At 41.4% G+C, this 144179-nt stretch overlaps 2 protein-coding genes across 8 annotated transcripts; both read right to left on the bottom strand.

Moving 5' to 3' along the window:
- Positions 1 to 36809: 36809 nt before the first annotated feature.
- Positions 36810 to 70414, bottom strand: GAS2L3 (growth arrest specific 2 like 3). 7 transcript variants are annotated; one of them, XM_005305253.5, is made up of 10 exons: positions 70112 to 70414; positions 69062 to 69156; positions 59804 to 59851; positions 57284 to 57452; positions 56430 to 56548; positions 53550 to 53691; positions 48943 to 49006; positions 47933 to 48071; positions 46295 to 46402; positions 36810 to 40821 (listed from the first exon to the last, which is right to left on the bottom strand). In XM_005305253.5, exons 3-10 carry the CDS (start codon positions 59825 to 59827, stop codon positions 39382 to 39384), a joined length of 2205 nt encoding a protein of 734 aa, XP_005305310.1. In that variant the 5' UTR covers positions 59828 to 59851; positions 69062 to 69156; positions 70112 to 70414; the 3' UTR covers positions 36810 to 39381. The 7 variants fall into 7 exon arrangements, with proteins under 7 accessions (XP_005305310.1, XP_065417366.1, XP_005305312.1 ...); XM_065561294.1 differs by lacking the exon at positions 59804 to 59851 and having other exon boundaries at positions 70112 to 70370; XM_005305255.5 differs by lacking the exon at positions 69062 to 69156 and having other exon boundaries at positions 70112 to 70370.
- Positions 70415 to 80368: 9954 nt separating this feature from the next.
- NR1H4 (nuclear receptor subfamily 1 group H member 4) lies at positions 80369 to 128747 on the bottom strand. Its single transcript, XM_008178771.4, is given in 10 exon segments — positions 80369 to 81010; positions 84127 to 84240; positions 101553 to 101699; positions 107078 to 107177; positions 108869 to 108967; positions 110314 to 110447; positions 114131 to 114283; positions 121106 to 121225; positions 121228 to 121467; positions 128590 to 128747. Coding segments are annotated over 10 exon segments (1377 nt in total). The 5' UTR covers positions 128621 to 128747; the 3' UTR covers positions 80369 to 80771.
- Positions 128748 to 144179: the final 15432 nt, after the last annotated feature.

The following is a 144179-nucleotide window of genomic DNA, read 5'->3' as shown; positions in this document are numbered from 1 at the left end:
CAGTATATTGTGGCATCTAAGACTGAAATTCAGTCTCGGTGTATTCCCCTGTACCCCCCTTAATAACATCAACCGTGAGTTCTCAAAATATCCAGTTGCAGTTCATTGCAAGATAAAGCATTCACACTGCAAGCCTCTAAAGTGGGCTGCATACTGTATTGAAGTAGTAATATTCACAATTTCCAAGTTATTCAGAACATCCCATAGACCATTCAGAGAATGTGTTTTCTTTCAGGGGCTGGTGGGGGGGAATGGTGGTTAACACAGCTGTTAACACAGCTGTCAAAACTACTGTTGCTCAGATGCCACTATAATAAACGTTCAATTAAGGCATTTTTGATTTCTACTAACCATATTTATGCTGAAGCCTTTATTTTTAGTACTAGCATATAGCTGTTAGCGTGATTGGCACTTTATATACAGAAGATGGCCAGATCTGTAACTTCAGAGGCTGTATTGCTACATGAAAATATCTTCATTTTAAAACACAGCATAGGTCCATGTTATAAACTGGTGATTTTTGACAAGTGGTTTTGCTTAGTTTATTTGTTTTTTAATTATTAAAAAGCTTGATAAAGTCACTGTTGTACATTCACGGAAGATAATCTACATAGGGAAATGGCTGTAGCATTATATTCTACATCAAATTATATAGTGAATTCCTGTAAATGACCTGCTCCAATTGTTTTGGATCCAAATTACCCAAGATATAACTTCTAGACATGTAAGCCTCAGTCCCCTACCCAAATTCAAACCTGGTCTGTTACTTTCTGTCTGAAACCAAAGGTAAATGTTCACCAGTTGGACAAGGTATCTTCCTCTTTGTCCTGTGTAGTGTTGCTGTACATTGCTAAATGGCTGCATCATTTCTCATCAGAAGTGACTGAATTTTAATGATTTGTGAGAGGATCATTGCAGTTTCTGAAATTTAGAGAAAACTCGGGGAATCCTTGAGTGAGAGGTGCTCTATAAATGTGTCATCATCATCATTATAGGTGTGATACCAACTTGCATATGTAAGTAGGAACCCATGAGAGAGGTCTATACACCAGGCAGATGTATCTGCTGACTGGTATGATAATTCACCATCTGCAGCTGCTGTCAGTGAATGGAAGCATTGCACTGAGTTTCCTATTGTTTATTAAACTCGCTTGTTGCATCTTGTTTAAAATGAGATAGTAAATTCTTCAAGGCAGAGATTGCATCTACTTGTGTGTTTGAGTAGCACTTAGCACAATGAGGCACCAATCCTGATTGCAGCCTTTGGACACCACTTGCAATACAGAATAATTGAAATACAATAAAATAAAACACCAATATTATTGTAACCATGTAAATAGCACTCGTACATGAGATATGAGCCAGAACACACTGAGTTATGCCACTGTGCAGCCTATTAAACTCTTCAATAAAATCAGGATGTCCACACATAACTATATTACTATGTAGTATTCAGTGAGAAACAAAATCTGACACTTTATAAGCTGGAGTGTGTTCCCTAGAACTGGCAGTTCCTTACTGGGCCTAGCTACATTTTGAAAATTTAGCTAATTTTATTAGCTAGATGGCAGTATTTGTGAATTGTTAAAGTAATACTAATTAAATTGACTTTTGACCCATTAGCAAAAACAATTACAGCTAAGCACAAGAATCACTATTCCTTGTCTGGTTAAGTTGCTGTATATCACAGCAGATGTGGTATTTCTATCACAAAGAAAAGGAGGTAGGGTAAGCTGTGATACCAATTCAACTTCCAAGACGCAGTCACAGAACTCATACAGATAACAACGCATGGTCCTGAAAAAGGTGGCTTTGCCATATTTACACTCATTGTATCTGGTAACAGATAAGCAAAATAGCTACTGAAAGTTATAACATTTGCCTTGTGCTAACTGCTTAGCAAATGCCTAACCACGCTTGATTTGTAACTGTCACAACGGGAGAACAGCAGGCATTAGGGGTAGTAAATGAAGTACTTGAACCTGGGATTTTTATTTGAAAGAAATACAATGGTATGAAAGTTCAATCAATTGCAGGAAAATAAGTCATTAATGAGAGTTAGAGTATGAGGTTCTGGGAGGTAATAATGTCGGTTTTCTTTGATTTCAGTACTTCCCTGGAGTTTCAGTACCCATTATTCTTTGACTGCACATTTTAATTTTACCATCAGTCACTCTAATCATATTGCTAGTTATGTACTATGAGATTAAAACTGAAATAGCATAATGCAAATAATGGTATAATATACTTGATGTATGCTCATTACAAAGAGACTCATTTCAGTAAATGGTTCAAGAAGTATAAGGACTTTCTAAATGTAAATAAGATCAAACATTAATAAGAGCTTCAAGCCTGGGGATAAAGGTGGTCAGCATCAGTGGTGCTTTCGACCAGTGGCTCTCAGCCTTTTCCATATCATGATCCCCTTTTCCATACTGCGATCACCCTGGTCCCTGCTTTCATCTAACTGGCATCTTGCCAGGACCCCCAACCCTCCCACTTAGCAATATGGGAAGGGCAGGGTGGTTGCAACCTCCTCGTGTCTGTTTGCAGCTCCCCAGGCTGAGAATCCCTGACTTAGACTAATGCAGACGTCAGCTGGTTATCTTGATGCTGTTTTAAAATCTGTGCCCATTATTTTTGGTGCATTTAGCTCATTGAAACTACTTGCTGGAATAAAGTCTATGTGGTGTGAGCAAGGGTTTCAGAATAGCGTCCAAATGGCCAAATCCTTCTCCCTGAAGTCAATGCTAGTTTTGGCAATGATTCTATGACAGCAGGAACAATCTCTTAATTTGCACACTCATACTACTGATTAGACTAGGCCCTGAAGAGTGAGCGTCTGAAAAAAATCTTACCCGTGGAGTCTTGACTCAGAGTTTCCTGGCTGCTGCTGCTGCAGGAAGGCACTGGAGTGATAGACAGTGAAGCTGGGCAGGATAAAGGAGCTGATAAATCAACCTGTGGTTCAAAAGATCGATATACAGGAATGCCAGCATCTTCAGAGACGTAGAAAGGAATATGAGGACCACCATATGCATATGGATTTTTCCAGTGAGAGAAACCTATTGCAAATGGTCCAGCAGCATCGTAACCTGGCAACAATATTTAGATTTAAAACATATGCTTTGGTCTGTTTTATAGCATATAAAATAATAATAATAATAAAAAACAATTAACATACAGGAGTTGATTTTTTTTTATTTTAACTCTTAAATAACTTCTTCCCTTCTGAGGAAAGGCCATATCAAAAATAGTAATGATATTGGCCCAAATTCACCTGCTGAAATCAAACAGCTACACCAGGGCCACTGAATCCTTTCAATTCATCTTTTTCTCCTACTCTTACTATAAAATATAGTTGAATCATAAAAAGTGAGCCCAGTCAGATGTCCAATATGGAGTCTGCAGTCCTTTTCCTTATTGCATATACTTCTATAGTCCTGTCTACACATTTTTATGCCAGTTTAACTATTTTGGTCCTGAGTGTGATTTTTCTATCAAAATAATCAGTACATATAAAATAAGCCCAAAATATATAAAGAATTTGCTATAATGCTTCTCTACATCCCTCTCTTAATAATCCCAATTCACCAAATAAAAAATAAATCATATTACAACATTCATGGAATCTTTTCTTTTTCCCCTACATTTTTTAACATTACTCTTGCTTTGAGATGAAGTTGCAATCTGATCATAATCGGCCATTCCAGCCTTAAAATCTAGGATAAAAAGAAGAACAGGAGTACTTGTGGCACCTTAGAGACTAACAAATTTATTAGAGCATAAGCTTTCGTGGACTATAGCTATATGCATCTGAAGAAGTGGGCTGTAGTCCACGAAAGCTTATGCTCTAATAAATTTGTTAGTCTCTAAGGTGCCACAAGTACTCCTGTTCTTCTTTTTGCGGATACAGACTAACACGGCTGCTACTCTGAAAATCTAGGATGTCTTCCTAACCAGAGTCCTTGCCAAAAGCTGCCAAAATCAATGCTCTCATAATATGGGCTTTTACTTGATTTCACTTTTACTTTTTCAGATCAGGGATATTTAACTAGATGGATGTTCTGCTCTGCTTAACAGCAAAATAACAAATTTTTGAAAATAGGGTTTATTCTTCATCTATTGTCATTTTAGATTGTAAAATCAATTTTCAATATGGCTAAAATGTAACAGAAGAACAGGAGATGTATTAGGGCCAAGGCTGTTTAATATACTCATTAATGATCTGAACAGTGAGGTGGCATTGTTTGCAGATAATTTTTTCTATTTAGTTTAATCAAGATTACAAAAGACTGAGGTATTAAAGAGAGACTTAACAAAACTAGGTGCACGGGGAGCACCATAGGAGATGAAATTCAGTGTTTATTCACAAAGCAAATATATAAAAAACTAATTCAGATCATTCCTTTCAATAGACATTACCCTGAATTTGTGAACAAACACTGAATGATATATATTCTAAAATGTAGCCACCATGACAAAAGAACAGGGTGTCATGATGGGCAGATCAATGACCTATAACAAAATGTTGCTAAAAACTAAACAGTAATACTGCTATTATCAGATAGGCTAACGATCAATCTCTCTGTCCTTTCTGAACGCAAAGTGAAGTGTGAAAGGTGCCCAACCAACAGCCCTGGAGACTAAAATAAGATCTTAACATCTTAACACAGGCTACAGAGGCACCCACTTCTGCACATCACTCTGGCCATGAACCTCGCCACTTATATGGAGGGACCTCTACGAGTTAGTTTAGCGTCATACCCATCCCATCTTTATCACTTCTGCTGAGACTACGGACATTTCGGGCTCAAGATATGCTGGTTCCTATCCATTGGCAATGAAGGCCACCAAACTCCCTGATCACCAAACTGACAGAAGGTAACAAACCTTCAGGCCGAATTTGCACCTAGAGGTGTAAGGCTAATTCATCCACTTTTCTACTTACATGCAAAACTAAACAGATTTATTTTTGCGTAAAATTAAAAGCGATTTCACGTATCTGCTTACCTACTGTGATCTGGCTGACACAACTGTAGTAACTACTTCCAGCTGAAAGAGTGTGACTGCCCCTCTTAATCTCTTGGTCCGCTAAAACATAAAATTAAAGATCCAGAAAGGTTAATGATATAATCAACAATTTAAGTAGTCAAAAGTCATCATGACACAGAGCGACATTACTCTTCCTTCATCAAAAGGGGAAAAGATGTAGATATTACTACTTCTTGGAAAGGAAATGTCTCTGCTTATGATGATGGTGATTTGTATTTCCCCACCACCACCACCACACACACCCCTCCCTACCCTAAAGAGCTTACAGTCTAAATATAAGATGAGAAACAAGAGATGGATACACAAGATGGGGAGGGGACGAAAGAACAACAGTGAGACAATTAGCGAGAAGAAGAGCTCTGTGTAGCTTGAAAGCTTCTCTTTCACCAAAGTTGTTTGTCCAGTAAAAGATATTACCTCACTCACCTTCTCTCTCTAATGTCTAATATAGCAGACACAATTGATCTTTCGGGACAATGTGTGTGAAGTGGGATTCCTATGGAGTATTGGGGAAGAGGGGATTGCAACCCCCCACCTACAGACTCAATCTTTGAAGTTTTGCCCTGGGGGGCGGAGGGAGGAAGGGGGGATTTTTTGCTTGCTGATTACCTGTTACTGGAGGACAGTTCAAAGACCCCACTGGATTCTCCTAGAACCAGCAGGATTTTTGAACAAATAGCCTGATTGTAAACATGCTCAAGGCCTTCTTTCTGATCCAGCAAGCAGACAGGACCTCTGATCCACACAGGGTTTCAATCAAGGGAAGGGTTGGAAGGACTTGGCCTGTTGAGGCCCCATAAGACTGGGAACCAGTTCTAAGCTCAGGCTGTTAGGAACTTATGACCACAAAACTGACCCTTTAAGGAAGTTTGAAGGACTCACCTGCAGAGACCATGTTGAAAACAGTTGAGGGGGATCTCTAGTAAGTTTATTAGTATGTGTGTAGGTTCTTTTATTGTTTTTAATATGTTTTCTCTGCGATGTTTATACCCTAAAATAAATATGCTTGCATAGGAAGTGCTGTGTGGTAACATATAAATGTCAGCAGTTACACTGTTGTCAGTCTCTGAAGAAGACGGCAAGCAGGTCTGCTTAGGCAGACTGTCTTTTGCTGGGAATAACACAGTGAAGGCAGGGAATTGTTCAGCCTGGGAACAACCAGTCAGGAAGGAGATACACAGTTCCGCACCCAAGAAAGATAACCAGGGAGTGGAAGCCTGACAGTGGGTGTCCTCGCTGAACCACTAAGGGAAAATACAGGTGCAGTTGCCCTGAACTGCGATGGTGCCCACTTACACCAGAGCTTAATTAGACAGCAGGATTTGGGGGCCAGTTGTAGCACAAATTGAAATGTTAGACTGAATATGCTTTTTCTCAAACTCTCCTGGTAGCTGTTTTCCCTGCTACAGAGCCTCCTTCCTACTACAATATGTAAGTTCCACTCAATTTGCACACCTACAGTGTCAGGTCAGTGCACATTCTGCTACTTTCCCCACTTACCAGTTACAATTTAAATAACCATTTGTATGAATACTGACTTAGGCCCAGAGATTTATGTGGGAGTAGCACCCACTTACTACTGACTGAATTTGGCTGAATTTATCCTGTGTGTCTAAATGTTTCATGAGCAAAGAAAACACTCTACATTCAGGAAAGGTCAATAACATCTGGACACACATGTACATATTACACTGTTTTCATATGGCTAGTCTTCAGATGCAGTAAACAGAGAGATGCACAGAAGCCCATCCAAAAATTTGTAAACAGTGCTATCATCTTAGTTTGGCTTCATACTTTTCCTCAGGCTTGCTTTCTCCAGCACCATTTGCAGCTTCCTCTTATGTTCTCCTTTTTGCCCTTAAAGAATCTACAACTACAGTCACTGACGCACAGAACTGGCAGTTTCCTAGCAAAATCATAAACATTAGGAATGGAATGAGTTATTAGGTCAACTTGCCAGTTCCCTTGCCAATACAGGGCTCTTCCCCATAGTATAGAACACTGAGTTCACAGAGAATTTTATCTGAAAGGGATTGTGCAATTGAACACTGAGCAATTCATGCACAGACTGTTTGTACTTGAAAAGTCTTGTTTACTCCATCTGAAGTTTAGAAATGAAGTAAATTGGTCATACATGATAGAGTTACCTGCTATATAAGATATAAAAAAAAATCATAGGGTAATTTATCTTAATAATGAAGGTTTCAGAGTAGCAGCCGTGTTAGTCTGTATCCGCAAAAAGAAGAACAGGAGTACTTGTGGCACCTTAGAGACTAACAAATTTATTAGAGCATAAGCTTTCGTGGACTACAGCCCACTTCTTCGGGCATCCGAAGAAGTGGGCTGTAGTCCACGAAAGCTTATGCTCTAATAAATTTGTTAGTCTCTAAGGTGCCACAAGTACTCCTGTTCTTCTTTTTAATAATGAAGCTAACTGTACAACTTAAGCAACAATATCCTCTAGGCCCAACTCTGGCAAGGGCCTAGCAACATAGAGTTGATGATCTGATAAAAATAATAAGTCAATGTGCTTTTTGTGCATTTTCAATGGGATGCAGTCCTACTCCTTTCCTGCGTGCTTTTGTACTGTTACTGAGCACTCTTAATCAGCTGCTTGTTTTACCTTATCTATATGTGGCTGCATTTCAGCAGTTGGTGAAGTGATTCCTGCAACTACAGAGTTTTTAAGGTGCTATAGGCCCCATGGAGATGTAAGATAATATTTAAAACTATTAAATCACAAAGCCATAACAGCAATCAAAATTGTGTTCCAAGGAGTTATGAGAAACCTTTATGAAAACAGACCATATCGACATGCAGTTTATAAAACTTACTGGTAAAGGTTAATTTTCAAATGTTTTAACTGTTCAGAAATATATCAGAGATGATCTTTCAAGCTAAGCACAAGGCTACGGATCATTGCAGATGGCAGGGAACCGTATAACCTTGTGGGAGTAATGGAGGGATACATCTTCCAGAATAATATAGAGCATACACTGCTTTTTCTGCTTCACTCTGCCAACTGACAGTAACTCACAGCTCCATTATAATATGGTGCTAGAAATAATGCATAATTACAGTAAAATTTATGCCACTGACTTTTTAAAATGTATATCTAGATTTTAACAATCACTATAAAGAAGGAAACAAAAGTCTAGCTCCTAGTGCAGCTTCTTAACTCCAAGGCAGTGAACAGAGTTGCTGATAAATGACTAAGGAGATTGCTTTCTAGCCTAGCAAAACTTGTGACTGGAAGCACAGCAGGTTTCATTGTGCTTACGAGTTTTCAGGCTATGTCCACACTGCAAGTTCATTTATAAATGTGCTTTCAGGTGTTAGATATAGTCCTGCTTTGCATTAAAGCAGACAAATGCATCCTATATTACAAATAAAGAAACTAAATAAAATGGCTAATATCATGAGGAATATTTCCCCCATTGAAGATGAACTATAACGGGTCTGAAAAATCCAGCAAAGCTTTTCAGGTGCAGTGCTCCCATGAATAATCACTGAAACATATTTCCCCTCTGTGAAAAGGATGCAAGAAATCCTTGCTTCCACATCCCTCGGAGACCCTCAAGAATTCTTACTGGACACACTTTTTAAACCACTACCTTTGCACCTCACGTAGTGAGGATCTGAAACTAATTCCAGAGATTTCTCTCTCTGCCTTCTTCTGAGAAGTGCCTTGGTTTGCATGTTTGACTTGTGTGGCTCTACTTTGCATAGTGAGAAGCTCCCACATTTGTTCCATCCCATAGTTTTGTGTGACAAGTGTTCTCAGATGTGCTGAACAATAGTGTCACGTCCTAAAATCCCCTAGGTGCAGAGTCCCTTACTCCACCCCTTAGCCCTGAGACAGTGATCCCCTACATCAGCCCCGTATGCCCCCCACAGGGATCTCCAGCCACATTACTCAGTGATCTACCATCCCGACTGCACCCCCCGCCCCAAAATAATAGTGTTCTCAAGACACAATAATCAAAGACTATCCTACCCCAGTAATAAGAAAATACCTTTACCATGTGCAGCCAGGGAAGACATCCTGCCTCGGTTCTGGGCTGAGCTGCTGGCAGGGCTACAGAAAGCAGCCAAGTCTGTCCGGGGTGTTTGCAGTTCACCCTTACTTGCTGGCTTCTGGGCAGCCCCCATCTTGCAGCGCCTTCTCTCCCCAGTGCTGCTACCTGGCTGGAGTCTTCTATGTGAGCTCCAGCCACCGCCTGCAGCCTGCAAAGTACACACCGGCCACATGCTACACACACAATCTCACCATTTAAAGATTTCTGCCTAGGAGGCCTTGTCCCAGCAACAAGATACACCTTGCTCCTCTCACAGATGAGGTAGTGTGTGAGCTGCTCGCCTTTCACGTGGTACAGATGACTGATGCTGCTGCTGCTGCTCCAAGAAAGGTTACTCTGTTGTAGATCTCCACAGGGAACTGAATTCCTGCAAGGAAAGAAAATCAACTAGCTAAAGTAAATTTGCAAAGGGACAAACAATCAAAGGTGCATACTATTCTTCCTAACAACCCTCGCAGTGCAAAATCCTCTTGCTATGGTCCTTATAATGAGTGACACCCAAAACAAGGTCATTCTGTGTGATCCAGGTGCAGCTGTCTAGCTTGGCAAAACAGGGCAGATGTAGGATGTGCAAAGGTGCATGTGTGTTGAGAGATATTCACTAAGTAATAGCTTCTCTTACAAGTCAAATCTACGTACCAGAAATTTTGCTAGGAGTCTCATTTTCACATAGCCTACTTGGCTCCCCCTTCAGACATTTGGGATTTAATTCATTCCTGGTGTAACTCCCTTGATTTCAATGGCATTACAACAGTTCTGAATTTGATCCATTTTACTACCTATCAAAGGCTCTACAATTTGTTCATTGCAAGTAGTAAACCTGTTGCTTACCTTACACTGTTATGTCTTAGGGACTTTACGATGGATATCCAGCTGGCCAACTGGTCCTTGGGAGAGTGGGTGGGGGCGAAGTAATAGAGCCAGAGAATTTTTTTCAGCTTTTGTACTGGGCAAATTCTGCCCTCTTTTCCGCCAGTTCAAGGCACTTTTGTTTTACCACAAGATAAAGGCAAGATCAGCATTACAATCCCCTGTGGTTGAACTTGCAGAGTTTACTTTGCAATATAACTAAAGTGCCTTGTCTTCACTGTGTTTTTACCTTGAGATAGCTATAAAGGCATTATTTTATGTTAATTGATAGTCACTGTTCTCTTGCTCTACACCATTAATAATCTAAAGGGCATTGCATCAGAATCCAGGAATTTTTTTCCAGATATCTATTTTATAAGGTGTAAAGGGTGGAGGCACAGCACCTTGAAATGAGCCAATATGAAGGAGCAGCAAGACATAGGGAGTAGAAAGAGACCAGAAACCCCAAACTCCAGACTTCTTCATGGAGATAAACATGGTAATGTTTGTTTTGAATGCCATGTACTTTTTTGCTACAAGAGAACACAATGCATAGTGTTTAAAATCTAATGTATAGACTTTGTTGTTGTTCTGAAAATATCAGTACTTGATTCAGTAGTGTCTAGATGTGAGTGAATGATCTTGCAAAGAATGAAAGAAAGCAATATTAGTGGGACATAAAATAACTTGTTCTCTTTGTTTCTTTTCCAGAAACCAGTGAAATAACTTCTGAAATTGTCCTTTCCCCTTATCCTGCTCAAATACTTATTTAAACAATTTTTTTGCTGTGCTGTGTGATTCTTTCACAATGTTAATAATGTTCCAGGCTTGTTATATAAAAGCTGGAAATTATTCTGAAGACTTTAAAATTGGAAGCAAAACAACTGAATAAAAGGCCTGATAAATCACCAATGCTACTATCAAAATGTATACACTAGTATTAAGAAAAAAGGCTGTATATTTTAAGTCCCTAGTAAACATGGTTTATTTTATCAAATTCCTCTTTTTTGGGAGACAATATAAAAGTTAACCACTTAATTACAGGAGGAGAATAAAGTTTCAATGTCGAAACAGAACATGTTGCTAAATATGCTCTGACCTTAGAGTTGATGTAACAGAAAATTGACAAGATCCAAACAGCGATGTATTAACCCTTTCATTGCTGTTGTTCAAGGCTAAGACTGCCATTGTGCAAATACTTATGCATGTAACTTTAAGTATATGAACACTTCCACTATCGGACAACTCACATGTCTAAAGTTACTCATGTGTGTAAGGGGCTACATGCCAAGCATTTGCAGGATAAGGGCTTATAAGTGTTACTCCCCAATCCCAGCTTGGTCTACCTAAGGAGAGAAAGTTAAACATATATGTACCAACCTCTGAAGTCTATCAAGGGTATGATAACCGAATACTATATCACTATCCAGTGGATAAATTATGTGAATCAAAAAACAAACAAAAAATGTAAATATTATTTAAATCAATTGTTTATCTCACCTCTCCCCCCCCCCCCTTGAACTTTTAATGCTGCTGCTCATTTACTATTACACTGGGATAATTCCCATCTGACCTACAGGTTCATATCCCAGACAAAAAAGAAAGAACAAAGGAAGAAAGGCTGCCTTTGAGATAATATACATTAGACCCAGTTAACTCAGCGATTAACTCAAAACAAATCAATCATAATTTTTTTAATTGCAGTTTTGATCGCACTGTTAGTAATGATTGTTGTTAACTTTTCTTGAATATTCCATTCTTTCACAACATCCAAGAAATGCTCTACAGGTTTCAGCATAATGTCTCTCTTCAGTATGCATTACTGTTAAAGCAAACAACTGCAGTGTCTCTCCAGCTTCAATCAGGTGTGCCGTGACTCCAAGATAGGTGTGATTGTTCAAGGATGACTATACGCGGTTTTCGCTTTATGCGCTAACTGCGGAACAGAACCGCCGCATAAGATGAGACTCGCCTGTATTTTAATCCCTTGACAGTCCTACTTGTCAAGCTCAGTCTTGAAACAAGTTAGTTTTTTTGCCCCCCCGCTACTTCCCTTGGAAGGCTGTTCCAGAACGAGGACCGGCTCCAGGCACCAGCCAACCAAGCACGTGCTTGGGGCAGCACCTTGTAAGGGGCTGCCAATCTTGGGGTGGCAGGGCGGCGCTCGGGTTTTGTTTGTTTGTTTGTTTTGTTTCGGCGGGGCAGCGCTTGGGGTTTTTTTGGTTTTTTTGGGGGGGGGGGGGTTCGGCGGGGCAGCGCTTGGGGTTTTTTGTTGTTGTTGGTTTTGGTTTGGCGGGGCGGTGCTCGGGGGGGGGGCGTGTTTTTATTTTTGGTTTGGCGAGCCGGCGCTTGGGAGGGGTTGTTTTTGGTTTGGCGGGGCGGCGCTGGAGGGGGGGGGCGTTATTACGGCAGGGCGTTTTGTTTTTGGTTTTGTTTTTGTTTTTTGCTTGGGGCGGCAAAAAAGTTAGAGCCGGCCCTGTCCAGAACTTCACTTCTCTGATGGTTAGAAACTTTAATCTAACTTCAAGCCTAAACTTGTTGCTGGCCAGTTTATATCCATTTGTTCTTGTACTACAACTGGTCCTTAACTTAAATAGCACCTCTCTCTTCTTCATGTTTATCCCTCTGACGTATTTATAGGGAGCAATGATACCTCCCCCCAGCCTTCGTTTTGTTAGGCTAAACAAGCCAAGATCTTTAAGTCTCTTCTTCTAAAACAGTTTCTCCATTCCTCTGGTCATCCTAACAACCCTCCTCTGAACCTGTTCCAGTTTGAAATCATCTTTGTTAAACATGGGAAACCAGAATTGTACCCAGTATTCCAGATAAGGTCTCACCAGTGCCTTGTACAATGGTAACAACACTTCCCTCTCTCTACTGGAAATACCTCGCCTGATGTATCCTAGGATTCGATTAGCCTTTTTCACAGCCGCATCACATTGGCAGCTCATAGTCATCAACCAATACACCCAGGTCTTACTGCTCCTTTGTCACTTCCAACTGATAAGTCCCCATGATCTTTCACTTTGCAGCTAGGGCTGTCAATTAAGGATTAACTGACAGCACGATTAACGTGTTAATTTTTGTAACACATTAATTACACTCCAGAGGCAGCAGGGGGCTGGAGCCCCTGCACAGAGCTTGGCAGCTGGTGGGGGGGGGGTGCTGGAACCCTGAGCCCCACACCTCCAGGTGGGCTGAAGCCCGGAGTCCTGTGCCCTGAGCGGGGCTGAAGCTCAAAACTGGCATCCCACACCTCAAGCAAGGCTGAAGTCTAAGACCTGAGGGGGACTGAAGCCCTGAGCCCCAGAGCTCTGGAGGTAACGGGGGAGCTGAAGGCCGGAGCCCCATGCCCTGAGGAGGGCTGAAGGCTGGAGCCTCACAAGAATGAAGGTGGGGATCACAATTTTTTCTAGTGGGAGGAGGGGTCATGATTTTTTTAAAGTCCAAATGGGGTTGCCAGCAGAAAAAGTTTGAGAAACACGGCTAAAGTTTTACATTGTTTTGTTTTTGAGAGCAGTTATGTAAAAAAAAAAAAATCTACATTCATAAGTTGCACTTTCATGATAAAGCAGGGGTCTCAAACTTAGGGCCAGTGCCAGTCTTCAAATCCTCCCAGTGGTCCAATAATGTCACTGAAGATGGTGTTCAGAAAAGAAAACATTTATATTGTACCTTTTATTTCAAATTTCTTAGAAATAATAAAACTGTCATACAACTTTATACAATTCTTTGCCTGCCAGAGAGTTTTTAGTGTTTGCCAGACATCTGGCAGCCCTTCAGTTCGTTGATGTTTGGCCTCAGTGACTGAGCAGTTGAAACCTTCAGGATTGCAGCAAGGTGTGCATCAGATAGTTGTGTTCGGGATTTTGACTTGTTTATATTCATTGTGGAAAAAAGTGACGCTGCCTCCATAGCTGACTCTGCCCGGCAACTAATGATGCTGCCTCCATGGCTAACTCTGCCCGGCAACTAATGATGATATCTCTGTCCCTCTCCCCCAGCCAATGGGAGCTGCGGGGGGCAGCGCCTGCAGCAGACATTGCCGGCAGCGTGGCTGCATGGGTCTCTCCTCCGCGGGCCGCAGTGGGGAGGTTCTCAGGCCACAGATGGCCCGCAGGCCGGGACTTTGAGACCCCTATGATAAAGAAATTGCATTATAGTACTTATAGGAGAAGAATTGAAATACTTTCTTTTGTTTATCTTTTTTACAGTGCAAATATTTGTAATCAAAAATAATATGCAGTGAGCACTGTACACTTGGTATTCTGTGTTGTAATTGTAATCAATATATTTGAAAATGTAGAAAACATCCAAAATATTTAAATAAATGGTATTCTATTATTGTTTAACAGTGTGATTAAAACTGCAATTAATTGCAATTAATTTTTTTAATCGCTTGCCAGCCTTATTCTTAAGTGAATTGGGAACAAAAAGAATCCTGACAATCATATTGCACCATTACAAGATGGAAATGGTAGAATTATCAATAATAATGCAGAAAAGGCAGAAGTGTTCAATAAATATTTTTGTTCTGTATTTGTGGGAAAAACAGATGATATAGTCTCATAATATGATCATGATAACACACTTTCTATTTCGCTAGTATCTCAGGGGGATGTTAAACAGCAGCTACTAAAGTCAGACATTTTTAAAAGCAGCAACTTCAGATAACCTGCATCCAAGAGTTTTAGAAGAGCTGGCTGAGGATCTCACTGAACTGTGATGTTAATATTCAATAAGCCTTGGATCTTTGGGGAAGTTCCAGAAGACTAGATGAAAGCTAATTTTGTTCCAATATTTAAAAAGGGTAAATAGGATGACTCATGTAAATACAGGCCGGTGAGTCTGACATCAATCCCAGGCAAGATAACTGAGTGACTGATACAGGATTCTATTAATAAAGAAGTAAAGGTGCGTGATAGAATTAATGCCAATCAGCAGAGGTTTATGGAAAATAGATCCTGTCAAACTAATTTAATTTTCTTTTTTTGGATGAGTTTACTAATTTGGTTGATAAAGGCAGTAGTGTTGACATAATATATTTGACTTCTGTAAGGTGTTTGACTTCGTACCACATGATACTTTGATTTAAAAACTACAACAATACACAATTAACATGGCACATTAAATGGATTAAAAGCTGCCTAACCGATAGGTCTCAAAATGTAATTGTAAATGAGGAACCATCATCAAGCGGATGTGTTTCTACTGGGATCCTGCCGGGAGCTATTCCTGGCCCTACACTATTTAACATTTTTATCAATGACCTGGAAGAAAACATAAAATCATCACTGATAAAGTTTGCAGATGACACAAAAATTGGGGCAGTTGTAAATAAGGAAGAGAGGTCACTAATACAGAGGAACAATACACATTTTAATGACTAAATGTAAATATATACATCTAGGAACAAAAGAATGTAGGCCATACTTACAAAATGGAGTCCTCTATCCTGGGAAGCAAGTGACTCTGAAAAAGATTTGGGGGATCATAATACGTAATCAGCTGAACATGAGCTCCCAATGAGACGCTGTAGCCAAAAGAGCTAATGCGATCCTTGGATGCATAAACAGGGGAATCTCATGTAGCAGTAGAGAGATTATTTTACTTCTGTATTTGGCACTGGTGTGACCACTGCTGGAATACTATGTCCAGTTCTGGTCCCCACAATTCAAAAAAGATGTTGAAAAATTGGGGAAGGTTCTGAGAAGTTCCAGGAGAATGATTAAAGGATTAGAAACCCAACTTTATAATGATAAGATAAATAGATTGAGTTCCTTGAGTCTAACAAAGAGAAGGTTGAGAGTTGATTTGATTACAGTCTATAGGTACCTATGTGGGGAACAAACATTTAATAATGGGCTCTTCAGTCTAGCAGAGAAAGATATAATATAATCCAATGGCTGGTAGTTGAAACTCGACAAATTTAGACTGGAAATAAGGTGTATGTATTTAACTACCTGATACCGCTGTCATTTGTATAGTAAAATGTTTTATGTATAAATATAGCAAGGTCGTTCAATGCTCTAACTGGTTACTGATGTATAAAATATTTACATTAATTGGGTAACTAATTAGTTATCTGGCAATGTTTAAACAACTCCTTACCAAGCTCAGGAAGATCCAATCCTGCCCCCTAAATTATTGTGAGAATAACCCCTTTAATCTAAATAGTGGGAGTCATATCCCTGATTTACCATTAAGAGAGAGAATTATTAAGATGGCTACCATTTCTTGTTTCTCTAGACTATTTTAGCACTAGAGGCTGGAAGGCATATTAGCCTCTCCTGTGGCTCCTAGATTGATGGAAATTGACAAGCAGTCCTGTAAACTGAGTTCAGAAAACTTGTGCCAAGCCGGTGCAATACAGCTTGAGATATGGCCAAACATCTCAATCCTAACCTGAGTTAGGACTGAGATGACATTTTCCTAGAAATTATAACCCAGTAATAAGTAAAGATCATGACAACAATCATAGCAGTCAATTTCTCTCCTTATTTTCCAGTTACACTGAAGGCTGTTGACATTTCAGTGGGCTCTAACTCTAGGATTCAGACCAGTGGAATAGTGCTGTTTGCCCATCAGGATGATTAGAATAATCAGAAAATTATTTGAAAAACTATCTTTTCTGAACATCCTGTTTTGGCAAAGACAGCCTCTTAATTGGAGCAAATCCATCAAGAGGATGAAAAGGGGGAGTTTTTGTCTTGTTGTGGAGAGTCAACAAAGTACTTTTTATGATATAAAACTGCACAGATAGTCAACTGAGTATTGTGGGCCAGATCCAAAGCTCAGTGAAGTCAATGGAAGTCTTTCCACCAAATTCAGTGGCTGTTGGATCAGGACCTGTCTGAATAGCAATAAAGCTCATTCATTCATATTGTAATGGATTCTGCCATCATTTTGCATTCACAACAGCCATTCTTTGCTAGAAGACTATATATATATATATATATTTGTTTCAAAAACAAACTGATGATTGCAAGTTCTAATTCTGTTAAGCTGTGGTGAGTAGCGCTCGACAAATAATGAATATTATCACTGACTATTTTAACAATTTCATGGAGCTTGTATACAATCATGAATGATTAACCCAGCTTTAGAAACCTTGTCCCCATAAAATTCCAATTCATTGAAAACATCTCAACAGATCTAAGAGATTTATTTAATTGAAACATATTTTATTCAATTCTCTTTGTTAATCACTTTGGCCCAATTTCAATCATGGCAATATCTTACAGTTTTAACTACATAAAAACAAACCGTGGATGAGTGGGGAAAATTAGCAGCATTGCGCAGCTGGGGAATCAGAGGCTGAGTCCAAAGGTTAGCCCCCTTAATATAGCTCTAATTAAATTATAAATATAGCTATAATTGATAGTTGTAGGTGCTGCTACATTAGCTGCTATAATGTAACATTTTGTTTTTGTTTTTCTAGATTAGGGCTTTTTGAAAATATCAATGGAATACAACCTATGACTGTTGTTACAACTACAGGGATGGGGTTACCTGTACATTTGATCACTCTCCAGTCCTCTCAAGAGCATCTTTTCAAGTGACAAGCCCTGCAACTTCATGCTTCCCAGGGTGGAATCCTGTGATTCTCCCACTCTCAGACTAGGCTATCTGTGGGCTGCAGCCCCCTGTGTTCCAATCATGTTTCCTCAGCACGTCCAATTGGGTTTGATCTGCAAGAGATTTCCCTTTGGAAACTGTGACCAGCAGGTAAATGTAATGACTCAGAACAAAATACTTATTTATCCAGAGGAACCAAGTATTCAAAGACAAGGGTTAAAACAACAAAAAGCCTATGTGTATTTCTTACTTACACTTATCATTTCCCTCCAAGCTTAGGCAGGCTCAACTTATCCCAGGTAACCCTTGCCTCTGGGTACTTGGTTTCAGTTTGCTTTCCCTGCAGACACTGCCTCTATGCTCCCTGCCTCTTCTGAGATTCAGGGAGTGTCCCTTTTAAAATCAGGCATGCCTCTTTGTTCCGCCTGTCCACACACTCGCGCCTCCCTCGCATTGGCAAAGTTGTCTGGAGAGCACACCAAAGGACGGAGGTGGACCATCAAAGAGCACACTGTTAAGGGTTCTTGGGTGGCAGGATGTTTCGGTAAAGCCATTGTAATCTTTTTCCTTGGATGTGGAAGTAGCTCCTCGACACTTCACAGTAGACCTTTACCATGACATTCAATTCAAATAAACAGAGATACACATAATATTCATAAAAATAATACAGATTTCCCATGTTCCTAACAGTTGTTTTAAGAGTATTTGTAATAATGGAGTAAACCTGCATGATGGTTTACAGACAAATAAGAGATTATCGCCATGTTCTAAGGATTTTACAACCAAAATTAAGATAAAATGTACAAACAGGAACAGAAGTACCAGAGGGGTGAAGTAGTACATAGGCTACAGCAGTAAGATTATGGGGGTGTCGATTCATGCATCAAAAAGGATTACTTTAATTGTTATCTTTCTTCCTCTTGTGTACTTTCCTGCACACACTTAAACGCACATGTCCAGGAACAGGGGAATGAAAAATTAAGATTGTTTTGGGGGGTTGTTTTTGTTTTTATGTTTTAGGGGGAATGATCAAGAAAACAAGTTATTGTATGTTCCACATTTTAATTTTTGTAAGGTCTTCTAAAGAAATACATTATTTTATTTAATAAGGAGCAGATGGTAGCTAACCTAAATACAAAGAGCTAATTAGTCTTACCTGGAGTATTTTTCAAGCAAGGCAATTAGATTAATGTAGTTTACTTCTCCACAGTCAGAATAGATGACGTACAGGTGCACACTGCCATACAAAATGTAATAACGAACTGCATTTGCAGCCTGTTACTGGGCGAGAAAGTGCTGAAATCTACATCAGCTCTTTTTAATTCTACAAACACCTGATAGGTGTGTACATGCATGTGTATATATATTTATCCAAACAATGGTATAAAATAGAATTAATTGCCAGATTCTGCTCTTACAAAGCATGGTTTTCTTTCACAACTGCAGAATAATGAAATTATGTGCTGCTGACTTCTTTTAAAGTCCAGATTGAATAGGAATCCAGTTTTCACCATAGCACTATCTGTACATGTATTTGCTCAGGCTTTTGTAATCTCTCTCCTCCTGACTTCCAAATCCTGATGTTAGTCACAGAAACTTTGACACATGCAGTGATGTAAAGCTGTCTTGACCATCTGGTCTTTGGTGGTAGAGAGGTTGAATTCAGTCATTTATTTTCCATCTTTAGCAATCAGAATGTTCCTCCTCTCCAATTTACGTGGGAAGTGAGCCATAACTCTCAGCTGTGTCTCATTAAGAGGGATACCCGCACCAAATACTCAGATGTTCCATCATACAATATGAATATGATAATCCCCAGGTTTATAATTATTTGCCTCACACGTGGATTAGTCATAAACCAAAGTTACAGAAATGTTTGCTAAATAAATCTCATAGCATTTTACTCTATCTGGACTAACAAATTCTGTGCATCGCTGAGGGTTGTTGCCTCAAATCAGGTTTGGGAGATTAAGAGGTACAACTATGAGGTGGCTCTTACCACATTCTGCTTCTTAATGTGCAAGCAGCTTTCCCATGAGCAAAAATCCCATGTGCACAAGGAAGATTTGGCTTCAGCTACAGGACTTCACTAGAAGAGACCAGTTGCTACCCCTCACACAAATAATCAGCACAAAAAAGCAAAACTCTCAGCGAATGCTGTCATGAAAATTCCTATTACTAGGAATACTAGCTTATAAATTATTACCGTAAATAACACTGGTCTACAATTTTTGAGAGGTCGTCTGCTTCAGAGATAAAATGTGCTATTTATTATGTATTTTGATGTGCTGAATTCAAATATGACAATTAAAACAACTGATTGGCTACTGTTTCTAAGATATTTAAGTTTTTACATTTTATGTCTATGTATATTGTGTAGATAGTAGAGTTTTAATCATAAATTGTAAACCTAGGTCTTTTCATGTGTGGTATGGTTGCTTTACATGATAATATTTCACCTGTCCTGTTTATGTAACACTTCAAAAACCAGCAAAAGGTTATATAAATAAAATTTATTATGAAACAAAAGGCAAAAAACTATAATGTACATAGTTTAGTCCTATTCAGTGTCTACTCGGCGCTTCTTGGCTTGTCTCTTGTATTCATTAAATGGAGCATCTCTTGTCACTGTCCAGCAATAGTCTGCAAGCATTGATGGGCTCCATTTGCCCTGATAGTGTTTCTCCATTGTTGCAATGTCCTGGTGAAATCGCTCGCCGTGCTTGTTGCTCACTGCTCCGCAGTTCGGTGGAAATAAAATCTAGAGGAGAGTGCAAAAAATGTATCTTTAGTGACATGTTGCAACCAAGGCTTTTTGTATGCCTTGAGGAGGTTTTCCACCAACAACCTGTAGTTGTCTGCCTTGTTGTTTCCGAGAAAATTTATTGCCACTAACTGGAAGGCTTTCCATGCCGTCTTTTCCTTGCCACGCAGTGCATGGTCAAATGCATCATCTCGAAGAAGTTCACGAATCTGAGGACCAACAAAGACACCTTCCTTTATCTTAGCTTCACTTAACCTTGGAAATTTTCCACGGAGGTACTTGAAAGCTGCTTGTGTTTTGTCAATGGCCTTGACAAAGTTCTTCATCAGACCCAGCTTGATGTGTAAGGGTGGTAACAAAATCTTCCTTGATTCAACAAGTGGTGGATGCTGAACACTTTTCCTCCCAGGCTCCAATGACTGTCGGAGTGGCCAATCTTTCTTGATGTAGTGGGAATCTCTTGCCTGACTATCCCATTCGCAGAGAAAACAGCAATACTTTTGTGTATCCAGTCTGCAGACCAAGGAAGAGAGCAACAACCTTCAAATCGCCACAAAGCTGCCACTGATGTTGGTCATAGTTTATGCACCTCAAAAGTTGTTTCATGTTGTCATAGGTTTCCTTCATATGGACTGCATGACCAATTGGAATTGATGGCAAAACATTGCCATTATGCAGTAAAACAGCTTTAAGACTCATCTTCGATGAATCAATGAACAGTCTCCACTCATCTGGATCGTGAACGATGTTGAGGGCTGCCATCACACCATCGATGTTGTTGCAGGCTACAGGATCACCTTCCATGAAGAAGAATGGGACAAGATTCTTTTGACGGTCACAGAAATGGAAACCCTAACATCACCTGCCAGGAGATTCCACTGCTGTAGTCTGGAGCCCAACAGCTCTGCCTTACTCTTGGGTAGTTCCAAATCCCTGACAAGGTCATTCAGTTCACCTTGTGTTATGAGGTGTGGTTCAGAGGAGGAGGATGGGAGAAAATGTGGGTCCTGTGACATTGATGGTTCAGGACCAGAAGTCTCATCCTCTTCCTCGTCTGACTCAAGTGAGAATGATTCTGGTGCATCAGGAACCGGCAGTCCTTCTCCGTGGGGTACTGGGCGTATAGCTGATGGAATGTTTGGATAATGCACAGTCCACTTTTTCTTCTTTGATACACCTTTCCCAACTGGAGGCACCATGCAGAAGTAACAATTGCTGGTATGATCTGTTGGCTCTCTCCAAATCATTGGCACTGCAAAAGGCATAGATTTCCTTTTCCTGTTCAACCACTGGCGAAGATTTGTTGCACAAGTGTTGCAGCATATGTGTGGGGCCCACCTCTTGTCCTGATCTCCAATTTTGCAGCCAAAATAAAGGTGATAGGCTTTCTTAACCATAGTGGTTATACTGCGCTTTTGTGATGCAAAAGTCACTTCACCACAAACATAGCAGAAGTTATCTGCACTGTTCACACAAGTACGAGGCATCTCTGCTCACTTTGGCTAAACAGAAATGTGTCCCTTTGCAAAATCAAACGCTGACAAATAAGAGAGCACGACACTGTATGATTTCTAGAGCTGATCTAGGGCAATTTGTTCAGCAGAGTGATGTAAGCTTCGTTAGGATTGCATCATCCATGACTTCTAGGAATAACATGATGCAATTCATATCATGTATGACGCAATACCAGCTTCAGATTGCATCATTCATTGTTTTGCCTAAAAAGCAAGTACTGTCCAAACCCAGTCATAGATTTAGTCATAGATCCAATCAAAGATGTATTTTAGTCATTTCTGGTTTAAATTGAGATCCCTTCCCTTTATAACTCACTTATCCTCCGCCATTCCCAAGTCAAGGGTCGTATATACTGACCCACTAGCATATCTTGAAAACTAGAGCCAATCAACAATTTTAAGCATCGTTTTCGGTCTCAGTGACCCAGAATTAGTAAAGTTTGACTACATTTATTTCAGAAGCATTTTGGCTGTAGAGCAGTGTTATTTTTCGGACACAGTTTACAGACCTAGTCCTAGTGTATAACAGCATGTACATTTATGATGCCACCTGTATTATGTTTTCAAACAATCCAATAGGTAGTATCAATATTTAATATTCAGCTTTTAACTAAACTTAAAAAATATATATATAACTTACAAGGTTTCTCTTGCTTTTGTTTTTCCTTCTTTCCCTACCTTAGTTCCACTTTTTCTTCTCTTGTGCATCTCAAGTAACTTTTTGTTTGTTGTTAGTGTTTTCTCCTGTTCCCTTCCTTTCCTTTGAGTGGTGTTCGGTGTTCACTCCCACATGTTGTCAGTCTCAGTATTGCAAACCCCCAAAATGTAAAGACTGGCTTAAAAACTCATGTGTTTTTTTAAATTCTATATATGTATGTTTTGGGGGATGTTTTTAAATTGCCTTCTGATTTTTGAATCTCTGGGGGAAACAGTCCACCTCTATTTTGTGCTTGATCATTTCAGTTTCAAATATCAACCTTAAATGGACAGGCAAAAACATGTCTCCTCATTGACTGCTTGGACATGGACTCCTCTTACCCTTTCCTAAGAACCTGGGATGTGAAGAGCTGTCTCTCTCTCCCCCCTTCTCTTATCCTCCACCCTACCCCACCTAGTATCCCATTCCCACTCCACCCCCTACATTCCTACCCCCATATTTTCCTCCCTTTCCCTTTACAATATCCTACCCCTCATATCTTCCTCCTTCACTCCCACAGTCTGCTGCAGCTCTTCAGTCTCCCAGGTAATCATCATATTTCTTTGCAACCTCCTCAGCCTCCTTCTTATTCCACATTCCCCATTTGGCTCCTTAAAACCCACACATTCCCCTGAATCCTTCAAGTCTCCCTCCTTGCACTCCAAATTCAACGGCGCCACCTCAGTGTCGTCCTGCTCCCCACGTTTTCTTGCATTCCCCTGAGTCTTCTGCAAGCAAACCTTGCTTCCCACATTCCCCTGTCTCCTCATAGCTTCTTATCCAGCTGCTAATCACAGAGTGGCAGCCATCTTCTGAGGGCAGCCTGGTTTCTGTCCCATTCTAAACAATGGGAGCTGGCAGCCATCTTTCGTAGAGGCAGCTTCTCTTGCACATGCCAAGACTTAGGAAAATGGCAGTCTGTGAGGAAGGCTTTCCTCTGTTATATTGCAGCAAGGAAGGGACACAAGAAACTGCTGTTCTTCATGCCTTGGAGTTTTCTCCACCCGTCAGTGGAGTCTGAGAGCGGCTTGTTGAGTTTTCTGAGCCCCAGAAGGAGACTGAGGGGAATGCAAGGAAGTGTTGGGAGAAGAAGGACACTGTAGAGGTTCAGGGGGGATGTGAGGGTTTGGCAGGAGCTGAAAGGAGAGTGGGGAGAGGAGTGAGGAGACTGCAAGGGAATGCGATCAATACAAGGAGACTGAAGTGGGCAGTAGATTGCAATGGTGAAGGGGGGAAATGTGAGGGGCAGGACACTAAAGAGAAAGGGAGGGAAATGCAGGGGCAAGGATGCCAGTGGTGGGGTGGGGGTAGGAGACTGTCTGGAGCACAGAGGAAGCATGAGTGGGGGAAGAGTCTGGGTGGTGTGGAGTGGCGGAGGGGCAATGAAGGGAAGGTAATAGCTGGGATCAGAACCAGTGCTAGGCATAAGCAGACTAAGCAACTGCTTTGAGCCTCGAGCAGCTCCAGGGGGCCCCCTATTAAATTATTAGTGTGTGTTGGGCTAGCACTGGCCAAGGAGAGTGATAAGGGGAAGGGATGGAGAAGAATAGGATGGCACCCATGTCCCAGGGATTAGGAAGGGGTAAGAGGAGCCCCCCCCCTCCATGCAGCCAGAGGGGAGACTCACCTTTTTGCATGTGCACCTAAAGGTTGACGTTTGAATGTTCAGCACAGCAGCTCACCAGAACTGCTGCTCCTCACTGTGGTGCACACACACCATGCCGCCAGGAGGCAGCGCGGGTCAGTCTGGGGAGCAGCAGGTAACTGGAGTGATGTGGGGGAGACAGGCTATGGGAGACAAGGGAATGGGTGTATAAGGAGGATTGGAAGAGAGACCGTGATGCAGAGAGGAGACTTAAGAAGAAAATGAGGTGTACGAAACTGTGAGGAGAAAGGGGAAGAGGTGTGAGACAATAGCCTGTCCAAGCATAGAGGGGGAATGTACAAGGGAGCAGGAAGGATCGTGATAAAGGAGAGTAGAGAAGGAATGGTAGTTCAGAAACAGGCCAGGGTAAGTGAAGTCCCTCTCCAACCAGCCAGTAGAGATGCCCACATCTTCGCACGTGCCTTTAAGATTGAACTTTGAACCTGAAATGAGCACACACTAATTTGGCATGGGTCAGTTGTCTCTAAAGGCTCAAAAAGATGGAAAAACAATGCCATTTTAAAAAAAGTCTCGTGGTTTTTGAACACTTCATTTGAACAATGTATTTGACATGGCGGATTCAGGTTGAAAATAAATGGAAGACTTCTGTACACCTGTCTCACACATAATCCAGAATAGAGACTATAATGCATCAGACCAGGCAAGGGGCCAGAGGATCTGTGTTCACCGAGATCTAGTAGCCATAACTTAACACACAAATGGAATGGAGGGTCTGCAGCTATTACTCCATCCCTAGCCTGGAGTATTGAAGTTGTCTGGTCCCAGGTTAGGGGAGTGAATTTCAACCCCATAGACTTCCACATTGACTTGACAGATCAAACCACGCCAAAATAGCATAGAGTAAGTGCCTCCAGAGTTACCAAACTAAAATGAGCAAATTAGCTACACAGGATATGAATTGTTAGAAAATGAAATGACTTTTATCGTCATTAAGCAGTATGAACGGATACCTATGCTTCTATTTAATGGTGTCACGATCCCGCAAGTTTCAGTGAATATTCAGCCATTGTGCACCCTGATTTAGCAGCGACAATAATGAAGGACCTGCTAAAAGAAGGTGAAACTATATACAAAAGGTGGAGGCTGGAGCTGAAAAGATTAAACTGTATACAAAAGTATGGATTTATCAAACCTGCATAATTCCAATTCTCTCATATGGATCTGAAACATAGATGGTGCTTAAACAAGACACACGTGCCTGGAGTCATTTCATACCCATTTCAAGCAGTGACTATTGGGTATAAGTAATAGGATGTGTCATTGTAAACTGGCCTCGAGAGGACTGAAGCCACTGCTGCTGATCAACATTATTGATTTCCTCTTAAAGCATATGCTTCTCTCCTATTCTACATTTTAGCTAGTAGCTTAAGTTGCTGAACTCTAGAAATAGATTGTTGTAGACTAAAAATTTCTTCAAAGGGATTCTTGTCTCAGTTATAGTCAGAACAGCTATATAAAAATGGCGCCTTCCTACTCAAGAGATCTCCTCTGTTGTAACTGAGGCACAGCTGCTGAATTTAATGGCAAAAGTAAGTTTTCACTGCATTTTTCTCTGGTTAGCACTGCAGGGCCATCGGAGCTATGAGTAAGTGAGCTGAGTTCTGTTCTGGCTCATTCAACAAATTGCTAACTAAGGCCCTGATCCTATAAACCCTTACGTATGTGCTTAACTTCACTTATGTGAGCAATCCCTTTGAAATAAAGGAGTCTACTAGATTATGAATGTATAAAGTTGATCCTGAAAACATCTACATGCTTAATGTCTTCATTAAACGTGCAAGACTTATTCTGACCAAATACATGTGTGCCGCCAACTCCCGCCCACTGTAGACGCTGGGGGTGATACAAAGTGTAAAGAAGTTTTTCTGATTATGACATTTGTTTTATACTTCATGGATTGCACAAAACTGGGGATTCGGCAGGCTGCTTTATGGCATGTGCCCTTGAACTTGCCCGCACCCTGCCTGTGCAAGTCAGATTTTGCTGAGGATGGTACTTGTTCAGGTGGAATTAAATGCCTTATTGTCACAATATTGCTTTCGTTTGTTTTATGAACATTGCGATACCTTTTCCAAAACTTAGATTCCTAATGTGTGATTAAAATTATTTCTTGTTTAGCTGTATGTCAGGTGAAGAGAGGGCTAAGCAATAGGTAAGCCCCTTCGTTTTCAGTTTAAACCAATTTTTACTGAAAAATTCCTGAGTTTTACAAATAGTATTATTCATTTTCTTCTGATTTTCAGATTTTCACCCTACTTTTGTATCATTCAAATATATAAAAAATAACTTGTTTTATTAGGAAAATACAATACATTGCATGAGCTATATATATATATATTACGATAATACATTAGTCTGTGTGTATATTCAAAGCTGCCTGTTGAAGTAAGACTAAGTATTGGTCTAGAAGATATGCACAATAAACAAACAGGCATGCATGCAAGCTCTGAAGTGCATGCGCATCTGAATGAATCTCACGCCCACCATATACACATTTCAAGCTGTTAGCACATAACGGTTTAAAGATCTGACACATTAAAATGGGAAGAAAACAAAAATATGTATCAGAATATGTTTCAGAACACAAGGAAGTATTCAAAAGTTTAAAAAAAAACAAAAACAGAAGAAAAGGATGGAGTTGAGTGCATGCGCTGCAAATGGTGTGGCCCAATTATTAAATGTAAATATTTATAGGCTAATATAACTCTACAACAGTAAACTGTTTATTCAAATGAAAAGTTTTATTTGGGGATTAGAGATATATTGTTTTCTTAAACTCAGAGATGGCATTGTGTTTTGAGTTCTGTTTTAGTTCTGCAGCAAACCACACTGATGAATGGAATTTAAAGCATTAAATTACTGAATACTTTTCCACCCTATCTTTCCATCCACCAAAGTAAACCCCCACATTTACCCAGAAAAATTATTCATAGTTTTTTGCACTGATTTGCACCTGTTTTTGTTGTTGTGGTAATAAACATGGATAATTCCTGGGAAAAATTAAATAAAATAAAAACTGAAAACGAAGGGCCCTAGCAATAGGCTAACTATTATTTAATCACTAGAGTGTCCAATAAATATTAAGCATTCCCCAGGAGTTGAAAGTTGTTGAGGAGTTGAAACAGTCATTCCTTGAGGATAGGGATAAACTCATCTGCTGACTTGTGCAAGTGTAATTTGTACATACCTTATTTAATAGTCAAGCACCACAATAGCAGTGCTATCGATATATTCAAGATGGTACTGCCATTCTAAGCCCAATGCCATTATTGGTCATTTATAAAAATTACTTTGGGGCTGACATTTCTTAGTGCCCAGGTTTTTTTAGACGTTTCCTAGAAAGAGAGAGATTCTGAGTTTTCCAAATATAAAAATCTCTCAGCTAACAAATTTCAGGTTTTTTTACGATTTCCCTTTCTCCCCCAAATGTTTGGATAACACAAAGAGCTTTATTATAGAACCTGAAGTTTTAAATATATTGACCCTAGCTCTTAATAAGGCATACATATTTTGCCTCGTTTTGGGAAAAAATAGTTTTCAAATACCAAAGATAACCAGTTGTAAAAGTCCTAATTGGAGCATGTGCAACATGCTGTTTTCTTTAACTTTGGAGATAGCCTTGATGCCCTGTTTTGCCAATTCTTCCACAGCCATCACCAAGCTAAGCTTGAAATGCCCTTTCTGAGTTTACATGCCAGGCCACTACCCTCTCACTACTCATATCCCTCCAGAAGACCCATTTCTGCCACAATGCTTACAAGAAGTTAATCGACTAGTAATCATGAGATAGAGACAGGTGGGGACTGTCTTTTTGTTCTGTTTGTACAGTACCTGTACAATGGAGTCTTGGTCCATGAACAGTACTCCTATGCACTACAATAATACAAATAAATAATTAAATAGTACACATGCAAAATAGTAAATAAAAAGTGAAACTAACAATATCTGTGTAGACCAAGCTTTGCTCGTATACTGTATCCAATTACCTCACCCTTCATCTGTTGTCTGACCTTCAGATTATAAACTCTTTCACACAGGAACCGTGTCCTCCTTTATGGGCCAGATTGTGAACCCTGTGCAAACATGGGTGAGCAGCTATTCACACGTGTTGACTTCCATTTGACTTGCAAGGGACTACTCGTGTGAACCTCATTAGTGAAAATAAGGAACGCACAATCTGGGCCAAAGTTTGCACAACATGCAGCACATGGTGGGTACTACTGCAATATAAATAATGGTGAAAAACACACACTAGATGGTGAAACTGTGTGTGTTTGAAATATTGTACCTATATACATTTGAATGGGAGATCATTCTAAGAGCTCCAAGGGATTCTGTGGGGGTGAAATTCACCCCTGTGCAGAGGGCTAGAACAAGAACTATGCACCATTAAAATCCTCAAGATAGGACTTAGATGAGACGGAAGAAGGGACCTTTCTAGCCTATTTATATACTTACTCAATAGACCAGACTTGTGCACCTAAGTGAGGGTCCAGTTTAAAGCCATGGCCAAAATGAATTTGCATAAACTTTCCAATGTTTGCTTTTATAAGGTCAGACACTGTCCAGTGCAGATTCCCCTGTGGCCATATCTAATATACAGCATGTAGCAATGACTGGATCCAATACTCCAAGTGCAACAGTAACCTTATAGCATAATGAACCTTTTCCTTCACTACCACTTTGGCACCTACACCTTGTCACCTCTCTCTATGTCTCTGCTGCAGCAGGGAGCACGCGTTTAACAGACTTGTGCTAGTGAGGCTCATGCTCTGAAGCTCAGGGGGTCAGGTGGGTTTGAGAGAGTGCGGGCTTGAGCTTGAGCTACAACATCCATGTTGCTATTTCAGTGTGCTAGCACCAGCCATCTACTAACCCCCACTGGGCAACTTGCACCCAGCAGCAATGTAGACATACGCAAGAAGCTTAATAGCATTCTTCCCTTTCAGTGCCCAGCATCACTAGTCACTTTTCCCTCCACCAGATCAAGGATGTGTCATTGTTTGTCCTTCAGTTGCCTGGATGGCCGGGTTGCATTTATTTTTTTGCCTCGTTTGTAAAGCGGGCCCAAGAGTAGTAATGTGACTTTGTTCAAACACATGTAGATGGATCATTCTTAAAAATTCAACTTATTCTTGAAATGGGATATAACATTGACCTCTGAACCAGAAGCTCTGTTTCTTTTCTGAAAAAAAAAAAAAAAATTTCATTTATTTGGAGATATACCTATCTCAGAGAACTGGAAGGGTCCCTGAAAGGTCATCAAGTCCAGCCCCCTGCCTTCACTAGCAGAACCAAGTACTGATATTGCCCCAGATTCCTAAGTGGCCCCCTCAAGGATTGAGCTCACAAATCTGGGTTTAGAAGGCCAATGCTCAAACCACTGAGCTATCCCTCCCCCCTCTCTGAGTATAGATTTAATTTACCATTTGCGAAAGTCCCCATCTAGAATTGATTTAAAAGAATAATTTTAAAATTATATAAAAATACGTAGAAATGAGTAAATACTTTAAAACTCCTCACTTGAACTCTTCACTAACATTTATGTAAACCCAACCAGGGAACAGAATAAAATCTTATGATTTATCTGTCCAAACAAAACTAACCACTTATCAAATACTGACTATCAAATTATTAAAATGAATTCCTTGAATGATCTACAGATAAAGACTCATTCATCTAAATTTGGCAAATAAGTTTTAGAAAGCTAAACTGCTTACTAACAATTAGTAAATGGAAACTAAATTTATCCAGTAAAATTGTTTGCTATGAATTATTTGCTCAGCTCTAAATTATATCATAGATTACAGTGCTCAAGTGATCATTATGACCATCTAGTCGGACTTCCTGTATAAAACAGGCCATAGGACTCCCTTGACTTCATATAATATATGAAGGAATCAGTTCAGCCATTGTAGGATGAAATGCAGCAAGTTTTTAGCAGCACAAAGTCACGTTTACAGTAATTTAGGGAAGGAAATGAAAGTTTGTAGAGCTAAAAATACAGTGGAGATTTAAAATTAGTAGAATTTTAGATCTCTGAAGTCATTCTAGATGGTGTGGCGTGGTCATTCTAGCAGAAGAAGATATAAAAGGGCTGCCAGTTATAATAGCAGAATTTAGATATGAATTATTAACAGGAGTAGTGTGCATTTACAAGGCTTCTGGTGAGATTTTTATTTAGTCAGAGAAAGCATGATGGGAAATTTTGTCAGGTGTGAAACTAGGTAGAATTTTCAAAAGCACCGCAAGTCATGTCTAAACATATTAAAAATACATCTAACAGATGTTAAAATTATATCTTTTGTTTCCTAGTGTAGATAAGGCCTGTGACATAGGTGCACACGTCCCATTGAAAGCCAGTGCTTTTTCCATCAAGAACTTGCATAAAGTTTCCAATGTTTACCACTGTAAAGTCAAAGTAAAGCACAGTCTAGTACAGATTCCCCTATAGCCCATATCTGATACACTGCAAAATACTTCCTCTGTTATAGTCTTCTACATAAAATCGTAGAAGTGTAGGACTAAAAGGTATCTCAAGAGGTCATCTAGTCCAGCCCCCTGCACTCAAGGCAGGACTAAGTAATAACCATAGCTGGGTATCTTGCTATGGCTAAGGATGTACAAGAATACAGATCACACACCTCTGCTATTGCTAATGATGTATCACAAGACAAATCACTCACCTTTGCATTTACACAGGACTACTGGATCTAGTTTAGATATTATAAACAAGCTTAACTCCAAGAGATTATAATAGGCCCCGAGTGTTTATGATGTTTTTTGTTTGTTTTAAACAAACTCACTCTGTTCATCCTAGTTTTGAATGCAGTAATAAATACCTTCAAGGGACTGCCAGGGTCACTGCTGCAGTGTGTGCACAATACAAATAATTTATTATGATCCTATTTCACAGATGTCTATAGAATGCTAGACTCAGCAAATAAATAGGTGCTAATAGACATATTGTACATCAGAATGACGCACTATGGTAATTATCTATGTTCTTCTGGGACCACAGGTGCCAGTACAGAAAGGTCTCTGTTACAGCAGCTATATTTTAGAAAAGGTAAAAAAAGGTTTAGCTGGAGAGCAGGGGGGAGGAGGGAAGACAGCAAGTTATATAAAATCAAAACCTGAATTGCAATTATTACATTTCTTTTCAAATGATTGGCAGCCACTGTATATGTTTATACATTGGAAATATTGGTAACCTGGTCTTGATATTACATTGGTCTTTTTCGATATCACATTTACGTTAAATGCATTGAAGAACCCTATTTTTACCACTGTATGGCCATCCAAACGTTCTTTTTTGGGCTAAGATGTAAATTTGGCCCTAATGGTTTTATAGGCCCTGGAGTTTTACATTGTGCCTCCTGACTCTGCTCCCTACCCCAGTTCACATTCAAGTCCCCAGCTGTACTCCCAGACCCCTAAAATCTTGCAAAAGTTATCAACCACTTTGTTTTCAGCTACCCACCTCTCCATAAACAGCCCACCTCTCTTTTGCTCCTGTAAACCCTCTAGTCTTCCTCTTTTCTCTCCTGTATCTAGAAAGCAGTACCTTCCACAAACTAGGCCTTTAAGCCATCCAATCAGCTTTTATTTGTAGGGCATAAATTCACCTCTCTGATTAGCATTTCATCCACAGCGTGTCTGTCACTCTGTTTTCTATTCTGCACTTGTAACGTGTCTGGCAGCTCAGCGGCAAATCAAGGGGGAAGTGCAGCAAGTATGAGACCCATCTTGTGGAATAGGCCTCTCAAATGTTCCTTATTTTAAAGGGATTTAACACGTTTTTTGTCCCAAAGTTATCTACATGCCACATAAATTTGCTGTCTCTGCACTTTTAGCATTAAATTATTTACATCAGAAATAATCATGAAATGGAGTTATAGAAAGTTAGTTTCACCAAATGAAAGCATTCCACAGCATTTTAAATTTCTGTCATCATTTTGTGATTATCACACACCACATTTGGGAGTCTACAGCATGGATTCAAGAGGAAAATTTTGTCCATTGATTTAAACAGGGTTACTAGCAGCTCAGATACAATTGCAAACTGGGTCGCTGATAGTGGTTTTGTTAGCCACTAGAGGTCCCCATAATACTCTTTGATCAGCAACGTTTCATTTTTGTTTCAAGAATGAATGTTCTCCTTCCAATGAAAATAAAGTTTGTTAGTCTGCTCTGCAACTGTCCTGTTGAAACAATTTTAAAAGAAAATGCTTTATCATTTCATCAGATTTTAAAAGGAAGAAACAATAAGAGTCTTTAATTTTCATTCATTAAAAAAAAAGAAAAAAGAAACCAGTTCAGAAGTTTTACATAGAATCCAAATCAGAGAAAAAAAAAATCCCATCATCATCTGTCATCAACACCTCCCACACAGCCATTAACATTTGCCTTAGTGACAGTTCAGTGAATCACAGGGTGGTAATCGTATAAAGGAAGGAACACTACCAACATTGGCATCCCATTCCTAAATATAAATTGCAGAAATGATAAATGTACTGTATGAACAATCACTAGAACAGGGAAGAGAAACTTTGTTAAAGTAGCATCAGGAGAATGTATCCAAATGTATGTTCAAGATTCATGTTTAAGGGCATTGGTTTTGCACACCAATTGCAATAGGTTACATCCTCCACTATCATTTGAACCTACAGAATTTTTCTGACTCACGCAAAATTGTTATCTACTAATGATATCCACAAAAATATTTTGCCTATAAAAGCTCCATGAATCGAATGTTTACATTGGGATTTAAACCTAGGAATAGTCATGATATTCAAAGATAAATCTGCCCGAGACTCTGTCCTCCTTCCTTTTGTCCTCATAATCTAATCAGCCTTTTCCCCACCTTGCGTTGTATGTCATTCTTTTCTTTGTCCTTGTTCACATGTGGCTTCTGAGGGGGTGTAGAGATATAAAAAGAGAGAAAGAAGTTACCTGAACATTCTCTGAAAGCGGTATTTATGGTGGATCCACACTCCTGTGACCCAAGCTTTTGATTTACAATGGCTGAAACCATTCTGCAACAATGGATTCAAAATGAACAGTTTCTTCACGAGGCAGTGCACACATTTTGGGAATAGCAGGCATGAACAATCTTTATCACATCTGTTATTGTGAGGATATACACAGTGTTATTTGGAAGTCTTTCTGGGATACAGTAACTCCTCACTTAACATTGTAGTTATGTTCCTGAAAAATGCAACTTTAAGTGAAACAATGTTAAACGAATCCAATTTCCCCATAAGAGTTAATGTAAATGTGGGGGATTAGGTTCCAAGGAAATTTTTTTGGAGCAGACAAAAAGGTATATACTGTACAGTACTGTACTTTGTTGGGAAGTGCCCCTGGCTTACCTCACACAGGCACAGCCCGCTGCAGGTCAGGACGCTAGGAAGCACCTTTGCAGCAGCAGCTTCCCCAGAGAAGACCAGGCGCCGACTTTGCCAGGGGATGCTCCAGGCCCACCTCTTCCCGTCCCCGCTCCACTCCAGGCCTACCTCCCTCCCACCCCCACTCTACCTACTCTCCGGAGCACACCGCATCCCCGCTCCTTCTCTCCTCCCCCCGCCCCGAAAATCTTAGGACTTTCTGGGAAGGAGGGGCAGGAGCAGAGATGCAGCGCTTCCCCGCTCCTCCACTTCCCTCTCCCTCTCAGTGCTTTGGACTTTCTGGGAGGGAGGGGGAGGAGTGGAGATGCAGCACTGGGAGGGAGGGAGAGGAGGCAGAGAAGAGGAACTTGTGTAATGCTCCCTTGTAAAGTTGCTGCTCTTCCACAGAATCTTACAAGCACTGGATAGAGCAGGCAGCCAAACAACATTATAAGGGAGCACTGCACAACTTTAAACAAGCATGTTCCCTAATTGAGCAGCAACATAACTTTGAAACAATGTTAAGCGGGAGGATGTTAAGTGAGGAGTTACTGTACATGAATTTTCTTTTTACCTGATTGACTGCAGCTTTTTATCTGACTCTACTGATGGTACCTTATAATGTGAATTTCTGCATGTATAAGCCAGGGGCACTTCCCAACAGTACAGTACTGTACAGTATATAATACCTTTTTGTCTGGAACCTAATCCCCCACATTTACATTAAATCTTATGGGGAAATTGGATTCGTTTGCCTTCAGCGTATTGGTGAAGTGTGTGTATAGAATATTTTTCAGTAGTCCTTTCCAATATTGGGGCTATATCCTTCCCACATTTGCTGGGAGGTAAATCACAGACTAGTGTGAATTTAGCTGACTGATTAAATATGGAAGTGTTGAGCCTTTGGATTATTTCAGTGCTTCAAAATTGGGATCTACTGCAGCTGTGCATCACATCTGTGTTAGGCAAAGGAATCTCAAGACAAAAACAAAGGAGCAAAGAAGCTATTTAATATAACAAATTCAAGTATCTTAGGCTTGACACTTAGTGAACAGAAAACAATGAGACAGAAAAGACATTCCCTTCCAAAGGTGGAATAGCTGATGCTTATATATAGGGGTATTAAGTGTGTGCTTGTGGGTGAATCTGTATATACAGACATTTGTCCACACATTTATAATGCATATGTCTCAACATAATTTTTAGCACTTGATTGTAAGTGGATTTGGGACAAGTCATGAAGAATTTTAGTTCCATTCAAAATAATTTGACAGCTTGGACCAAAAAAAAAAAAAAAAAATTTACTCAAGCATGTTTCACACAGCAAAACCATGTAGCTCATGCAAGCACACTGAAGTTCAGAAGGGTAAGATAAGCAATACTTCATACCAATTTACAAATATATAGAATATATGCAGGTTTGTTTGTTTTTAAACCATCTCTGACTGTTGAACCAAAATTTCCTTCCTGCATTTGCATATGAGGCTCCTACACTAGCCAGCAGGGATGGCAACTGATGCAATAGCTTTAGCAGGATCAACTCCAACTGTCTCCTTTTTATAATAAACACATATTCACAGGGCTGAGAGGGTTTAAAATTTATAAAATTTCATTCACTTGCCATTTTAAGTCGCCTGACATTTCCCTCCTTCTCTTCCCCACCCCAATACTTGTATTCTTGAGCTCAGGGGCATTGAATGCACTTACACCTGGCTTGAATTTGGCCTTTTATAGTGGAAAGCTGTGATCAGATTAACACAGTAGATGCTGGTTTGCAATTATTGAGTCAATATGCATATTTTTCTTATTCTTTCCTGTGCTTCCTGCATTAATTCTGAAGATGAAAAGTGTCAATCCAAAAATAGGACCTTAGAGGACTATTGTAGCAAAATGGCTCATTATTCAACATTATAAGTCTATATAACAAGCTGTATAATTGCCCAAGTATACACACACACACACACACACACACGTGATGGGGTCTACAACTTCTTCCTCCCCCCCCACCCCCCACCCCCCAAAAAAACCCCCACAGGCAGGCAGAGATTGAGAACCCATCCTGACTGCAGACAGCAAAACAGAATGGTCAATTATGGGTACAACTCCTCCTTGCATGCGACGCTCACACCAGGCTATCTCTGAGGCTTCTGGAGTACAACGGCAGAAGCTGGGGATGAAAGCACTGAGTACCAAGAACTTTTGGACTCATTTATATTAGGTTTATAGTCTGCCTTTTTGTTGATTTAATTTAAGTTGCTGGAGCCCACATCAAGGACCAACACAGGCTATTCAAACTAGGACTTTGCCCAATGCAGTATCCTTGGCTGCTGACAGTACCTTATGAAAAATATTTCACTTGCACGGAGGGATTCATTTTTAGAAACGTGCAAGGAAATCTCATGGTGTGACTCCTGTTGGTGGTACTGGAAGTTGCACAGACAAAATCTATGTGCTTTCTTTTCATGCTCTCCAATTTTACCCACCTTGGTAAGAAGAAATTACTCCAGCAGAACTACTGTGACAGCAACAGTCGGCTACTACCAGGGGCACAGCTCACTCTTTCACTGCACAAAGTAGTAGCTCCATTAGGTGAAGAGGTTGTTTCAACAGACAGTGTAGTATTTTATTGAGTGCCCCTTGTTTGAGCTGCCCATTGTTGACTTCAACAAAATATGCCCCAATCTGTCCCAGCATAGTTTTCCCTTTGCAATTTAAAAAAATAAAATAAAAAATAACCCTGGTGATTTATTTCAGAGGGCCCCCCAGTCCTTCTTCCATCCCAGTCAATAGCAAGAGTCTCATTGACTTAAATGGAAGCAGGCCTGGGTCCTGCAGGTAAATTAAAATGTCGGAGAAATTGCTAAATTTCCTCACCTTCTGCACACTATTTTAGTATGAGGCAACGAGTAACTGAAGTGCAAAAAGATTTGTGACTAGTCTTAGGATCAGATCTGTAAGCTGTGAATAGCCAGACTGAGTAGTGCCTTACTCTGCAAATAGCCTCACTGAAATGAATTAAAATTTCAGAATCTGGTGCAAAGCAATTAATTGGGCACAGACCTTTGTATCTTAATATTGGCTTGACACAGAGAGTTTTCTCCTTTTTTTGTGCTACAATAACAAAACTATAACACCACATCTTTAGACGTGCAATATTGTACACACCAAAATGAAAAACAAGTTTGTACATTTTAAATCAATCACTGACTAAAAAAAAAGAAGGTGAGGTATAAATTTATTTAAAGTAACTGGTGTTAGTACAGAAAAGGGGTCAAGAATTCAGGGATTTGCTTCAACTTCTTTCACAAAAATTTGGTACAAGCAGGAGATTACACACATCTTTTGCCAATGTAAACATTGCAAAAACTTATAGATTTCCTGTTAGAGGCCTTCAGAATGACAAGAGCTGTTTTATTAAATCTGACTACTGCTATCCTTTTTGGATTCACTCCATGCCAAGTTACAGGATGTAAGCCTTAGTCAAGTTATGCAACTGGTGTTAAAGATTGAACATAGGTCAACATTTTAGAACTATTACATTTTGTTCAGCACAATGCTCAGGTTGATCTCTGTAAATGCAAATGTGGAACTTAATGTGTGTTGCTTAACCGTTTAATAGCTTACTGCACTGATTTCAGACATAAGGCACATTTTTATCCCCTGCAGTGCCACACTTTCCCAGCTCAGAAGTTTATGCTTGATATTCAAGCTTTATTTCATGATTCTCTGATTTAATACATTAAATTTTACAAGTCAAAGATGAAATCATCCAATTTCCTCTTCTTTGAAACCATGACATATTTCAAAGTATGACAGAATTAGTATATACTTAGAGAGTATTTCATAGCAATTAAAAAAAAATTAAAAACAAATAGTTCATAAAGAAAAAACCCAAGAGTTCTGCCATTAGTCTACCCAAGAGGATGTACTGAATCTTAACTACAGGATATTTGGAAGTCTACTCTTAAGCAGTTCTCTCATTGTGAAGAGAATTTTTTCAGCGTATGAGTCAACAGTACAAATTCATTACTAGCATGAGATTAATTCCACTGCAGTCACTAGAGTTTTTCCACTTACAGATACACTGGGCCAAACTCACCACTGTGTAGGTAAAGCAATTTAGCAACAGACTTTTTTCAAGACAGACAATTTTGTAGCCAAGCAAGCTTTTTAGACTTGCTGTCTCAGATACCAAGGCTGGTGTATTTAATATGCCAAAGGATTAGCTTGTTTACACAATATCCACTTTCAGCAGACTAATTGGTACTCTACGGTATGTATGCATACTTTAAATATAGCCATAAATAACAGAGAATTAACAAGGTGCTGATAATGACATCTATAAGGTTGCCACTACCAATTAAAAAACATGATTCGTTTATAAACAGCTCTTTAACTCCAGTTCTGAGGGGTGGGGGGAAAAAAAAAAAAAAAAAAAAGACTATAATGTATCCTTATCATTGGCCCATAGGTAAATTCTTTAGGAGAAAAATATTCTCTCAGTTTGTAAGTCACACAACCATATTCCATTTATGAAACTTAAGACAGAAGATTCCTTTTAAATGCTTGCATTGCTGTTCCTTAAACTTGTAAAATATCCTGACATCAGATAACACTGACCCAGAGATGGTAATTAGTGCAAGTGACCATAGTTTTCAGTCATTCAGGAAGAATTTCACCCTTGTGCAAAGGTTAGCACCAGGCCGAGGCACCATACTAGTACTTCTTAAACCCTATTTTGAGGGCTTAAGTGTTATGTAAGAAGCCTCATGCGGCCCTCTGAAGAGGGTGAATGTAGCCCTGTTAGCATTTTGGGAAATGGTTACTTAACTCCAAAAAGGCATGACTATGTAGCAGATTTAAACAGAAGATACAGCCTAGGGAGAAGAGACACTTTAAAAACAACAATGGCAATTTAATAAAACTGTCCACAGCACCACCCTCTTTCATTTTTAAAAAATATATCTTGTCATAAAAATAAATAATAATAATCAAAACAACAGTGTGACATTCAGCCATGACATTCAGTGTGAGAGTGTTACCGAGCACTCAAATGCTAAGGCACTAAAAAGATGAGAGCCAAAGCCAAGATTTTTAAAAGTGACTCATGCCCAATTTGAGATACCTTAAAGTGGCCAGATTTTCAGAGTTTGGATGCTTAGCACCTTCTGAAATATCAGGCCACTTTAAGGCATCTCACCCCCCTTCCTCCCCCCCAAAAAATCACCAGCCATTTGAAAATTTTGGCCTAGAGTCCTAATTCCTCTGATCTGTATCAACTGCCTATCCAAAATTTGATAAATTAGTTTGCTCAATTAGTGCAATGAAAGGGTTAATCCTGTTATCTTTATTTTCAAATACGTTGGCTTTTAGTGATATCAATTATACATGTACAGTATATGTAATGTAATTAGCAACAGCAGGAACTTGACACCGATGTACAAGAGTGTTCTGAATCGTCATCTGGATCCTGCTTTGGAGAAATATCTAGAATAAGCTAAAATCCATTAAAGGAGAGTAGCAACAGTCGTCCTCTCCAAAACCAAAACAGCCTTAAATCACCAAACTGGTGTACTCTGTCTGTACTGTGTTATGATGAATAGCAAGTAACGTTACTTTTCATATGTAATAAAAGTGGAACAGTATTTAACTACAAAGTATGGACAGAGTATATAGTAATAATCCTTATAGAAAAAAAATACACTTAGGTCTCATACATGTCTGAGACATAGAAGTGTTACCATTGTAATTAGTGTAGTGTTATGTAAATGGAAAGCACCATATTTCTGCTTACTTTCTGGGTTTCTTATTGCCTGTCATAACAAAATAGTGATCATCTTGTTTAGCCTTCAAAATAGGATTTTTTAATACACCAGCGGTCCCCTTGCCATATGCTATTGTAGTCTTTCCCTTTGAGAGGGGTTTCTTGGCTGTTGAAGCCAGGATTTCATCACTCTTTTGGGAGGTTTTGATTGAGGAGTGACTTGTTGTGGAAGGCTGTGCCGTCTTTTTTGTCGTTTGTGCTTTGGCTGAAGTTTGGGGAAGTCGTACAACAGATAATGGAGTGCGTTCAGGATGTTTTGATAAACTGGATCCTATCTGTGGGTTTCTACTGCTATCTTGTCCCCGTAAACACTTTACTGCAGGCTGTTTATTAGCAGCTGAAGCTACGCTCTTGCTTGGAGATTCCAGAGGAGGCATTAACTGTGATGTTTCACCAGCTGCAAGCGAAGATGCAGAATCTGGCTGTTTTAAGACCGGAGTGGTTCTGAGATTCCTCCCTGGGCCAGATCCTGTTTGTGGCACTCTTCTGGGAGGCCTGGACCCTATTCCTGATGCTTCATTGTTACTTTTGGAAGTGGGTTTTGCTATTTTTGCAAGAGACTGATAAGAATGTGAAGGCTTAGAAACAACAGGCAGATTTGCGTTAGGTGGCCTAGCAGATTTTGATGAGGATTTTGAAGCAATAGAATTAGGTTTGGTGATGGAATTAGATACAGTTTTGCATTTAGAAGGAGCATATTTTTGTTTTGAAGCCATCATTTCTCTTGTCCCAGGTAATTCTGAAAGCTGACTTGTAGAACAAGAGAGGGTAGGATGTAAAATTGTTGCTGGAGAATTTTGGGATGGTGCAAGTTTGACATTAGGAGTATCAGGGGACCAGATGCGTTTGCGCAGTGGCCCTGAACAATCAGGAGCAGTATTTAATAATGCAGGTGAAGAACTTTTGTTTGTAGGTTGTGCAAGTTTTGAAATAGCAGAAGTTGGTAAGTTGCGTGCAGAAGAATCCAGTTTCTTTGAAGCACCTGTTAAGGATCTGAAAGGAGATTGGGCACCCTTTGCTGGAGATCCTTGTAACTTGGAACGAGCTGATATGGACTTGGTTGCCCCTTTTGGGGATGACAAGGCAGGTGACTGTGGACGTTTAGATAATGCCTGCTTACCACTGGCCACCTGAGCGGCTTTTATAACTGAAACAGGAGTGGGTGGTTTTGAATTTTGTTTCTGAAACATATTAATAGCCAATATGGGATTCATGAAAGGAGGCTGCAGAGTTCTAGATGATGAATCAGGGGTGTCTTCATTGGGGCCACCTTTCTGAAATGCCAGGATTTTTTGCTCCAGAGTTGCAAATTGCAGCACTCGACATGGATCATATTTGAGAAGAAAACCTTGAAGAGTGTCCCAGCCTCCACCAACACGTACCATCACATGTTTTCCATGCAGCATCTAAGAAGGAGGGGGAGAGAAGCAGATGGCAGAACACTAAAATCATATCTACTTTAGTACACCATTTATTACCAAATGTAACACAGGACGTGTAAGGCACTAGCAACTTGAATGTATCCTATTTCTAAGAGAGCACCCTTTAAACAATAGCCTGAATTTCCCCTTGTTTTAAATTCTTTTTTTTTAAAAAGGAAAGGATTTCAGGGGTTTTCTGCTCCCCTCTTGACATTAATAAGGTGTTTTCCAGCAACTGAGACACTGACTGAATATGCAGGGGACAACTAAGTGTCTATGGGCTACTAGGTGTTACGGTAATACAAATACAGTACATTCTCATTTATCCAAATGGCCTGGGGGACACCTGAAACTTTCAGATAACTGGACATTAGGATAAAAAGAAGTTATTAACTAACATAGGGCTCTGGAGAGGGGACATACTGGATATGGATAAGTAGGATTTTCAGAAAAAGGAAATTCAGATAACAGGAATGATACTGTAATAACATAAGTGTAATGTGACAGATTGGTTTATGTTTGTATCAAATTGTTGTATGCAATGTTGCGATAGCTGAAGAACAGCTCTGTGTAGCTCAAAAGCTCGTCTGTCTCATCAGCACAAGCTGGTCATAAGAACTGCCGTACCGGGTCAGACCAAAGGTCCATCTAGCCCAGTATCCTGTCTTCCGACAGCAGCCAATGCCAGATGCCCCAGAGGCAATGAATAGAACAGGCAATTACCAAGTGATCCATCCCCTGCCGCCCACTCCCAGCTACTGGCAAACAGAGGCTAGGGACACCATCCTTGTCCGTCTTGGATAATCTTTTTTGAACCCTGTTATAGTCCTCGCCTTCAAAACATCCTCTGGCAAGGAATTCCACAGGTTGACTGTGCACTGTATGAAGAAATACTTCCTTTTGTTTGCTTTAAATCTGCTGCCTATTAATTTCATTTGGTGACCCCTAGTTCTTGTGTTATGAGAAGGAGTAAATAACACTTCCTTATTTACTTTCTTCACACCAGTCATGATTTTATAGGCCTCAATTGTATCCTCCCTTAGTTGTCTATTTTCCAAGCTGCAAAGTCCCAGTTTTATTAATCTTGCCTCATACGGAAGGTGTTCCATACCCCTAATAATTTTTGTTGCCGTTTTCTGTACCTTTTCCAATTCCAATATACAGTACCTTTTTTGAGATGGGGCGACCACATCTGCATGCAGTATTCAAAATGTGGGTGTACCATGGATTTATAAAGACAATATGATATTTTCTGTCTTATTATCCCTTTCTTAATGATTCCCAACATTCTATTAGCTTTTTTGACTGCTGCTGCACATTGAGTGGATGTTTTCAGATAATTATCCACAATGACTCCAAGATCTCTTTTGTGAGGGGTAACAGCTAATTTAGACCAAATTGTTTTATATGTATAGTTGGGATTATGTTTTCCAATGTGCATTACTTTACATTTATCAACACTGAATTTCATCTGCCATTTTGTTGCCCAGTCACCAGGTTTTATGAGATTCCTTTGCAACTCTTCGCAGTCTGCCTTGGACTTAACTATCTTGAGTAGTTTTGTATTACCTGCAAATTTTGCCACATCACTGTTTACCCCTTTTTCCAGATCATTTATGAATATATTAAACAGGACTGGTCGCAGTATAGACCCTGGGGGACACCACTATTTACCTCTCTCCATTTTGTAAACTGACCATTTATTTCTATCCTTTGTTTCTACCTTTTAACCAGTTACTGATCCATGAAAGGACTTTCCCTCTTATCTCATGACAGCTTGCTTTGCTTAAGCGCCTTTGGTGAGGGACCTTGTCAAAGGCTTTCTGAAAATCTAAGTACACTATATCCACTGGATCACCCTTGTCCACATGCTTGTTGACATCCTCAAAGAATTCTAATGGATTGGTGAGGCATGATTTCCCTTTACAAAAAGGTGCGTTGACTCTTCCCCAACATATTGTGTACATCTATGTGTCTGATAATTCTGTTCTTTACTATAGTTTCAACCAGTTTGCCCGGTATTGAAGTTAGGCCTGTAATTGCCGGGATCACCATTGGAGCCTTTTTTAAAAATTGGCGTCACATTAGCTATCCTGCAGTGATCTGATACAGAAGGTGATTTAAATGATAGGTTACATACCACAGTTAGTAATTCAGCAATTTCATATTTGAGTTTCTTCAGAACTCTTGGGTGAATAACATCTGGTCTGGTGACTCATTACTGTTTAGTTAATCAATTTCTTCCAAACCCTCCTCTAATGACACCTTAATCTGGGACAGTTCCTCAGATTTGTCACCTAAGAAGAATGGCTCAGATTTGGGAATCTCCCTCACATCCTCAGCTCTAAAGACCAATGCAAAGAATTCATTTAGTTTCTCCGTAATGGCCTTATTGTCCTTGAGTGTTCCTTTAGCATCTCGATTGTCCAGTGGGCCCGACTGGTTGTTTAGCAGGCTTCCTGCTTCTGTTATACTTAGAAAAAATTTTGCTATTACTTTTTGAGTCTTTGGCTAGTTGTTCTTCAAATGCTTTTTTGACCTTCTTAATTATATTTTTACATTTCACTTGCCAGAATTTATGACCCTTTCTATTTTCCTCACTAGGATTTAACTTCCACTTGTTAAAAGGATGCCTTTTGGCCTCTCATTGCTTCTTTTACTTTGTTGTTTAGCTAATGGGGGCTCTTTTGGGGTTCTCTGTGTTTTTTAATTTAGGGGTATACATTTAAGTTGAGCCTCTATTATGGTGCGTTTAAAAAGTTTCCATGCAGCTTGCAGGGATTTCACTTTTGGCACTGTATCTTTTAATTTCTGTATAACTAAATTCCTCCTTATTGTATAGTTCACTTTTCTGACATTAAATGTTACCACTGCTGTGGTGTTTTCCCCACCACAGAAGCCCAATAACATCCCCTTCCAATACAAGATATTACCTCATCCACCTTTGTATCAAATTGTGACTTTCAGTTGACATTAACTGCCATTTTGAAGAATGTAACCTACCTTTGGGTATGTAATTGGAACTGCCTAGAGCTGTCAAAGACAGATGCAAGGCAGCTTATTGTAATGCCTGATGCCTCCCTGAAGAAACCAACATTAGAATCATCAACAGTGATTGTTTTCCAAACAAAGGCGTCCAACTTTAGAACAATGATTTTGCTACAGAGTGTGGCCAGGAAGAAGGAAACTGGCTTTCCCAGTTTGGACTCCAGGGGCGCTGGACCATCCCAGTTAATCACCCAACTGTGGTTCTGAAGCTGATCAGTTGGTCACCTGACAGAGGAGACAGAAGCCTTATTTAAGGGTAGGATCTGCTCTAGGCTTCCTCTCTCTCACTGAGCAACCATTGCCAGATGGCAGGAGGGCAGTATATCCACTTGACATACTGACTGGCTTAGGACTCACAAGATGGGTGAACATACACTCAGAGGAGAGGATGTATAGGCTTTTGTTATTTTTCCCAAAGATCTGTAGCTCTTGTGTGTTTTGAGAGTAAGAATTACCAAGGTTAAGAAATCCCTGTGTTCCTTGCTTTACCTGCCACTTGGTCCCTGAGTTAAGCTATAAAGCAGAGCACCCATGGCAAAGTGGAACTCTGGGGGTGCATGCATAAGCAACTGGGGCAGATTGGGAGGTAACAGCACTGGTTTCGGAGCCTAGGGTAGATGGACAGCAGAGTACCACACTGCAAGGAAGAGTGTCAGACAGGGAGTCTGCACCCAAGAGTGTGCCTTACAGGCTCAGAGCTAGAAAACAGCGAATGGACTCTGCTCAGACCCAGCTGGCTTGGAAGGCTGGATCCATTTACAACAAACTGGAGGTACCTACTAGGCAGTCTATAACATGTACACAGTAAACTGAAATAATAAAGCAAAAATTGTTCCTGCCCACTTCTTTCCATTATAGTAATTGTATGTGTCATTTCAAACTATAGGCAGTAGGTACATCATTTTCAGACAGAAAAGTTGTTTTCACGTTGATGATGCCCCTTCAACATTTAGGCTAGCATAAGAATTTGTGAGGTTAAGGGGTAGATCAGCTACACTACTCAATAGCTCAGAAGTTGGATAGTCAAGATTCAAGGATTAATATTCTTAATTAATACTCAGTTATCTTCCTTTGCACTTCAGATTCTGACTCTGAATAGACACAATGCAGTAAGGCACTATACTTCAAACTTAAGGGATTCAATCTAGTTGTCACTATTTACATGGCAGTGATGTTTGGGACATTATTTACACTATAAAATCATGATATCTCCTTTTAGAGAGTTTTTTTATGAAATGTAAGAATTTTACGTTTATAAATTTAATATGAAAGTCATGAAGACACAAATATATAGTGATCAGTTTCTGTGTAGCTAATATTTCATGACTTCAATGCTTGTTTCCTTGTTAAACCAATATTTTTGAATTAGTACGTATGAACCAGAGTGCCAACAGCTAGGACTCGGGGGGGGGGGGTCGGGGGGGGGGGGGGAGGAGAGAGGGGAAGGGAGAGAATGTATTAGACACCTACAGACTAGAAGATTAAACTTATTAGCCAGAGAAGTTGTCTGTCTTTTTCTCTGTCTTCCCCACCCTCCCAGACACTACCCAAATATCTGCAGTGTTCTGATAAGAATCCCAGATATTCACAGCTGCTGGAGAGTAGGAAGATGCTGGAGGTTCAACCAAGATGCTTTTGGATCAGTCTCTGGGTAGACAGTATTATATTTGAAGCTCCAACCACTCTCTAATAGTCAGAAGGGAAAAGAAGTTTTCTGCCTCTTTCTCCCTACTCCAAAGTCTCCTGGCTGCTGCACACACTACTCTATCAAATGTCAAGTATAGCAGATTGTTGTAATGCCCCACCCAGTCTATCCACACACCAGTTTCTAAGCCAGGTTTAAAAATATATATCTTTCCCCATGACCAAAACTCAAGTTCCTGCCAGTTCTGCTTGTCATAGCTTTATTCATAGAGTGAATGTCTGCCCCCATTGTAGCCCAATTACCCCTCCCTTCAAGCTGAGGTCAAGGCCATTCCACCATGCTGGCGGCGAGAGGAGCATTTTGATGGGCCACCCATGGATACTGGTCCCTTTCAGAGGTCCCTAGGATATAAAACTGTCATGATTACAGACAGGTGTCTGGATGTTCTGATGGGACATTACAACAGTTTACTGTCCTTGATTTCCAATGTTCATGTGTCTAAACATTATTCCCTCCCTGTTATGCCCCTAGGTCACCATAGTTTACCAAAGACCTGCAAGAGATTCTAAGGGGAAAAAAGACTGGAGGGCCATTGCCAATGGTCCAGGGATGAATCCAGTGAGACAAAAAACATGCAGATTGTACACTTTTGTTGTGCTGGACAGACATATGAACCCAAGTGAAAAAGCTCTGACCACAGGCCGGATACAGTGGAGGCAAAGCTAACAAATGAGGTGAGGAAACATTTTGAGAAACTGCACTTACTCGTATGAAGAGTATTTTATCCCCCAATCTATAACGTCCTTCAGATAAGTACTCAATCGAAAATCTATGGGAACAGCTACAGGGAAGATCTTCTGCTATGTGCTTAACCTAGATTTTAAAAAGGAAAGTACCTGTTAGAAAATTGAGTTTTTTCAAAAGAATTACAGATGTGTAGTGTTTTTTGTTTTGGGGAATAACCACTGATAGGTCATTTAACCGTGGCAAAAGATTAAATATGTCCCTGTCAAATACTTTCCCTCATTACAAGATGGCCTGAACAGATAAAACTGTCCATGGACAAGATTACTTTAATTTTTTGAGTGGCTCAGATCTGGTTCTTCTAATTTCTCATTTTATTAGAACACTTTTCCTACTTAAATTCTCTTTATTTTCTTTACCCCAATTCATTTGTCAATAGTAGTAAGGGTAGCTTCATAAAGATAGACTTTATGTCTCAGGAATTGTACCAGATGACTGGGCCTTTCTTGAATTGCTGAAATGGTTTTTAGTAGGCCCAGTCTGACCTGTCTCATCAGAAGAGCAAATTGGTCAAGATTCTGTACTTGATTCAAAAGCACCAGTATTCTCCAAGATAGTTGGAAATCTTCTGTAATCTTACAAAGGAAAAAAAAAACTGTATCCAGAAAGGAAGAAACAGAGATACAATCCAGACAATAAAAAGGAAGCCACCCACAACTTACCCTTAGTGTTGAAGAGAAATGTTCATTTTAAAAAGCAGAGAAAGGGCTTCAAAGAATGGGTACAAAATAGAAATGCAACGATGCTGCTGAGCTACAGAATTACTCACCCTTCAACACAGAAGGATAGACTGAGGGCTGGAGCATTCCAGAGAAGCAAAATTTAACAGAGTAGGCAAAATGAGATGCAGGTGTGATTATTAATTATTATTATATTTTAACAGTTTGAGGTGTGTGTGTCACAATGGATTTAGTCATCCAGTCTCAATCTATGAAGCCACAGACTATGAAGGAAATTATTTTTAAAAAATTAAGTTTAAATACTCATTTTTAAGTAATTTAGAGCAGCAGTGTATCAGTCCCTTATGGCCTGTTCACAAGCTAAGTGATTCATTTCCTTTCTGCATGAAAGTCTGTTTCCTTAGGGGTGCAACTACAGAAATTTGGTCAAACATTACTCCAAGATATTTTAGCAGGTTTGTTTCTTCAGCAAGTTTTCATATTAAAAAAAAACCCAAACCTTCATTTTGTAACATATGTTTAAAAAAGCCTATTCTTTCAATATTAAATAGTTTGGTCAAACACCACTAAATAATACCATTTAAGACTTACTCATCCAGTATGTTACATTCCCATTCAGTGTTTTCCTGTCTTCCATCAGCATAGGAAAGAAGGATGGAGAGATTTCAGTACATGCTTCCCTATGCTGAGGTGTCTGCTATGTACCCATTTAACACTCCTACTTATAGATACAAAGATGCACTATGCACACTTAGAACATGTCCATTGGAGGAGGCATATCCTTGCCCTTTCAGGGCAAGAAGGCAGATATATGCTACATAGAAATTCTTTGCATTTAATTAGCTAAATAGCACATATGCAAAATTAGGAGCTGGAGTAATTCAAAGCCCACACCGCACAAAATATAAACAATACTTACTGCTTCATGCAGTTCCCCATGGTGGCAACATGACTTTGGGGTGCTGAGAGATGTTACAGGCCCAGAGGTCATTAACAATGTCTCTTCTAACTCAATTTCGTTCTCCAGTTTTACTAGCACAGGAGGTTCAACTCCATACCTGAACACAAATACAAAGATGATAATGGGGTAAGAGGAGACATTATGAAACTAAACAAATAGAAAGGAGCCAATGAAGAAAATACATGCAAAGTATAACAACTGAATAACTGAACAGGGAAAAAAGCAGCTCATATAAGAAAAGTCTGGTCAGTCCGAGGATTAATTATCTAATAAGTCAAATAATAGCGTTAAGATTAGAATTTCTCTCAGACATGCTTTAAATTGGTTAGAATCATTTTGCTGCTGTCTGGGTTCAGTTTAAATAGCAGGTACACATCCCCAGTGAATGTACCACAGTGGGGGAAAGATGGTCTTAGAGAGGCTACAGCAGAAGATAGTAAAGTTTTTGAACAATTTAAGTTATGAGGAAGTGTTAAGAAAGTTGTTCTTATTCCCAGTGGAAAACAGGAGACTGAGAAGACTTAGAGGTTTTCAAGTTATGAAATTACTGCAACAGTTGAGGCATTTTTCAAACTTAAGTTTTAAGAACAAAAGTTAAAGTTCTGCTTTTGAGGCCACTTAGGTCTCCATTCATGATCTCCCCGCCTTACAAATGTAGATATCTTGGTGCTATCTATGTGCTTGATTGTGACATTTAGGCACAGCCCGTATTAAGAAGCAGTGTGGAGCTGCACCTCACTAGAAAGCATTCAGGCAGGTATTAGCAATAACAGGAAATTTTTGAAGAGTATCCTTAGTATAGGTAGGCCATAACAGCAGAGCTGTTAATTACTCTCTGAACCAAAACAGAATCTATTTTCATTGTACTAAAAGACTGCAATTTGCAAAACACTGTATGTAACCCAACACTAAAACTTTATATGCTCAACAGAATGCAATTTCTAGTTAGAAAACTACAGAGTGCATACCTCGATACAATGCGACCAATTTCCAGTAGACAGAGATACACCTGTCTTGGATCCTTGTGCAAAACTACAGAGGAAAAAATAAGTCATACTTCTCATTTGGAAAGCTTTACCAGATAAGGGGGCGGCCTGTGAACTAAGTACAGAAAATAGAAGACAGGTAGGGTTGTCACCCATTCCCTAAGTCATCTTTCCATCCTGCAAACAAGATACATAAAACACACAAGACTAAGTTTTCAAGTGTGGGATATTACAAATAGCTTCAACAAGACAGAAGGTGCCTATTTGAAAATTTAACAGGTGGGTGATGGAGGCTGATATCAAAGGCCAATCAGAGGTGGGAATCGACATCTCAATAGTGAATGAGAGAAGATGGATAGGGTGGGATAGGTTGTGAAGGCCTTGAAAGTGAAGACAAGTAGCTTTATGCCTAGATCAGAAACAGAAGTCTCAAGCTTTATAGATAATGTTCACTAGCAATCAAGATGTTTGGCTTGATATCAGAGTGAGCAAGCTGGACAGAGCATCCAGAAACAGACTACTGCCCATGTGAATGCCATTCGGGGTCACTTAATTCGCTACCTCCATAACCTCCTACCCATTCTAGGAGTTGTTGCTACAACATGTCTCTTGGACAGGAATGGGTAATTGTCAAATCACAAAAGCAGTCATTCCCATTTCACCCATCAACAAGAGCTTGAAAGCTTGCTTGGGCAAGGGGGGGGGAATTGGGGTGAGAAGACTTGCAGCCTCCCAAAGGCACACAAAAGTTGGCATTTATGCCACATAGCCAGTTTCTGAAAACAGCAATAAACAGATTTCAAAATACTTTTAGCTAAAAACAAAACAACACAGCATTAGGAAATCCTGACTGCTGATCCCAAGGAAATTAAACATATTTTAAGTATTTGTTTCAGAGTGCAGTTAATGAGTTTAGGCTCTTCAGTTTATACAGAGAGTGAACTGAGGATATACACAATCTCAAGGGTGGCTCTATGTTTTTTGCCGCCCCAAGCACGGCATGCAGGTGGCTTTCGGCGGCGCGCCTGCAGGAGGTCCGCTGGTAACGCGGATTCGGCGATATGCCTGCAGGAGGTCCACCAGTCCTGTGACTTCGGCATAGCCGCCGCCAAATTGCCGCCGAAGCCGCGGGACTGGCGGACCTCCCACAGGCATTCCGCCGAAGGCTCCCTGACTGCCGCCCCCTGCAGCTTGCCGCCCCAGGAACGTGCTTGGTGCACTGGTGCCTGGAGCCGCCCCTGCACAATCTACTTCCATTACACATTTTTTTCTCCTACTTGCACCACTGAAGACTGAAATACAGCAATACATTTAATATTTTAGATTAGATAGATGGATAGGATTTCTAGCAATTTCATTCTAATTTAGTAGAAAAATGGTCTAGTAAAGAACAGGAATGGGCACCTCCAACTGGTAGCAATGAGAATTTCAAAGACTAGTTAGCCAATAAAAAAAGAGTAAGCAGTGACAGAGGCCATTTAAGTGTCATAAACTTTAGCAGTGTGTAATAACAGGGTTTTTTTAAATTAAATAAATAAAATCACCCTTACTGTATATGCAAACTACATTTTTAGTCACTATTGCAAGTTTTAATGTACACTGCAAATATAGGTAATTTTGCATGTTCTTTTGACAGGCAAAGAATTTTGCAATATTTAAAGAGTACCCGAGTTGCCACAGAAAGGCTTGTGCTTGTTTGTTTCTATTTAAAAAGCAAGTGATGCAAAAACAATTAATTATCTTACAATGAATAATCAACTTTTCTTAATGAGCAGTCAAAGATTTCATGCCATCTGGAAGATCAGTCCAGCAGCTGCTGGTAACAAAGTACAGGCTGAACACTAGAGGCATAAGCTCAATTTGCAATCTTTGTTTTCATAACCATCTAGTTAGAAGGGGGGAAAGTAAGGGGTTGAGAATCATATAGGGTAGATCCTGAGGTGAACGTTAATTACTAACAGACTGTTGTAACTTCAGGCACAAAATCCTGACGTAGCTCTTTAATTTAGCCATCATGCGTGTACTATTCTGAACACTTTATACAGCAAGAAAGAGATCTAATATTGAACAAAGGATATTTTTGTGTTTTAAAAATTTCCATGTGGTCTCTTGGCACTTTAAAATAATGCGGGTCTCTCTTTCAATTACCGTATATATTCGATTATAAGCTGGTTCTGTTTATAAGCCGACCCACCAAGATGGATAAGTAAAAAATGGAAAATAACCCGTTCATAAGCCGACCCTATAATTCAGAGGTCAGCAAACTCTGGCTCCCGGGCCATCAGGATAAGCCGCTGATGGGCCGAGATGGTTTGTTTACCTCGAAGGTCCGCAGGCACAGAGGTAAACGTAAGTAAACAAAGTGTCCCGGCGCACCAGCGGCTTACCCTGATGGACCAGGACAGCAACTGATGGGGAAATTTGGGGGCAGGGAGGGGAGAAGCTGAGAGTCAGGGGAGTAACCCCTGTGACCACCCCCCACATGACCCCACCTCTAGCCCAGGACCCCCACACTCTCCCCATCCCATCCCTTCCCACCTTATCTGGGGAGGGCCAGGGGAGGATGTCTCTGGCTTGGCTAGAGCTGCTCCGGCAGGCTGGGCAGTGTGGCCGCAGCCTGCTCTGGCGGGCCAAACCAGGCGGCGCGGCTGCAGCACGTTCCAGTGGGCTGGGCCGCAGTGTGCTCCTGCGGGTTGGGCAGTGTGGCCACAGTCTGCTCTGGGGGGCGGGGCCTAGCGGCATGGCTGCAGCCTGCCAGCCCTGGAGGCTGGGGGGGAGAGGGGGGGGAAGAGCAACGTGGCCAGAAGCAGAGAGAATCTGGCCCTGCCCCTTCCCTTCTGTCTCTGCTGGCTGTGCTGCCTCTCCTTGCTCCCTCTGTTGAGGGGAGGGGCTGTGTCCCACCTCTCCCTCTCTATACCCGTTCATAAGCTGACCCCCTTCTCTGGCGCTTCCCTTTTTTTACTAAAAAAATTCGGCTTATAAACGAGTATATACAGTATTCTGTTTTGGGGTTTTTTTGCTATGCAGAAAATGTGGCATTTCACTGCAATCCTTTTATTTTTTTTCTCCCACAATGCAACTTTTCAGAGGCTTCAAAGGCACTATTCAGTCAGATTACTCAATGCAGCCATAAGCAACTGACCCTGCAAAGCTTCTGTCACATGAACAGTCCTATCAAAGTCCCAATCACTACTTATACAATTATTCCTGTCTCACACAAGTATGGCTTTAAGAGCACCTCAATGCCAACTGGCAGCACCTGCCAGTTCTGTCAGCAACTCCTATCAGGCCTGACAACTCACTACACCTAACACACTGCTTTCATAGTATTTATCCAAAAGCATCTTGTGAGGTATCAAATGAAAGCTGGTGACATACTGGTCATTAAAATTGTTGTAAAATTGATGTATTAAGATTATATGAGGAATTATGTATATGTACTGATATTATGCTTTAAAGTTTGTAACCAAACAAAGGGAGAACCAGGTTTCTTCCAGACAGGAAGAAGGTAGTTCTCGCTCTATGAAATGTAAATTAAGTATGGTAAAGTCAATACAAAAGGAGCTCCATTTGCCAAGTGAACAGCTCCAAGTGAACAGGAAAAATAGGTTGATGGGGGAGGAATGTGAACTCAACATGGTGTCGGCATGCCAGAGAAAAAGAATCTTATCTGGGGGTGCACTTCAGAAGGATACATTTCAAAGGACATAGGGATAAAATCTGGGTCCTGATTATGACTGAAAACTAGTAAACCCTGCAGAAAATCTTAGGTGAGAGACTGGTTTAGACAAGGATTATAACCAGTTAAGCTCTACTCCAGGGGTCGGCAACATTTGGCATGCGGCTCGCCAGGGAAAGCACCCTGGCGGGCCGGTCCAGTTTTATTTACCTGCTGACGCGGCAGGTTCGGCTGATCGCGGCCCCCACTGGCCACAGTTCGCCGTCCCGGGCCAATGGGGGTTGCGAGAAGCCGCGGCCAGCACATCGCTCAGCGTCAGCAGGTGCTTACCCTGGCGAGCCGTGTGCCAAATGTTGCCGACCCCTGCTCTACTCTCTAGAAAATGTATTATACTTTGTTTCATTTGTACCCATTTCTGTTTCCATTATTCTTACTCAATACTCACTTGAATCTGTGAATCTCTGTTCTTGGTTAATAAACATTCATTTTAACCATAAACAGATTATAATTCAGTGTTATAGAGGACCTGATCCTGAGGTGTAACCTTCTAGCTGTGTGTGCACTATCTTTTTGGGGACAACTTAACTTGGTAATTACTGTGAGTGTCTAGCGCCCGGGCTGGACACTACAGGGGGATGCTTCATGGAGCTTGGGGATGGGGGTACACTAAGTGTTACTCTGCAAGGCAAAATAAGTGCTGGCAGAGACCTGAGGCATGCGTTTGGGTGGCTATCTGAATGAGTGTCGGGGAACTGACACACAGTTTAGCACCAGCAAATCTCTCTATAGCTGAGGCAGAGGGGTGAGTCACAATCCTGGGCACCCCAAGAAAGTGTCACAGTAAGGATCAGGATTGGGCCCATAGAGTTTTCTATCCCCCCAAAATAACTTTACAAACAGGGATAATTACCTAAACCTTCAGATTCAAAGAGATAAGTCTCATCAACTCCAATGCATCTACACCAGTTAAGGAAGTTGGCTGTATTATCTCTAGCAAAGAAGGATCCTGATGGTGCATTCTTCTTACATGGGACACGTCTCATAGGAAAATTCTGGCAAAAAATATTGCAAAAAATTTCAAAAATTAATGTACATATGCTGTGCGCACAGATACATAAGTGACATTTTGAAACACATTTTCATAAGATCAAATAACAATACCACATTTAAAGTACAACAATGGTGGCCGGCTAATAACTATTATTATTTTTTATACTTGATGTAACCTACATGCATATCTGGAATGCAGACGAAGCTTTCCCCATTTGATGGCTACAGCAATGTCAGATATAGGCCTTCAAAGAGCAAGTTGTTATTCTTGTACATGGTCTAAGAAGACTGTGTGTATGGTTACTCTGTTGAAGTCAGGAACCAAGGTAAGGGAAAAGAAATCTTCCATTGTAACTCTGCATCCTGGGATGCAGTAGTGTGGCCTCTCCTGGAGCAGTCTCTGCCACTGACCTCCACCAACTCACAGCACATGGGGAAGTTTAGTTGGTGGATCTACAGTCCTGGTTCCACTGGCTCCACCCTCAAACTCCGTGTACAAAGCGGTGAACAGATTACTCTTCGAGCATATCTCTACAGTGCACAGGGGGTGTGGACTAGCTACATGGACGACACAATCCTTCCACCCCGTCCCCCCAAAATAAGTGAAACTGCACTGGCTATTGCATTCAGGCACTTTTCAAGTCCTTTCATAAGTAGATGGGTGTGGTATGGGAGGGAGGGAGGAAGGGGGTAGAGTTTCCTTTAGAAAGTAGTGACTTGCTTTCAGTTTTTTCTAAACCAGTTTAACAACTTCGGGGATATACGTGAGGCATCTTCTCTCTTCCCTTCACAGCCAATGATCTTCATCATTCATGGATGTCCCTTATAAATAGGGCCCTACCAAATTCACAGCCATGAAAAACGTGCCAGGGACTGTGAAATCTGGTCTCTCCCATGAAATCTGTCTATTTTAGGGGGGTCACGGTATTGCCATGCTGCCTTCAAAGCTGGGCAGCTGGAGAGCGGTGGCTGCTGGCTAGGTGCCCAGCTCAGAATGCAGCATCACAGCCAGCAGCAGCGCAGAAGTAAGGGTGGCATGGTATGGTATTGCCACCCTTACTTCTGTGCTGCTGGTGGCAGCATTGCCTTTAGAGCTGGGTGCCTGGTCAGCAGCTGCCGCTCTCCAGATGCCCAGTTCTGAAGGCAACACAGAAATAAGGGTGGCAACACCATAACCCCCTACAATAGCCTTGCAACCCTCCCCGTGGTCCTCTTTTGCCACCCTTACTTTGAATTTAAGGGTGGAGGGATAGCTCAGTGGTTTGAGCATTGGCCTGCTAAAGTGGTTGTGAGCCACTTAAGGATCTGGGGCAAAAATCAGTATTTGGTCCTGCTAGTGAAGGCAGGGGGCTGGACTCAATGACCTTTTGGGGTCCCTTCCAGTTCTATGAGATAAATATAATATATGGAGATATACCTATTATTTGAAACTGTGAAATTCAAGATTTGTAAAATGCTATGACCCTGAAATTTACCAAAATGGACAGTGAATTTGGTAGGGCCCTACTTATAAATATACAACATGGTGCTCTGTGAAAGTTGCTCCCTTTTTACTATCAAAGGCCTCCCTCAAGAAGAATTTTAGCAGTTAGTTACTGATATTTAGCCTTAATATATTTAGCTATATAATTAAAAATGTAGGCCTTCCTGATAGCTTCTACCAATTGGTAGAAAACACTTACAGTACTATTCCCCTTTATCAAACTAACTTTCTTTTTTATATTAGTATTCTGTGTTTGTAGAAGCGAACTAGTGCTGCCATCACATGATTAACTGGCTTCTATAAAACAAAACAACAACAACAACTCCTATTTATATGTAGTTCTAGCAAAAACAGCTCTAGGCTGTTGGACTGCAACAGACTCTTTATGTTGGAGGTTAGAAGAATACAGACTAATTCCTTCCAAGTCATTTCCTTTACACCCATTTTTCTGTCAGTGCTGGACATTGCTATCAGGTTTTTTGTTTTGTCTTAGTTCTGTAATATATGAAAGGTGTAGTCCCCTGTTTCTTGTGCTGCTTCCACCCTCCCCCGCCCCCCCCCCCCAAAAAAAATTAAGTTGTGGGACCAGTGATTCAGCCACTTCTTTCTCAGAGGGAACTAATAAAACATGAAATGTCCTACCAATATTTTTGATATATGAAAGCACTATTCTAAACATTCTCTCTACCTTCTGTACATCTCAATCACACATTGCATGTGCTAATGTTTGCACATGTGTAAGGGTCAAGTCATGTGTCAAAAACTTCAAATCTTTCTATTTTGTATAAATTGTGAGTTTTATCCACTCTCATTTCTGCCATATTTTATTCCCAATACTGGTGCCTAAACATGTCTCCCATACATATTTTGTTTTAGGTATTTTTAGTGGCTGTTCAGAGTGCAGCACGCTCTAGTCTAGTGATCAATTTCTGATACAAAATTTGCATAAAGTGTCAACAGGTTTCCTGTTTCTCCTACCCAGGTAGTCCTCCCCACCATACACACACAACCAATAGGAATCATTCTTGAAGGATCAGACCATAAGGTCCTTAAACAGGCCTTCCACCAGCACACCTTCTATTGAAGTGAGGACTTTAGGATTTGACACACAATGAATAGCCATCTATTAAGACATCACGTTTCTTCTTATTTCCAAGTACAGTGCATACAGAGTGCAATTTTGTTAAATGCAGATAAAAAGTGGTTGCACGTGAAGTGATGAAGTTTATCAATTACTGTAATAGTCAAACGACTCACCCTTAAGTCCTTTGAGCTACAGCATTTTTTAATTGTATTTTGAAGGACACCAACCAACTGGCAGAGTAGTACACCATTATCAAGCTCTTCCAGCAACCGTTCCGCTGCAACTTCTACCCCTGAAAATAAAAAGTGGAAAACGTTAGAATTATTCCAGAGGAAGGCAAGCTAACAGAAACTATATGCAGACAACTCAGACATGGCATTCCACCATTAAAAAGACACAAAGTTGGCCTGTAGTCTACAATAGAAGTGAGATCATCAAGTATTTTGAGTACCAGTTTTTATTCCATTCAACTAAAACAACTGATGAATGGCATAAACTTTAAAATTTATGCTTCCTTACATATTCATCATAAAAATCAACTGCCACTGAAGCAATAATATAAATGTAAGCTTTTATTAAATCTAAAAAATAGAGATACTAATTTAGAGATGTATTTGTACTGTACGTTTCCCCCTTCTCAACATCCACTGTTTCAGTCTGTGTTAGTTATACCCTATAGCTTTGGATTCTAAAAAGAGAATTGGCATACATTTAAAATTAAATATGTTTATTTACCTATAAAACTATTTCTATTAAAATTCAGATAAAAATCAAATGAAATATTCATTAATTAGACTACAGACTAGTTACTGAACAGGAAATATAAATAAGTGGTATTAAGCTAGCATTGACAGTTGTCCGCTCATAAAATATGAAACCGGAACATGCATTTTAATGCAACTTTCCTCATTACGCAAGCCCAGTCTCATTCATTCACTCTTAGCAAATTTATGAATATGAAAGTTCAACACTGGCCAGGACAATGTATCTTTCAAATTCATTAGACAATGATGTATTTTAGCATTACCCAGCAATCCAGATAGCCAGATTGATAGATCTTCCTGCATAGGCACCAGTGTTGCTTCATGCCGCACAGATATCCACCGATCATACAGGCAAACATCTGCCAAGCCCGGGCCATGTCTGGGAGTCAGAGGATTTCGTGGAGTTAAAGGAATATCATCTCCAAACCACACCTAAAGAAGTTTTCAGTAAGTTAAAACAAATCCGTCTAGTACAGTGGCTCTCAAACTTTTTTACTGGTGACCCTTTTCACATAACAAGCCTCTGAGTGCGACCCCCCTTATAAGTTAAAAGCACTTTTTTATATATTTAAAACCATTATAAATGCTGGAGACAAAGCAGGGTTTGGAGTGGAGGTTGACAGCTCGTGACTCCCCACGTAATAACTTTGCGACTCTCTGAGGGGTCCTGAACCCCAATTTGAGAACCCCTGGTCTAGTAGCTGCAACCTCCAATAATGGAATCTGATCATTTCCTCACGCAAACAGTAATCAGGTAATGACATAAGAGATCTAATTTTGATTTTTAAGCCACTCATCAACCCTGCAAAGATCTATTGCAGCTGTCAGTCTTCATTCCTAAATTCAGATGCTACCACATCACTATCATTTACAGTTGTCCCCCTGAGATATATAAAAACGCTCTCAAAAAAGGTCTATTTTTTAACTGCCTTATAAATAAAGAATTAATTTATAAAACTTGTAAGAAAGTTAGTACTGGGCAGAATCCACAATATAAAAAGACAAATCTACAGCCTAAAACTAAATGTGCTGCTGGTCTCTCTCTCTTTGATCAAAGATTTCACAGGAGGTTTTTGTTTGGGAGGAAAAAAAAGAACATTAAAATTCTTACACTACAGTAGAAAATGTGTTACTGTTCAGACTTGTTTAATACAAGAACATACACTTTTTAGACACGTCTTCACCTCTTGTATTCAAGCATTCTAAAGTAATGTGCAGTGGCACTGAAAATGTTTTCTTCACTATGGGGCAGGAAGGAAGACTTCATTTGCTCACTATATCATAGCATCAATAAAAAAAGGATATCAGTCCCAGTCTTCTAATTGTATTTTTTCCTGTGTCAACACCTGTCTCATGTTAGTAAAGAAATAAGAAATTCTTAGGATATACATAAAAGCCAGCCTTGCAGAAACTTTACACCTGCAGTGCCCAATGATTGGCAGGAAAAAACAAAATGGAAAAGAGAAACGGGGCAGATGAAAATTTGTTCTGAATTGTATCAATCTGTGCCTTTAACACCACTGTTTTCAATGGAATTCCACTGGCGTACCCAAGAGTAAAATGTTACCTTGAACTGCAAGCTCTTTGGGACAGTTTAGGTATTGGGAAAGGGGGAGAAGCAGCGAGGAAGGACTTGACCACAGAGTAAAGCAGAAAAAAGTCTGAATAATAGGAGACAATGAAGAGAAAGGAAAAACTCAAGTTCTTCCTCTTACACCTTCTATATAGAAATCCCTCCACAGCTAGATCATTGGAATGCGACCCTGTGAGATAAGGGGACAGAAGGGTAAGCTGGGAGTAAGTCATCCCATGATTCCTGGCAAACTTCCATTGGGAAATTCCTTGTGGAATTTGAAGAAAGACAATTTCCTCTCTCATGGGTTTTTCTATCAGTAACATTTTGTTAAGGGTTAGCTTAGGGAGTCAAGGAGAGTAATGGGGATGAAGAAAAAATGACTTGAAGAAAAACAAAATAAAAACACTCCCTCTCGGAGGATCTCATTCACCACACAAAAATGTCATGCCCTCACCATCCCATCCCAGATAACCTAGCCCAGACACACAACTAACTGTTGATTGAGTTCATCCATAATTAGCTAGTTTGGGGGTTCTCAGACTTTTGTACTGGTGACCCCTTTCACACAGCAAGCCTCTGAGTGTGACCCCCTCTTATACATTAAAAACACTTTTTTATATATTTAGCATCATTATAAATGCTGGAGGTAAAGCGGGGTTTGGGTGGAGGATGACAGCTCGCAACCCCCCCATGTAATAACCTCGCAACCCCCGAGGGGTCCCGACCCCCAGTTTGAGAACCCCTGAGCTAGTTGGTCCCACAAGACTTTTTAACTTGTAGATGGACTGACTACATATTCTCTTATAGAATTAATAACTTTGCAAAACTTGAATATTAATAGTTACACAAATAAAGTCATTATATTTTAGGAACAATTACGTTTGATTTAGTCTCTTACTTTGCCTTAGAAACCGTCTTAGATAACAACACTTAAGGAGAAGTGGTGTGATCTAGCAGTTGAAACAGAAAGCTAGGCTCCAGAACTTCTGGGTTATATCAGTCCTGCCACTGACTCACTGTGTGACCTAAGGCAAGTCATTTAACCTCTGTGACTAAGTTTTCCCACCTGTAAAATGGGGATGGTAAAGATCTCACAGGGACAATTGTGAGCCTTGCAGTAATTTGACTGCAAAGTGCCCTGTGATCCTTGCATAAAGAAAAGATGCCATATGAAGTATCAAGCATTTTTATTATTAATGTCATTTACCTGAACTGCATGCTGCATGGTCATCTGTATTTATATGAATGTCTTTTCCTGGACATGGGGGAAGGAAGAGACAAAAAAACAACCCAGCAAATTATTTTTAATGGAATCACTTCTAATTTTTACAAAAGTTAAAAAACTATTAGGTGAAAACAGTCAGTTTGACTCTCTTAACACAGTTATAATCTTGACCTGAATATTTTACTACTCTACACTGTCAGAAAATAGTAAATATTACAGGACAAAATGGCAAGTTTCTTCATTTCTATTTAGCTATAAATAGTATTCGATAACGGTTCACGTGCTTCCAAGAAGGTGTCAAAGCTCTCTGACTTGTAGAAGAGGAAAAAAATTCCAAGTGTGCTATTACATCAGTTATCCAACATGTACCCCAAAAACCTTAACTTGAAGTTAAGGTTGTTGGAGTCCATTCCTATATATCACAAACATAACTGCAGAAAATCATGAGTTAAGGTTCTCTCAGTCTTTAAAGTAAAATAGCATTTATAAAAAAATAGTTTCTTTACATGCAATACAAAGGAGAAGTCAAAATTCACTCTGAAACAGACAAAAACAAAATGTTTTTATTATTTAATATTTGAACTGTGATAGGGCCTAAGAGCCCCAATCCTGAACAAGACAGCCCCTACCCCAATGTCCTTTCCAAAGAATGCCATATCCTATAATGCATTTCATATATGGTGTGATTCTATTTCATGTAGCAAAGTAATAAAATTAATCATACATGCACTTAATAAAACTGAAAGGAAAAAAATTCAGAATGTCTTTCATAGATATGATACAGAAATGTCCAACATAATTGTTGCATGAACTCTGAAATATACATTTATCTTTTGTAATTTGTCAATCACTATGGAGTAAATACCACATGTTGGGAAAAGGCATGTCAGACATTTCTTTAAAAAAAAGAAAGACCTGCTTGATGACAACAGGAAAAAGTTCTAGAGAGTCACCACACAGCCAGAGTGGGATGAAAGCACATTTATGATGTTTTGACTGTGTGTGTAAAGTCAAAGAGAAACGTAAACTTATATTTGTAACACAATTCTTTAGCTTTCTCTAAACTGTAAGTTTTACTATAGACAGAAGTATTTCCATTTCCTAAGAAGAGTTTGTGTTGTTTCTTTCCCATCTACCCTCTCCACTACTTTGACCTTTGCATTCCACCCATTACAACATCTTTTAATAAACTTTACAAAACATACCTTAAGACCATGCAGTTACACCTACTATGAAATCAGTTTGTTTTCAGACAGAAGCTTTTTCTTTGTACCAAACTTGTCATGCTGATCAAGTAAAGATTTACCAAAGATGCCCTGAGTTGGTTATATCTGAACATGCAAGAGTTACATCACTTTTTTATTTGCAGGAAAACAAAATAAATAGTGGGATTGTCCTATCCCTGATGTCATTTTCCTCTCTACACATTAGAGGAAAAGGGCAGAGTACATAGCAGGCATTACAAATGAGCATGTTATGCTTCCCACGAGTTAGTCCAGGGGCATATATTTTCCTTTAGCATAAGAAATCCTTTGTTCCAAGAAAGAGCCCCAGTAAGAGGCTTCATTGACTGTTTAAAAAAAATATGGATGGAACAGCCAGTAGAAAAGCTGCTCTCATTAAAATAAGGAGCCTCACATAATAAAACAAGAGACTTAACATGGCAACTGCCACTAGAAGAACAAAAGGCGGCCTAATTCACAGGGAGTGTTCAAAACATGAACACAGTAAAATATTCACAAAGCAGCTATTAGAAGAATGTTCAGCATCTGCACTTTTTGGGAAGGCCTAACAAAACTGGTCTTTTAAAAATAAACAAATGAAAGGATTGAGGGAAATTGTGACACTTGAACTTCATGAACTTCTTTTTACATAAGTTATTTTGCAATCTTAGTTGTCAGAGGAGGGCTCCCTAAGAAGCTAAAGCTTTGCATTAACACAGTAAACATTAGAATAATGGTAGCAAGGACAAATTTTTACATTAATTATCCTCAAAAGGACTCATATTAGGATTACTGACTGCTAACTTAAATTCTTTCTCAAATCATCAGTTACAGGCAGATCTGGAGTTCATAGTGCTGAGGAATGTAGGTTACCACAGCCCATACAGGTACAGCAGTTATGGTAAAAGATGAGTGTTGGCCTGTGTCAGGTGGATTGGCCCTTGGTCTAATACAGGGAAGGTGAATGGGGGAATTGGAATGTATAGCCCAGGGATCGGCAACCTTTGGCACGCGGCTCGCCAGGGTAAGCCCCCTGGCGGGCTGGGCCGGTTTGTTTACCTGCCGCATCTGCAGGTTCGGCCGATCGCAGCTCCCACTGGCCGCTCCAGGCCAATGGGGGCTGCAGGAAGAGGTGTGGGCCGAGGGATGTGCTGGCCACTGCTTCCCACAGCCCCCATTGGCCTGCAGCGGTGAACCGCAGACACGGTAGGTAAACAAACTGGCCCGGCCCGCCAGGGGGCTTACCCTGGAAGGCCACATGCCAAAGGTTGCCGATCCCTGGTATAGCCTCTAATAGGCTGGTGGGTATGGGACCGGGTCTCAGGTGGCCAGTGTGTAGAGATATGAGATGCTGTGGTCCACAGGAGGGTTGATTCATATCTAGTAAGTGGGTTAACAGACAAGTCTTCTCCCCTCTGGGATAATGGAGTTCTTTGGAATATGAGATGGGGGAGTGTCAGAATTAAGGCTGCTGCTGGAAGTTTGTTAATTTCCAGACATTCAAGTTTCTCACATTACAGTGTTCTAGTGGAGTATTTGGTTTAAAGTGCAATTGCTTTTTAATGTGGGCATCAGCAGTCTTAACTATCACAAGCAGGGCTTGAAAAATCTACTCCCCCGGGGGCAAATAGGAATCTATGGTAGGCGATTGCCATCTTCCTTTCTAAACAAGTTGCCTTCTTTTTAAAAAGGATTAAGTCTCTAGTGCTGTTTTTTGTAGCAGAAGCCTTCAGAATGAGAACACTGTAACCAAGACAGTCAATAAATCTGCAGAAGTGGCTCCAGTCCTGCCACTGCAGATCAGATGATGAGTCAGCTGCCACTATGAAGAGTAAGTTGCCCTGAAGGGCTGCAACCCTCCCTTCACCCCCTGAAGGAGAGAGCAGTGGCTTCATCCCCTCCCCCTCCAAAGCAGGGGGCACAACCATCCCAACCCAGCATATGTGTGGGCTCCTGCCATCACCCCGCCAGGCTGGGGAACGGTGTGTGCATTTGAAGGACAGCGGATTTCTGTCACCACTCCTGCCATCCCAGCAGAGGAGTCTGTACAGAACTAATTGTCAGGGGAGAAGCATTAATTTATTGTTGGAAGGGCCCAGCTAGGGTGATTTATTGTGGGGTGCAGACCAGGCATTAATTGATTCATTAAGGAAGGCAAGAGCTGGCAGTAATTGGAGGCATGGAGTTCAGCCGGGGGAGGCTAGGGTGATGGATCCAAGTGGAGGGAAGGGCACCTGACTACACAGGTGTGGGTGTATCTCAGGAAGAGGGTATGGCTTGGGGCACACCCTCTGCATAGGCCTCAATGGCCCAGGCAATCCACACACACACACACTTTCGACATGCCCTCGTAAGGCAGTTCACTCCCTCTCCACACCCCACAGTGCCACCACCTGGTGCACAGCAGATCAAAGAAACAGAACCACAGGGATCCCAGTCTATATGAACCAAAGCATTTACTGCAAAAATGGATACAAACTCAGGAGGTGCAGGTTGGGGTTTGTCTGCGCGGTAACAATTAGCCCAACTTACTACACTCAAGCCAGCTACCTCAAGCGAGAGTGATTAGCAGCACAGAGTGATTGGATAAGCAGAACTATGAGTTGTTGTAACTTGAGCTGCTTTATCCCCACTGCATTATAAACTCCAGTTCGCAGCACTTGACCTTCAACCCACCTCACTGTCAGGCCAGTTAGCTCAAGCTTAAAGCATCATTTAATTTGAGCTAGAGATTTTGCGTGTGGAAAGGAGTTGGGGGAAAACTCGAGTTATAGGTCAAGCTAATAATGCAATAAAGACAAGCCATTAGTGTATTGTTTCAAATGGCAATTAAATGCATTAAATAAGATGGGTAGTTCCTACTCATTAGCCGTATAAGTCATGATGTTGCAAAAGATGCTAAATTAGATACAAGCTATTCCGTAATGCAAGTTTATAAGTCTGGCCAAAGTTACATATGCTGTAATTAGAGTGACCCATAAGCAGTTCAGACATTGAGCAATACGACAAAAAAGTCAACTCAGCACTTATTGGCATCTGAAATATAAAGGAGGTAGTCACTAATTTAGATGGAGGTGGAACCCAAAGACATTTATAAACTCATTACAAAATGTTTGTACGTAAGACTGTCTCTCTAAATATAGGTTGAAGATTTAAATATAAAGCATGCTGGGGTGGAAGATTGCAACCCCCAAGACAGTCACAAAAAGATCATTCTGAAACTGATGGAAGTTTTATATTAGTTCTGACAATATTGTTGGAAACCACATCCCTACAAAATATCTTCATTTTAAAACAAAAACACAGCTTCTTTTCCTTCATAATGCCAATTGGTGTATATTTAATATATCCAGGATATCTTCATTATACATACTGACATTTTTGTTTTGAATGTTAGGTTCTTAAATGTATCAGAACAGATGTGATGCCTAGAGTGTGCTACTATATATTTTACTACAGCAACTATAGGTCTCCAGTTACATCATAGGAAACAAAACTTCTGCTAACTTTCAAATTGATTTCCTTGGGGAAGGGGGCCTCAAAGCATGGAATAGAGAAAGAATCCAAATTAGTCACCAGGGCTCAAACACCTTGAGGTGGCAAACATCTTTTCATCAGGATGTATAGCAACGGTTCTCCTTAGGGAGTCCCTTTCTGGAGCCCTAAACAATGGAGTATACAGCATTTTACAACTCCCCATTTTAATACAGAGATGAGGCTCCTGAACTCATACAAGTCCCTTCATGACAGAGAAGTTCACTCAACTCAAGGAGCATTTCCTGCTGGAACATGTCAGCTCAGCAAGCAGCACCTCTACAGCAAAGGTATAACTGGTTCACTTGATAAGAATGTGTGTAGCCCGTGGCTACAACATGGCCAGAGCCAAGTAACATGATTTCAGATATGTTAGGCGTGGACTTCACTGCTAAAGAAGTGTTTTTTTACCTCAGGGTAACGAACGCACATGAGCTATCCTGAGGTAAAAACCACAATACTTCAATTTTACTGTGAAGTAAACAGCTCTATAGCCCTTCCGTGGGTTGACCTTAGGGAGTTTATCTCACGGCAAAACTGAAGTGCCTGATCTTTGCTGTCGCTCCACCTCAGAATAGCTCATGCACATTAGTTACCTCAAGGTAAAATATGCACCTTTTTTAGCAGTGAGGAAAAGGCACCTCAACAGCACATCTCAATAGTGCTTTTCAATCATGATAAGCTAACTGATAAACACCCTTTTTACCCAGCAAGGCAGGAACTGGGAGTGCAGCCCTCAAAGTCCCAGCATGTTGCTCTTTGGGTAGGCAAAGCCTGGCCATCCTGTTATATGGCTATAGTCAGGTACCAAGGAAAAGGTTTTTAAAGACCCCGGCAGGAGCAGGACAAATTATAATATGAAAAACCTGCCTGTCTTTTACTTTGAAAATCCTTACACAACACTAATAAGATTTCAGATGTATAAGCCTATGCCTTAAAGTCCAAAGGTACATAATACTTTACATTTATATAGACTGTCTGTATCCCAAAAGATGCAAAAATATTTTACTAGATAAAATGCAGCCTACCATTTTTCAGCACACTGAACAACAGGAATGGGAATTTTAGCCAAGGACATTAGAGCAAACCTCATTCCTATAAAATCAGTACTGGGATCAAGTGTCCAGGTAGAGAATGCTGCACCCTGATTTTAAAGGTGTCTTCCAAAAGATCCCCATGGCACTCAGCTTACAGGATCCACTTTGGAAGAGCAGAGTTGACCCTATTGGATTTGAACCTGTGGTTCCAGGGACCTGATTTATTCAAGTTTGATGATTAAGGCCCTGTGGTGAATACAGCTGACCTGCTCAGCAACAGTGATCATAATGTACTTAAATTTAACATCGGGGAAGGGAGGGGGAGGGGGAGAGATATATCAAAGAAGTCTGCCACAGTAATACTGAACTTCAAAAAAGAGGAACTACACAAAAGTGAGGAAGCCAGTTAAACGGAAATTAAAAGCAACATTCACAAGAGTGACATGCCTGCAAGTTGCATGGAAACTTTTTAAAAACACCACAGTAGAGGCTCAAATTAAATGTATACCCCAAATTAAAAACAGTAAGTGGACCAGAAACATGCCACCGTGGCTAAGCAACAAGCTAAAAGAGGCACTTAGAGGCAAAAAGGCATCATTTAAAAACTGGAAGCCAAATGCTGCTGAGGAAAATAGAAATGAACAAACTCTGGCAAGTCAAATGTAAAAGTATAATTAGGCAGGCCAAAAAAGAATTTGAAGAGGAACTAGCAAAAGACACAAAAACTAACAGCAAATATATTTTTTAAGTACATCAGAAGCAGGAAGCCAAACAAACAATCAGTGGGGCCCGACCGTCAAGGTGCTAAAGGAGCACTGAAAAAAGATAAGGCCACTGTGGAAAAGCTATGGCTTACACTACAGAGCTTACAGCAGCACAGCTACATTGGTGCAGATGCTCTAAGCCAGAGGTGGGCAAACTATGGCCCGTGGGCGACATCCAGCCCGTGGAACTGTCCTGCTCGGCCCTTCAGCTCCCAGCTGGGGAGGCTAGCCCCCCGCCCCTCCTCTGCTGTCCTCCCTTCCCCGCAGCCACACCGCCACGCGGGCAGTGCTCTGGGTGGCGGGGCTGCAGGCTCCTGCAAGGCAGTGCGGCAGCATGTCTGGCTCCGGTCAGGCGGCGTGGCTGCTCTGAGCAACATGGTAAGGGGACAGGGAGCAGGGGGCGGAGGTTCGGGGGGGGGGGGAGGGGAGAGAAGACACCTGTCAGGGGGCAGAGGTGTGGATAGGGGTCAGGGCAGTCAGGGAGCAGGGGGGTTGGATAGGGGGTGGGGTCCCAGGGGGGTTGGCTAGGTTGGAGGTTCTGAGGGGGGCAGTCAGGGGGTGGGAAGTGGGAGAGATCGGATAGGGGGCGGAGGTCAGGCTATTTGGAGAGGCACAGCCTTCCCTACCCGGCCCTCCATACAGTTTTGCAAGCCCAATGTGGCCCTCGGGCCAAAAAGTTTGCCCACCTCTGCTCTAAGCCAATGTGAGAGAGCTCTCCTATCGATTTAATTATTCCAGCAGAGCCAGAAGCTCTCCCACTGACATAGTGCTGTCCACACTGGCACTTAGGTCAGCGTAACTTATGTCACTCCGGGGGGGGTGGTTTATTCACACACACCCTGAGCAACATAGCTTAAAATCGGTATAAATTGTGTACACAGCCTAAATGAAATCTTTGCATCAATCTTCACTCCAGAGGATGTGAAGGAGATTCCCACACCTAAGCCATTATTTTTAAAAGACAAATCTGAGGAACTGTCCAGATTGAGCTGTTGATAGAGGATGTTTTCAAACAAATTGATAAATTAAACAATAGTAATAAGTCACCAGGACCAGATGATATTCACCCAAGAGTTCTAACAGAACTCAAATCTGAAATCGCAGCAATACTAACTATGGTATGTAACCTATCACTTAAATCAGCCTCTGTACCAGATGACTGAATGATAGCTAATGTAACTCCATTTTTTTTTTAAAAAAGGTCCCAGAGGTGAACCTAGCAATTACAGGCTGGTAAGTCTAACTTCAGAACCAGGCAGACTGGTTGAAACAAAATTATCAGACACGTAGATGAACATGATATGTTGGGGAAGAGTCAACATGGCTTTTGTAAAGAGAGATCATGCCTCAAATCTATTAGAATTCTTTGAGGAGGTCAACGAACATATGGACGAGAGTGATCCAGTGGATACAGTGTACTTGGACTTTCAGAAAGCCTTTGACAAGGTCCCTCACCAAAGGCTCTTAAGCAAAATAAGCAGCCATGGGACAAGAGGGAAGGTCCTTGCATGGCTCAGTAGCTAGTTAAAAAAAGGAAACAAAGAGTAAGAATAAATTATCAGTTTTCACAATGGAGAGAATTATATAGTGGGGTCCCCCAAGGATCTGTACTGGGTCCAATACTGTTCAACATATTTATAAATTATCTGGTAAAAGGGGTGAACCATAAGATAGCAAAGTGTGTAGAGGGTACAAAATTACTCAAGATGGTTAAGTCCAAAACAGACTGTGAAGAGTTACAAAGAGATCTCACAAAACTGGAAGCTGGGCAACAAAATGGCAGATGAAATTCAATGTTGATAAATCCAAAGTAATTCACGTTGGAAAACAATCTCAACTATATATAAAAAATGATGGGGTCTATATTAGTTATTACCACTCAAGAAAGAGCTCAGAGTCATTGTGGATAGTTCTCTGAAAACATTCGCCCAATGTGCAGCAGTGGTCAAAAAAGCCAACCAAATGAGGAACCATTAGGAAAGGGATAGAAAATAAAGACAGTAAATATCATGTCACTACATAAATCCATGGTATTTATCTAGAATACTGAATGCAGTCCTGGTCTCCCCATCTCAAAAAAGATACATTAGAATTGACAAAAATACAGAGAAGGGCAACAAAAATGACTAGGGGTATGGAACAGCTTCCATACGAGGAGAGATTAAAAAGACTGGGACTGTTCATCTTAGAAAAGAGACAACTAAGGGGGGATATAAATCTATAAAAACATGAATGATGTGGATAAAGTGAACAGGCAGCAGCTTTAAAATGAACAAAAGGAAGTACTACTTCTTTACACAAGGCACAGTCAACCTGTGGAACTCATTGCCAGGGGATATTGTGAATGCAAAAAGTAAAAGTGGATTCAAAAAAGAATTAGGCAAGTTCATGGAGACCCATCAATGATTATTAGCCAAGATATTCAGGGACGCAAACCCATGCTCTTAAGCCTCTGATTGCCAGCAGATGGCTCACTGAAAAATACCCCTGTTCTACTTCATTCCCAATGGATTATCAGGCCCCAGCCACTGTCAGAAGACAGAATACTGGGCTAGATGGAACATTGGTCTGAGGCAATATGGCTATTTTTATGATCTGGCAAAGTGATCTGCTGGCCCTCAGATCCAAATGTAGTCCCATTAAAGGCAATACAAATACACATTATTTAAGTTTCATAGTTACGTGATGTGGTGCTGTCATTTCATTCTGAGTTCTATAGTTGTATATACTTTCAGAGAGAGAGACTAGTGTTTTATAAACTGTCCTCCAGCACAAACCTACAAAATACAAATATGTTAATAAAAAAAATTGTAATTTTAAACATTCAAAAATCAAGAAGTGGAAAAGTTCCTATGGTAATTTCCTCTTACCACAAACTGAGATTTATGCTAGATACAGCATATAAACTGAAAAAATATTTCTCATATATAATTTTAGAGAATGGTTATGCTGTATAATATACACCTTAATATACAATATGGTTAAAATAGGCAAGTTACAGTTTAAATGATTCCCCTAGCTTTTCCTTTGCCTGACTTTCAAGTACTTAATATTGATTAGTAACAACCCGTTAGCTCAAAAGTGCACTTCATCTCATGTAGTTCTTTACATTGTACGTCAAGAGGCGTAGATCTCTTTCCACTGCCAGAGGGAGGGGCAAAGATCTTTAGCAACAGGAACTGTGGGGTGTATTGATCAAATCAAGAACGCTTAAAGACTCTGGGTTGGAACAGGTTCCAAGTCACATTATCTCCAAATCTAGATGATAATGATCATCATCATTGTTAGTAGCAACTTATTCGGAAGGTTAGTTTTATTTTCAATGCCAGTAAGATTCCTCATGGAAAGAGGAGACCTGATCAACGAGAGCTGTCACAAAATCCTGCTGCTGTGGCAGTTTGACTGTAGGGCAGATGTCAGACAGAGCTCAGAGATTGTGTATCGCACTGCAACTCACACCCCAAGAGCATCCTTCATGCTTTTTTGTGCCGCACTAAAATAAATTATCCCCCACCCTTCACCACACCCCAGAAGGAGAGACGCTTACACATACACAGCTTTACAAATTCGCCGAGTGAAGTCCCCTCCCTCACCCCAGCCTGTCCCCCCCGACTGAGCGTGTAGGGGCAACAGCTGATCTCCGGGCTGCTCCTAGAGACACCCCGGGGGTTACACGGTCTAGGGCCGAGGATACAGCGTGGTTCCCGTGTGCCGAGCTGGGGAAGTACTCACACGCAGCGGCTGCAGAACTCACGCTCCCCCGTGCAGCTGCCGGGCACGCTGCGGCCACAGGCAGAGCCCTTCCAGCCGCCGCATCCCGCAGCTCCCTGCCCTGATTCATTCGCCTCCGCCCGCCCGCACCGTTCGAAAGGCCCAATCAGGGGGAGCGAGGAGGAGCCTGGCGAGCCGGGCCCGAAGCCCTGGGTGTCGGCCACAGCCAGCCACACCCCTCCGGCGGGCGAGCCCGGCCTCATCCTCTGCAGGGCCTTCTAGGCGCAGACTCAAACCCCAGCCGCTCCCTGGCCTGGGGCGGCTGCAACAGCATCACCTGACAGCCCTTGTGCTGCTGCCTCCCAGTCCCCGGGCGAGGCTCTGTCCGGGGAGAGTGAGGAGGCGCTAGGAGGGGGAGGATGTCGCTGCAGGCTGCCCCCATGGGAGGGGCAGGGTCAGTGGCCCATGCACCCGGCTCTTCTGCAGCCCCCGAACGTGTTGCAGAGTCCTCCCCGTGCTGCCAAATTGTGCTTCGTAGGATGTGAGGATAACCTCCCACCCTATGAGAGACCCCCCGGGAAGTATACAGTGCTAGCTGCCTGAGTCTGCAGACACCAGAAACAATAGCTCCCACTCCCTGAAGGTGCGTTGCCCCCATCTAGCTGCATGAACTTTTATATCTGGTTATGCAATTTGCAGTGTCAACTTGAGTGATAACCATTTCAAGCTGATCGTTTTAACGTCCAGCTCCCTTTTCCAAGCCAACAGTTGTCTTCTACACTTCCCTGAGTGCCAGGGTCCCAACCCAGTCACCCCACCCACCTTCTGCTTCCCTCTGCCAACTTTGCAGTGCAGCTCTGCAATGTTCAGCATGACAAAAATTAAAAATGTAAAGACAGCATAAAATAATTGAATGTAATAGTGAGACAGGGATACTGTAGTGAGTGTATTACTCATTTTCACGGGTGCTACAAACACGAGTTTTTGAATTTTGCTGAAGCTGCAGGCAGCAGAGTCTACTGCTCTGGAGTGCAGGGCTTTTTTGCCGCCCCAAGCACAAAAAAAAAAAAAATCAGGGCGGCCAGAACAGCAAAGCAAAAAAAAAAAAAAAAAAAAACCCACACCTGAGGGGCAGCCGGAGCCAGGGTGCAGGGGGACTCCCTGCACTGCAGACATGCCCCGGCTAGCGGGGGCGGGGGGGAGGAGAGAGAGAAGGGGGCGGCCAGGGCTTAAGCGGGGCACTCGCCACACAGCCCCGACTGCCGCGCTGCCTGCCAGGAGGGCTCCACACTGCTCTGGTCGGCGGAGAGGGAAGGACGCGGGCTGCCCTGCCGTGCTTGCTACAGACCTGGCACCGGCTGGGGCAGACAGAGCACGCAGCCCGCTCCCAGCAGGGAGCTCCCCTCCTCCACGCCGCCGCCTCCTACAGGGCGGCCGGATTGGCAAACAAAACAAAACAAAGCGGCCGTGCCGCCCTAGGATTGGGCCCCATAGAATCTGCCGCCCCAAGCATGAGCTTGCTCGGCTGGTACCTGCCAAAGAATACTGGGGTCTTGCTGCAAAATTTAGGTCACAGTTACTGTGGAGTACATGTGGCCTTGCGTACAGTCTCTTTTCACCATTAGAGTGGGCAAGAAATTGCTGTGTGCTGTGCAAACTCTAGCCACTATAAAATGGGGGAGGAGAGGGGTCATTTTGCTGTGGGTTTTACTTTCTTTACCCAAAAACATCATTTTCTAGCCTTGTCTGTTATAACTGGTCAGCGAAGAGAAATAATAGTACTTAATAAATATTAGTGTATGCCTGTTAGATGGTATTAGTCTGTTATTAGATGGAAATGGTAAAATTGTCCATAATCAGAAAAAGCAGAAGTGTTAAATAGATATTTCAGTACAGTATTTGGGACAAATCCAAATGATGTAGTCATGTCATATGATTATGATGATGATGATGACGACGATGAAACACTTCCTATTCCAATAGTAACTCAGAAAGATGTTAGACAGCAGGAACTAAAATTAGACATTTTTAAATGAACACGTCCTGATAACTTGCTTCCAAGAGCTCACTGGACTGTTAATGTTGATTTTCAGTAAGTCTTGGAACACTGAGGAAGTTCTTGAAGACTGAAGGAAAGTTAATGTGGTGCCAATATTTTAAAAGGGTAAACAGGATGACTTGGGTAATTATAGGCCTGACATCAATATCGGACAAAATAATGGAACAGCTCATACAGGACTCAGTTAATAAAGAATTATTATTATATTGTTATAATTAATAACAATCAACATTATGGAAAATAGATCCTGTCAAACTAACTTGATAATTTTTTTATGAAATTACAAACTTGGTTGACAAAGGTAATAATGTTTATATAATATACTTAGATTTCCATAAGGTGTTTGACTTGGTACTGCATGATATTTTGATTAAAAAACTAGAACAATAAAAAATTAACATGGCACACATTAAATGGATTAAAAAGTGGCCAACTAACATCTCAAAATGTAATTATAAAGGGAGACACCACGACATGTCAACACCGTGACACAGGCCATTACCATCTGATCCCACTGAGGGTTACCAAAAAAAACTGCACCATCTGCTCAAGAAACTCCCTGAAGAAGCACAGGAACAAATCTACACAGACACCCCTAGAGCCCAGACCAGGGGTATTCTATTTGCTACCCAAGATTCATAAACCTGGGAATCCTGGATGCCCCACCATCCCAGGCATTGGCACCCTGACAGCAGGATTGTCTGGCTATGTGGACCCTCTCCTCAGGCCGTACGCTACCAGTACTCCCAGCTATCTTCGAGACACCACTGACTTCCAGAGGAAACTACAATCCATTGGTGATCTTCCAGAAAACATTATCCTAGCCACTATTGATGTAGAAGCTCTCTACACCAACATTCCACACGAAGATGGACTACAAGCTGTCAGGAATGGTATCCCCAATAATGTCACGGCAAACCTGGTGGCTGAACTTTGTGATTTTGTCCTCACCCACGACTATTTCAGATTTGGGGATAATTTATACCTTCAAGTCAGCGGCACAGTATGCCAACATTTTTGTGGCTGACTTAGAACAACGCTTCCTCAGCTCTCGTCCCCTAGCACCCCTACTCTACTTGCACTACATTGATGACATCATCATCATCTGGACCCATGGGAAGGAGGCCCTTGAGGAATTCCACCAGGATTTCAACTATTTCCACCCCACCATCAACCTCAGCCTGGACAAGTCCACACAAGAGATCCACTTCCTGGACACTACAGTGCAAATAAGTGATGGTCACATAAACACCACCCTATACCGGAAACCTACTGACCACTATACTTACCTACATGCGTCCAGCTTTCATCCAGACCACATCACATGATCCATTGTCTACAGCCAAGCTCTAAGATACAACCGCATTTGCTCCAATCCCTCAGACAGAGACAAACACCTACAGGATCTCTATCAAGCATTCTTATAACTACAGTATCCACCTGCTGAAGTGAAGAAACAGATTGACAGAGCAAGAAGGGTACCCAGAAGTCACCTACTACAGGACAGGCCCAACAAAGAAAGTAACAGAATGCCACTAGCCGTCACCTTCAGCCCCCAACTAAAACCTCTCCAGCGCATCATCAAGGATCTACAACAGGGGTCGGCAACCTTTCAGAAGTGGTGTGCCGACTCTTCATTTATTCACTCTAATTTAAGTTTTTTGTGCCAGTAATACATTTTAACATTTTTAGAAGGTTTCTTTCTCTAAGTCTATAATATATAACTAAACTATTGTTGTATGTAAAGTAAATAAGAAGCTTCATTTAAAATTAAATTAAAATGCAGAGCCCCCCGGACTGGTGGCCAGGATCCAGGCAGCATGAGTGCTACTGAAAATCAGCTTGCGTGCCGCTTTTGGCACGCATGCCATAGGTTGCCTACCCCTGATCTACAACCTATCCTGAAGGATGATCCCTCACTCTCACAGACTTTGGGAGACAGGCCAGTCCTCACTTACAGACAGCCCTCCAACCTGAAGCAAATACTCACCAGCAACTACACACCACACAACAAAAACACTAACCCAGGAACCAATCCCTGCAACAAACCCCATTGCCAACTCTGTCCACATATTTATTCAAGGGACACCATCATAGGTCCTAACCACATCAGCCACACCATCAGGGGCTCATTCACCTGCACATCTACCAATGTGATATATGCCATCATGTGCCAGCAATGTACCTCTGGCATGTACATTGACCAAACTGGACAGTCTCTACACAAAAGAATAAATGGACACGAATCAGACATCAAGAATTGTAACATTCAAAAACCAGTAGGAGAGCACTTCAATCTCCCTGGACATTCAATGACAGACTTAAAAGTGGCAATTCTTCAATAAAAAAACGTCAAAAACAGACTTCGATGAGAAACTGCAGAACTGGAATTAATTTACAAACTGGACACCATCAAATTAGGCGTGAATAAAGATTGGGAGTGGATGGGTCACTACAAAAAGTAATTTACCTCTGTTGATACTCATACCTTCTCGTCAACTGTTGGGAATGGGCGATGTCCACCTTGATTGCATTGGCCTCATTAGCACTACAAAAGTAATTTCCCCTCTGTTGATATTCACCCCTTCTTGTCAATAGTTGAGAATAGGCCACTTCCACCTTAATTGAATTAGCACTGACCCCCCCTTGGTAAGGCAACTCCCATCTTTTCATGTGCTGTAATATATATACTGCGTACTGTATTTTTCACTCCATGCAACAGATGAAGTGGGTTTTAGCCCACGAAATCTTATGCCCAAATAAATTTGTTAGTCTCTAAGGTGCCACAAGGACTCCTCGTTGTTTTTGCTGATAGACTAACATGGCTACCACTCTGAAACATGACACAGGTGTGTTTCTAGTGGTGTCAGGCGAGGATCAGTTCTTGGCACTACACAGTTGAGCATTTTTATCAATCACTTGGAAGAAAACATAAAATGATCACTAATAAAGTTTGCAAATGACACAAAGATTGAGAGCGTGGTAAACAGGCCCGCCAACAGGGGGGCCAAAGAGGGCAATTGCCCATTGGCAATTGAACTGCGGCCAATGGGAGCTGCAGAGGTGATGCCTGTGGGCAGCGGCGTGCAGAGACCCCATGGGCCCCCGCCTAGGAGCTGCTGCAGCCAGAGGGGCGTACCGGTCGCTTTCGGGAGCCGCCCGAGGTAAGCACCGACCCCCTGACCCCCCCTTGCACTCCAGCCCCCTGCCCCAACCTAAAGTCCACACCCTGCACCCAAACTCCCTCCCAGTGCTCATCCCCCCACACACCCAAACTCCCTCCCAGAGACCGCACCCACTCCCACACCCAAACTCCCTCCCAGAGCCTGCACCCCCTCCTGCACCCCAACCTTGCCCCAGGACAGGGGGTGGGGCAAGAGTCTTTGGGTTTGTGGGATTAGACAGTTGGCAACCCTGCTCGGTGGGCATGTGGAAGCCCTGGCCGTGCTGAAAAAGTGCACCCAGCAGCGCAGCCAGCAGCTCACTGGACACCAGCAGTGCAGCCGGCAGCTTGCTGGGCACCAGCCAGCGCAGGCGCAGCACTGCCCAAATGTCAGGCGGACCGCATCGGCGCGGCTTGTGCGTGCATGAGAGCCCACTGACTGTTCTGCCCTGGGGCCCGGAATTACTGTCAACGGGCCTGGTGGTAAATAATGGGAGAGGACAGGTCACTAATACAGAGCTATCTGGATTACTTGGTAAACTGGGTACAACCAAACTGTGTGTTTTAATATGGCTAAATGTAAATATATTCCTCTAGGAACAAAGAATGTAGCCATACTTACAGGATGGGGGACTCTGTCCTGGAAAGCAATGCCTCTGAAGAAGATCTGGGGCGCAGGGCTGACAGTTTGTGACCACCAGGTAATAATCTTGTGACCCCCAGTTTGAAAAGCCCTGCTCTAGTTCAAATAGGGTGACCAGATGTCCCGATTTTATAGGGACAGTCCCGATTTTTGGGTCTTTTTCTTATATAGATTCCTATTACCCCCCAACCCCTGTCCCGATTTTTCACATTTGCTGTCTGGTCACCCTAAGTTCAAAGAGGAATTAATTCAGTGTCATTCCATGACCTGTGTTATGCAGGAGGTCAAACTAGACAATCACAATGGTCTCTTGTGACCCTAAGAGCCCCTCAGTGCCCACTGGCAGAAGGCCCACTATAGTGTAACTCATATCAGCCTGACACACTCACTACCCACAAAATACTATTGTCATAATATATATCTAAAAGGTGGCTTTCTTGTAAGGTGTTTTATGTAAACTGGTGACATGCTGGCACCGAAAGTAATTGCATGAGATATATACGGGTTGTGTACAAAGCGTTGTATGTGTGTTCTGGAAATTTGTTCTTAAAGTGTGTTTGAGAGGCAGTGCAGACATTGAGCCTGCCATAGTCATAGGCATGTGGACTCCCCTGCCTGACTGGCTTGATTACAGGCAGAGGACAATGAAAATACATATACATATCAGGTAAAGGAAGCAATCAAGCTAACTAGCAACTGAGGAAGGAGCTTAGTGAGCTCACCAGAGGTCAGCATTGCACCCCAGGAAGCCTTCAATGGCCTCTGGGTAATATATAAGGGGATCAAAAAGACATTTTACTGATCCGGGACTAGGGGACTAAGGGTACCACAATCTCTGAGCCAATCCCCTACTCTGGAGGTATAGTAGTCTGGATGCTGGTAACTTGATATAAATAAAAAACTGTACAGGCAAAAGATTGTAACTTACTAAAATTAAGTTTTAGTCACCAGAGGGCGCGTTTTGTTTATAACCTGTCTCTTTTGTTCTTGTTTAATATCACTTAAATCTCTGGTCTTTAATAATAAACGTATTCTTGGTTTATGACAAAACCATCTCAACACTTTGTATTGTCTTCAGCTAGCCTATCAGGCTGGTGTGTGCTCTGTCTCCTTAGAAGCAGCGAATTTAATAATTTCTGGCAGAGTCACAGTAAGAGGGCCTGGACACTGCAAGGAGATGTCTCTGGGGAACTGGGGTTCACTGATTGTTACCTCAAGGCAAGATTTATACTGGCAGAGTCTCAAGGAGTTTGCTGGCATACAGGCTGACACACAGTTTAGCAGCAGCAAAGCTGCTGAGGCAATGTGATAATACAATGACAAAGTTTTGGGTATGCTGAGCAGAATGTGTCAGCCTTATAATCTAAGAATCAAATTATGTTTGAAAGCAACTCTTGTTCCCTAGAGTAATAGCAACTGATTTTGTCATATGTTCTCCAAGCAGGATACCAACTACACAATGGGGAAACACCTGTCTAGTCAAATATTTACATTTCAGAAGACTTCCCTTTACACTCTATCATGGTGAAAAGCAACTAGAGGCTGTGTCTACACTACAATATTTCTTCCTCTTTCACCGGTGCATTATTACCAGTGCAGTCCCTCCCCCGAGGTAGCAAAGGTGGGAGTGCTAGCATAAACAGGGCACAGGTGTTTTCACCAACCTGTTCTAAACCTGCTCAGAGCAGATTTAGACAATTCCACTGTCGTAAATGCTACACCCACCATTCCTACGACTTATGGAGCAATAAAAGTGACTGTGCAAAGGTGGAGATTTTAAGAAAACACTTAGGTTCCAATCCTGAAAATATGTATTAGCAAAGTCCTGTTGAAGTCAATGGGACTATTCACATATATAAAGTTAAGCACATGTATAAGTTTTTGTGGGATGGAAACTTTAGTGTAGACAAAGCAATATTAGCCACTAGTGAGAAAGTGGCTAAAAAACATAAAAGAAAAAAGCACTCCAGCATAATGCGTAATAGGGAAAGGAGTGGGCAGGACCAAGAAGAGAATATGTTTGTATTGTTACTACAAAACATCTCTGACAAAAGACCACTTCAAAAAGTTATAAATTATCTGTATCAGTAAGAATCCTGTTTTAGATTAGGATAATAATGTTGTTCTGCCACAACTTTAGTGTTGCCAACTCTCATGATTTTATCACATATTTAGTGTTTTTTGTTACAACTTATGTTATCTGAATATGTGAAACTTTCACATATTATGACTGTGTCATATTATGACTTCACTTTAATACACATATCATGTTATCTGAATATGTGAAGCTTTTATTTTTTTAAAAGGTATCCAGCCCTCATGATTGTGGACAAAAACTTGAAAATGTGAACCCTAAAGGGGCAAAGACCATAATGTAAATACCCTCCCCCTCCAAAAAAAACCCTTATTTGTTAAAATCTCATTATTTTTAAGATAATCTCATAATTTTGAGGTCCTGGCTCATGATTTTTGACTGCTTCGGGTTATCAGAACTGCAACTTCTACAATCAAATGTTTAGTCAAAGCAATTAGAGAGGAACTGGCAGGACCTAATAATAATAATATAACAATAGTTTCCCTGTGTTACTAACAATATGTTGTTATTAATAGAGAGTCCTGTGGCACCTTTAAGACTAACAGATGTATTGGACCACTCTCTGTTGCTTTTTACAGATCCAGACTAACACGGCTACCTCTCTGATACTTGGTATTAATAGTTTCTTAACATATTTTTAAAAGTTTTAGTTAAAATTCTCTTTTTAATCAAAAATTCTCACCAAAAATTGTCAGTATTTACTGTTTTTAACCATCATTTTTCATGTATCATTTTCCATTTTAAAAACAATATTTTAAAGAAATAGTTTTTGAAAATTATTTCAAAAATAGAAAACAATTTTTTGAAAGAACATGCAGTCTAGAATAGTGGTTTTCAAACCATGGGTCGCAACCCAGTACTGGAATGTAAGGCACTGGGTCATCGCGGCCGTTAAATGTCCCATCGGCGGTGCTGCCCAGCTAAGACAGGCTAGTCCCTACTGTTCTGACACTGGGCTGCACCCCGGAAGCGGCCAGAAGCAGGTCCGGCCCCTATGCGGAGGGGCCATGGGGCTCCGCACACTGCCCCCTCCCCGAGCACCGGCTCTGCACTCCCATTGGCCAGTTCCCGGCCAATGGGAGCTGGGGGGGCGGTGCCTGCGAGCGAGAGCTGTGCAGAGCCGCTTGCGTGGCTCCGCCTAGGAGTCGGATCTGCTGCTGGCCGCTTCTGGGGCGCAGCGCGGTCCGCGGTGCCAAGACAGGCAGGAACCCTACCTTAGCACCCCTGCTGCGCCACTGACCGGGAGCTGCCCGAGGTAAGCCCATGCCCCAACCCTGTGCCCCAGCCCTGAACCCCCCTCCAAACCAGAGCCCCTTCCTGCATCCCATGCCTCTCATCCTCGGCCCCACCCAGAGCCTGCACCCCCATAAATCTAATTTATGTTAGATTTTATAACAATTATGTACCCAACAATGTGAGGTCTAGATCCTGCAATATGATACCCTCTGCCTGCATGGAGCCCTATTGATATTAACAAGGCTCTGCATGAGCACAGGAATCATCCCATAAATACCACATTGCAGGATCAGGGCCTAAATTTGAGGCCTAAACTATTTAAAGTGACATGAACAATTTTAAATCTACTCAGTTAAAAAAATTAAAATTAGTTTCTATTACACTACCCCATAGCCCCATCTTGGCAATTTTTATGGTTTTCTAATTGCATTTTCATATTTTAAAAAGGGTTTTCTTTCCCCTGTTTGCTGTGAAGGAGACCTGCAGAAATAGGAGGTGAAACTGGTTAACTGACTAAACAGTGAAAATAGTGGAAGTTACGGGGCAGAAAGTGCCATCAGATCCACAAAGTAAACAAATTGGAGAAAGTAGAGAAAAATACTTATTTTCCATGTAACCTTTGCTATACTACTCTTGGGTTTTACTTGTAACATTAGAGAGGATTGTGATTTTCAGATTGACAGTGTCCCTTTACAGAGTCCCCATAAAATTAGTGATACATTTATTGTATTAGTTTTAAGAATGATACTTGCTTTTAAGACATCAATAGTGAGATTTAGCTCAGAGCTGCTGATCATGGATAGCTATTTCTGTTATGTAACCTGTTGTAAAATAGGATAGTCTATGGTGGAATTCCACAAAATACACAACGTTATCTCAGTTTTACTTGTGAATATTGATAATGCAAACAGAACAAGAAGTTACGTATTTATGGCATGCAAGAAATAGTTGGATAGTCTGTTTTGAGGCTCTTTCCATTTGTACAGCCAACTGGTTGTCCACCCATTTGAACAAATAAGAGATTGAACATCTCAAATTAACACATTTCATGGTTAAAAGATAAAAGTATGTTGTGGCATAAATAATTTCCATTCATTTATTACAGTAAATATTTGAACAACGTCCTTTAATACAAAAGGTCAAGCATAATAGTACTGTGATGAACAAATATTATGAAAACCTGCATCACCCATTTTAAAAGAAATAACTGAAAAATATAATCATTCATTTCAAAAGGAACTAATAGGATATCTCAGTGATGCTGAAGATTATCTCTTTGATCTGAAAGTATAAATACAGGGAAAGTTGTTCTATATTCACATGTGAAAGGCTGATAGTTACATAACATTCAGTACATAATGAACAAAGTTTCTGTATGAAATCCTTTGTGTGTTTTCTGTAAAAATGAAATAAAGAAAAGTTAAAGAAATAACTGTTGAGTAGTTCTATGAAAATAAATGCTATTTGGTCCTTTAAAAATATTTATCACTGAACATCCCAGATTTCACAGAGAAGAGGGGTAAATTTATGATCATTCACTCTCCATGACATCAGCATCTCTGCATGATGATGGTTAAATGTCCGTAATTCTGTAAGACGGCCCAGAAGACATGCAAAATGTTGAGGGTTATCAGTGTGGTAAAGCTTGCAGAGTTTTTGTAGAACTTCAAGCAGTGGTTCTTGAAGTCTTTCCACAGACTCTCTATCCTTTATGTATTGTCGATCTGGTTTGTTTTGAAAAGAATAAGGAAAAAATAATGAGTAAATATGCATTTTTGTAGATTGCAAACACTTCTCTGAATCGCTTATGAGAAATGGATGGACTGCAGTCTAGAGTATGTACAGTAATATTAAACCTTTTCACCCTAGCATAGAGCAACAGTCAAACCTGCCAAAAAGAATGTTTCAAGGCAAGAGGAAGCATAAGAGTCTCAGGACTTGTCTACATGATGCATTAGTGCTCATCAGAGGGGGTGTGAATTCTAGTATGCACCAGTGTGCCGTGAACTAATTGTCCCTGTGGATCCTAAAGTTCATCAGTGTTGTGTTGTGCATTAGAATTTACACCCCAGCCGGTGCACATTAAAGCACTATGTAGACAAGCCCTACTGTTGCAATTATGGTTGAGACTGCTTTTTTTAATACATACTCCCTTCTTGCAACCAATTATAACTAGCAAAAAACCTAATTTTCAGGCAGAAACTTCTCATGCCAGTGCTTGGTCTTCTGGGGACAATAACTTGGCCTCTTTTTAGTTTGCTTCTTTTGATTACAGGAAAATACACACACAAATGAAATAATAAAACAAAGCTGATCCTTCATCTTTACTGATTTAGTATGAAATACATCCCTGGACAGAAGACCAGCACAAAGCTCTAAGCAAGGGTGGTCAACATTTTCCCATCAAAACTGTTTTTCTAGCTAAAATTGGATTTTTAACTAAATAATCTTTTTTGTGAAAAGTTTCTGCTGTCTATGGATCATTTTAACTTCAAACACTAAAAGCTTTTTATTAGAAAACATCTTCACCATACCTCTGAGGCATTGTAATTCAGGTGCCTTGTACCCCCATTCTCCTCTATGGGCTGGGCTCCCCACCTGACTACATCTCCCATGATGCACTGTAACCAGGAACTCTCACGATGCATTGTGATGACTCATCAAGAGGGGAAGAAGTCATGTATCATGAGAGATGTAGGCCAGCCAGGGAGACTGGCCCATAGAAGAGAATGAGGGCATGAATCATCCAAACTACATTTTGCATGCAGCAACCTGGTAGCATTTACAAATCAAGATTTTTGGTTTTCAGCTGAAAGCTTTTGGTCAACATTTATTGGTTTTCATTTTTTTCCTTTTTCATCTAATTTGGGGGGGGGGGGGGAGAGAACAGGGAAAGACTCTTTTCCAGGCCATCTCCTGGCACCACCATGGGCAGCGGGTGAAGCTTCCTCTCAGGGAGGCTAGCTCCCCAGCCCACCTTTTCCACCTGCAGGCCCGTCCCCCACTCTGCCCCAGGCCCTGTCCCGTCCCCAGCTGGGTCCCCTCCCCACTCATCATGGACATCCCTCCTCTCCTTCCTTGCTCCTCCCCGATGCTTGCCGCCCCCCACTGCTGCTCGCCAGTCCCTCCTCCCCACTCGCCTCCCCGCCGCTCCCTCCTCCCCTCTCCCTCGCTCAGCCCTCTTCCTGCTCGCCGCGTGTGACCCTCCTCTCCTTCCCCCCTCTTCCCTGCTTGGCCTCCCCAGCCACTGCTCGCTGGTCCCTCCTCCCCCACTCCTCTGCTCAGCCCCCTCCCACTCACTGCATGCGTCCCTCCTCCTCTCCCCTCCCTGCTTGGCCCACTGCCGCTTGCCGTGTCCCTCCTCTGTGGGAGGAGGAGCCGGTGAGCGGTGGCAGGCAAGCAGGGAGGGGGCTGAGTGGGGAGGAGAGGAGGAACCGGCAAGTGGCAGTGGGACCTCCAGAGAAGGGGGTGGAGAGTGCTGGAGAGGAGCAGCCAGACAGAGAACGCCGAGCTTTTATATGTACCATGCAGGTTCCCGGGCGGCTAAAGAGGCGGTATCTGCTACTCAGCTTCCGATTCATCAGTAATCTCATGGAGGTTAAGTCCATTAATGGCTATTAGCCAGGATGGGTAAGGAATGGTGTCCCTAGCCTCTGTTTGTCAGAGGATGGGGATGGATGGCAGGAGAGAGATCACTTGATCATTACCTGTTAGGTTCTTTCACCCTGGGGCACCTGGCATTGGCCACTGTCGGTAGATAGGATACTGGGCTGGATGGACCTTTGGTCTGACCCAGTACGGCCATTCTTATGTTATGTTCTTATGTTCCCTGGGGAGTCCAAGGGACCGGGGAAGCTGAGTAGCAGATACCGCCTCCTCAGCCACCCGGGAGCAGGGGATTGGACTAGATGACCTCCTGAGGTCCCTTCCAACCCTGATATTCTATGATTCTATGGTTCTGTGAACCTGCATGGCGCATAATAAATAAGCAAAAACTTCCTATGGAAGCCCATTCCCAGCAGGGAGGGAAAGAGACGGGGCCACCACGGCCCAGGCATCTGGGTCAGCGGCGGCTGTGCCAAGGGAGGCTTAGCCTCTCCTGGCTTGTTATACCCGCTGATCCGTGGGCACCAATAAGAACTGTACTTAGAGCTTGTTTTTTGTCATATTGCATGTTGGAATGGGAGTGACTGCCAAGTTATGTGAATAAGCAATTGGTCCCTATTCCAGCCATTTTATGACCTCTAAGCCTTGTCCCAGAATTCTCCTGTTCCACTCCTGTGATAGAAGGCCTTTGGTGCCATAAAGCTTCTTTGTATGTTTTGGTGAAAGCTGGAATAGGAACTAGTAGTAATAATAGTAAATATATTGTGGTAGGACTGAAAGGCCTCAATTGGGATTGGGGCACCATTGCACTGGTGCTATATAAACACAGAAAAGAGAAAGTCCTGGTCCTGATGGGGCTAACAACATAAAAAACTGCTATTTCCCCTCCCCCTGCTTCTGCCTACAGGTGTTCTACCATGTAGTTATGATATGCCAGCCAGAGTTTTTTCTCAAGACTTAATCCCTTGCTGCTGGTTCTTTAGCACAGTATACATGATGTGGCAGCTTCCTTTCAAAGTTCTGATGTTCCACTGAAATCGCAATGGAATGTTAGGACATATTTGCTACTGTATATCATCAACACTTGGGAATTTTCCATACAAGCAAAAAGAAAAGCCCTTTCTGATAAGCAACAATATCTTAATTTTTATTCAGCTGCTATAGGCAAGTCATTTTTATGATTTCCTGTATGTAAAAATTATTGTAAAATATTTAATTTAGAAATAGAAATGACCTGGAGTTAGGATAACTATTGCTGTAAGTAGAGCATACTCTTCTTCTGTCATCTTCAGTTCTCCAACGCTTTTATAAAAACCAAACATGGGGGTTATGTAATCATCAGCGATACCTGTTAAAAAATTCAGTGATATAATCAAAGACTTTTTAAAAATATACTAAAAATAAATAGTTTTATCTGTGACCCTCTTAGCCTAAGCAGTTAGCCAAATATTTGGGCCTTTGCTAGGTTGTTTCCATTAAAGGAGAAATTGGTGACAGTCAGTATTTCTTTAGTGAAATCCTGTTGACTCCCAAAGAATGTACACAAAGTCCTGTTTCTGTGAACACAGTAGGAACAAACAACAGGAGGCAGTTTCTTTGCTCATGGTTTCCAAGCCTGCCGTTCCAGCGAGTCCTGTGCCCACAAAATCTCTGTCTCTCGCTCTTAGGGCCACATTAATGATTGCATCTGTCTGTCTGCTGGCTTGCTTTCTAGTTGCTTTCTGCATCCAATACATGCAGCTTGCCAAGTAATCCCTTAGCCCCTGCATTTGCAATCAGTCCCAGAAAAACCTCTCAGGGTATGTCTACATTGCAATTAAACCCCCACAGCTGGCCTGTGTCAGATGACTTGTACTCACAGGGCTCAGGCTAAGGGGCTGTTTAATTACAGTGTAAACACTCAGGCTGGCGTCCTGGCTCTAGGACCCCACAACAAGGGAGGGTCCCAGAACCCAGGTTTCAGCCCGAGCTTGAACATCTACACCAGGGGTCAGCAACCTATGGCAACGCGTGCCAAAGGCAGCACGTGAGATGATTTTGAGCAGCACTCACACTGCCCAAGTCCTGGCCATTGGTCCTGGAGGCTCTGCTGCCGGCCTGGGGTCCTACTGCTGGCCCCCTGCCATCCAGGGTCCTGTCTACCGGCCCCCGCTCAGCCTGCTGCCGGCCCCAGGTTCCAGCCACCAGTCCCGGGCGCTCTGCTGCCATCCAGGGGTCCCGGCCACCAGCCTGGAGCTCTGCAGCCGCCCCCAGCTGAGGCCCACTGGCCCCAGCCTGGGGCAGTGAGGGGTGCAGACAGGGGCAAGAGGGGGTGCAGCTCAGCACCCCCACCTTAAAAATTGTTCCAGTGTCCACTGGGATATTTTTAAGTCCTGAATTTTTGCCAACATCACTATCACGTCACGTGGAACAGCACATTGCGTTTGACGTTGTGCATGCCATCTGTTGCAATTCCCCCTCCCCCACTGTGAGTTGAGGGGTACATTTGACAAAATGTCAGCTCCTAAGAAAGCAAAGTTAGATGTCCGTTCATTTCACTTCACAGGAACATTTGGTGGCTAAGTCGTGGCAAGGTTTTGGTGCATTTTGTAAACTGTTTTGATGCAATCAAGGCCTTTTTGTCGGAAAAAGGACAAAACTACCCCGAACTGGATGATGACAAATGGCTGTGTAAGCTCATGTTTCTAACTGACGTCACCGCTCACCTAAACGAACTCAACCTCCGTCTCCAGGGTGCAGGGCAAACGATTCTGAATCTTTATGAAGCCTGGAAGGCATTCGTTGTAAAACTAGCAGTTTTTTCTTGGGATATTCGAACTTCGACTTTCTGCTACTGCCAACACATAAAAGAGCTATCGGCACATTTTGCACTGTCAGTGTTGATGAGATTGGAATGTACATGCAAGAACTGGAATCAGGATTTTCTGACAGATTTCAAGATTTCCAGCAATTTGGCCCAATGCTTTCTTTTCTAATTAAACCTGAAAAGTTCAACGAAAACGACTTGGATTTGTCTGTATTTAAGTGGATGAAGATTTCGAAATGCAGCTCATTCAGTTAAAAAGCTCAGAATTGTGGATATCAAAGTTTGGAGATCTGCGGAGTGCACTTAAAGCTACTGAGAGAGATCATGGGGCCTCTATTCTGACCTGCTGGACTTCCCTGCTAGTGAAATTTAACTGTTTGAAGAAAATTGCATTTGCAATGCTTTCAGCATTTGGATTCACATACCTGTGTGAACAGGTATTTTCACACATGAAATCTGTCCTCTGTCCCTCTCAGAGTCAGTTAACAACTGATCGCTCAGAAGCCTGTGTGCAGTTTAAACTATCCAAATATGTGCCAGACATTGGAAAACTCAGTAAGGAAAAGCAAGGGCAAGGATCACACTAAACTGATAAGATCTGCATTTTAATTTAATTTTAAATGAAGCTTCTTAAACATGTTAAAAACCTTATTTACTTTACATACAATAATAGTTTAGTTATATATTATAGAGAGAGACCTTCTAAAAATGTTAAAATGTATTACTGGCACGCAAAACCTTAAATTAGAGTGAATAAATGACGAGTCGGCACACCACTTCTGAAAGGTTGCCAACCCCTGATCTACACTGTAATTTTATACCCAACAGCCCAAAATTGTGAGGCTGAGTCAGCTGACATGGGCCAGCTGTAGGTGTTTTATTGCAGTGTAGACATACCTTAATGGGGGGAGAGATAGCTCAGTGATCTGAGCATTGGCCTGCTAAACCCAGGGTTCTGAGTTCAATCCTTGAGGGGACCTCTTAGGGATCTGGGGCAAAATCAGTATTTGGTCCTGCTAGTGAAGACAGGGGGCTTCAATGACCTTTCAGGGTCCCCTCCAGTTCTATGAGATAGGTATATCTCCATTTATTATTATTATTATTATATCACCCTTGGGGTCAGAGCCAAGAGCATTATGCTGTGTGACACTTGCATCTGTAAGGTATTTGGACCAAGGAACAATGACACTTTCTGGCTCTCTGATAATTATTTGGGCCAAACCAAACAGGAGCATCCTAGACAATCAGTAGGGAAAGAAGTGCATGTAGCTGCTACTAGCTTCCCAACCCGCTTAGAACCTGTGACTGTGCCACGCTCAGCTGATCCATTAATCTAAGAGACTGGTGTTCTCCCAGAAAAAAAAGGAATCCCATGCTCAATTCCTGCCCTTTCTTTTAGAGCAAGTATGGTATGTTTGTATAGGACTCTCGGGTCTAGAGACCATGGGCTTGATTCTTATTTATACTCAGGCCCCTTTACAGCACTCTGACCTTAAATTACATTCACACCCACTTTGTCTCCTTTACACTGTGCCTTAGTGTACTTGAGAATCAGGCCCAATGAATTCATGCCTTTTTTATAGGGGAGCAGGGTGCATTATAACTTCCATATTCAAATAGGGCTGTTGCGAGATGACTTAATACAGCTGTCTGACGCTGTCTGATGGTGGGCTTCTGGGGTGTGTTTAGAATTCCACACCAGTGGTTCTGCAGCAGCAATGCCAGGGCAGTTAACCCCATAGGTTTGAAGGAAGGGATCCTATTCTATTTCCATAAGTGAAAACATTGTGACTTGTTATTTAATTATCCCAACCACTAGGAGGAAATGCATTTCTGAGTTTTGAGCTAATCTTGGCTAAAAGTTAAGGTTTTGGGTGGAAACCACTGTGGTTTTGCATGATTTACACAAAAAGGAAGCTAAACTTTGTAGTTTTCGTCACATTTTGCTTTGAGGTTTGGAGCTTGTTCAAACCCGAAACTCAAAGTGAAACTCAGTGGCTGCATATCCACAGGAAGCAAAATAGAAAAATTGAGAGGTCACTTGACTAAACTATGATTAGTCACTTTCTGCTGCTATAGGAATAAACATTTCTACTGTTTGAAATAAACTAGCAATAAAGAACACACTCTTTGGCGAGTAAATCTAACCCATGGTGCACACTGGAATTAAACATATAACATTAACCACTTGTGTTAATATCAGGTTACAAACTGCAATACTGAAGCTCTTATCACAAGTTTTCACAGTCAGGCCCTTTTGAAAAGGGTCAGAATCAATTAAGCAGAAATGTATGATGAGCGTCCGCTTGTCATATGTGAGTTAATTGCGCTCTTGGGGCTTCAAAAACAATGAACTACAGCCAGAGCCTCTAATTTTCCACTGTAATTTTTCTCATAATTATCAGTTAGCTATTTAAAATGTTGAACAGCTGTTTTTGCTAAGCTTTCAGGTCCATCTATTCCTTTAGAAAGAGAATGCTTTTTAAAAGTACCACTATGATTAAATATGACAAAATTAAATGCCAAAGCTCATATGAAAACTGAAAAATGTAAAAGATCTGTACAATTTAGCATTGGAGTTTGACAGAAAAAACTCCCCATTGGAAGCGAATGGCTCAGAAATGACTGCATGAAGGTCTGGGAGCAAATAAAACATGTCCAGATTTGTTGTGCCATTGGATTACCATCATCTTCTCGATTGAAAACATGGAAAATTGGAGAGGGAAGGGAGAATCCTAGCAAGACTGCCTCCTTCCCACTCCTGACTCATTCCTCTCCCCCAATTTCCATTGTTGCCACCTCTCCTGATTGTCTCATGACATTTGGTACTTCAGCCTCTGCAGTCAAGTGATTATATGAGAATCCCAGCTTTTGTTTTTTCAAAAAGTTTATGCCCTTATGGTTGTGGAGAAAAGCTTGAAAACATGACCAGAGGGTATCCCAACGTCTCAAAAGCTAGAAGGCAAACAAAAGGAGCCCCAAATGTATTTTATTCTAAAATCTCATGATTTTTCAGCCAGTCACATTTTTGGGGTGCTGACTTGAGCTTTGAATAGTTGGCATTGGTAGTGATGAGTTTCTGCACTGTTCTCTTCAGCCTCTCTGATACACAGTGCACCCAAAGCGAAGTAAAAATGACAACAATCAGAGGTCCCAATTCTGGGGAAGGGTGTAGTCACTCTGCACCATGCCAGCAGTGGAATCTGGATCTAAAGCAGGCATAGGTGGCCATGGAAAGATCATCCGATGGTAGAGAGATTCCCCAGTGGCTCCTACATAGCGGGAAATGGCTGGGGTTTCCTTGCACCTTCTCTGATCCATGGCTGGCTTATCTGTCCTTATCTGCCCACTGACAGTTTGGCCATGACTTAGAGCAGCAGGAGACCAGCCATAGATGTAATAACCCAGATCTATGTGAGCCCAAAAGCCACCTTTGCCCACCCCTTTCCTCATCTCTGGGGCTGTGCTGTGCACTCCTGGGCCCATCTCTCTATTGCCTACCACATTGTGTACTCATTTCTAACAGTGCAAAGTGGGTACAGAACACCACCATTCTGATGTGGTAGCATTTTACACTCCTCTCATTCTGGGGTAGATGTCTGCATGGTTTATTCACCTCCCTGAGCAACATAAATTATGCCGACATAAGCTGTAGTGAGACATAGCCTAGAGTTTCATCTGTACTACAAAATTAGATAGATTTAACTATGTCAGTCAGAGGTGTGAAAAAATCCACACCCCACATTGTTAAACTGACCTAATTCCATATGTAGACAGTGCTAGGTCAATGGAAGAATTCTTCCACTGACCTATTATCTGTCAGAGAGGTGGATTACCTACGCTGATAGGAGAATCTCTCTCATTGGTGTAGGTAATGTCTATGCTGTGTCTAGGGTGACCAGACAGCAATTTTGAAAAAACAGGACAGGGGGTGGGGGGTAATAGGAGCCTATATAAGAAAAAGCCCCAAATATCAGGACTGTCCCTATAAAATCGGGACATCTAGTCACCCTAGCTGTGTCGCTGTAGCGTTTTAAGTGTAGACAAGTCATATATGCCTGTACAGTGCCTAGCACAATGAGGCCCTGACCTCAGCACCATTGTGATACAAATAATAAGTAAAATAGTAATAAGCAGGAAAGGGAGGAAAGAATGAAGAGGGGTGTTATAATATTAGAGCGTATGCTTATGTTGATACCAAAAAGAATAGAATTTTGAAATGTTTCAATAGTCAAATGAAGCAAGAGACTATTGTTAGCTAAAAAGTGTAAAATGATAAGCCCCAGTGGAAGAGGCTTTTCTGGTTTTGTTCTATTCATCTTTCTACAGACCTCTTCTGCACTATTTCATCATGCACTAACTGCTGTTTCATCACAAGAGGGAGCTGTTTTCTTATAGGACTGAAAATATTTCAGTTTGGATTTAATAAACCCCCATCAGGAAAAAAAAAAAAACAGAGAGAAATGTTTAAAATGCCTGATTGGTTTGGTTTTTTTTAATTGCTATTATGAAATAGGTAGAGGTGGTCTCATCTCCCTTCAGGTGCTTATGAAGCAGATTAAAGGTGGCTTTTGGATAGTAACTAGGGGGAGTTTGGGGTCCTTCTCAAATGTCACTGCTGCAGTTTGCAGTTTAGAAGTGAAGGCAAGACATATTGTGTTTGTAGTTTTATTCTAAATTTTTTATTTGATTTTTAAAAGTCTTTCTGGCCTCACTGAGAACAGAAAAAATAAGCTAGCTCTTACTTTTGTTTATAAAAAATCTGTACAATGAGACGTAGAAGAAATCTGTACTATATATTGTCCTGTAGGCACATCTTCCAAATTAATATTCACCAGCCACCCTTTCTTCCCTCTTTCAAAAATCTTCTGCTAGTCCCATTTGTTCTGTGAAGCAATCCAGGTACAAAGAACATGCTCCACTCTGTTTGCCATTTTGTAATGTCATGTATCATACAGACCTGGGCCTATAAGGGATGATCTATCTTCTATGGAGTCATTTAATTGACTTCAATATATGAGTAAAGTGTCCTAAACAAATAAGAATCTCTGCCTTGAAGAGCTTTACAGTCTGACTTCTCTAGAAGGTGCATCAAGTCATTAATGGGAGATATTCATGAAATCTTTTCATGAAAGCTCTTCAAAGCAGAGACTCTTATTTGTCTAGACCACTTTACCTATTGTACAACTTCATTAATATCCATGGTTTCATATACATGATTTTTATCTTGCTTTTTAAGGGTTTAGTCCTGCAATTCTTAGACTAGCAAAACACTCCTTGAAGGCAATGTGAATGAAGTCTGCATAGGGTCTGCAGCTGCAGGCCCTTAGCAGTTAGTTGGTTAAAATAACCAGAGAAAATGAGTATTCCTTTCCCTAGTAGCCAGTCAATATTTATCACTGTTGTTGAAGCTACATTTTCTGTATGTGTTTATTTTCATTTGCCTCTTTTCAATAATAAAAATTAAACAGACCTACCTGAATGTAAGCTTTAGAGAAGTGTTTATGACATCTAGATTTAAAAAAAAAAAAAAAAAAAAAAAAAACTTCTACCAGGGAGAATGTTTTGTGCTAATTAACAATGACTAAGACTGTGTTGTTAATATGGATGAAAAGATCTTTCATCAGGATAAGTGTGAAGGTTCCAGTGGATATTAATCCTAGCAGTAAATGAACTGTTGTTTTATGGAAAACAAAATGTATTAATTACTCACTAAATAATAACTTATCTTTCACAGAATCTTGTCTGTCAAAATTGTTTTCCAGACTCAGAAACGGTCACTGGAAACACTGACTTTTATTTTATTTGAATGTTAACAGTGAAATGCATCACAAGACCCTATAATCATTGGGGCAGATACACCCAGGGTCTCTGCTGGCTCTGAGTGGTGTAGACCCTGGCAGGGCATAGTCGACTTAGTAGAGAGGTTGCAGCACCAGAAAGTGGACACATGACCTCTCCTCCATCAGGTGACTGTTAGTGAGATGAGCAGGGAGAGGCATTAGCTGAGAAGAAGTCATGACCAGTGAAGGAAGTGGTGCATCTCCTCTGCATTCACCAGTGTGGCTCAAATGGAACCACAACTGCAGACCAAAGCTTAACATGGTTTGGAAAAGTGAGGGTATTATCACGCCCACATCTGCCCATCCCATGCTCAGCAATTAGTTCTGGCTCCCACCCCCAAATCAATCCTGTCCCCCAGTCTGCCACCCATCAATTCTGTCCCCACAGCCCCACCTCTGTTCCTACTGCAGACCTGAGAGGGCTGCAGTAGAGTCCTCTTTCCCACTTCCCAGGCTGGGTGTTGCAGGGAGGGAATTGGGGGGCAGAGGAAGCAGCCCATTGCTCACAGGAGTGAGGTGGTAGCCAAGCTGGCATGGGCTGCTGGGCTCCTTAGCTCCCTCCTCCCAGGGGCATCACTTCAGCATCCCCCCTTCCACCTTCCTGCTGAGGCCACAGCTGCTCATGGGAGAGGAGCGCGGTCCCATCCTGGATGTGGGCAGGGTGGTGGCATGGCATGGCCTTCCTATCCCGGGGAGTAGGGGGTGGCAAGCCTGGGGAGGGTATCTCATTGATGGCCAGCCTGGGGCAAGGATTGGGGCCAGGCCCACGCTGCACGGTCAGCTCCAGCCCAGGCCGCCACTGCTGCTTCCTGTCCAGCCAGTGAGCAGAAGGAGCAGCACCGACAACATGCAGATTAGGAACCCCAGCCCAGGCCACCCCACAGCAGCCCCCCCAGCCCTGGAGAAGCAACTAGCAAGGAGCTAGGACGGGTCTGGGGAGGGGAAAACCAAGGTTAGGGGGAAGCAACTCTCCCCCCTATGAAATAGAAAATGATGCTCCTGTCCTACTCGCCTGTGAGAATGGTGTCAGGTTGCTGAGGGGAGGGGAATAGAGCTCTGCCTCCTTCCTGCAGCAGCCCTGATTGGCTACTCTTCACCAGGAGACGAGAAAGTGGGGAAAGCACCCAATCAGAGGGGCTTCCCTGGGCAGCAATTAAAATGTGCACCCCTCAGCAACCCAGCTCGCCTCCTAGAAATTTTATGTGCCAGGTCTGTGACTTGTTTCACAACCCATCCCACTTTCAGTACTACCTCAGTAGAAACCCCTGAGGGAAGGTGGTGTTGGAAACACCACACACACTCCTTTGGGGGAATTACCTGCAGGTAGGGAAGACGGCCTGGCTGGCAAGGAGGTATAATTCATAACTCCCTTAGATAGTTTTGGTGACTCTGGTCTGTTTATATAAACATACAGTAGTAATCAGCTTGGGAAACGTATTTATATAGATGAAAAGCGGTTGTGTTCTCTGTGGTCTATCTCAGTATACAAATTTAGTAGAAAATTCCCTGCGTATTGCAATTAGAATGCTGTATTCCTCTGCCTCTATAGATACGAATTAAACACTTTATCTAGCTATAATGCAGGAATATGCTGCTGGCTACTTCATGTAGCAGATGGCTCTGAAATATTCATGAACAGAATTTTCCCATGCTGTATATACCCATGGCTGTGTGTATTACAATGCAGTGAAATGTTATGGAAGATGTTAAATCATCCTGTTTTAAAGAGGTTGTGTTTATTTGCTTGTTTTTGTCGTCTTCTTTTTCAGGAATTCCATTTTGAACATGTTTTAAAAATTGTCTCACTGTGGACAACACCACCATCCTGTCCGTCACTCGGGCCTATAACCTGGGCATTATCTTTTTCTTAGAACTATTTCTAGGTCCTCACATCCCAGTCATATCTAAGTCTTGCTGAAAAACATCTCTCAGATACAGCTTTTCTTAGCCATCCACACAACTAATGCTCTCATCCCGGCTCTCATCTCATGTCTCAATTACTGCAACACCCTTTACTCTGACCTGACAAAGACAATCTTGCCCCATTGATATCTATTTACAGGGCCGGCTTTAGGCCGATTCCCCGGAATCGGGCCCCACGCCTTAGGTGCCTTTTTAATTTTTTTACTCGCTCCGCTCCGGGTCTTCGGCGGCACTTCGGCAGTGGGGGGTCCGCTCCAGGTCTTCGGCGGCATTTCGGAGGCAGTGCCGCAGAAGACGCGGAGCGGATGCCCCGCCACCGAAGTGCCGCCAAAGACCCAGACTGCTGCTGGGTATTCGAATCGGGCCCCACAGGTCCTAAAGCCAGCCCTGTCTATTTAAAATACTACTGCAATGATCATTTTCCTAGCCCATCACTTTGATCATGTCACTCCTTCTGGGAATCCCTCCACTGGCTCCTCCTTCTCTATCTCATCAAACATAAGCTACCTGTCTTCATTTTCAAGGCCCTATCCCTTCCTATCCTCTCACATTCACTAGCAAGGAGTCAACTCTCATCTCCGATTGGCCCAAGATACCAGCCTCTATTGACCACTTAGTACAAAGGTGTTTGTTTGAAAATGTAACTTCTCTCACACTGTCCCTCACATGTGGGAGCAGCTCCCCATAAACATCTGCAAAGCTAAGTCATTAGTCCTCTTCAAATCCCTCCTTAAAACTCTCCTTTATTATGATGCCTACAAAAATCTTGACACACGTGGTCTGCTTGTATGTTGAGAGTACTGCCTTTCATGCTGATCAGTAATGCTGCATTGTTTCCTTGCACTCCCCTATCTGTTGTCTCTTGTCTGATACTAAGATTGTAAGCTCTTGGGGGCATAGGTGCCGGGGCTGGAGCACCCATGGGGAAAAATTGGTGGGTGCTCTGCACCCACCTGCAGCTCCCCGCCCCAGCTCACCTCCGCCTCCACTCCTCCTCCTCTGCTGAGTGTGCCACTGCGTCCTGCTTCTCCCCCCTCCGTCCCAGCGCTTGGCGCTGCGAAACAGCTGATTCGTGCGGTAAGTCTGGAAGGGAGGGGGAAGGAGGTGGAACGTGGCGCACTTGGGGGAGGAGGCAGGACGGGGGAGGGGATTTGGAGAGGGATCCAATAGGGGCAGAGAGAGGCGGGGTCGGGGCGGGGACTTTGGAGCAGTGGTGGAGTTGGCCCGGGGGTGGGGGCACGAGCCCCCACCAGCGCCAAAAAAAGTTGGCGCCTGTGCTTGGGGGCAGGGACTGTCTTCTTGTTCTGTGTCTGGACAGCACCTCGCACAATGGAGTCCCGGTCCAAGGCTAGGACTCCTAGATGCTACAGTAATACAAGTAATTAATAAATAATAATTTATTATTATTATGTTATTATTATTTATAAAGCTGGAAATACTGGGAGTGATTATTTGTCCATTATTCCTGAGCCAAATTTTGCCTTTGAGTGCACATGAAAGACTCTCATTGAAATCAGTGGGAACCATATGTTCACATGCAAGGACAGAACGTAGCCTCTTTCCAATATTTTAGAATAAAGTGGTTACTTCCCTTCCTGCCTATATTCCATTGTTGATGGGTTTCAGGTGATAAAGAGCAATAGGCAATAGTGTATTTCACACTGAAAAGTATTCTTCTACTCACTGAAAAATTAGAGCCAGATTCTACCACACTTACTGATGTGAAGTAGCATTTTATTCCTTAATGCTGATATCGAAAGGCTTATTTGTGGAATAATGTGCTAGAGTAAAAGTATCAGAATCTGACCCTTAATGACTGTCATCATAGTTACAGTGTATAAATGCTCATTGAGAAAATATTTTGCACTTCATAAATGTTTTAATAATATTGCACTATCAATAAGTGGAATCTGCAAATCACCTTTAAAATTACAGAAGTAAACTAGGCATATTACTGAGATGTCAGCCTTTCACAGAAATAACCAGTTAATTGCAATGTGGTATGCATTCTGAAGCATCAATTAACATAAAAAAAGGCACAAGCTTTCATTAATGTTAAATAGGTTTCATCGGTACCGTGTAGGAGAGGAATTCAGTTTCAGCAACATTTAAAGAAAGAACTTTTATATCGTATTATGTAAAAGACCCTGAGGGCATGAACAAGGCAGTTGGTGAGACGTGTTGCTACTTAGCCCAGTATATTAGTCACACTAATAAATAAAAACATACTGCATCAGCCTAAGAATCAAATGAAAGCTGCTAATGCTGAAAGGTCATCGCCACCAGATCTCTATGGTTTCTTTATCAGAAAAATTTTAAATTCAATACAACTGTAGAGGGGGAAAAGCATAAATATTAATAGAGGAGAGCCATTTCTAAGAGAACATCATGACAGATGACAAAACATTGGACAGCTTGCGACTTTTAGACAGTTTTTTCCCCATTTTTATGGGTACATATATCAAAGCCTGACAATAGGACCTAGCTGACACTTAGACACTCGCCTACATCTAAAAATTATTTTATATGGATTGAAGTTCTGACTGAGGACTAAATTCAACAATATACAACTTCTTTTTAAGAGGGTCAGTCTTTGGTGCCTTTCTAGAAGCTCCAAGTATTCCTGATACATTATTGCTTCCCTCTACTCTCATCCTTACCCTTTTATATAATATGCTTACCTGCTTTGAATTTTGCTTACCTATATTTGTGTTTCCTCAGTGGTTCTCTTTTCTGTTTGTGTGTTTTTTCTTTTCATTCAACTTTGTCTTGTATGTTTGTTTGCTGCTTGTTTTGCATTGTTCTCCCCTCTGCATTATATTTTTTACTGCTCTTGGATTTTGCCTTCTTACCTAGGATAGTTTTTATTTCTTTGCCTGAATTATTTAGCATTTTTGTAACAAGAAATAATGGCAGTGGGTAGCTGCAACTTTTAGTAGAACGTATTCATGGGGTTAAGGCCAGAAGGGACCAGTAGATCATCTAATCTGACCTCCTGTGTATCACAGGCCATTAAATTTCACAGTTACCCCTGTATTGAGCCCAATGACTTTTATATATAAATGAATTGCATTAGTAATACTTATGCTTACATATACACCTTAACTAAAATTTTCAAAGAAGATAAGTGAAAATTGCTTTAATTTTGGGGTGTCCAATTTAAGACAACTTAATGAAATTTGATTTTCAGAAGATAGGTGCTTATTTCTTTATGAAAATTAGGCCCCTTTAAGGTGTAACAAGTTGGACACCCTAAAACTGAGTCACCCCAAATCACTAGTCACTTTTGAAAATTTAGGCCCCAGATAATAATCCAGCTGTGAAGTTTGACCCTGTGATTAGTTACTAAAGTGAGATTTCATTTCTTGTGTGTGCTAGACTATTTTCCAATTTGGAATTATTTATCTTTAATTATTGATTCATTTTTAACAAACTACCCAAATAATATAAAATGTGAACAGTATAAAATGCTGTGTTGTGGTGAGTTTTCAGACAAACATTTTTCCTCTAAAGTTTGTGGTTCCCAGTAGACTAACAAACTATCAGGCATGCTACAACAGTTCATATATCTATACCGGGGTGGGCAAACTTTTTGGGCCGAGGGCCACATCTGGGTGGGGAAATTGTATGCAGGGTCGGGTGCAGGCGGGAATGCAGGGTATGGGAGGGGGTGCAGTGTGCAGGAAGGGGCTCAGGGCAAGGGATTGGGGCAGAGGAGGGGTGCGGAGTGTATGAGGGGGCTCAGAGAAGGGGATTGGGGTGCAGGAGGGGTGCGGAGTGCAGGAGGGGGTTCAGGGCAGGGGTGGAGGAGGGGTGCGGACTGCGGGAGGGGGCTCAGGGCAGGGGGTTGGGGTGCAGGAGAGGTGCGGGGTGTACAAGGGGGATCAGGGCAGGGAGTTGGGGTGCAGGAGGGATGCGGGGTGTACAAGGGGGATCAGGGCAGGGGTGCAGGAGGGGTGCAAGGTGAAGGCAGGGGGCTTAGGGCAGGGAGCTGGGGGGCGGGGTGAAGGAGGGGATCAGGCTCCAGCCCGGTGCCGCTTACCTAAAGTGGCTCCGGGGTGGCAGCGGCGCGCACTGGGGCCAGGGCAGGCTCCCTGCCTGCCTGCCCTGTCCCCGGCCCCGCGCCGCTCCAGGAAGCACTGCAGCCCCTGGGGGGGTGGGTGGAGGGCTCCACATGTGCTGCCCTTGCCGCGCCTCCAGGTACCTCCCCCGAAGCTCCCATTGGCCACGGTTCCCCGTTCCCAGCCAATGGGAGCTGCGGGGGGCAGTGCCTGGAGGCAAGGGCAATGCACGGAGCCCTCTGCCCCCCCGCTCGGGGGCCGGAGGGAAGTGGTGCCGGCCGTTTCTGAGAGCGGCACGGGGCCTGCAGCGCCACGGGGGGCAATCCCACAGGCCGATCCAAAGCCCTGAGGGGCCGGATCCGGCCCGACCCCCTGGTCTATACCTTAGTCTTCAAAACACCAAAAAGAGTCTGTAATTTTTCTATCCCTTTACATATTATTATGTTAATTTTGTTGGGGTCTGGGCTACATAGTCCATTAAATTCCTACAATATTTTAAGATTCTAGAAGCATCATGTAATAAGTCAGTGGCAGATGGCGTATGAAAGAAATATTTGTTGAGCTAAACAGAGTGCATTTGTGAGATAGACAAAAGTATCATTGTGCATTTCATAATAACTGTCCCTCTCTAAAGTGGGGAAAATGTACAGCCAAACATTGCAGATTTGCAGCTTTCTAACTAACTGGTATAAGTTCAACAAAATACGGAGGAAGTAAACTTAGATATTCTTTGCATATTTGCATGATGAATTGTATGTTCAAGCCCAATGTTTACAACATTTTTGATGAGAGAATTGTACTGACGATGCTTTTTTTTCCTTTACATTATCTGAAGCTATATACATTGCAAATATCCAAGGGCCTGATACTGATACCCCCTACTCATGCAGAGTAGTACCTCAGTCCCTGAGTAATCTGATTAATTTCAAAATCACTGGGACTACTCCTGGAGCAAGGACCTATTCAATATGAGTAAAAGTATCAGAATTAGCTGCAAAATGATTACTGTTTTGGCTTTATTTTGGTTAGAGTGAAAGCTCAGTCCTGCAAACACACACTTTTAACCCAATCACTGGGCAGGGAAGTCTGGGGGAGGCAAGACTATATATAGTGAAACCAGGAGGGGAATGGAAGGTTATTTTGCCCTGCAATATGGAGGTCATGGGTCCTCAAGAAAATTTCTATTTTTGATATTTTAGAAGTTTTAATAGCATAAAAAGGAGGTAAGCTTGCACCCTCTGGTTTGTATTATAAGCCTATTTTTAATGGTAGTTTGAATGATTACCACCCTGTGGTTTTGGAAATGTGGGAAAGCACAGAAAGATAAAAATATAATGCAAAGACAAACACTGACATAAAAAGAATTAGGGTGAAGTAGCAAAGGCCTGGCCTGACATAATTAATTAATACCTGAAGGGAGGCCTCATTTTTTGGAAAATAAGATTAGGGGAAGATATAAATGTTGATTGCTAATAAATACATGTACATGTTTAAGAATATTCATTGTGTGGTAAAGGCTCTTTCACTGGTAAAAGGTCCCATTAACCCACAGAAGGCCATTGCTCCCGGAGGGGGAGGAGAGAGCCCTAAATTCTGCGGGAAACACAGTAGGATTTGACTTCCAATTTTCAAATGATGCCTTTTTACCTCTAATCACTTCTTTTACTTTGTTGTTTAGCCATAGTGTCACTTTTTGGTCCTCTTATTATGTTTTTTAATTTGGGGTATACATTTAATTTGAGCCTGTATTGTGGTGTTTTTAAGAAGTTTCTATGCAGCTTGCAGGCATTTCAGATTTGTGACTGTACTTAATAATTTCCACTAGCTTCCTAATATTTTTGTTGTTCCCCTTTCTGAAGATAAATGCTACTGCAGTGGGCTTCTTTGGTATTTCCCTCCCTCCACCCCCACAAGAATGTTAAATTTAATTATGTCCTGGTCACTATTACTGAGAATTTCATGTATATTCACCTCTTGGACCAAATCCTGTGCTCCACTTAGGACTAAATCAAGAATTGCTTCTCCCCTTGTGGGTTCCAGGACTAGCTGTTCCAAGAAGCAGTCATTTATGGTGTCTAGAAATTTTATTTCTCCCTCCCATCCCAAAGTGACATGTACCCAGGCAATATGAGGATAGTTGAAATCCCCCATTATTACTGAGTTTTCTATGTTTATAACCTCTCTAATCTCCTGGAGCATTTCACAATCACTGTCACCATCCTGGTCAGGTGGTCGGTAGTATATTCCTACTGCTATATTCTTATTATTCAAGCATGGAATGTCTATCCATAGACATGGATGGTAGTTTGATTCATTTAAGATTTTTACTATATTTGACTCTATGCTTCCTTTATAGTGCCACATCCCCACCCGCATGACCTACTCTGTGATTCCTATGTATTTTGTACCCTGGAATTACCATCTCCCATTGATTATCATCGTTCCACCAAGTTTCTGTGATGCCTATTATATCAATAGTCTCATTTATGACCAGGCATTCAAGTTCCCCCAATTTTAGTATTTAGACTTGTAGCATTTGTATACAAGCACTTATAAAATTTGTCACTTTTTAGTTGTCTACCATTATATGATGGAATTGAATGCGACTCTTTTTCATCTGTTTCTCTTCAGCTTCTGTCTGTAATTTATTAACTTCTATCCTCTCCTCTTTACTAACATACCGAGAATCTCTGTTAATAGATCCTCCCTTAAGAGATGCTTCCATTCGCACCATGTGCTCTGCCACATCTGTCAGCTTTCCCTGGCTCTTAATTTAAAAAACACTCAACAACCTTTTAAATTGTACACGACAGCAATCTGGTTCCATTTTGGTTCTACTGTGTCCTGGAAAGTCTCATCTGTGTACCTCTCTGTCTCCCTTAGCTCCTCCAGTTCTGCCACTATGGTCTCCAAAGCCCGTACACTAGTCTCTGAGGGCCACAAGTTCCTTGCACTGAATGTACACATATGTCACCTGCCCACAAGGCAAGTAATCATACATTCTGCATTCAGTGCAATAAACTGGATAGCCTCCACTCTGCTGCTGGACTTCTGTCTGCATTCTTTCTACTCATGTAGCTTTTGTTGTTGTTGTTGTTGTTATTTTGGGTGGGGGTCTTTATTGGCCTAAATTTAGAGACTGTTAATAATGTGTATCTGGCTCTCAGGCTCCCTCTCTAAACTCCCTCACAAAACTCCCGTCAGCTGCTCCTGTTCACCAGCTCAGTGGTTCTCAATCAGCATTCCCCTGGGGGTACACAGAGGTCTTCCAGGGGGTACATTAACTTCTCTAGTATTTGCCTAGTTTTACAACAGGCTACATAAAAAGCTTTAGCAAAGTCAGTACAAACTAAAATTTCATACAGACAATGACTTGTTTATACTGTTCTATATACTATACACTGAAATGTAAGTACAGTGAGCTGACACAATACAGAACTTTTCCAAGTCTACAACAACCTGTGTTCAGTCCCTATTCAGCTGTTGTTGTTCTCAATTGTTGAGAACTGTGTTCAGACACTGTAAAACTCCATCATGTAGACCAAACCTTTGAGAGCCCTTATGAAGTGGAATGTGTACTGAAAATACATTCCAACCATCATTGTTCGGCGCTCCTTTATTCTTCGTGATCCTTCTTACCAATTGACCCAGAGAGGCAGGGTCTTCTCCCTCTGAATCATATGCAATAAAAACCTATAATTCTTTTGTTACATTAATGACATTTACAAGCATATAAACTGACACTTTATTTGAATAACACGATAGAATGGCATTTTATTGTCACAGTACTTTTATACTCACCCTTGAAGAGATACATTAGTTTCTTTGATATAGCTTAATTCATAATGTTTACAATGAAATTATGATTAAACATTTACCTCATGACCTTTGCACTCAAGGCTGACTGAGAAGAACAGCATTCAGATAAACTATTTCATTACCAATTACAAGCATTCTGTACTAACATTTCAAGGGCAAATGCTGACCCATAAAAGCAGGTCTTTTTTCCACTAAATAAAGCACTTACCGCTTTTGCGAATTCTTTCTTCTAAAAGGTCAGCGTGTCCTACAGGAAGTTTCCTATTAAAGATCTCAGCTGAACGAAGGAACATGGCTTCTACTGCTGAACCCTTCAGCAAAGCAATCTGATCTTCATGATCAAGGGTTTGAAAGCCTGGAAGGAGATCAGAAATAAGAACATCAGTACTTTAGGTCCTATAGTTCTTAACCAAAAGGTGCCATTTATTTTATTTAGCATTTGCATATTTGCCGAGCCAAGCAATAGTGTTCTTAGTGGCCAAGAGCCCACTGCTGAATTTGGTTAGCAGGCATGCCATGCATCTGTATAAGAGCTAATTGTGCCCTTATCAGGGCTGCTAAGTATTGTGTACATTTAAGCCTGAATTCAGCAAAGCACTTAAATACATGCTTAACTTCCATTTATTTCAATTAGATATAAGTAGATGCTTAATTGCTTTGCTGAATTGTGACCTTTAAATGTAATGCTACATGTGGAATACAAAGGCATGGCATAGCCATCTGTGGGCATTTCTCTAATCCTACAAAACTCTTCAGTATTTTCTGCCATGTTCTCATTAGTGTTCTGTATATAACTCTGCCCATATTCTGCTACTCAAATGAATACAGCACAACTAATTTCTGGTTTCCACTAATTTAAGGGGCAGAAGCTCTAAGGTTGTCTTGATAATGAATTCTGGGTTATAGGAAAAGGTTAAGTAATGGATATTACAAAGATTGTATATCAGTAGCTACGTTTAAATAAAACAGATATCTTGAGGAGTATTTCTGGATGTCTTTATTATTGCAAACTGAAGTTCTATTGAATTAGTTAATCTATTCATCAAGTAGATTACTAGAGAAATGATTACACATTCACTTATTACAGTAATAAAGGTTCATTTTGCTGCAGGAATATATAGATTTAATCAAGGTGTAAAGGATGTATTTCATATCAGTTTGCTTTAATCCAGCCTGAAATGATGACATCAACCTCTTAGGCCATGTCTACATGTACATTGCTGCAGCGGCGTAGCTGTACCGATACAGCTGCACCACTGCAGTGTGTGTGGTGAAGACACTCTATGCCGACAGGAGAGAGCTCTCCTGTCAGCATAAAGAAACAACCCCTGCGAGCAGCATAAGCTATGTCAGTGGGAGAAGCTCAGCCACCAACATAGCGCTGTGCACTCTAACACTTATGTCTGTGTAACTATGTGGCTCAGGGAAGTGGAATATTCACACCCCTGAGCAACATACGTTTTCCTGACATAGGCAGTAGTGTAGACATAGCCTTAGACTTTTATAGCTGAAACCTGATAAACGGAAGGAGTGCAATGGAAATAGGCATAATAGTTTCAGAGAAAGAGGAATCGTTCATTATTGGATAACGTGTTTTAAAAAGCACAACAGGACAGCAACCATGATAATGTGACTTGAGAACCAGTTTTCACATCACATGGCTCAAATCCTCCTGCATCCATGAAGCCTTGTTTGGGTTTCCTCCCACCTGGAATTGATCTAGGATTTCGTAGGCTCTTTTCCTCCGTAAGAATATGTCTACACTGCACTTAAAAACCCACAGCTGGAGCCCAGGCTCTAGGACCCGAGCCATGCCCAAATGTCTATACTGCAATTAAACAGTCCCACAAGCCCAAGTCCCACAAGCCTGGGTCAGCTGGCATGGGCCAGCCGCAGGTGTCTAATTGCAGTGTAGACACACCCTAAGAGGATTTTACATATGATAATACAGGAGAATCTCAGAGTTACAGACACCTTGGGAAAAGAGGTTGTTTGTAATTCTGAAATGGTCCATAACTCTGAACAAGACGTTACGGACTTCAGCCATGGGGGAGTTCGGGCTGCAGCTGCAGGTGAGAGGGGGGCTCAAGACTTCTTCCCCCTGGGAGCACCACAGCTCAGGGCCTTAGACCTGGGGGGAGTGCTGGAGCTTGGTGCTTCAGCCCCATGACTCCACTCCTGGCTTCTGCCCTGAAAGGGGCACTGGGCATCAGGGTTTCAGCCCCACAGCTCTACTCCCAGCTTCAGCTGGGGGGGGACACCAGGGCTCGGGGCTTTAGCTATGGGGGCAGTGCTGGGACTGAAACCAGTGCTCCCCTCATAGCTAAAGCCCCGAACCCTGGCTTCCCCTGCAGGGCTGAAGCTAGAAATGGATCCATGGGGCTGAAGCCCCGAGCCCCAGCACCCCCCACATGGCAGAAGCCAGGAGCAGAGTCACAGGGCTGAAGCCCCAAACCCCAGTGCTCCACCAAGTCTAAAGCTCTGAGCCCCAATGTTCCTGAGGGTCAGAAGCCCCCAGCTCTTCCCCTCCCCAGACTCCAGACCCCCCCACACACCCTGCGGCTGCAGCCCCAACCCTCCCATAGCTGAAGCCGTGAGTCCCGAGGTAATACAGTATTTGCTTTTTTTTGGTTGTTGTTGTTGTTTTTTTGTCTCCACTGTAGCCTGATTGATGACTTCTTGTTTCACAGTGTGTCTGGTTGACCAGTAAGTCCATAACCCTGGTGTTCGTATCTTTGAGGTTCTGCTGTATAGGGATATGTGCAAAGAAGGGGCTGGTAATCAAAATTCATGCCTCCTTTTCACGATTTTTAAGCTTTGTTATTTTGGATAAAGGCTTCCCCCTATATTTTGGATAGGGATTTATCCTTTCTGTGGGCCTGGGCTTTTCCCCTATTGAAGTAAATTGCCAAACTCCCATAAACTTCAGTGAGTGCAGATTGGGGCCTCTACGTACGAGAATGGGACTGAAGGTTATGTAAAGCCTAGTTCATGCTGACTGCCACTACAAACCCAGTACAATGAGCCTGTACCAAGTCCTTGAAGCAGCACACAAACAAGGAAAGATAATACTGAGAATGAAAGAAAATAGTTAAAGTCACAGATTTAAAGACACAACAGGTAAACTGTGCTAAATCTCCACTACTTTAAATTTTCAAATAGCAATTTTATTTGATCCTAGAAGCCCCTCTCCCTTTTTTCCTCAGTATACATTGATTGACATAACACAGAAAAGAGCTTGATTTTTTCTGCAGTTCCATCTCAAAGTTATTTTAATCTAACAAGACTCCAAGCCCAATATTTTCAAGAGAATCCACTAATTTCAGGAGCCCAGGAGTTCAGGGGAAGTCTTTTGCCTGATTTTCTTAGGTGCTAAGGATCCATCCACCTCCTCCAGTTGAAATCAATGGGAGCTGCAGGTACTCAGCAGCTGTAAAAATCAGGCTCAAGTCGGGTGCCCAAAATGAGGCAGCCAAAATTAGTGGAGACTTTTGAAGATTTGAGCCTTACTTTGTTCTTGATTTGAGACCAACAGACCATCTGTATTACAGAAATTTTGTAAGGTTTTTCTTTTTTCAAACTGCCAGATTAGTATCCTTCCAAGTCTCCCTCCCCCAGCCCCTCTCTCTCACTCACACATGTATGTGTATGTAATCTTGTTTTGGATCAGGTAAGATTGCCTTCAACTTAATTAGCATATAACAAATTAAATTCCTGCTTTAGTGTTAATAAAGGATTGGTAGCATTATCATCTTTCAGCGCTGAACTGAACCCATTCAAAACTCATTCACTTTATTTTTTTCATTTATTTCCTGTGAACCTGTGCCCATTAGTTTGCAAAAGAAAATACAATTGGAATTGTAATACTGTAGAGGCTTTAAAATAATCCCATAACAGAGGGAGAAAAAGGGCAATGCTAGACAAAATGAAATTTTAACACATTTGTATATAAAAATATATTTGTGCATGTATGAAGGTGAGAGGCAATATGGTCTAGTGCAGCGGTTCTCAACCAGGGGGCCGCAGTCCCCAGGGGGCTGCGAGCTGATTTCAGTGGGTCCATGAGCCCCAGTGACCCACAGGACAGAAACCCCAAGACCTTGGGCAGAGTTGCCCCCCTATAAACTGCAGTGCCTTAACCAGAGCGGGACAGGCCCATAGACAGTTCCACACGCACCCCCTCTCCTCCTCCTTCCCCGATCGCTCCTAGGCCCCACCCTCTGGCCAGGTCAGAGGCAGGAAGCCGGAACTGGGCAGTGCGGGGCAGCTGCTGCTCTGGCTGGTACCATGGAGCAGGCAGCTGTGGTGCTTCCCCGTCTCCTCCTCATGCTGCTGGTGCCTGGCGCTGCAGCTGTTCCTCAACTCCCAGCCTCCTTTGACTGCTTGCCGGCAAAGCCCTTGGGGAGCAGCGACCGCTCCTGGCACACAACTGCTAGCTACCCCTTCCCTGCACCCAGAGCTACCCCACCCCCCTGCACACAGCCCCTAGCCAACCCCTGCCTGCACCCTGAGTGGTTTTCAAAAATTTTGAGCTGAGCCCCCACTTTGAGTTATAATTTTTGGTTGCCCTCCCCCTCAACCTGGCCTGCAGAGGTTAGTCAGGGGGTGGAGGTGGCTCTCCCTCCTGGGGCCCTGCCATGTGGAGTGAGCCCAAACCCTGTCCCCCCAAATATAGAAGTCAAACTACGCCTATGATTGAGCCTCTCCACCTGGCCCGGAGCCCTCTCATTTCCTCTCCTCCCTACCCACCAACAGTGGGCCCTGGAGTTTTTATAGCATGTTTGGGGTGGGGTGGGGAGGCTCAAAAAGAAAAAGATTGAGAACCCCTGGTCTAGTGGATGGGGCACTGGACTTAGGACTCAAGAAACCTTTGTGTAGGGATTAATGACCAGTGGATCTAACTGCCCTACCTCCACGTTTCTTTACTCCAAGCCACACTGCACAGAAAGGTGCGGGGAGCCTCACACAGAGATGGATTCCATGGCACATGAGTAGAGATGGATGCCCTGCATATACTCTGCACTCCTCCTCCCCAAACAGAAAAACTCTGCCTGTTGTGCTGTACCTGAAGCCACATAGGATGGGGCAGGATGTGCGCAGAATGAACCTAATAGAACTGAGACACATTTGGCCTCTTGAGGTAGCATGATGCTAGATTTTTATAATGCCTTTTCCACTTGTGAATTGAAAAACTGAAATCTCATTTTCAATGTGATTCTGTGATTCATTATTCAAGGAGTCTAAATACAAACCCTGAATAAACATCCCTTCCACACACTTAAAGCCAATGTTCTAAGCACACACACTTCAGTGGATGACACTGACCCAAAGGCTTTCACAGAAAAGGGGGCACAGGGAATAAAATAAAGTTTTGAACGTGTTAGAGTCAATTCTAAGGAGCAAAATTTTGCATTGCAACATTATTTTAAAATAACGTACCTTCAAAGACTCTAAAACACCTAGAACATTTTGTCCTTGAATAGATATAGAGGATATTCCTTCTGAAACTGGTTAAGTGTGCATCTTTCAAAGCAGTCTCTTGGAGTATAAAGCTTCAGTTTTTTAGATCACAACTGAGGTATGTGTGTATTGGCAGGGACAATGGAACATACTTTTATACATCTTCTCAGCTATACATACCTAGATATACATAGCAATCAAGGTACAACTCAAATCATTTGGAGGTTTTCCATTAATTTCTGTGGGAGCAAGATTTGGTCCATTGTGACATACCTGGTAACTTTTTGGTGAATTCCACAAGAACCTGAACATGACTGGTAGCCATTTCTGTTAAGATGAGAAAATTTTCTTCAGCACTGAATTCCTCTTGTAACTAAGTATTAAAATTAAAAAAAAAAACAATGGTTAATAATAGCTGACACTTTGGACTTCTATCATTCTTTTTGTAAGAATATCTCAAAGCACTGCACAAATATTTACTAATTAATCCTCACAACATCTCTGTAATATAATAGGTAATAAAAGTAAACAGAAGTTTGGGGTTTTAGGATTTCAGGTGGATTGTGGCAGCTGCTTGCCACTACAAAGCAATGTTGCACAGTAGTTTAGATTAAGAAGTGAGGAAAGACACTGTATTCAGTTGCAACTGCACTGGGAATTTAGAAAGGCAGAATATCATCTCCAGATTGGAATTTGGCCAGGTCACCAGGGTTAACAGTCCTACACTTATGAAAAGAGCATGAAATCTTTACTGACGCCAAGTAGTCAGAACTTTGCTTTTTACATGTCATGTGTGTAACAGCACCTCCAGCAGTACTACACTGGAACATTAGTTCATATGGATTCAAGGGGAAGGGTGCCAACTACTCAACTAACATTACTGCCTGCAGCACCCAGGATATTCCTTGGAGGTCACCCGTCTAAGTATTTATTTGGTCCAACCTTATGTGCTTGTAAGATCTGATGGAATTGCAGCAAATGGTAGCATAGTTTCAGGCCAACTACTACATTAATTCACTACAACGACGGGAAAAGAAACATATCATTACAAAAAATTGCTCCAGCAGTGCAAAGGGACAGTATAGCTGATTTAACTAGACAACTGAAATGGTTGTAACAGCCAAGTGACATAGAACTGGCATAGCCAGCTCTCCACACATGCCACATATCTCCCCCCATATAGTGGAAAGTCAAGAGGATTGAGCCCTGAGGAGAGCTGGTCAACATTTTTTGTTCAAAACTCTTTTGCTGTTGTTGTTTTGTTTTGCTTATTGACTTTTTAATTTAATTTAATTTTTTTTTTTTTTTTACAAAAAAACAAAACTGAAGTTTTTTAGTTTTCAAACTTGGAAACCAAAATGTTTTCTCCCATTTCCCCCTCCCCTTTCCCCCTTTATCTTTTTTCCCTTTTTCCTGCTCTTTTTATTTTTCATTTTGCCACTGAAAAAGAGAGGTGGTGAAAGAAAGGGAGAGAAAGAAAGGGGGGAGAAATCCTAAAAGCAAAAACTGAAAAAAAGAAGTTTTTGATTTGATATTTTTGTTGAAAAGTCAGAATTTTTTTGTGATATATACTATTAGATTGTAAACTCTTCTTTTAGACTGTAAGCTCTTTGGGGGCAAGGACTGTATTTACTATATGTCTGTACAGTGTCAACCTGATTGAGGGCTCTAGGTGCTACTTCCATATGAATGTTAACTTATGTTCACAGCATACACCCAGAAACATTAGATAAAAAAACCCATAAATATCCTTGCTGGAAGGTTGCTTTATTTCTTAGAATTCAAAATGTTTACAAACAAAAACAGAGAGGAAACAGGCTGCTCCCTAAAACAGATCGACACAACTCACCCCACCTTGCTTTAAGCTGCTCCCAGATGTTACAGAGCCAGTAGACTGCAAACGGGACCAGAAAACCCTCCCACTCTTAAAGTGATAGCTTGCAGTTCAAACACAGTCCTCACTATACCACATTAACTAATGTTAATAATAATAATATAGCCCTGTAGTCTCTTCATACAACCCAAATGACAACTTACAAAAAAGTAATTAATTTGTGTACTTACAAGTTTTTTTGATACCTCTTGAGGAATTCTTTGTTTACTATACGAATCCATGATGTAATGAAGAAGGTTCTGCTGTTCAGGGGTAAGTTCTACTTTCTCCTATACTGGCAGAAAAAAACCCATAAAGTTCAGTAACTGGAAGTGATCTAGCATCTCTTACTTCAGTAAGATTGTTTAGATCTACGTCTTGGATGTCAACAAGATGAGAAGTCTGTCTAGCCCCTTAGAGACTGCAGATATAAACAAAGGATCCATGATAGAGCGGTATAAATGTTTTACCAGCATGAGTTTGGGTGGAAGTGTTACCAGGTTTGGTAATTAGTGAGTTATGTGAACATTAGCCATTAGTGAGTTATGTGGACATCCCAAAACCTCAATACCACACCCTCATATATTCTATACATGACACTTATGTTACAGAAAAACTATTTAATAGATGTTTTAGTGAGTTTCAAAAAACGTTTGGACTATTTTTATATCTCATGTATCATAATTATTTTGTGTCCCCAACTGGGTAAGGCTCAAAAGAAGCACTAAAAGCCTCTAAAATGACTTAATATTGCTTTTCTATACCTAAGAATATCATGATTTTAAGGTCTAATATCTCCGCACATTCCAGGTCTAGAAGCAAATACTAGGTCCATTTGGAATGTCAGAAATCTTGCTTTTCCTTTGCTCCTATTTCTAGTCCTGAAGGCAGCAAGGTATCCAAATTTAAATCTGTCACTGATGCAGGTGAGAACTGAATATTGCCATCATGGCCTTTGGGCAGCTGTGCATTTTTTGGAGGGTAGTGTTGGAGGAGTTGGGGAGAAAGAGCAACTTTTCCTTCTGTCAGACTGATTTTTTTTATGGCAACTGTTCGCAGGTACTCAGAGATTTGGCATATTAATAATAGTCCTGAGGGAGATGGATTCATGAAGAGTGCAGGTGAGGTGGTCAAAGGTGCACGATAATTTGTAAAACCTTAATTATTCAATTCACTCATCCCATGCAGAGATTAGATCTGTAAATATGTATCGTAAAAATATCCAGGGATAATTTGCACAGCCATGTGATAAATCTTACTTAATGTGTATTCTGCAGTTTATCACATGGATATTTCTACGACATATATCTAATCTCTGTGTGGAATGTGAATGCTAATGTGTGCGTGTGCATATGCACACACATGCGTAATTAACGTGTTAGGGTCAAGACCCACCCCTAGAATCTATACGAGAAGTTATCGTTTCACATGTTATTGATGTAGACTAATGCCTTAGATCCTCAAATAATGTTATCTCATTAATTATAGGTAAACACTACAAATACTGAAGGCAATGTGTCTGGTTACATAAGGCGATTCTCTAAATTACTTCAGTGTAACCATAGTATACTGTGTTAGTTGCATGTAGCTCAAACATCCTAATTATTGTACAAACTATTTACATAAATTTTATTACCCTATATATTTTAGTTGTAGATGTCACTTGCTTCAGGTCCGCTCCCTCGTTATCTTCATTGGCTGTCTGATCAGGTGGCTGTTTCACATTTTTTCTTAGACGTTTTGACTTGCATTGTATTTCTGTTAACAAACCTGCAGCATTGCAAATAATACGTTCATAGGATTCACACACCAAAAGACATTTTAGGTTAATTCACACATACCAGTGTGGAACCAAGTAAGTACATGAGCATGCCCACATATTGCCCTTTAACACCAATAAACTACTTACCCATGCATGACATTCTCTGAAGTCAGCATTCTCCTTAGATACAAGTACTTAGGCCGCACAGATACATAGATGACAGGCGATGGATGTTATGATAAGCATCTTTGGGCCAAGTCAACTTCTACTAGTGCAACCTAAGGTGCAGCCTCCCTTGCAGAACATCCACTTAGAAGGGGCACAGGCATCTGCAGTGCCACTCTGCTGACAGATCTAATGTAGCTGGTACAAACCCAAAGTGAATCATGCTGGCCAAGGAGAGGATATGGCTGAAGTGTCTGGGAGATGTGCTGATCCAGTTCATTATCTGGTCAACTGCCACAATTTGTACCTCCCTGCACTAGCAGGTTGAATCAAGCCCAGGGTTCATTATTGATTAGAGTCTATCGTGTCCTTAAATTAAATATTTGTCACTTTATGTATTTATCCTTGTAAACTGTAAACAACTTGGGGCAGGGACTATCTTTAGGTGTATTATGCACAGCAACCAGCACATCGACTTTGCTGAACAATTACTAAATAATAACAATTAACAGAACCAACCCTCAAAAGAAAACCAGCAAACTGACCAACAGGCAAGCAGGTATGTATGGATCTAAGAATATAATCATCACAGAACTTCAATTTAGAGTTTCTTTCAAGGAGTCTGCCTGGCTCTCCAATCTTGAAAATGCAGAACAGGAAAAGAGACTCATTCAGAAAATATATGATGGTGGGGAAAGATATCATGTAAACACTGAATTCAGTTGTGAATGTTTTTAATTTCCTGTTTAAGCACTATATAAAATAACCTACCCGCACCACAGAGAGAAGAGGAAATTTACATGATTAAAATAAGACTTACATATAGTACCTCGAAATAGGAAAATATCAGTGATAGGAATGTTGCAGATAATAATTGGCATCAAGGTATGTGATTGTACTGACTCATTTTTACAACATCTTAGCTTTATTTTTCTAAAGAATAGATGTAAAGCAAGCTTGCTAAAACCACTGGGCCAGATCCTCAGTTGATGTAAACTGGTGCAGTCAGTGGAGCTACACTGATTTATACCAGATGAGGATCTGTCCTATTTCTTTTCTGGGGAAAATTCAGTTTGCTTTGTGTCTTGTACACTAAAGGCCTGATTCTGCCATCCTTACTTATCCTGAGTAGTACTTTGGGGGTGAAATTCTAGCCCCCCTGAAGTTAGTTGCAAACCTCCTATTGACTTCAATGCAGCCAGCATTTTACTCTAATTCCACAAATGGCTCCATTTCAGTGAGACTAGGAGTGCTACTCAGCCGGAATAAGAGTGGCAGATTCTAGTCTTTAATTAGAAACTCTAAAGAAGTTTCACGCTAAAGAACTGCAACTATAAGTACAAAAAGATATTTGACGCTGATGGTTAAATAATTTCATCGTGTCTGTGGTTTATGTACAAAGGAGATGGAAATGTTTAGTGAGTAGGGCCATAAATGTTTATAAGACTTTACCTCCCTTTTTGCTATAGCAAAATTCTTCAGTGTTTATAATTGCAACCCTTTAGTATGAGTAAATGAAACAAAGTTCAAGGTAACCTTTTATTTCAAAGGAACTTCTTCAACTTAAGACGATGTATAAATAGAAGCTTTAGGCTTTACCACCCTGTCAAGCCCTGATCTAAAACCAACCATATACAGTACAGCCTTCCTTTGAAACTTGTTAAATGGTGACTTGCAAAATGTCCTCACTGAAGTGCTTTAGAACATGCTTATGTTTAAGTTATGAGTAACATGAGATACCCAGTAACAAAGTAAGTGTTTCCATTGCAGAGAAAGATTCAAATGGCAGCACCTATTGTCAGTCTTTGTTTCACATATGCCAATTTGAGAAAATGATCAGCCAGTTTAAAAGTTTCATGTGTCCTCAATCAGTATTATTTACACTAACCTATTTTTTTCTGTGATCTGTTGTTTTTCTGCTGCTATGAGTCACGCAGAGTATCCTGAACTCTTGAATTTGTGGAACAATGAATCTGAGTCCAACTCCATGGGTTTTTATTTTCCTATGACACTTACTGACTCATTGAGTGCTATCATCACTTTGGTGGCATTTGTTTGTGTATTTATGTATTGTACAAGAATATGTCATATCTCAGGATCTTTGTAGTCTGTTCAATTTACAGAATGAAAGATTAATTATATTTGCATGCATTCCAAATATTGATGGAGGTTATTGTTTCTCACAAAGCCAACAGTTAATATAGCACCTCATGATCAGATTAAAAAAGAGAAGTATATTAAAAACTCAGAGTAGATTAATTTCCTGTATGAACCTAAATTGGTTTGACACTATAATGTGCTAAAATGATTGGAGCCATCAATAAATAGAATAAACTGCAGTCCTATTCACTGAAGGCAGCATATGCAGATGTGTACACTATATTTCTAGGAATGAGCCTTCAAATATGGAATGACTATTACTGTTATAGTTAAAGTTCTACCAGAAATTCAATTTCAACTCCTCATTTTGGGGTGTAGTGCAGTGTCATAGATGTTTAAAGTACATTGGCCTGGAACTCGGTAATGTATATAAGATGTCAGCCTGAATTCCGTTTTTTGTTTTAATACACCTCTACCTCGATATAACACTGTCCTCGGGAGCCAAAAAATCTTACCGCATTATAGGTGAAACCGCGTTATATCGAACTTGCTTTGATCCACTGGCGTGCACAGCCCCGCCCCCCGGAGCACTGCTTTACCGCGTTATATCCGAATTCGTGTTACATTGGGTTGCGTTATATCGGGGTAGAGGTGTATAAATCATGATTTAAATCTATAAGCCAAATTCTCTGGAGGTGATTCTACCTATAGCTCTATACCTCCATTAGAAGAACTAATTAGACTATTAAAAAAAAGGGCTCTCCCTTACCAGGCCAGCCCAGATTGCCAGAGGAGGACTGCAGCACATAGCAACCTCCAGCCAATGGCAGTCCTCCTTTTTTAGGAGATCTGCCATTGGTTGATTGTCAGCACTTCATACAAGCATTGAATTGGCTGGCAAGGGCTGGCAGGCAGTCCATAAAAAGGTGGTTGTGGGTAGGGGTAGGTCTGTTCCTTTTCTGCCCTGCATAGCACTGAAAATTCCCTACTTCTTTATATTCCTCCCCTTCTCCAACTGATGCCTTCCACCACCTCCATCCTTTTTCCATAGCCACTGGAGTGGCTTTTCCTCGCACTTGGGCAGCCCCTTTGGCTCTTGCCTTTCGCTGTGTCAGCCCACTCTGGCAGGGAAAGTCCTTTCTTCACCATTAGATCATCACGCACTTCACGCTCTGGTGTCCCCTGTCATTAACCAAATCTCATCATTCATGGGTATGTCATGTCTATTCAATAAGATTTGTTGAGCACGGACTGCAGTGCCCGTAATGGTACAGTTCATGCCTTCAGAGTTGCTAAACTATATCTTTTGAGGGTTTTACCCACCTTTGTATATGTATGGAGGCTTCAGCATATTAGACACAGCCCAGTTAGACAAATGTAAGATTTAATATATTTTCAAAGTACTTTGATTGCTTGATGCAAATACCTGTATACATACATTCAGCCAACATCCCCATTTGTTTGCATTTCCGCAGGCGGCACTCCTGGCACTTTCTTCTCATGTACATGTCCATCTCACAATTGCCTCCATTTTTACACTTGTATACAGCATTTTTAGTGATACTTCTTCTGAAGAAGCCTGTGCAAACAACAGTGAGATGTGTAAGAAGGTACTGCAAACAGGGGAACAGATTAGCTTGAAAAGAGACTGCATAACTGTTTCACCCTCTGAATGCAACACATTCTGCAACTATTCCAGTTTCTTTTGGTACCACTTGGACATGCTGATGGCTGCATTATTGCTATTTTAAAAAGTTACTTGCACCTAAGTGGTCCATGCAATATCATTTAGAACCAGATATTATATAATGTGGGTCTATATATTAGACATTGGCCTGAACTCAAATCCCACACCCAAATATCTGGGATCCTTGAGAAGGTTCAGATCCAAATTTGGAACCCATCATTGTGGTTCAAATACCAGGATTATACACAATACTGTACAGTACTATGATAATAGCCAATGAACGACTATGAGGCTGCAATTCACTTGAAGGACTCTGAGGACAGGACAATCCATGAGAGTGCACGCAGCAAACCCATTTGAGTGAATTCCCATTATCTCAATTACCGAGAATTAGAGTACTTGTACACACGTGTAAGCAGGGTCACACAGACTACCTGCCCATCCAGAATGAAACAGCAGAACTATTTTTATTTTTATCCTCCGTATTAAAGTGGAGGATTCCTCCCTCATTTGCAATAACCCCCTGCCTCCTTCATTAAACTCTGCCAATCTGGCACACTGAGGCCCTGATTCAGCAAGGTACTTAAGCACTTTTCTAACTTTAACCACACAAATAGTCCCACTGAAGTCAAGTTTCATGGAATTTAGTTTCCCTGGATTCACTCCAGGTTTATATTGGGGTAAAGAACTGCAAACAAAAATTAGCCCAAAGAAAATCATGGATCCACAGACCCCTTTCTCATTCAGTACAAAGCTCTTATTCACTGTCCAACCTGTACTCAGACTGCGTTACTGGAAAAGACAGTATGCATTCATGTAGTGAAATTCTATGCAATAAAAGATTAGCATAATACCACTTACTAGGGGGGCAAAGATAAAGTTGCACAGGCAGCCTTTGCTTTAACATTTCCTGAACTTGTAGTGCTTCACTTTGCAAGCATAGCATTTTTCTAATGCTGTGTTTTATATAGGATGATTTAGCAGCATTCAAAGAGGGAGTGAACTCTGTCAGGCATGGGAAATAATCTCAACTCTTCCATCAGTTTGGTGGCAGAATTTTAAAAAGGGACTCCTGGAAGCCCCTGAGGGCACATGGCTGATTTGTTGTACAGGCTAACCCTAACTCAGCCCTGGTAGTATTCTGCCTGACACTTCCATTCACTAAAGGTGGGATTGAGCAAAAACACAGGATCCAGTCACCCACAGTCAACTCTGGGGGAAGTTCAGATCTGGCTGTCTTCTTGGTTTTCTCTCTGAAAAGCATTGAACTAGGACACATATGGCTACATACACCCCTGAATTTTTGAGAAATTCACTGTGGATCCAAATTACAATGGGCTCAGGCCCAACTTTAATTTAAATAATCCATCCCAGCCCTAAAATTTTGTTACAAAAAATAATAAAATTCTATTTAGCAACAACAAACCTGGCACTTCTTTGAGTCCTGTCTCCCGTACTGTGAGTTTTGAATAGTTTTTTTTTCCCATTCAAATGTACTTGATTGACACTAACCTCTTTTGAAATGCAGATTATTTGGAACTTTCAGTCAGACCCAGACATTATTTTTGTTTGCCATTCACATGGAGTTTAACACATTTCCATATACTGGTCAGGGAAGGAAGAAAAGGTCTAGGTTTAAGCTGTAGATTTTCAATGCCAGTTAAATGGCAGTTGCATTTGTTTCAGATCATGTTCCAATTTTATTTTAAACAATTTATTTAAAGGCTGCAATTCATGAAGAAAATAATTTATTATTGTTATATTCAAAAGTATGCAAATATGTTTATAACCATTATAAGTCAGATTGCTGTTATTATGGCTAGCATAAACAAGATCTAGGCAACACTTTATTAGCTGTTATTTGTATGTAAAGAATTACAAAAGCTTTAGCAAATGCATCTTATTGACAACATGTAGTGATGCCAAATCAGTGAGATTTATAAACCAACAAAACTTAGAACTGTGAATGTTTCCTACTGAAAAACAGTTTTAAAAATCCAAAATGTTTTTCTGCTCTGGCAAAGCATAATTTTCAATCTTACTCTCATCCCATTTTTATTATGGAGTGACATTCTTAGCAGTTTCTCTCTAGATAGTCTTCTCCCTAGTAATGTCAGTTAGTTCTCCACTACAAGCCCAATTTTTGACACATATTCCTTAATAATAACAACTACAGAGTTAAATCAAACCTACTGAAATGTTATGTGTGTGATCTTGTGCTAAGGGAGAATTTTTTGGGACAATCTGAGGCAAATCAGACAAGATATTTGGGGAGACAATGTGTGAGGGGGTTAAAAATAAGGTGTCTTTTACATTTTCAAATTGCCTAACCTTATCTGATCTTGCAAAATCTCAACAATTAGCTTCATTTAGAAACTACGAATATGTTTTGTTCAACAGTGATTAGGGTTAGTTATGGGTAGAACTCCTTTTTTCAGGCCCCAGTCCTGAAAGTTGTTCTTCACAGGCAGATCGTCACAGACTTTAATTGGGCTTTATACAGAAACATTATGAACAATTTGCGAGACTGGGGCTTCAGTGTATATGTTGCTTTTCCCACCCTGTCCCCTGTTGAAGTGTTTGGTTTTGCATCAGGTAGAGGACATCTGGTGCATGAAAATAAACACGCGCATGTTTGTGGTCAATCTCTCTCCTACAAAATGAATTTGAAATGAAATGAACTAGTTCTATAATATCCAAATAGTGAATTGTATGTTACATATACTGTACAAGACATTAAAGAACAGAGGAGTTGCCTCTTCAACTAAAAGGACACAGTTTGATTCTAGCTCTTCCTTTTATGAAAAGTGCACTACAAAGGAATCCACCAAAAGGGTGTATTTACTATACCAGCACAGCTCCACAGAGTTAAGAACCATGAGAGTTGAACAATGCTGAGTCATGTCATGAGGAGAATGCCTGCTGAGAACTGGTGTTGAGACACAATGAGCTAAACTCTACCTTGATGTAACTCCATTGACTTCACTATTTCCTAATCAAGTCATCTAAATGCTACCCAACGAACAAGCAATGCATGCCTACTTTGAACTGTCAGACTACTGACACTTCAAAGAATACTGCTGAGTTCCATCACCACACAAACTGCCCTGACTTTCTAGAGAGAGTGAGAAGATGAATGTGGAATGGCTTTAACAGGAAATATCTGTGGTTTGACATGACATACATCAAGGATTATCAGGAATAGTTTGGAGGTAATAAAAATCAATTATGCCATTTTGTAGGGGACAGAGTACATAATCCACCCTTCTGTCAGTGTAAATGATTTTGTGACTTCAATAAATTAGTATGATGCTATAGTGTATACCACTCCTTTCCAGAGGGGTCTCTAGATTCCAGTTAGGGTCCATATGTGCTCTAAGGCTTCTTCACAGGGTATGTCTACACTGCAATTAGACATTTGCAGCTGCCCTTGCCAGCTGACTGGGGCTTGTGGGGCTCAGGCTAAGGGACTGCTTAATTGCAATGTAGACATTCAAGCTCAGGCTACAGCCTGAGCTTTGGGACCCTCTCACCTCCCAGGATCCTAGAGCCTGGGCTCCAGCCCAAACCTAAATGTCTATATTGCAATTAAACAGTCCCTTAGCCCGAGCCCAAGTCAGCTGGAACAGGCCAGCTGCAGATTTTTAATTGCAGTGTAGACATACCTATAGAAGGTTTTATAATGCCTAACCAGGATAGGTGATACAATGGAATAGACTGTAGAAAATATTGTAATATATAATGCCACAAACATTGTAATAACTCTTGTAAATTGTCTCATTATTTATGGACCATTATGCCATTATTGTAGAATGATGTAATATTTTATAATTGCACAATTAGGGATCAGAGATATTACATTATTGTAGAATGATGTAATATTTTATAATTGCACAATTAGGGATCAGAGATGTCCCACCGAAATATTTTAAAATATTTTTAGAAGAATTCTAGCATAAGCCTAGATCTAAGAGGTGTGCATCCTGTTTAGTTTGCCTTTTGATTAATATTTTGGGGAAGGGATAAATAGAAAATCAGATTTTCAAACCATTTTTTTCTTGCCACGTGAGGAGAAATATTCACATGTTTTTGTATGTGGATAGTAATATAGTAAAAAAAAATAATGTATGCACAGCTCCAGAATATAAATCTCTTGCGAACCAATAAAACATGTTTTTTTTCCCCACAAAAAAGAAGAGAGAGAAGATAAGGTCAGCAGCCCTTTCAGTTTATAAGTAAACCACTCAAGGTTCACTAAATTCTCTTCTAAATTTCGAATATAAATAGATTGGTTTATATTCAGGTATCACAGATATATTTAATTGGTTCTATCATGCTTAGCACTGGCTCTCTATTCAAACTGTAGATTAATGTCGATAGTAATTTCTTACTTTTATACACAGCCTTTCATTCGGAAGGAGCCCAAAGTGCTTAACTCCACACATTTAGTATCACTGAAATGCAGCCACCTCTGGGGTGAAGGGCACCAGATAGGCAGAATGCTAAGACCATTAAAACATCCTATCTGGCTTTTCAAACAGAATTGTTCGCCTCTTACTTACACATCATCTTACTATTGCTTTAAGCCATTCTAAGGTTTATTGCAGAAACATAATACATTAACCTTAAATAATTCAACTTTTACAGTCTTTGATCAAGGGTTGTGCTTTCCTCTGTAACTGATGTTGCAGCCATGAAAAAGTGAAAACACAAAATGAATTATCCCAATAAAACAGTAATATAATGGTTTCACAGAATGATTTAAGTAAAATCAACAAGGAGACCTGAATGAATACATTTACTGTGACCATTGATCCCAACACTTACATGGGAGTTGTACTTGGAATGACTTTGGCCCAAAATGTTTTTAGTTTTTACCATGGTTTTTCCACAGTGTCTAATTATAACTGCTGTAAAAAAATTATAAATTAATTTAGTAAAAGCCATTTAATAGTGAGGGCAATTAACCACTGGAACAGCTTACCAAGGGAGGTAGTAAACTTATCATCACTTGGAGTCTTTAAATCAAGACTGGATGTTTTTCTAAAAGATACACATAGTTCCATCCACAAGTTATTGGGCTCAAGAGTGTTGACTTATGTAGCAGGGAAGGATAATTCCTTTATTTGATGCAATTACCTACCAACGTGCCCTGGAAGAACCACCTCTAGAAGTAAGAGTTATTCAGCTGCTATGTCCTTGTCCTCTCTGCTGAACCACCACCACCAGATCACTAATAACGGTGAGGGGCTTTTTTTGCCACGTGCGGGCACTGTTCACTGGAAACCAGTCTAATACAGTGGGCACACTTAAAATGTTCATTCTAGTTTTAGAGATGTGATCAATTTAAGAGGTATTCCTTATAAAATTATATTAAAATGATGACTGTTACTAGTCCTCGCACTGGAAAGAACTTTTTAATTGCACCCATGCATTTCCCATAGGCCACCAACAAGCCATCAGATGGTGACCACTTTCAGTCACTACTGACTTGGATTAGATGCTGAATTGACAACATAGACGTGAAAAGCTCTTATACTATTTATTACCAGTCCTTTCAGCTACTCAATGTATCCTCATGCTGCCTTCTCAAGAAATGAAAGAGATGAAATGTAATACTCTACAGATTAAAGAATATTTGCTGATCCAAACTCAGAAATTATGACCAGGGATAGTGCTTATTTTAAATCAATGGTTTGTTTTGCTGCTGACAACGACGATGATTGATTGCTGGATGATAGGTTTAGGTGGACAAATACTTTTGCTTTGACAGTCAACACTGCTGTAAGGCAATGTATACTCTATATCCACAAAGGAATGAAACTACCAGTGTGTCCCAGGAAAAATAATCATAGAATCATAGAAATGTATGACTGGAAGAGACCTTGAGAAGTCCTCAAGTCCAGCCCCTTGGGCTGAGGCAGGACCAAATAAACCTAGACCAGCCCTGATAGGTGTTTATCTAACCTGTTCTTAAAAACCTTCAATGATGGGGATTCCACAACCTACCTTGGAAGCCTATTCCAGAGCTTAACTACCCTTAGAATTAGAAAGACTTTCCTAATATCTAACCTAAATCTCCCTTGCTGCAGATTAAGACCATTATTGTTTTGCTACCTACCTTCCATGGATGTGGAGAACAATTAATTCCTGTCCTCTTTAGAACAGCCGTTAACATATTTGAAGATTGTTATCAGGTTCCCCCCCCCCTCCCCCCCAGCCTTCTTTTCTCAAGATTAAACATGCTCAATCTTTTAACCTTTTCTCAGAGGTCAGGTTTTCTAAAACTTTTGTCATTTTTGTTGCTCTCCTTTGGGCTCTGCCCACATCTTTCCTGAAGTGTGGTGCCCAGAACTGGACACAATTCTCCAGCTGAGGCCTCACCAGTGCCAAGGAGAGTGGAACAGTTACCTCCTGTGTCTTACATACATACGACACTCCTGTTAATACAACCCAGAATGATATTGGCCTTTTTAGCAACTGCATCACATTGTTATCCCATATTCAATTTGTGATCCACTATACCCCCCCCCAGATCCTTTTCAACAATACTACCACCTAGCCAGTTAATAACCGTGCATTAGATCCAAATGCAAAGATCTACAAAGGGTAAGCACTTAAAAGAGCTTTTCAATTAAGACAAAATGACATTTCAGAAATAAATATCCATTTCCCAACTTATTTTGTGACAGATTCATTCATATTTTGTCCTACCTTTGCACCCCTCACAAGTCAGAGCATTATAGTGGTATCCAGATGCTTTGTCACCACACACAACACATAGCTCTTCTCCTTTCACTCTTCCCGTGGAGTGGCCCAGTCTCGACTTCTGGCTACGGGTATATCCACTAGTTCTGTCTCTCTTGTGAAAAAGTTCTCACAGGGGATTCTCCTGAGTTCATACATTCCAGGGGAATACCATTCTTCAGGCTGCTGGGGGTAAAAGCCAAGGTTGGAATAATAAGGTGGTGATGAAATCGGAGGCTGAACTGGGGGGAACGGCATACTGCTGTACTGTGTATAAGGTGACACATCTGGCTCTTGCACTGGAGAACTCATTGCCTCTGTAAGAACACCTACATAATAATGCAGAAACAATATGTATTAGTACTGTTAAACCAGGGTCACTGGAACAGTTGCCATTCCTAAACATATCAGTCTCAGATACTGGAAAGAAATTATTTACTAATCCTAGAGATTGTATTGACTAAACATAAAGAACTCTAAAATAGTCTTGATAATATTTACACTTCCCTCAGCATCCAGAGGCCCCAGTCACAGAAGCCCCTATGCACTAGGTCTGTACAAATACATAGAAAGATGCTCTCAATATAAATTAACATTCTCAGCTACTTTATTACAGTCAATGAAAATATTTTGCACTGCTATTTCCTTAGAAAATCTTGAAAGATTATTATTTCTATAGAGCTAAAAATGTACACGATGCTCTACAGACAATTAAGGCAAAGCAGTCCACGTTACAAAGGAGCTGTCAATCTGAATTAGACACAAAAACACAGCAAAGAAATCCCAAGGAGCTATGGGAAAGAGGAAGGCTACAATAGTAAGATGGAGATACACTTATCTTGTTCATTTCTGTTTTATTTGGAGTTAGTATATCATAGCGTGAGGGAAAACAGCTACAGGAAAAGACAAAAGGTGGGGTTTAGCAAGAGCTGGAAGGCTAACCAAAATAAATGAACCTTTAGGAGGGGTCTGAAGGGGAAGAGTGAGGTTACATGACACACAGAATCAGGGAGGATATTCCAAGCATAGAGGACGATGTGAGATACAGGAGGGGTTCCAAACTGTGGGTTGCGGGCCAAAGGTAGACTGCGACACAGTTCTGGATGGTCCACTGGCATAGCCATGGGTGGAGTTTGGTAAGGGCATGAGGGGGGGGGGTTGGTATTGTGAAGTGGACAGCAACAGAGTGGCTGCCAGCAATGACCCTTTCCCAGGGCCAGATGCATTCAGTGCCCTGGTAGGTGGCAGAGGGCAAAGCGAAGCCGCTGGGCAGTGCAGGGAGGGCAAGGAGAAGAAGCTGGCCCCCTGAGGCAGCAGCTCTTGGGACAGCTGGAGGAGACTGGAGAGTTCGCAGCTGTTCCCACTCCGAGCCACTGCACCCTGAGATTCATGGCTGGCAGGCCCCCTGAAGTATCAGCCCCACAGCCTGTCCCTGGGACAAGGGCTCGATGGTGCCGCTCTGTTTCCTCCTGGACAATGCCATGATCAGGATCATTATAGGTAAGGCTAAGATTTAATAAAAGTCATGGACAGGTCATGGACAATAAACAAAAATAAATAAACAGGCCTGTGACCTGTCCATGACTTATACTACACACCCTTAACTAAATCTGCTGCTCTGGAAGGGGGGCTCTGGGGCACATGCTGGTGCTGGGGGGGCTCTGGGGTGCCCTCTGGTGCTCAGGGTGGGGGCTCCGAGGCACCTGCTTGGGCACCCGTTGGTGCTGGGGGCAGGGGCAACATGGGACTGCCGCTACTGACAGGGGATGGATCCACTGCTGCTGACGGGGGATAGCCCCACGGGCTGGGGACCGCTGAGCTGCTGCTGGTGGGGGGTGGCCCGGGACCACCACTGTTGTGTGTGGGGGGTGCATCTGGCACCAGGGCGCCCAAGCTGCTTGGGCGGCCCTGGGGTCGGTCACATCTGCTGGCTGCAGAAGTCATGGAGGTACTGGAAAGTCACAGAATCCGTGATTTCCATGACAAGCGCGCAGTCTTAATTCTAGGTAACGGCGAGGCCCAGCCCAAGTGCCTGCCTCTGTACAGCACTGGCAGCCCCCAAGCCCTTCCCTCGTTCACCGGCAGAGGGTGTCTGTGAGGTATCCCAGGATGCTGGATGGGTGACTGGGGCAGCGCTGCCAGGTGACGAGCTCAAGGCACTCAGCAGGCTGCTAAGGCGGAGGGCGTCGGCAGGGGCTGGCTGTGGAACCTGCCTGGCCCCTTCGCCCTCTGACTGGCTCTGGTCCCTGCTGAGGTGAGGGGCCGCACATGCCCCGCAATGCCCCTCTCCCAGATAGACACATGGCAGCCTGGGAAGGCCAGGCTGTGTGCTCGGCCGCCCCTTGCCTGATTTCCCATTTGATCAGCCTGAGAGAACAATGACTCGCCTGCCTGGTGGGCAAAGTGGGAGGGGACACTATCAAACTGTATACGCTGATAGTGGGGGGCATACTTTAAAGGTTCATCTACCCCGCAAACAGCTCAAGTCACGGCCCTACCCTGGCATCCCCCATCCCCCAGTCTTCAATCCTGGAAAGCAGTGGGAAGCGTTAATAGTGGGCCACAGTGCCTATTTCAGTTGCACAGGTGGGCCTCAAGGGAAAAAGCCTGGGAACCCCTATGATAAAGTACAGATTAAGGGATAGATTTGTACCCCTTTGGTGAAATGGCTATTGAAGACAAGGGAGTTTTTCCCAAATAAGGACTGCAGCATTCACCTCTTAAGACAACAACAAGTTATGGCACCAGCTAACCAAATGTGATAAGGAATTGAAGCAGTTACTGTAAAAGCAGCATACAACAATGAAGTCCTAGAAATAAATAGCACCAACAGACGGCTCCCTTAACCTTGTACTTTATGTACTTGTTAAAATTCTATTAGTCACTTTCAAAGTGCAAACAAATTAAAATTAAATCTCACTGTTATAAATTATAACCAGTTCAACAACATTCAATACTCCCTCTGTGATGTAGTTTAAATCAAAGAAACATATCAGTAAGTTGAACAGAGAAAAGGAAAGTGGTTTACAAACTACAATATATTTTCTATTCAAGAAAGTCCATATCCTGGTGCTATTGAAGGGCGTGGCAAAATTCGCATTGACCCACGGGGAACTGGCTCCGTGAGAAGTAACAATATTTCCAGGAAGTTACTCAGTTCAGCTTTAGATAACTCCTTTTCTCTCTGTATTTAATGTTGAGTGGGCTTGGAGGAAAGCTTGAGATCTCAGTAAACACTGTTGAGTTCACTGTAACACAATGGCAGGTGACAGCTCAGTTTTTGACATTTCTGCAGTAAGGCAACAAACATTCATCCATGACGATTTGTAAGATTTTATCACAAGAGGCATTTTGTGCAACAAATTGTGTGTATCAAGGTCCCAAACCTGTGAGATGCTGAATGCCCTCAACTCTCACTGAAGTCTATGATGAGACAGATGAGAACCCCTGTAGATAAACAGTCATTGATGAACATTGCTAAATGTACATTGTTTACTTGTACTGCATTTACAAATCAGAAGAAATTTAGTATTTTTTCTGCTTTCCTTTTTGAGGGATAATCACCAGAAAAGAGGGTGTGCCTGGGAACTCTGCGGAGTACTTCTACCAGTACAGAAACAGCCCCCCCAAAAAGGTTTCCATCAATTCAAAGGAGTCAAGAGGAAAAGAGAAGTACCAGCAATAAAAGATAGGAACACCTGCAATAAGAGCAAGACATTATTAGCTATAAAAGGGGTCCTTCTATTCTGTCGCCCTTCAAGCAATACCACAACCTTAACTTCCTGTTTTAACTAAACTCTCATTCCAGATGTCCCATGGCATCTGCTGTGCTATATTTTGCCCTTACCAGCATACAGCACTGCAAAAGTTGACACAAATCACTTTTCAGTATCATCTACTTGCTCAGATGATACATCATCAACATAGCATCCACTCATGTACGGACGTGTACAGTTAGCAAAAGCAGGGATGCTGCCATAGGACAAGCAGACATAGGTATGTCTGGAAAGCTGTGGGACAAAGCCAAAGGAGAATAATGGTGCTATTTACCACTAATAATTATTTAAATTACAGTAGCACTTAGTGGTCCCAAATAATATCAGGATACTAATACATAGTAAAAGATGATCCCTGCTCTAAAGAGCTTCCACTCTAAATAGCCCAGACAAAGAGACAAGTATATTATCCCCTTCTTACCAGTGGGGAACAAAAGGCAAAAACATTTTGTGACTTGCCTGAGGTCACACAAGAAGTATGTGGAAGAGCTTAAAATTGAACCAAGGTTTCCTAATTCTCAATCTCATGCTTTAACCATAAGACTATCGTTGATATCCGTCAGCAGCAGCATAGAAAAACACATGCAACATGTTGTGTTCACCTCCTGCAAAACAATAGAGCCTCAGCCTACAATGAGTTGCTGTAGGCTCTATTGTTTTGCAGGAGACTCCAGTGTAAAACAAAGTTTTTGGTAATTGTGGGCACATTATTAATAAATATTTGGCCCACTTCTGTTAATTATATTTTCAATTTATTGTATCTGCTACTTACTAAGATTGTTCAAAATTCTTTATATAGATAAACAAATGTTATTTTAGTTTCCAACTATACAACCATTGCACAAATCTTTAGTATCTGTTTTGTGGGAACAACTTTTAATTATGTGCACATAATGTGCCATTTGCTAATTTTTAATTATTTGGTTGATTGATTTACACAAACAGTGGTGAGAAGATCCCAGGATTAAAATAAAAAATACGTTATTGATTTTTACCTTTATGTCATTTCCAAGAAATGCTATAGAAGCTTTAAACCACTTTCCTGACCTGCTCAGGGCTTTGAAATAATAGTAAGAGACTGCAGCAGTCCTCGGGGAGGGATAGCTTGCTCAATGGTTTGAGCATTGGCCTGCTAAACCCAAGGTTGTGAGTTCAATCCTTGAGGGGGCCATTTCGGGATCTGGGGCAAAAATCTGTCTGGGGATTGGTCCTTCTTTGAGCAGGGGGTTAGACTAGATGACCTCCTGAGGTCCCTTCCAACCCTGATATTCTATGATCCTCCCAAAAAGAAAAACAAATCAATCCAGGGTTTTACAGTGGGTTCAGTACAATGCTGGGACAGAACTGTGGAAGTTTAGTTAGACATGTACAAAAAACCTCATAGTTATTAGAGCTGTTCATTTGTTTCCAGAAGAAACCAAATACACACAGATCTCTCTATATTTGGCTAAACCTGAATAACCCATACATCTTTATTTCTCTGACCTAGCCTACCCACAATAACACCACATTAAAAAAAATAACTAATTACAGCCAGTCCCTGCTCACAGTAGGGTAAAGGGTGGGAGGGAGAGAGAGACAGATTTTATGTCCACACTTTAAAGTGCTGGTAGGCACTCAGGATATGTCTACACTGCAATTAGACTCCTGCAGCTGGCCCATGCCGGCTGACTCAGGCTCACAGGGCTCGGGCTAAGGAGCCGTTTAATTGTGATATAGACAGTCTGGCTCAGGCTGCAGCCCAAGCTCTGGGACCCTCCCACCTCGCAGGGTCCTAGAGTCCAGGATCCATCCTGAGCCCGAACATCTACACCGCAGTTAAACAGCCCCTTAGTCCAAGTCAGCTGGCACAGGCTAGCAGCTCATTTTTAATTGCAGTGTAGAGATACACTCAGATACCATACTGATGGGGACCTGCCTTTGATTTTCAAGGAAACTTATGCTAGGTCTTGTCTACACAAGTTCACTTTAAGGTGTAGTTTAAAACTGATTTAGTTAAACTAGTGCACTGTGTAGGCTGTGTAGACACTTCTATTTCGTTTTAAATCGGACTTATTTTGGTTTAGTTTAAGGCCATTAGGATTCAGTTTAATTAAGCTAAACTGAAATCACTGAAATTACACTGGTTTAATAAAAATTATTTAAGCCAATAAGTGCAATTTTCTCGTATACACAGGTAGAGCTTGCAGGGAAGTTTCCAATGAAATACTTATTGTCAGAAAATGTCAGTTTGTTGAAACCAAAACTTCTCATGAGAAAGTTTTCATAAATCTCCTGATTAGAAATTTTTTGAAAACTTTCTAAATTGTCAAAACATCCCCTTTTAACATTTTCAAAATGAAAAATTGTGTTTCTTGATTCAAAATGAAATATTTTAAAAGGTTGAAATCAAAATGAAATATTTAGAAATTATCAAAATGAAATATTCTGATTGATCCAACCTGAATTTTGGGGATTATCAGTTTGTGAAAATTATCAGGATTTTGATTTTATTGGGGGGGGGGGGGGGGGGGAGGAAGGAAAGGTTCTATTTTCAGAACGGGAAAATTTCAAAAATCTCCAACACTCTCATGGGTAAGCTAAACCATTCCCACTCAGTTCTATATACAAGGGCTTCTTGAAGAGGCTTACTAGAACAATTAGCTTCTTATAATAAAATAAATTTGATCTTATCTTGCCATCTGGAATGTGCATATGATTTTATTCATGTATTAATGGAGATTATAGACTAGATTCTGACATTACTTACACTACTATAAAGCAAGAGTTACTCTACTAACATCAATGGAGTTACAGTTGTGTAAATCAGTGTCAATGGGATCAGAAGCAGGCCAATTGTCTCTAGTAATGTATTATGTTCTTACTGATCCATTACACTTTTCATATCAGAAAACACACATGTAATCATTTTTGAAATATGATCATTGAAATAAATACTAATAGGGCTGCAAAACTTGTGGGTTATGCTCTGCAAAAAAAATTGCAATTAGAACATTTCACAAAATGTCTCAAATTTTACTAACATTGTCAGAGTGAAATTTTATTTTTTGAATCTGGCCATCATTTTGTGAATACTTTCCCATTATGTAATTGGTGGGTGAGATTTGTTGAAGATTTTCTTTTCCAATATTACATGTGAATATTTTGGGTGGGATTTTAAAAAGCTCTCAGCTTTTGCTTAACTGGACTCCCATTGAAGTAAAAGGAAGTTTTACCATCAGAGTTCGGCCATCACTGAGTGCTTTTGAAAATCTCACCCTTTATTTTCAGTATTACGCTGAAGTTATATACAGGCTGTAGAATTTCTATCCAAAATATTACAGAAGTTACAGTGGTAGTGCATTGGCACAACAAATATTGTCAATATAAAACTATAAGAAAAAGAACAGCAAACAAATTAAACCTTAAGGCCTCGAGCCTGATAATAAAGCTAATGTGAGGTAAGAGTCACACAGAGCAAATGACCTTAAAAGCAGAAAATGTATTTCCTGTGATTCACAGGATAAACCAGAATGGGAAACATAAGCTAATCAATTGGTTTAAGTACTTAAAAAACTATTATCAGGTGTCTAAGAACCTGGGCTAGACAGCCTCTGGTATCAAGCTGATTCATAGACTTTAACAGATATATTGTATAATGTAATAGATCAAACATGAGCTTGAACAATATCCTACCATTAGCAGTCTTCATTCCGACCATTTCCATGACAATTCCTCAAAAACTTGGGCTATTTAACGTGTTGTTCTCTTTACTTTTTCTAGTCAGTACTTATCATCTACACTTCCTTAGTACTGCTTCCTTAATATCTTATTGCTTTTCTCTGAACTGAAAACTAGAACTTCCTTAAGACTAGCTAAGGAGTGATACAGGCCAGAGGTTATATAGTTTACTGATTAACTTCATTACAGTGAAGCCTATTTATAAATGGTTGAGACAATAGCAATGCCAAATTACAGTATAAATGTCCTTTACTAAAATCTGGATACTTTCTCTGAGTGAATGGATTCAAATAGCGCCTCCATTATGGTTTTGTAATTTTTTGTTTTCATTCACATTAGTATTTTGTATGAATAAAAATCTACTACTTTTTTTAGGTGACGAAACTTAATAGATTAACCATTCAAAAACCATTTTGACTGGCTGATGCAGCATGTGTTTCACAGACACAGAGAAAACTATATTATTTTAGGAGGGCCAAATTCTGTCGTCTTTACCCAGACAAGAATCACGTGTTCTAGAAAATTCTTGGTCAATAAAATTGCTCAGGAAAGTGTCCATGATACCTGGCAGTAAGTGTATGTAGAATCAGGCCCCAAAGGTATATCATTCCTTTTATTATTTCACAAATTATGCAGCTTTCAAAGCTAAAAACCTGCATATGAGGAACTGAGCACACAAGTGATTCTCTGTTGTCCTGTCCTATCAAATGACCTTGTGCCACATAGCTTTATTCATTCACCTCCTTCAGGTTTAGTTGAGATATTTCTCATTATTTTAGAACATCTTTCAGGTTACTTCTGCTCCACTGGGTCATTTGTTGTCCATAATTATTGTACATACATAATGTTCTGTTTCAGTTTTTGCTGCTTTGTTTCCCTTTGACTTGGAAGTCGACTACTTGCCTATTTATCATCATGATAATGCCAGATGTTGCAACATCTGCCAGATGGTGCTGGATACAAATGGTTAGCTTCTTCAGCTTATGATCTTTTGGTTGTTAAATAGTTTCTGACAGTTGATTTTAGAGATTTTTTAAAAACCAAACAAAAGCTGTCAGATGGATCCAATCTTTTCAATTCACTACGGAGCTATGTCACTGATACAGCTACTATATAGCATTTCCTTTTGAGTTTTTTTCATTGTCCAGTCATTAAGGGCTGCTTAAATACGTTGCTTTGTTTTCTGCTTCTTACATTAATTTATTCTTGTATCTCACTATCCACTCCAGGGGGTCTTTTAATGAACTCCATAAAAAATACTAACGCCATCAAAAATACTTCTACTCTATTTTTCCCATTCTTCCTCAACTTGTCACATTTACAATGAGTTTGACACATCTAGTTATTTCCCAGTTGTATTGTGTTACATTTCGGGGAGAAATTGCTGGAAATCAACACAAGTTCATAGACTTTAAGGCCAGAAGGGACCATCATGATCATCTAGTCTGACCTCCTGCACATCATAGGCTGCAGAACTTCACCCACCCACTCCTGCAGTAGGCTCGTAATCTCTAGCTGAGTTAATGACGTTTTCAAATCTTGATTTAAAGACATCAAGTTACAGAAAATCCACCATTTACTCTAATTCAAACCAGAAAGTGACCCATGTCCCATGCTGCAGAGGAAGGTGAAAAAAACCCAGGGTCTCTGCAAATGTGAGCTTGAGGAAATTCCTTCCCTACCCCAAATATGGCTATCAGTTAGACCCTGAGGATGTGGGCAAGACCCACCATCCAGACACCTGGGAAAGAATTCTCTGTATGAACTCAGACCCCTTCACATCTAGTGTCCCATCTCCAGCTGTTGGAGATATTTGCTAATAGCAATAGCAGTTGGGCCATATGCCATTGTAGGCAACCTCATCATATCATCCCCTCCATAAACTTATCAAGTTCAGTCTTGGAACCACAATTACAGATTTTTTTAAACTGGACCTCTTTATTTGAATCAATTGTATAATTCTATTTGTCTATCTATCTAAAAACTTCCAGCTCCACAGTATCTGAAGCTGCAAGTCTTAACGTCATGCAGATTAACAAAACCTATACAAGAAGTTCCAAAAGAAAGCTGTAATGGGCTTTATATTCAAAGCATTGCAACCCATTTGATGCCCTAATACCAGATTTTGTGCACCTATATGTATATGTAAGATTTTAGGCATGCAGTCCATACTTAAAGATAAAATTGTTTCATGTCTAAAGACTTGTCCCTTGTAGAAAGGGCAAGGGATAACGGTTGAAGAAAATGTTGGGTTCAAGGGGATTTCACACATATTTGGTGGCTATGTCCTGTTATATTAATTTAGATGGACTATATGGCCACAGGTATTAACAAGACCCAGTCACTGTGCAACATAGAGACCTCAGCCTACTTAGCACCCAGGCAAAGCACCATTAATAATCCTTTTATGCCCCATCTTTGTATTAAAGATACAGAAAAGAAGGGAAAATAGTTAAAGCATTTGAAAAGTAAAGTATTAAAAATGGCTTTCATTTTAATAGCATCCTTTGTTCCCTTTCCCTTTAGCTGGAGACAGTTATTAGAAGGAAAAAAAGAAAAAGAAAAGAAAAAAAAAAGACCTTGACAGTCTCTTAGATGGTATTGAAGATGGTAACAACTGTCCTTTGGGGGTGAGGGTAGGGGAGAATGAAGAAGTTAGCTGAGATGGGCTGGAGCTGTCAGCATTGCTGGTTGTTTTTAAAGTCCAATCCCAAACATATACAAAGGAGAAAGAAAAGTACAGCAAAGATAGAAAATGCAGCTTCTGTCTCTGGTGTTGACTCTCAGTTGCACACTCTCTTCTGGAGAAACACAAACACAGCACGTGTCTCATCAGCCACTCTGAGACCTAACAAACTTGTACCAGCATAAGGCTGTGTAAGGCATTGAATTTAGCTGCCTTTTTCTGGACACAGGCTTACAGCAGTGTTGCAAAATATACAGTCTTGCCCAGTTAATTCAGATTCTGATTAGACGGAAGACAAAAGGAGAGGGATAGAAAAGAGAAGAAATAAGGTGGGGAAAGAAAAGGGCACATGGGGGAAGGGAAATGAAGTCTCATATCCCCGGTGGTGTTCAGGATTCAGCCAGAGCCAGTAGAGATGGCAATGTCATCTGGCCCAATCAGATCAGGACATCTTTCAGGATTAGGGTGACAAAGGCCTGGCATCCCAGGAGACAGTGGGTGTGGCAGACATAGGGTTGCCAACTTTCTAATTGCACAAAACTGAACACCCTTGCCTTGCCCCTTCTCCACCCCTTCCCAGAGCCTCCCCCCCCAGTCACTCCAGCCTCCCCTCCCTCAGTCGCTCGCTCTCCCCCACCCTCACTCACTTTCACTGGGCTGGGAGGCGGTGAGGGCTCCAGCTGGGGGTGCGGGCTCTGGGGTGGGGTAGGGCCAGAAATAAGGGGTTCAAGGTGCGGGAGAGGGTGTGGGTGCTGGGAGGGAGTTTGGGTGCAGGAGGGGGCTCAGGGCAAGGGTAGGGGGTTGGGTTGTAGGCTCCAGGAGGGGGTTCAGGGCTGGGGCAGGGGGTTGGGTTGCAGGTGGAGGTGCGGGGTCCAGAAGGGAGTTAGGGTGTAGGAGGGAGTTCTGACCTGGAGTAGGGGGTTGGGGTATGGGTGGGGATGCAGGGTCCAGGAGGGAGTTAAGATGTAGGAGGGGGTTCCAACCTGGGGCAGGGAGTTGGGGTGAGGGTGTGGGGTCTGGGAGGGAGTTAGGGTGCAGGAGGGGGTTCCAACCTGGGACAGGGGGGTTGGGTGCGGGAGGGGGCTCAGGGCTGGGGCGGGAGGTAGGGGTGTGGGTGAGAGGCGGGGTCTGGGAGGGAGTTAGGGTGCAGTAAGGGGTTCCGACCTGGGGCAGGGGATTTGGGTGTGGGAGGGGACTCAGGGCTGGGGGGGGGTTGGGGGGGTGCGGGGTCTGGGAGGGAGTTAGGGTCGGGGAGGGGGTTCCAACCTGGGGCAGAAGGTTCGTGGTGTTGGCTCCGTCCAGGCGGCACTTATCTCAGGTGGCTCCCGGTCGGCAGCGCAGCAGGGCTAAAGCAGGCTCCCTGCCTGCCCTGGCTCCGTGCTGCACCCAGAAGTGGCCACCATGTCCGGCCCCTAGGTGGAGGTGTGTCCAGGCAGCTCTGCACAGTGCGCGCTGCCTGCACCCTCAGGCGTCACCCTCCGCAGCTCCCATTGACCATGGTTCCCGGCTAATGGGAGCTGCGGAGCCGGCGCTGGGGGCAGGGGCAGCGCGCAAAGCTTCCCTGATTGCTCCTGCACCTAGAGGCTGCAGGAACATGCCGGCCGCTTCCGTGAGCTGCGCACAGCCAGGGCAGGCAGGGAGCCTGCCTTAGCCCCGCTGCACCGCTGACCAGACTTTTAATGGCCTGGTCAGCAGTGCTGATCAGAGCTGCCGGGGTCTCTTTTCCACTGAGCGTTCTGATTGAAAACTGGATGCCTGGCAACCCTAGGCAGCCATGATGGTGAAACTCAATCTATTAGTCATTTTTCCCAAAAGTCTCTTTCTTTAAGGGCCACAAAAGAGAGTGATGTGTGAAATAGCTCATCCTCTCATTATTTTGTCCACCAATTGGGCCTAGTTTCTGACATCAATTTTGATCTCTGGTTCTAAACTTTTCTTGTTCCTCAAGCATGATCTTAAAACAATCCTTGAATTATATATTATATATAAACATTATATATTGTTTGTACTAATTCAGTTTATCTCCCTTTCATACCTTTTCCCATCAACATTTGTATAGGTTATTGTGACATCTTATGAACTTGCACTCACTTTTTACCACTGAACTCACAGTTAGGGTAAATTTGTAGGCCCAATTATTAGAACAGTCTTAAGAGGGGATAATAGATTTAATTTGGTTTATAAAATTATCAACTGCAATTTAGCAATGGACCTCTACATCCTATGACTGGGACTTCCACTGAAAAACCAACAATCTTTAAAATACACTATATTAATAGCTTATTTATTAGCTGTAGCACATTGCTATCACTGGAGGAACATTTGGGAAATATTGGTGATGGAAATACCTATAAAAATTGAAAAAAATATTTTGAAATGTGATTTTGTTTTGGTTGAATTCACTAAAAAATGGTTTCATGCTGTCAAGCTCATACAACTATTCTCTTTTTGTTGTCTATTTACTAATTCATGATAAATAGTTAATAATTAACTGAATTTCCTTGTTATTTCCAAGTGATATTTACACTGATACAAAACAGCCAAGAAATCACTCGACTCAGCCAACCCTTACGCATGCTGAATAGTACTTTACTCCTCAAGTAAACCTAATGACCTCATGATTTCAATTACCATTATTCCAATGCAACTAATCCAGAAGAAAGGTGTTACTCAATATGAGTAAGCATAAGGCCCTAGAGATATAGGGTGAAATCCTGGCCCCATAGAAGTAATTAGCAAAACTCCCATTGACTTCACTAGAGCCAGGATTTCACCTATAAGTTAGAAGTGTTTGAAAACCTGGTTTGGCCGGTTGTGTTGTATCACTTTTCAATTGGCTCAAGGTATGATACTGGGCCATATCCTGGTTCCTATACACAGTTGGTCCCATTCAATTCAATGGGACTTTGTTGGGTAATTAAAATAAGTAGCATTTGGCCAGTGAGGAGACAATGAACTATCTAAATAGGGAAAGAAGGAGGGAGAGAAAAGGCTAGTAATCTAATTCTATTCATTTCAGTTTTAACTCCAGTTTGAAAGGCTTTTCCTTTTCTCTATCATTTCTACTTACCAATAAAAATGAGGAAAAAAGGTAAAGAGAACAGAAAACAAAACACAGGAAACAGAAGAGCTGGCCGAAAAAAAGGGACACATTTTTCACAAGCATTTTTGAGAAAAAAATTGACTCTATTTTTATTAAAAAGAACAGGAGTACTTGTGGCACCTTAGAGACTAACAAATTTATTAGAGCATAAGCTTTCGTGGACTACAGCCCACTTCTTCGGATGCATACAGAGTGGAATAAATATTGAGGAGATATATATACACACATACAGAGAGCATGAACAGGTGGGAGTTGTCTTACCAACTCTGAGAGACTAATTAAGTAAGAGAAAAAAAACTTTTGAAGTGATAATCAAGATAGCCCAGATTGTACAAGTATTCTCACACTTCTTATCAAACTGTCTGTACTGGGCTATCTTGATTATCACTTCAAAAGTTTTTTTTCCTCTTACTTAATTAGTCTCTCAGAGTTGGTAAGACAACTCCCACCTGTTCATGCTCTCTGTATGTGTGTATATATATCTCCTCAATATTTATTCCACTCTGTATGCATCCGAAGAAGTGGGCTGTAGTCCACGAAAGCTTATGCTCTAATAAATTTGTTAGTCTCTAAGGTGCCACAAGTACTCCTGTTCTTTTTGCGGATACAGACTAACACGGCTGCTACTCTGAAATCTATTTTGATTGAAATGTTTTGAATTTGGAAATTTCTCAATCAGCTCTACTGCACACAAGTGTGCTCAAGTGGTGCAATCAGTCATGGATGATGAACCCAACTGTAGTTATTAATGGTGTCAACCAATTTTTTTACCATTGTCAGAATCAAAAGAGGAGTAGTTGACCCCTTGTTGGGTATCCCAAAATTTTGCCACATAAAAAATGCAACTGTAGCTACATCCAATTTCATATGTTTTTATAAGGAAATAAGCTCTATCTTGAAAGTATGTATGTTCCAGCAACAGGCTCCTTCTAGGCACTGGCTAGTTGACTGCCCTCTATTTCCTGGTTCTCTGCTCTTTTATGACTTATTCCCATTGCCCCTTCCTGCAGGACAAGGAAATCCTAGATGCCCTCTGTTTCTACCTTTCATAGAGGTGGTCACCTGGGAAATCCCATGGACCTCCGGAGCCCCTTCTCAGGGACAGTTGTCATAGCAGTGGGTGAATAAGGGAGGAGGGAAGAAGAGGAACTTTCTCTCCATAGGAGGTTCCCATTCTCCTTACAAATAATGTGGTATAGATGCAAAAAGAAGAACAGGAGTACTTGTGGCACCTTAGAGACTAACAAATTTATTAGAGCATAAGCTTTCGTGGACTACAGCCCACTTCTTCGGATGCATATAGAATGGAACATATATTGAGGAGATATATATACACACATACAGAGAGCATAAACAGGTGGGAGTTGTCTTACCAACTCTGAGAGGCCAATTAATTAAGAGAAAAAAAACTTTTGAAGTGATAATCAATTAATTGGCCTCTCAGAGTTGGTAAGACAACTCCCACCTGTTTATGCTCTCTGTATGTGTGTATATATATCTCCTCAATATATGTTCCATTCTATATGCATCCGAAGAAGTGGGCTGTAGTCCACGAAAGCTTATGCTCTAATAAATTTGTTAGTCTCTAAGGTGCCACAAGTACTCCTGTTCTTCTTTTTGCGGATACAGACTAACACGGCTGCTACTCTGAAACCTGTGGTATAGATGGGTAGTTCAATATATTTGTTTGCTGATTTCTTCAAACAAGAGATGCTTGTCGTGCAGAGGTATTAGACATCTGGTTTGTTTCTAAACCATCGGAATGACAAGGTAGATAAATGGAAATTGTTTTCCAGTTATAGAAGACACAATAATAAAGAAATGTCTACATTTTAGTGGCTCTCACATGCGCTGCTCTGGTTAAGGTCACTTTGTCATTCCCAAAGGGAGCACCTCTTTTCAGGAGTTCATAACTCCACAAACAAAATCTCAGTTAAAAAATGAGAGACTAAATAGACATTAACTACAATAGATATATTATCCTAGAAATATATTGTTAAAACAGCAATTTGCAGTTTCCAGCCACCAAAAGTGAAATTGTTTATCCTGAAGGACACACTGAACTTCTTGCAACTATAAATCTTGAGTGCTGATAAAACTTGAGAGCTACCTTAGGATTACCATGGTGACCAGCTTCACAGTGTAAACATGCACAATGACAGCATAACTTTACTAAACAACTAGACCCCAATACTCAGAACTGTACATTCAAAGGGACACTTAGACATACACTTATGGTTCTAACAATGCCTTCCATGTAGCTCTAGCCTGAATGAACTACAAAGCAAAGCCAATACTTGAAAAAAAACATAAAAGAAAAATGTGTTTAGATTTTTGAGGGGTGGAGGATGTTTTGTAGAGAAATCAATTTTGACAGACTTAACAGCTCCTCCTGTTATATCAAAGCCATCATATGTGAGGCATTGCATGAGAAATGTAACTGTTCCAAGTGTCTTTAAAATATAAAATTCCCCTGTAACCACCTTTCGTGTATAAATCTCAATCTGCCAAGGCCCAAATCTGAAACAGTATGTGTCACAAAGACCAAATTGAGGGACACAAAGAAGTATTCATGCACAAAATTTAAAAAGCAGTCAGAGTCATTTCCTTAGTATAAATAACACTCTCTCATCTTGGTTTCATGATTCTGTATTTCTGGTGCAAATAATTTTCAACAATAAAAGTGCGGGGACGCCAAATTTAAGAGAAACATAGTAGCTTTGGGACTAAATCGAGTGACATCCCTCTAAAAGAGGGACAGTTGAAAGTTGTGCATAGGTGAAATTCCTAATTTGAGGCCTGGTTCAATTCCATTATACATTAATTATTTATATTACAGAAATACCCCAACTTCGATCAAGGTTCCATTTTGCTAGGCACTACACACACATAATACCTCACTCTCACAGCACCTTACAAAGGAGGTAAGGATCATTATCCCATTGTACAATGGAGAAACCGAGCCACGGAGAGATGAAGTGACTTGCCCAAGGTCACTCAGCAGGCCAGTAGCAGAACCCTAGAACCCAGGTCTCTTAAGTCCCTGTACCTGTTTCTGGCCACTATGTCATATTATTTATTGCCTCATGCATGTCCTATTGGATTGTACAAGCCTTGCCCCAAGAACTGACACTTTCGGCATCAGTAGGTCAACCTCTTGTGAAGAGAACATGTTTTAAATCAACACACTTCCTTACCCAGCTTTAATCCCTTTTCCGGAAAATATCACTGAACTAATAACATAGTGGACTTCTGGGGCCAAAATCTACTCTCCCACAAGTGAAAATCTGGATTAATTCAATCAAAACCAACAAAATTACTCTGGACTTTTACTGGTGAAAATGAATCCAGAATTTGACCCCAAAATTTGAATGCCACCCTTTTTTCATAGATTTTAGCCTGTGACCATGGGATTTAACAAATAGACAAATATATGTAAAATTGTGGCTACTTATTGCTGTTTTAAAAACTGCACAGTACTGAATTTCCTAAAATATACCTCCCAGCACAGGACGGTGGCTCCAAAGTCAAAGGGGGGGGGGGGGAAATCCCTTTAAACTTTAAGCATTCATAGGTTTAGTTTGTTTCATGGTGGCTCCCAACCTAAACATCTGCTCATTAACATTCCAGTTTAGCCACAGGGGATCCAGGCATACGCTAACTGTTAACAAACTGACGTCGGAAAGAGAAATGATTAATACAATCTGGTGTGATCTTAGCATACAATTTGTACTTAAGATGTGGTCCAAACAGGGAACCTGGCCCATAGTGGAGTATGCAGGAACAAAGCACCCAAACTACAACTTCCTTGAAATATTTCAATTTAGATCAACCCCTAGCCCCAAATTAAATATTTCATTTTGATTTTCCTGGAGAAAAAATGGAAAAAAATCATCAAATTCAAATTTTCCCAGGGAAATTTTCAATTTTATGAAAAGTAAAATTTTCCTTCAAAAAATATTTAGATGCAAAATTCCTTAGTGAACAGGAAAATTCATAAAGAGGAAAAATAGTTTTGTTAAGGCACTGCACTGCCCCTTAGCAGATCTGGGTTCATCTCCTGGCCCTTCCACAGACTATCTGTGTGACTTTGGGCAAGTCACTCTCTCTGTGCCTCAGTTTCCCAGCTATACAAGATGACAGTAACAATAACCTTAATCCCACCTTTGTCAGTCTTGTCTGTGTAGACTCCAATCCTGCATTTCTTTGTGCACAGGCAGACTTCTGTGCCTGCACAGAGTCCCACTAACTTCAGTGGGTCTCCACACAGGCATAGCAATCTCTCTGCATGCAGCAAACTGCAGTGCCCCTGGACCTTCAACTGCAAGCTCTCCAGGGCAGGCACGATACAGTGAATACAGCAATGGAGCCCTTACCTAGTCTGTGTCTTCTAAGCAGTAAATCAGAGGGGTAGCCGTGTTAGTCTGAATCTGTAAAAAGCAACAGAGGGTTCTGTTGCACCTTTAAGACTAACAGAAGTATTGGAGGATAAGCTTTCATGGGTGAATGCCCACTTGCGTCTGATGAAGTGGGCATTTACCCACGAAAGCTTATGCTCCAATACTTCTGTTAGTCTTAAAGGTGCCACAGGACCCTCTGTTGCTTTTAAGCAGTAAATGTAATCCAAATAAATAACAACAATAATAATTAATACAGCAAATGGATCAGATCACCAAGATGGCCCTTTGCAGTTGTCAGTGCAGGTGTCATCAGGTGATGTGGTTACATGTAATCCTCCAAGAATTTTTTCCTTAGCATGTGAGCAAGTTTTGACTCTTATGCCAGGTCCACACTACAGACTTCTGCTGGCAGAGTTACATCAGTCAGGGATATGCTCTGCGCTGCTGGCAGAAGCCTCTAGTGTAGATGAAGCTATACAGGAAAAGCTGTGCTTGTACCAGTATAGCTTGTTTTGCTTGTGAGGGGTGGTTTTACTATACTGGTACAAAGTACAGCTTTGCCAGTATAGCTGTATCCACACCAGAAGCACTTTGTCAGTGCAGCATACTGATATTCCTACACCAGCAAAACACTCCTAGTGTAGACATGGCATTGGGAGACATGCTGTGATGTGGTTAGTTTTGGGTTATGCAAAGTTCCGAGTGGATGCTGTGGAAGAAAGGAAGTCGTGTGAACAGCAAGAGAGTTTGCTTTCTGCCTAGGGCTCGGATTAGTCAATTCTTGTGGCAGAGTTTCTCCCTGGGAACCAGGTGTTGATGTTGGGCTGAGATTCCTGGAAGAAGGGATTGTCCTACATGCTGTTTGACCATTGCATTTTAGTACTGATGCATATGTATAAATAAAGCATGTTACATGTAGCATATCCCCAGACTTCTTGTCACTACTTTTTCCTCCACTGGGAAGCCAACTTGCAAGGCTCCAGACATATGCTCCAACTCAGAAGAAGGGCAACATTGGTGTAGAAGAAAGGGCAGCTATCTTAATTATTTTCTTATTTCCCAGCAATACATATAATAGAAGACAGCTTCCCTGTACTCATGAAATATTGACAGAGTATTCTTCATTCATTAACAAGCCCATGTTTCACATTGGAAAAATGCAGTGGAGTCTCAGCTATGTAGAATTTTGCAGCCTTTATTATAACTTTTATTATGCACTAAAGTTAATAGCACCGTTTTTAATGGTCTCTATAAAAATAGAGCAATGGTTTAAATACCAATTACATTATTTTCATAAATGTATATAAGAAGGCAATATACCTATTTCATAGTATCATTTAGTTATAAATTGACTAAAAATATTTTGTACCTGCTCAGCTTGACATAAATAACTAACCTGAAGATCATTTCCTGCCTACCTAGAATAGACGATCCTTGCTGAATGACTTATCATGGCAGCAGAATAGTGCTATAATAGTAAATGACAAGCTTTGTTAAATGGTGGCACATAACAACACATATTGTGCCTTATTTTGCAATGCATTTAAATGGGGAGTTCTGCATAAAAACTGATTGCACACCATGGACCGTAGTAACTGACTGTAGGACTTCAATATTTTGATTCTAGGCTATTGGTTCAGATATAATTTGCTGGAGATACATTTTAAGCTAATTTGATGACTTACCAAATAAATTAGGACCTTCAGGAAGTGAAAATCCATCAGCACCAGGTAGCTGGGAATGTCCTATTAGATTCATTTCAGATCCCATCTAGTCTTTAATTGAAGAACAATGTGACAGTCAGGGCACAGGCTGAAAGGAAACCCTGAAAGATAAAGAAACAAGGATAACTGAAACAAGATAATAATTCATTTTTGTGTACATATTACAGGCCAGAATTCTGAAGGTTGTTTCAATATTTACTATAACAAACCCTGATGTAAAATTATAATGTACAATTTAGCCTTTTAAAAAATGCTGCGTCTTTTTCTTGTGGTGGCATATTTTATATGTGATCATTCTGCTTTCCACAGAAGGTGATGGGGATTATGCTGTCACATCCTTTCATAATTTCCTAAATAAGTGGCCTGAATTTTTAAATGTGCTGCACACACAGTATTGGGCCTCAATAGGCGCTGTTGTGTGCTCACCACATTTGAAAATCTGGCCACTTATTTAGGTGCCTAAATATGGATATAAAAGCCTAAATTTAGGCTCCTGTCTTTGAAAATCTTGGCCTTTCCATATTTTGAAAAAAAAAAAAAAAAGTTCTCAAAACAAACTTATAGTTTCTCCCATCTTTATTCACAAATTCAGGATTACAGTTTTCATTACAGAGTATCATGGCTCAAGCAGGAAGACAATGTGCTTTAGCAATCAGTATGCACTCTCCCCATTTAAAACACAAAGAGCTTTTTAATTACACAGAGAGAAAAGCTATGAAAAAAAACACAACCATATTGACTAGGGAGACTATTGGTATGTGTGCATGGTTTTCCCCTTTATAAAAGTGCTTCCTTAATTCAAGCAATTTAAAATTTAATATTAATCTAACTGCTGAATTTTCATTGCACATAATGAAAAAACTGAATTTTTTGCTTTGTCTTTCCTGTTCTGTTTTATTATTATGACCCAGTATTCAGAATTTTTTATCAAATGAAGCATTCCTTCACTTTGAAATTATAGTGTGGGTTTCAGACGTCCACTGGTAAATGAAATCAGTGAGTAACATTTTCAAAAGCACCTAATTGGCTTTCCATTGGACTTAGGCTCCTAAGTCACTTAGTTGCTTTTAAAAATTGAACCCAGTATCTGTAAACCAATAAAGGCTGTAGAAAGCTTCCATACCCACAGTGGAAGAGTCTAATAAAGTCTCAGTATATGAAGAAATCCCAGAGTTGAGTCAACTGGCAAGCAGTTAATGCTAGAAACAAGTACAATAAGTGTAGAATTATTTTTACATTGGTTCATAGGGATCTATTAAGCTCTTTCCTAACATAAACCCAGGTCCTCTAATTAGGACGGCTTTTTAAAATTGTCCATTCAGAGATAAACAGTTTACACAGAAATGTCAAATGGTGCTTCTATCATAGACCAGATGATGTTTCTGTGGCAAACATGTAAACCAATTGCCAGCAGAGACTCATGATTCCACAACTGCAGAAGCCTCTCAGTATCTTGGAATGGGGGTAGAGAGCCCATCCCCTCCTGCTCAGCATGGCCACCTCCAAGCCCCTCCCCACTCTATTCCCTGACTGTAATGTATATCACTGGGGAGCGCTGTCAGGGAAAGCAGTGGCCCTCCCACGTCCCAGTGGAAGGGGCAGGGTCCTCTGACAGCCAGGAAGGGACAAAATGGGCTGACCTGCCAAAATATATCTTCTAATGACTCCTAATTAGAGCTGTCAAGAATATGGCAACCCATTGGGAGAGTTTCCCCCACAGAGGATCCAGGGAAGCATGGAACTATAGACTAGCAGCTCTCTCATGAACTCCGCTCAAGTTCCCAAACCTGAAGGTCCCTTACTAATCGCCAGTTATAGGAACCCAGACTGTGTTTCTGTCCTCTCCTCCAGCAGCTTCTCTACTATAGTCACTGCTGCTCTGGGGCGGCACAAAACTCCATTGCTCAGGGCATTTGGAGAGGTTTTCTGCATCTTGCTCCTGGAGAACAGCTGTGGGAGCCCCTTTTCACGTCTGCAAACATGACTCAACAGTCCCCAAGACATATACAGGACTAAGGACTTAGCACCCATCTAACTTTCCTGCAACTGAGCTGGTAATTAGGTGCTATAAATATTTAGTTTTTTTCATATTTCCTTGTCAGTGATAAGCATAATAGTTTACCATTGAATAATTCACACTGCCAGGTCTTTAGGACAGGGATTGTCCATGTGATTGTGCAGTGCCTAGCACAAAAGTGAGAGACTAAATAGACATTAACTACAATAGGTGCTACTACAATACATATTCAAATATTAACAACAGCCAAAAAAGACCTCAGCTTTGAAACATTTTGGCATTCAGCTTCCTTTTCAGTGGCTAGCGCCTTAATTTGTAAGATATGTATCCTGTCTGCATCTGTCCTGTGCTGCAAATAAACAAGCTGGTTCTGGAAGAAGCGCACTTTTTAAACTCTAATACTACATTTATGTTTTTACAATCTTTTCAGACCTTGTAGAGGCTTCTTTCGTGTTCCTTTGAGTCTTCCCCGTTTATCAATGTGTCATGCAAATATCAAATACCACTGTTTAACCTCTGAAATACCTGATCTACTACTCTCTGAAACACTGCAGGTGAATTGACTATGCCACATTGTAAACTTTTATACCTAAGCAGTCTTTTGTTCATAGTAGGGAATCTGGTTGACTTTTGCTGTAATGCCACCTCTCAATATGCTGGGAACGCATCAGCTTACACCTCTCCTACCAGTTTAGTCTTAAAGTTTAGGAGATGGATACTGATCCACTTCTAGCCAAGTGTTTATGGTGATTTTTTGGTCTCCACATAGTCTGACATTTCTCTTATACACTCAGTGGTGTAGACCATTCTCTCAACTCCACAACCAGCTCATCAAATTGCTCTAAAAAATCCAGGCATGACATTTTCTACCACATGCAGCTTTACTGTTATATTTTACTAGAGCCACGCCCACCCTCAAGGCCTGCATTTAATACAGCATTATACTTCGCTTTAAGTCCCTTCCTGGATTCAATATGTGGTGTGCAGTGCACTGCACTCCAATTTAAGCTGGTTCAGTTAACTTCAAAAATGCACAGAGAGTGGCTGGCTCACTACAAAAGCAATTTTCCCTCTCTTGGTATTGACACCTCCTCCTCAATTATTGGGTGTGGACCACATCCACCCTGACTGAATTGGTCTTTTCAACACTGGTTCTCCACTTGTAAGGTAACTCCCTTCTCTTCATATGTCAGTATATTTATGCTTGTATCTGTAATGTTCACTCCATACATCTGAAGAAGTGGGGTTTTTACCCACGAAAGCTTATGCCCAAATAAATCTGTTAGTCTTTAAGGTGTCACCGGACTCCTCGTTTTTTGTGTGTGGATAGAGCTAACATGGCTACCCCTCTGATACTTGTTCTGATTAATGGAATCTTGTCCACAGTGAATAGAAATATAGAGTCATCATGCTGCTGCTATCATCTGGTGTGTGGCAAGTGATGTCATCTTTACCTGTGGACTGAGTCTTTCTTACTACATATGGCATTTTGGCAGAGGTGTTTTCACAAACTGTAGAAGATTTTTCTTTGAGAACTCAAACATTAAAGTTGCATCACCACTCCTTCCAGAGTCAGTTCTTTTGTATGAGCAGTGATCAGTAGTCACTCTCTTAA

Source organism: Chrysemys picta, chromosome 1 (genome assembly GCF_011386835.1).
Source record: "Chrysemys picta bellii isolate R12L10 chromosome 1, ASM1138683v2, whole genome shotgun sequence".
Taxonomy (NCBI): domain Eukaryota; kingdom Metazoa; phylum Chordata; order Testudines; family Emydidae; genus Chrysemys; species Chrysemys picta.
This window is presented reverse-complemented; position numbering and strand designations above follow the sequence as displayed.

What these genes read in the sequence shown, in the direction of transcription:
- GAS2L3 (XM_065561294.1), bottom strand. Translation starts at nt 70,220, where the DNA reads ATGAATCAGGGCAGGGAGCTGCGGGATGCGGCGGCTGGAAGGGCTCTG. An exon ending in GAGTTCTGCAGCCGCTGCGT is followed by an intron (nt 69,157 to 70,111) that starts GTGAGTACTTCC and finishes TGTATTTTGTAG; the next exon opens with GTTTGTGCTGGAGGACAGTT. An exon ending in CTTTGAATCTGAAGGTTTAG is followed by an intron (nt 49,007 to 53,549) that starts GTAATTATCCCT and finishes TTTCCTCTGTAG; the next exon opens with TTTTGCACAAGGATCCAAGA.